Genomic DNA, 141,376 nt, shown 5'->3' with positions numbered 1-141,376 from the left:
CTGAACAGTGTCTGGGAGGCTGTGGTTGCTGCTGCACGCAATGTTGATGGTGAACAGATCAAAACACTGACAGAATCCATGGATGGCAGGCTTTTGAGTGTCCTTGCAAAGAAAGGTGGCTATATTGGTCGCTGATTTGTTTTTGTTTTGGAATGTCAGAAATGTGTATTTGTGAATGTGGAGATGTTATATTGGTGTCACTGGTAAAAATAAATAATTGAAATGGGTATATATTTGTTTTTTGTTAAGTTGCCTAATAATTATGCACAGTAATAGTCACCTGCACACACAGATATCCCCCTAAAATAGCTAAAACTAAAAACAAACTAAAAACTACTTCCAAAAACATTCAGCTTTGATATTAATGAGTTTTTTGGGTTCATTGAGAACATGGTTGTTGTTCAATAATAAAATTATTCCTCAAAAATACAACTTGCCTAATAATTCTGCACTCCCTATATTGCTTTTTAAGAAAAAGATGTGTTACTTTGATGATTATCACAATTTCAACAAGTCAGGTGGAAGAGCCACTGACACACGCGTCTTCACCCTCTCATAGCCTACCCGGAAGTTCAGAGAGGCATTTTTTGAAAAATTTATTGATAGCAATGTTGAATATTATTTCACAGGAAAAAAAAAAACCCCAGCTACATGTAAAATAATCACACCATGACGCCTCTGCATTTCTAAATGGAGGGGCAGTAACTGCGTGTGTATATGCAAGTGTGTAAAACCTGAAGACAGTCAGATTAACAGTATTTCGTCTCTATCTGCCATTCTGCAATTCATCTCATATAAACAATAACATGGCGCACAACGTGACGTGAAAAAAGGCACATACCTTTGACGTTGCATTACGAACTTCCTCTTCCACACGTAAACACAAGAAAGGAGTTTTTAAAAAAATCTTCATTTGGAGGTGATTCGAAACGCAGTTTACGTGTGAACGAAATGCCCAATGCATAGAAACAGCTGCGTTTTCAAAAATACCCGTGTAGGTGTGGACATGGCGTAAGAGAGTTAGTAATGTATTTTATTACTACCTTTAATTTATTGCAGATTACTGTTACTTGTTTAATTGTTTACTAAAGGTTTGAGGTGTGAAATAAACCGCAATGGAGTTTGAAAACAAAATATGGGCGTGTGTGGTTGGAGGATGTGTTTGTGCAGGGGGGGGGACATTTTTCTTGTAAAACAAAGGGGGGCCTAGCAAAAAAAGTTTAGGAACCACTGACTTAAACAATACCATGTGGTTTCCCTATTAGCCTAATTTTAAAATAGTTTTCAGTATAACTAATTGTTATGACAGAGTTTAAAAGAACACTAAGAAAGCTTGCTAAGCCACAGTTACAGTAGTAGAAAAATGAAATCTAATACTGTACATATACACACACACACACACACATGTGCTGTCTTCGTTAATATGACGTTAACGCCGTAACCGCATTAAAGCGGCAAATCTCCATTAGCGAGTTAACGCGGATCACCCCATGCATGGGGCTGCACGGCGCCAACACGACAGAGCCCACTGAATGACCAAGGTGCTGTGAGGTTGGCAGACATTTCTGAAAAGGCTGCGTCCAGACGAACAGAATCAACTCGTTTACAAACTTGTTTTTAAGTCCCTTTTCCCATTGATATATACTCGGGTCGACTGGTTTTCATTACAGTCCAGTATCTCATAATGTATGTAGCATGCGAAACGAACACTACCACAAAAGTGGACGTGGAGGAGACAACATACCTGCAGCTCGGTCTGTGGCTTTTCTTCAGACTCAGGAACACTTGGTACAACACGGCTACCAAGTACTATGATCTAATGGAAAATCCTGAAAACCATGGAGAGTTGATCCAAGTGGGCACTAATAGAAAAGGATTTTATTTACAGAACAAAGAGGCTTTTTATTTTTCTGTCACCTCCCGGTGGTCAGACTGAGAACTGCACCCTGTGTTTTTCATGTTTATTGATCGACTAACAACATTTAAAATCATACAAAGTGACACATGCGGTCAGCTTGGACACTTACTGTCCTCTTTCACAATATAACACCGGCCATGCTACACACTGAAGCTTTTATTGTGAAGGGACAGCAGCAGGAAGTGCTTCTGTCCAGGTGTGGCGCTCGAGTGTGAATAGAGTCAAAGCTTTTAATTGAAGGGAAGAAGAAAGCATCAGTTGATCAGTAATCAATCACAGTCTCTGATCAGTAACAGCAGCTGGCTCCCACCAACGTCATGCTCAAGAGTGGAAGCTCACTTTTTGGCAATGGCGGCCCGAGCTCGGTTCAGCCGCTCGATCACCAGGCTGTTGGAGGCGGAGCATCTGGAGAGGACTGCCCCAATCTCAGCTTCATTCCTGCGCTCAATGGCAGCATCCGCAGCCCCCTCCAGGTCACTGTTGGGAATAGAGGAGGAGTTACATGAGTGCTCCCACCTGTGCTGTGTGATGATGTCACAGAGGTGTCTTACCCGACGGCCAGGTGGGCCTTCACCTTCTGCTCAGGCGTCACCTTGGAAACGTACTTCTTGGCCTCGTACTTGTTGTTACACTTGATGCAAACTTCAACAAACGCCTGAAGAAGAGATCCCGCTAAGACTCATGGGAAATGTACAGGGTGGGCCATTTATATGGATACACCGTAATAACATGGGAATGGTTGGTGATATTAAAGTCGTGTTTGTGGCACATTAGTATATGTGAGGGGCAAACTCCTCAAGATTGGTGGTGACCATGGTGGCCATTTAGAAGTTGTCCATCTTGGATACAACTTGTTTTTTTAATAGGAAGAGGGCCATGTGACACATCAAACTTATTGGTAATTAGGGCTGCCACAAATGATTATTTTGATAGTCGACTAGTCACCGATTATTTTTGCGATTAGTCGACTAATCAGATCATCATCCATTGGACGTACAACGTACAGCTTATTGCACCAGCATGCATCTGCTCTTATATAACTATCACTAGCTTACAGCTTTAAGTGTTTAAGGTATGTGCTAACTAAAAATAAAGACAAGATGATAGTTTATTAAAGTTTAATGAAATTTGGAGATTGTTTCAGTGAAGTTTAATAAACTTGCCATCTAAAATACAACAGGACACCGGAGTAAATTCTCAAGCATCTCACACTTCTGATAATCAGCTGTCTGCTTGACGTTTATTCAGCTGTGTAAAAACTATAACTTTAATCTCAGCCAAACCGATTTACTCAGGAACAAATACAATACTGAAAAAAACAAACAATAACATTTTTAAGTTATCTAAGTAACTTATATATCATGTTTAACCTGAGTAGCGAAAGACGGCGGTGGGTTTGAAAACGATTTGCCGGGAGTCCGGTGTTCTCACCGGCTCTAGTGAGCCTTGCCCCCGGCTAGCTATCGTGCGGGTGGGAAACAGACGTCTCCGAAAACGTCAGAGCACTTTTGAAAATATGTGGTGTCCTGATAAACTGAGCAGATATTTGAGGTTTACACAGCTACATTCTCGCCTGAAAATATGTAAAACTTTTATTTTGTGACCCAGAAAGAATAATAAGAGTAATACTAGAAAAATTTGCATTTCCTGCGAAAATGCTGTGTGGATGCCTTAACGCTGAAGATGTCTGCTGAAAAAAGCTGAAAAAGTATAAAGTTGAAGAAAAAAAAACGTTGCCCTGAGCAGGATTTGAACCTGGCCCTTGTGGTCTAAGGGCAGCTATTTAGCTCACTGAGCCAAACTCATTCTTGCAAAGAATAGTTGGAGAGACTGACAATTCTGCTGAAATGAGCAGACGCTGCTGCGAATTGTGCTGATAAGAGGTGAAAAGGCTGAAAATTTTGCAGAAAAGAGGTGAATAAGCAGAAAGTTGCGCTGAAAAGAGATGAATCAGCAGAATTTCTGCTCAAAAGAATTTTTTTCTGAAGACAGCTGAGATTTGTGATAATAAGAGGTGAAAAGGCTGAAAATTTTGCAGAAAAGGTGAATGAGCAGAATTTGGGCAGAAAAGAGGTGAAAATTCTGCTGAAAAGAGTTCAATCAGCAGAATTTCTGCTGAAAAGAGGTGAATGATCAGAATTCTGCTGAAAAGAGCAGAAGCTGCTGAGAATTATGCTGATAAGAGGTGAAATGATTGAAGATTTGGCAGAAAAGAGGTAAATCAGCAGAATTTCATCTCATACTCATCTCACTGAGCCAAACTGGTTCTCATATAACTGAAAACAGGTGAAAAAGCTTAAAATTCTTATTAAAAACAGCAGAAGAGGCTGAGAAAACACTGAACTTTCTGGTGAAAAGAGGCACAACAACCTGGTTCTGCTCAATTTCAGTCCACCAATCAGAGGTACTGCTTCTGTGTGCTTCAGCAGGCTGTGTACTTGTATGTATTTCTGCCATGGACTGTTAACAAGAATCTAAGGTCCATATTAGAAAAGCTGCTAAAATCATAAAACTTTGCTTAATTGTAATAAATTATCAATATGAGTTACTGGTCTGTGATACTGTATTAATTTGTAGTGGAAGAAAACATGTGGACAAGGTGGAATTGAACCCACGACCTTTGATCTTCAGATCCGTTTTATTACCAACTGCGCCACTGGGAAAGAGAGCGGGCGCCTGGAAAACAGGGTGATGAGCAGCCAGAATTAGATCGCGCTCAGAGGCGAAAAACGCAGTTTTTTGGAGTTACAAAACGTCGTGTAACTCAAAAACTAGGTGGGATAGAAGCAAAATTCTTGCACTGGGTGAATCAGCGGACTTTGGTGAACTTTTGACTGCGATTTCATAGCTCTTTGTAACTCCGAGTTGGAAAACTGAGAGGAGGACAGATTTCCTACCCTCAAACAAGTCTAACTCATCTCAGAACGGTAATAGGTGAGAAAATAATTCTTGAATTGTGAGCGTCAGGAGTGTCTGAAGATATACGGGGACAAGCCTCATGTCTTAATTTCGCTTCATTAAGGAGATATGACGATTTGAAAATGCCTTCAGTTTCAGTATTTGAGCTCTGAGTTTCACAACCTCCCCATAGACTTTGAATGGGGAGTTTTTAGATCTTGTGTCACTTCGAGGCAAATTGTGAAAAAACCGTAACTCGCACGATAATTATAGTGACACTGTCTTAAAGCCAGCAAAAATACCTACGTTTTGATGTATAATTTGTGGAAGTTGAGTGGAAATTGAGCGAGTAGCAAGAAGTTGTTTGGACATGAAGAGAAACTTCAGAAAGCACCAGCTCTCACTCTGAGTTAATTGCATAGCAACCATAACAACGCATACAGTGGGGCAAAAAAGTATTTAGTCAGCCACCGATTGTGCAAGTTCCCCCACTTAAAATGATGACAGAGGTCAGTAATTTACACCAGAGGTACACTTCAACTGTGAGAGACAGAATGTGAAAAAAAAAATCCATGAATTCACATGGTCGGATTTGTAAAGAATTTATTCGTAAATTAGGGTGGAAAATAAGTATTTGGTCACCTCAAACAAGGAAAATCTCTGGCTCTCACAGACCTGTAACGTCTTCTGTAAGAAGCTTTTCTGTCCCCCACTCGTTACCTGTATGAATGGCACCTGTTTGAACTCATCATCTGTATAAAAGACACCTGTCCACAGCCTCAAACAGTCAGACTCCAAACTCCGCCATGGCCAAGACCAAAGAGCTTTCGAAGGACACCAGGAAAAGTATTGTAGACCTGCACCAGACTGGGAAGAGTGAATCTACAATAGGCAAGCAGCTTGGTGTGAAAAAATCAACTGTGGGAGCAATCATCAGAAAATGGAAGACATACAAGACCACTGATAATCTCCCTCGATCTGGGGCTCCACGCAAGATCTCATCCCGTGGGGTCAAAATGATCATGAGAACGGTGAGCAAAGATCCCAGAACCACACGGGGGGACCTGGTGAATGACCTGCAGAGAGCTGGGACCAAAGTAACAAAGGTCACCATCAGTAACACACTACAACGGCAGGGAATCAAATCCCGCAGTGCCAGACGTGTTCCGCTGCTGAAGCCAGTGCATGTCCAGGCCCGTCTGAAGTTTGCCAGAGAGCACATGGATGATACAGCAGAGGATTGGGAGAATGTCATGTGGTCAGATGAAACCAAAGTAGAACTTTTTGGTATAAACTCAACTCGTCGTGTTTGGAGGACGAAGAATACTGAGTTGCATCCCAAGAACACCATACCTACTGTGAAGCATGGGGGTGGAAACATCATGCTATGGGGCTGTTTTTCTGCCAAGGGGACAGGACGACTGATCCGTGTTAAGGACAGAATGAATGGGGCCATGTATCGTGAGATTTTGAGCCAAAACCTCCTTCCATCAGTGAGAACTTTGAAGATGAAACGAGGCTGGGTCTTCCAACATGACAATGATCCAAAACACACCGCCCGGGCAACAAAGGAGTGGCTCCGTAAGAAGCATTTGAAAGTCCTGGAGTGGCCTAGCCAGTCTCCAGACCTCAACCCCATAGAAAATCTGTGGCGGGAGTTTGAAAGTCCGTGTTGCTCGGCGACAGCCCCAAAACATCACTGCTCTCGAGAAGATCTGCATGGAGGAATGGGCCAAAATACCAGCTACTGTGTGTGCAAACCTGGTAAAGACCTATAGTAAACGTTTGACCTCTGTTATTGCCAACAAAGGTTATGTTACAAAGTATTGAGTTGTATTTTTGTTATTGACCAAATACTTATTTTCCACCCTGATTTACCAATAAATTCTTTACAAATCCTACCATGTGGATTCATGCATTTTTTTTTCACATTCTGTCTCTCACAGTTGAAGTGTACCTCTGGTGCAAATTACTGACCTCTGTCATCATTTTAGGTGGGGGAACTTGCACAGTCGGTGGCTGACTAAATACTTTTTTTGCCCCACTGTATATTTTCTGAAAAATCACAAAGCTGCAACTGAAAACTTAAAGAGGCATTAAATGAAAAAGGTAACAGATATGAAAAAGCTGAATCACACACAAAAAGCCCAATCATTTGAGAACGTTTTAAAGTTTGAATGGAGTTTCTAGGTGAAAGTATGAGGAAGTAGTTAAGTTTGAAAAACAAGCAAGTTTTAGCAGAATTGTGGAAGTTTTCCATTCATTTCAATGGGACAAAAAAAAGGAAAAAATGGGAATATTTTAAAAAGTATAATAGCAATAAACACCAAAAGATATAGCTGGAATTAGCAGAAATAGCAGAACAGTTTAGCGTTTGAACGGAGAAAATCGGCTGAAAACTGAGGGAGTAGTTAAGTGCCGAAAAACGTGGAGCAACTATAAGAATAAAGTTTAAAGAGAAACAGGAACTCAATAGTGTGGATGCCCTCTGAGGGCATCCACACAACTAGCTGCCACCATTGTTGGAAACTAAGCTATAAATAAATTCGGGGACAGAGCTTCTTCTTCTTCGGGGTTTAACGGCAGCTGGCATCCTTGTACATGAAGTGCTGCCATCTTCTGTTTCAGTCCGTTATTACACTCTTAAATCCTACTACTTATTCCTGCATCTTTTGGGATCTTACAAAGCTTCATACACATATTGATGTGTCACATGGCCCTCTTCCTATTGAAAAAACAAGTTGTATCCAAGATGGCCGACTTCTAAACGGTCACCATGGTCACCACCCATCTTGAGGAGTTTGCCCCCTCACATATACTAATGTACCACAAACATGACTTTCATATCACCAACCATTCCCATGTTATTACGGTGTATCCATATAAATGGCCCACCCTGTAGTTAATGCAACATAACAGAGGGGGTGGGGCTTCTCCTTACCAGGTAGCCAATGGGAGACTTCTTACTCTTTGAGAACTTCTCTAACTCATCCCACTCCTCCTTCTCCGCCAGAGACTTCAACTTCAACCACCAATACCTGCACAGGTGAGAGAGGCAAACAGGTGAGAGAGGCAAACAGGCGAGAGAGGCAAACAGGCGAGAGAGGCAAACAGGCGAGAGGGACAGACAGGAAAGACTGTAGTAAAAGACAGAGCCAATAACAGCGCAGCCTCAGTGACACACCTTTTGTCAGGTACTCTGAAGTCTTTGTAAAGCTGCTCTGCCTGTTTGTGGAGTCCTAATGACAACAGCGTCTCCATGGTCACCTGCAAACAGCAAGTGACATCACAGCACACACACACACAGCAGATGTAACTATGGTCACAATCAGCAGAAACAAGTTTTCATCAGTTGCTTAAATCAAACCGCGGATTTGGCCAATCTGATTGGCTGTCCCAGAACTTAGAAGTTACATGGAGGAAGTCTGGGTCTGTAATGATCTGAGGAGAAGCACTTTAAAGCGGAGCGACCACACTGGCCTCTTTAAAGTAACCTGGAGTACTGCCAGGTGATGGAGACTGAGAACACAGAGCATGCAGGTGGAGGTAACTGGTAGAGGGAAACGTCAGCTGGCCAGGGAGCCCCGCCCCTTGTAGTTACCTGTAGGGACAGTCCAAGAAGCCCCGCCCCTTTCTCATCGTCCAGTTTGCGCTGAAAACGGAGCAGACGCATCTCGTCCTCTGTGGTCTGCAGACCAATCAGTGAAACACACCTGAGCATCAGGTACAAACACACACCTGCAAACACGTCTTATTGTTCGTTTGTTACCTTTACTGCAAACTCATTCTTGGCCTTGTTGTACTCATCGACAGCGCTCTGCAGAAGAGACAGCCGGCCCTCCAACCTCTGCAGATGGACAGGTGAACAGCAGACAGGTGATTACAGTGATGATGGACGAGTCTAATCTCTGCTGGGCGTGACGGTTAGCAGTCCTTACCTTTTCCCTGTAGCTTGCAGTGACGTAATAGTTGGCCAGTTCCTGGTGGTCATCGTCCTGGTTATACAGGTCCTTCAGAGTTTCCTGCTCCTGCAGCTTACAGAACTGACAGCAAACAAATGGAAACAAAGACACACATTACCAAATGTAAACCAGGAGGAGGAGAGCGGTAGTGGTGAAGTTGGGTGCACCTGTCTGTAAAGGCTGAGAGCGACCGGCTGGTTCCTCAGAGTCATGAAGAAATCTCCTCTGTTCATCTCGTTCTTCAGGTACGACACCACTGTGTACACTGACAACACACACAGCCAACTGTCAGTGTGACATCATCCATCTGGCAAACACATAAGGTGTGGGGCTGAAACACTCACCTAAGTCGGTATCTCCGCTCTCTACAGCTTTACTGAGAGCCAGCTGACTCCTCTTCATCTTCAGCAGCAGAGGAACCTGCTCTCCAGACCGAGCCTCGAAGTCCAGGAGCTTCATAGAGACACACAGGGACAAATACTGAAAAACACTCGACCACACTCAATATCAATATCCCTGCTGAATATAGCAGATGGGCAGTGACCATCCAGCTGAAACCTGGCTCCAAATCTGTCCAAAAACCACTGAACCATCCATCCATCTACTTATCCTTTTCAGGATCGCGTGGGGCGCTGGAGCCTATCCCAGCTCTCATAGGGCGAGAGGCGGGGTCCACCCTGGACGGGTCGCCAGTCTGTCGCAGGGCTAACACACAGGAACAGACAACCATTCGCGATCACATTCACACCTATGGGCAATTTGGATCCAATTAACCTATCCCCACAAGTTGCATGTCTTTGGACGGTGGGAGGAAGCCGGAGTACCCGGAGGGAACCCACGCAAACACGGGGAGAACATGCAAACTCCACACAGAAAGACTCCGGCCTGAACCACTGAACCATACTATGGAAATTAACCCTCCAAACCTCTGTAGAATTCACCTTGATGGCGAGCTCTGCTCGTCCACATTCATAAGCTTTAGCTGCGATGTCCGAGTACGAAACCCCAGGTGAGTCTCCCACTTTCATACACACTGCTCGTGCTATGGCATCGTCTGTTAGGTCCTTCTGCTGCACCTGGACACGTACGCAAACACGTCACACCAATCAGTCATGTGAAAACAGTCTCAGGTGGGCGAGGTGTGAGACAGTTACCTTGCATGACGCCCAGTGTTTGAGGACTCGGCTGACTCCCTGATAATCAGGGATCTTCAGGTAACGACAGACTTCGATGGCTAATGGGTAAAACTGCCGATACACCAACCTAAGAGAGAGAGAAAGACAGGTGAGTGAGAGGTGGAGGGGTAACATGAGATCTCAGAGACATTTCGATGAGTTCACTCACCTGTCAATCAGCACCTGTAGAGTCAGCTGTTTGAATCTGAGGTCAGAGGTCAAGGAATTCATCACCATGGTAACACACCCGTCTGAGCTGAATCCTAAAGCTAAGAATGGGTCACAGCGGCGTGACGAGGGATGCAGCCCCTGACTCTGAACAAAGTGAGACGTTACCACACACTGCATCTCCCATGATGCACCTGTGCAGACTGAGAGGATACTGAGTGTGCGTGAGTGGCAGCCCTACGCTGCTGTCTCTGACGGCGTTCAGCACTCGCAGCTCCCTGCAGGTCGTCACAAACTGATCCGGACTGAAGTCTGTGAGGAAGCACTTCCCAAAGGACGCCGCCTGGAGGGAGACACGCCACATTACAGGGACAGGTCATAGTACAGGGCAGGTCGCATTACCCTGACATGCTAAAACAGATCATACGGACGCTCTCACCCTCATCAAGGATTTCTGGGTGTTGGTGTCATACTCGTGACCTGCCGCCTCCACGCACTGTCTGACTGCTTCTCCCAGCATGCTCTGCTCCTTGATCTCCCGCAGGTACTCGTCCGCTTTCTGACTCGATTTCTGCAAAGACAGAAAAACACACGTCAGGCCTGACAGACCTGTACCCGTGCTACATGTGTACCCGTACTACATGTGTACCCGTACTACATGTGTACATGGACATCAGTGAATGACAGTATTAAGGTGATGTAATGGAGTGGACTTACAAGTACTGATGTTGTACTGTGGCAGTATTACAGTGTTAATGGGACAGTATTGTAGTACTAATGTGGTACTGAATGATGTACCTCGTACTCCCGGTGGGCCTCCAACAGCAGAGCTCCAGGCGCCATGGAGGCGATCTTGAAGATGTCCTGACAGACCAGAGGAACCTCCTGCAGCAGCTCCTGATTGGACGAGCTGATTATTCGAACTCCATCCATCTCTCCCACCAAAACACATGGATCCTCAATGGGATACCTGAAGGCCGGGGTCAAGGGTCAAACCACCAGAGAATGACTCACGAGGACATCCTCGAACACGGAACATGATTCTTTGTTTATAAATGACCAGCTATAACAAGAAACCCAGAAGGAGCTCCAGCGGAACCTAAATGAGCTCTAAGAGAACTTTTTTGAGCGAGCTCCAGGAGAACAAATAACATGTTTTTCACGAATACTTATTTTGAACAAATACTTAAAAATATTTGTATTTGGGAACGAGAAAAACTTTATATCAAAAAGCTGCGTTTCCTCATGAGAACGCAGGGCACGAGTGAGTGAGTAACGTGTAAAGAGGTGAGTGACACACAGTGTCCTCCAGTAGCCAAAAACCTTGCTCAAGTTCTGTGTGGAAACATTTTACAGTCAGTGCTGCAGATAAAACCAAAGTTACAAGTAATGTGTGCAAAAGTCACATCAAAGGCAGAGATATCAAACATCTGTCAACATCTGTTATGCATAATCACATGCACTTAAAGCATCCTCTCCTGGTACTGTGTGCCAACCTCTCCAACAGCACCAAATCATCATCACAGCCATGTTCTGCCCCTGCAAGTCAGTTTCAATCACCTATATTAGATGCATTTAATGCAAAACAGGCTTATACACCCATCCACCCACTACAAATAACAAACACAGTGGGAGAAATTATTTGCCTTGACCTGATGCCCAACTTAGTAGTGGAGAATAAAAGTTTTTTGCAAGCTTCGCGAAGTGGTTGCACCTCCATACCAACTACCAAGCTCGTTGGCATTCCAGAAAGAGCTTGGCCTTCCCAAGAACACATTGGTGCATGATGTGTCAACCAGGTGGAAGTCCTCCTTTCACATGCTCCAGTGACTGTTGGAGCAGAGACGACCACTGACTACCATGAGTGCAGAGATGGATCTGGGAGGTACTGTGTGTGAGGATGTGGGTTCTCTGTCTCTGTCATCCCTTGTGCGCAGGCTCTCAAAACCTAAAGGTGGATGTGGATGTACCGAGGCACTTAAAATGGTGACCATATTGCAGTCTGAGTTGGCTCAGCGCTTCCAGGCTGTCTTTGATGACTCCTTGGGTCATTACTTTAAAGCCAACCTACTGGATCCCCAATTTAAGAGCTTGCCCATGTCATCCGAGTTTGACAGGCTCAAGGCAGATGTGTCTGCAGAGGTGGATGCAGAACTCCAAGCGGATGATGTTTCTGGGTAGGGCTGTGTGATATGACCAAAATCTCATATCCCGATATAAGACACTATCGTCCGATAACGATATAAATCACAAAAATTTAACATTTTCTATAAATTCTGTGAATCTCGGGCAGCTCAACTTGCGTGAAGTGTTTCCAGCTGGGCGTCGTGTAGCTGGAGTCGAGTGTTTTAACTGATGCATGAGCACCTGACGGGCCGTTTTTGCTTCTCATCCGTAAACTCTCTGCATACTGTTTCACGTGATTCAGTTTATTTTGAAAAGTCTCAACAGGATCTTGAGCTTTATTGTGAAAAGTTTATGTAGAAAATAAACAAGAGGGCACGTGATGGTTTTACCGACGTTGTTGCTAATGACAACGCATAAAAACAGGCGCTTGTCCGTCCGTAGTGTGGTTATATTAAATAAAAGAGAAAGAGAGAACTTTAAGAAAATAATATAGCCACTACAGTGACCATCAAAACGATGAAAAAATATTTCTGTAAACAGTTTATTTTACGACAACACGAAACAAACAATAGCGTAATAGGAAACGATAGACATATATATAAATCTCCATCCGATATATATCGTTATATCGAACAGCCCTATTTCTGGGGTACCTGAAGCACCCAGCTCATCCTCAGTTGAGAGTGAGGCCAGCGGGCAAAAAAGCCAAATCTGCCTCATCTGGTGCTATGACCTCCGCAAGATAGTTGAGAGCTACTTAGCTGAGGACAGCACTGAATCACTGACCTCAGACCCTGCAGCCCTGGCTCATGTGGCAATGAAATATCGCACCTGCCCCAACAAGCAGAGGTATCTTGTCCCCACAACGCTCCAGACTGCTGCCCTCACATGTGGACAAGCTTGTGATCACAAAATACTACATGGAGAAACTTAACTGAGAGTATGTTGGCAGAAGACATCTTCTTCAAAGTGAAATATGGTTGAGTTATGGTCAACATAAAACACAAAAAAAACCGTTTGTGTCTGTTTTTAGGCAGACAGTTGACAACAGCAGGGCTGCATCTTTTGGTTTAACAGTATTATATAGAATACAACTTTTGTTCTGCCACATCTCCCAGTCAGGGGTTGATAAAGTTTAGTTCTGTGCATTAGAAAGATGTTCTCTCAGAAGAACAGTTCTTTGAAGTATTATTTGTTTTTAATTCTGTCTGTTCATAATGTTCACAATGATATTTTATTAATTGTTGGTTTAACCATGGATGAGGTAATGGCTGTTGTGTTATTTTCTTTTCAATGACGTTCCTTGTTAAATGTTCATTGCTGTATTTATGGAAAAATACCAACCAATATTGCATATCCATATTTATTATAATGGATATAATTAAAGAATACTTACACTGTAACGTAAATCAGAAGCATAAACAAGAAAAAAAATTGATTTTTCAACCTATTTTGAATTTTACTCAAATACAAACACAAATACTTTTCCCCCCTTAACAGATACAAATACCGGCTGCTTTGCACAACTCCAAGGAGAACCTTAACACACCTGAAGTGTATTTGAACATGTTCAGATGTGAAGTTTGAAGGATACTGGATGGTCTCATTACACACCCCGACCACCAGGAGCAGTCTGTCCCACATCAACACCACAGATGGCTGTTGGCTCTTTGGTCTGCGACACCTGGGCAAACAGGTAAACTCCAGGTTAAACGGGTGTAAAAGAAGAGCTTCGACGGGTGAGCAGCTGAATAAATAAGAGCACAGGTAAACGAGAGGTCACACATACCACAACATCTGCTTGGGCGCCATGGTCTTCTTGGTGTCGACGTCACTCAGTTTCTCCTGCATACAGAAGCATCACCTGTGAGTCATTCCACAGGTGATGCTTCACAGATATCTGAAAAGCTGATTGGCCAGAACAGCTGCTCACCTGTAGGGTGGACAAGCCTGTCCACAGGTGTCCACTGTCAGTGAGGAGAGCCAGGTATTTATAGCTGAAAGACACAGACATGTGGACAATGTTGCCGTCCTGAGGACTGAGGCCTGGAGGACACTGAAGAGAGACACAAAGGTAGGCAGTGAGACAGGTAAAAGAAAGATGAGGACAAATCTGAGTGTGAAGATTACTGGCTGTGGATTAGCATCACCATCGAAGACTGTCAGACAAACGTCGTCTCAGACTGGTTTTGGTTAGAACGATCTTAAACTGAGCATTACTGACTTCACCTGTCTCTACATGTCTCACCACCACAGTGCAGGACGTGTTGTCCAGGATGAAGAGTTCTGGTCCGTTGGACAGCAGGACTTTAGTCTGTCTGTCCTGAGTGAGGACTACCCAGCAGGATGGCTTTCCCTGCAGACCTGAGGGACAGACAGGTGGACAGACAGGTAAGGGTGGAAAGGCTTAACCGTGGCAGTGAAAACACCATCTCAGGTGAGTCAGGTGTTACCTGGGACTTCAGGTAACCTCCGGAGCTTCAGGTCATCGATGTTGGTGGCCAAGGTGAAACGGGAGGAGCTTGTTACTATGGCAATACCTGTTCCATAAGGGGAGTGGAACACCTTGGCCTCCATCACCTGACTCTGGACCACTTCCTGTTTAAAGATAGAGGTCACCTGATCAGTGACATCGTCTGAGCAGCTTCATTTATTCAGAGGAACAAACTCAGGTGTGCTGACCTGTCCCATACTGAAGTGTCTCTTAAAGGATCCAAACAGGTCATAGATCAGGACCGTGCCGTCCTCCTGGATACACAGTAGCTCGTCAGAGACCGTCCACCCGAGCTGGACCACTGGACCACTTTTCCACTGAGACGGAGACAGAGAGAGAGAGACGGGTCAGAGAGAGACCCAACCTGTCTCCGGGTGTGGTCAGGTGCTACTCACGGGGAAGCTGGCAACGGTGCCTCCTGACGCAGAGTAGATCTCCAGCTGAGGACGAGAACTCGGAGAACGCCGCTGAGGTTCTCTGAGCAGGGCTGAGGGGTCAGACAGAGGTCAGGGGTCAAAGCCTTAAATCTGACTATAAAAAACTATCTCACTGCAGCGTTTCATAAAGTTTTATTTAGTTTGTACCGATGGGGCCTCCGTATGGAGCTGCAGCCACCAGACTGTCTCTGAGTCCATCACGCAGACTCCAGCTCATCTCATACAGATCCGTCTTACTGCAGTAGTACACAGGAAAGTACACATTAATGTAAACAAACCCCTCCCCATGGTCCCCCGCAGGCTCCTCCCCCTATCTGCCTAACACTATTCCAGCCTCCGGTCACTTTCTGCTCACTTTAAGCTCACCTGTCACTTGCACACAAATGTCACCTGCCGACCTGAGTAAACCCTGACTCTGATGGGCTACAACCTCCTGCTCACTTCGTCATGGACGTCAGTCCTCTCACGTGACGTGTGTGTTCAGGAAACGTCATTAAAGGGAAAAAGCTTCTGAAGCCAGCTTTAGCAGGGTCAAATGACAAGCAGAGGCGCAGGTTACAGGCTGATTTCTCTGTTTAAACAGCTCAATCACACGTGTATATAACACGGATGGAGCTGCGGTCAGCTGACTGTCAGCAAACATTAGCCTCGCTGCTAGCAGCTGAAAGACCGACACAGTGGGCGCTCACTGACCGGTAAAAGGCGTCTCCCAGCGGGTTCCAGCTGGCTGTGATGAACGCCATGATCCGCTTCTCAGGAGGGGGTACCCCGGGGAACAAACCGGAGGAAGTCCCGGTGCACCGGCCGGACGTAGCGTTAGCTTTAGCTCTCGCTCTGCCCGGTCAGCTGACTGCAGCCTAGTTCTTCTTCTTCTTCGGTAGTTATTCAGGCAGACGCCGCGGGCGCTCTGCTGCCCTCTACGGCACTTCTGTGTTTACAGCTGAGCCTGCAGTATTTTTATTTTTTATTTTAATATGAACTTTATTTAGAACAATAACAATGACAATCTCAAAGAGACAAGCGACATAATAAATCAATCAGAACAGAATCACATCTCCTATACACCACAATGAAATCGACAGTAACTGAAAGTAAACATACATACATACACACACATATATATACATGTACATATGCATACATACACATCCATATTCACACATCTACATAATAATAATATAAAAAGATAAATAACCAATACAAACATAAATAAGAATAAAAAAAAAAGAATGAAAAACAAGGAACAGAAATAAAGAAGACAAGGGGGATCATAAAATCTCTAAAAGTGAGGTTCCATAAACAAGACTCATAACTTAAATAAGGGGCTAAGAAAAATCAAACTCTTCTAAAAATCTATGCAATTTGATTGCTTGGGGCTTATTTATTAGCTTAAGAGATTTACGGAACAGGGAGAGGTCGTTTTTAAGAGCAGGCCATGAAGGGGGGGATTTAGCATATCGGCATTTATGTATGTAATACTTTGTTATAATAATGAGATTGTTAATTAAAAACTCACTATTTTTGTCCTTAAGGATTACTCCAATTTGAATATTTTGAAAAGACCAAAAATCAATATATCCATACTGGGACAATATTAGGACATGGAGAGATTTCCATAAATTCTGGATTGTCACACATCCATAGAACATGTGCTCTGTTGTTTCCGAAGTTATTTTACAACTATAACAGTTGTCTAACACAAATTTAAATCTTTCTCTCATAAATTCATTGGAGGGGTAAATATTTTTTGTAGTTCTAAAATGGACTTCTTTAAATTTGGGGGGAATTGGAAATGTTAAATATTTGGTTCTGATCAACGAGATCTCAGATTTGTTATAATCTTTAAAGACGAGTGAATGTTTTGTCCTACCTGGATATAAGGTGTTAACCAAATACCTCCTCAAAAACTGATTATTGCATTTTCCATTGACCAATTCAAGACCATCTAGTTTAACTTTATGCAAATTTGGAGTCTGTATATTTGAAAAATTGTTCTTTACCGTATTTACAAGGACTGTTGGGATATTTTGTGAAACCTTTTTATAGAGCTCGAACGAGCAACTCATGTCATATTTCTCATTAAGCCTGTTTAATTCAAGTATATCTCCATTTTCATCCATTATATGTGTCACAGACCAAATTTGTTTTGTCATCCATTCTTCCACAAACATAGATTTCCCCCGATTCAATATCACCCTATTATTCCACAATGGAACATTGTGGGGACTAAAGTTATGTTTAAACATTAATTTCCAATTTAACAAAACTTGTTGATGAAATTTGGAAAGTTTTATGGGTAGTTTAGAAATTTCAAAATCACATACTAAAAGGAATTGGATCCCCCCAACTTTGTTGAAAATAAGAGATGGTATCAAGAACCAGATCTCATTATCATTTTTCAAGAAAGATCGTAGCCAATTAATCTTTAAAATGCCATTCATTATTTCAAAATCGATTGCTTTTAAACCCCCCTCTTCATAATCTTTTATCAAGTCCCTGTTACTAACATAATGATGTTTATTTTTCCATATGAAATTAAAATTCACCTTATTGATGTCTTTTATAATTCTTGGTGGGATGGCTAGGGAACAAGCTGGACAGATTAATCTGGACAAAGATTCAACCTTGGTCAACATTATCCTGCCGAACAACGTTAAATCTCTCTGTAGCCAATGGTTCAGAGTTTTTTTTGCATTTGTCAGTTGTATTCTGAATATTCTTTTCTTCACTATCAGCCATGCATTTAGTTATCCAGATTCCAAGATATTTGATTTCATTTTTGACAGGTATATCATACAAAGAGAGTGAGAACAATTGTGGATACTCATGAGTTCACATTTGTCCAGGTTCAGGCGTAGTCCAGAAGCATCAGAGAAGATCTTTATTGTATCTAAGGCCAATGGAATTTGTTCTTTATTTTTTAGAAAGACTGTTGTATCATCGGCAAGCTGACTTATTATTAATTTGTGATTATTTATGTCTAATCCTTTGATGTTTGAGTTTATGACAGTAATAGCAAGTAATTCAGTGGCTACAATGAATAAAAGAGGTGAGATGCTGCAGCCCTGCCTGATACCTCTCTCCACCCTGAACCTGGGACATGTGCCTTCTGAAAGAGAAACACAACTATTAATATCAGTGTATAACATAGTGATCATATCCAGAAATGCATCACCAAACCCAAAATGTTTAAATGTCTTAATAATAAAAGTGTATTCAATAGAATCAAATGCTTTATGGAAGTCCAAGAACAACATAAAACCATCATCCTTAATTAGGTAATTGTAATCGATGAGGTCCAAAACCAAGCGGATATTATTTTGGATCAACCGTCCTTTGAGAAATCCTGATTGTGTTGGGCTAATTATTTCAGAAATACCTGTTTTTAGTCTTGTTGCTAAAACTTTTGTAAAAACTTTGTAGTCTGTATTTAAAAGTGTTATAGGTCTTAGATTACTTAGTTTTTTCTTATCTTTCCCCGGTTTTGGAATTAATTTTATAACTCCCTGTTTCATTGTTGTCATAAGCTCCTTTTGATTTATACATTCATTTATCGCACTGAATAATAGTAATTTTAGGTCTTCCCAAAAGTGCTTATAGAAATTAGTTGTTATACCATCTGGTCCCGGTGAGCGATCAGATGCCATGCTCTTAATAGCAAAATCAAATTCTTCTATAGTTAGGTCTTCATCACAAATTTCTCTAAAATTATCATCAATTACTGGAATCCAATTACTGATTTTGTCAAAGAAGGAGGTGACATTTTGTTCTGAGTATGAAGACTTATAAAGGTTACTGTAAAAAGTAAATACTTCATTTGAAATGCGTTTAGGGTCTGTACATTCCTCTCCGTCGATTATTAGGTTACATATTGAGTTATATTCTTGTCTACGTTTTTCTAGATTGCAAAAATAGGCAGTGTTCTTTTCACCCTCTTCTATCCACTTGGCTTTGGATCGCAAATAAGCAGCCTTGGCTCTATAAAGGTACATTTCGTCCAATTTAGATTGTAAATTATTAATTTTTCCTTTTTCTTCCTCAGTCCAATTCAATTTGCCATACAGATTCATAAGTTCTTTTACTACATTTGATTCCTCTTCTTGTCTTTGTCTGTTTAACTTTTTACCGAATGCAATTGAGGTTTTTCTGATTCTAAATTTAAGATATTCCCATTTGAGTATCGGTGTATTGATGGCTTCATCATTCTGAATATCTAAAATTAATTTTTTAATAGAATTACAATACTCCTCATTTCTCAGCATCTGACAATTAAATTTCCAATAATCCTTAAATGTGTTGTTTTGGTCTTTGCTTTGTAGTCTCAGAATAATGGCGCAATGGTCACTTAAGGGACTGTTAGAGATGACTGTTTCCTTGACATATTGTAAAATTGAGTTGGATACCAACCAATAATCAATACGTGACCTGCTTTGACCATTAGGTTTGTGCCAGGTGAATTGTTTTACATCTTCGTTTAACACTCTCCATACATCTATTAATTTAGTATCATTAGCGAATTTTTCAAATATTGGGTTTTTATGCTCTCTTGAAAACTTTGAAGGCCATCTATCCAACCATTCATCAGGAGTCACATTGAAATCACCTCCAACTACTATATAATCAGTAGGGAATTTGGTATAAAGTTCCTTTATAACTGTAGAAATTTGATGCAGCAGGTTCTTATTCTCTTGATCATTGTTGTATCCATAAACATTAACCAAAATAATCAGAGTATTATCAATATTTAACACACAGGCAACCCAATGTCCATTTTTGTCTGCCATGTTGCACAAAAACCTACCACGACATCTGTTGAAACAAATAGCAACCCCAGCCGACCTGTTTGTACCATGACTAAAAAATGTTTTATCTCCCCATTGTTGTGACCAAAATTTCACATCAGATTCCTCAGAATGAGTTTCCTGGAGAAAAAAACAATTTGCCTGTTGCCCCTTGCAGAACAGAAAAACAGCTTTGCGCTTAATTGAGTCTTTAAGTCCCCTTGTGTTAAAGGAAAAAAAAAAGAAATATTCGTTTTTAATTGGAACACGGAACACATGAACAGCTTTAAAGAGGAAGTTTAGGAGATGGAGTAGGAAAATCTTGAGGTAAAAGTCCCATCATCCGAAATGTTCCACTGTATATTCCTTTCGTAGTCAGATGTCAGCCCGTACCTGGAGTCTCTACCCTGATACGTTTGCCTTCTATGAAACCAAAAGGGCCCCTGAAGCCTGCAGCCTTGCCTTCCTTCCGTGCCTGGTCGATTTTTGGCCACAACGCTTGTCTGGATCTCCAGTCCTCTGGGGTCAGGTCTTCAGCAAAGCGGATGCCTTCTTCTTTGCACACGGGAGAAGCCTTTGTTCGCCTCCAGATGTCATCTCTCACGGCACGTCTCATAAACAGAATAATGATTTGTCGATGCTTATTCTCCACCGCTCTTCCCACTCTGTGGACAACATCAACTGCTTCTTCCATCTTCATCTTTAGGTCCGGAGCAATCCTTCCTAGAAGTTCCACCACTTCTTCTCTGATATTTTCATTTGTTTTCTCCTTTTTCCCTTTGATACGAAGACACCATCTTCTTTTGTATCTTTCCTGGCTCAATACACGATCCTTAATATCGTCATTATCTTTTTTGATTGATTCCATCTCTTTTTCCAGGTGTTTTATTTTCTTTTTGCATTCTTGCAGCTCCTCTGAATTAAATTGCACCGATTTAGCGATGGAAGCCAGCATGGCGCTATGTTGTTGAATTTGTTTGCTAACTTCGTCCATGCGGTCATCAACACGTTTTCCAAGACTCTCAATAGCTTTCAGTATAGTGTCAGTGGATGTGTTGGAGTCATTATCACTAGCCGTACCTTTTGCTTTTTTCTCCATATGTGGTTTCTCAGGAGTATTATCAGGGGTTGTTAACAGTCTGTCCCTCTTGTTGCTGCTGGAATTAGCAGTTTCCATCGGAGCTGGGTAGTCATGCTCGCTGTTTCTCTGGGTTGTAAAAGGGAGGTTTTTCACTGCCGGAGGTTTCGTGTTGTTGGTTTTCTTCATGTTCGGGCTGAAACGTCGTCAATATAGCTCAAAGGAGTGGATTTTATAACTTCAAGATTAAAACATCGGGACTTTAGTGAGGAGTTCAGATGGATGCGACTGCTCAGTCCGCCATCTTGCCCGCCCCCCAGCTGAGCCTGCAGTAGTGATGGGATTTTCCGGCTCTTTTTAGAGAACCGGCTCTTTCGGCTCGGCTCACTAAAAACAGCCGGCTCTTTCGGCTCCAAACCGACTCTTCAGGTTGTTTTGTTGCTGTAATTAATTTATTATTAACAACAATATACAATTATGCACAAAAGGAATTACTAATGTAAAAAGAAACTTGATTATATTAATATATGCTTATGAATAAATATATACGGTGGCCCCTAGTGACAAAACACGTACAAACTCCAAAGCATGTACAAACTCCAAAACACATTTCTAGCGTTAACTGAACTTCCAAAACAGAGCTACCTAGATCACTTAAATTACACAATTGAAAGCATATGTGTATTGTTTGTGTATTTATACACAAGCACTCATATATATTCAAATAATTAAAAAAAAAAAGTTCATTTACCTGTTAATACCACACACCAAATCCGGTCGCTGGTACTTCCTGGCTTGTGTAGCCACTAGGTAACAAAACACTGCCCCTAGCATCCTGGAGCACTTCTGTTGTGTTTTGTACGTTTTGGAGTTTGTACGTGCTTCGGAGTTTTTACATGTTTTGGAGTTCGTACGTATTTTGGAGTTTGTACGTGCTTTGTCTCTAGGGGCCACCGTAAATATACTTTCATTAATTCACATAAAATGTAATAAATAAATCATATAATACAAAAATCAACTATTCACATTTCAACTTTTAACTATTTAAATTTTCAGCTTTTTCCTTTTCAACTAATTTAAAGTAAAACAACACAAAACACTGCAAACCACAACACAATTAAATATAAATTAAAATATGAAAACAAAAAGAAGATGCATATTCTCTGTCATATGGGCCTGCATGAATACACTTTCTGAATCCTTTATCATCTGCAACTGAAAATAGTTGTGGATGATTACTATACCTTTCTAATGTGACGTTGTTGTCCCTGCTCTCTCTCTCTCTCCCTCCCGCTCTGTTCCTGTGCTACTGAGTGTAACTACTGCCCCTCCCCCCTCTGCCCAGCGCAAAGCACAAGGCTCACGTGTGGAGTGAAGCGGAAAAAAAGTGCGAGAGAGGGTGAGAGAAAGACAAAAAACTCCACGGCTCCCAATAAGGAGCTGGCTCGCGTTGTTCACTTCAAAGAGACGACTGTAAGAGCTGTTTCGTTCGCGACCGATACATCACTAGCCTGCAGGTCAGAGGAAGCTGTGGTCTCTCCTTCCTCTTTCACCCTCCTCTTCCTCACTGATGGACTACAAACACTGACTTTAATAAAAGCTGACACTCCTCCCTGTGTTACCATGGTGACACAGTGAATGTGTTTTAATGAGCTGACGTCAGATATTCAGATGTTTCCTCTCTCTAACACACTCAGCGTCTTCCTGTTTCCTGTCTTTGTGAGCTGAACTCCAAGTTCTTCCTCTGTGGTTCTCCAGCTCTGACCAGGCTTCAGGTCACCTGTGATGACGGCAATGGGCAGATCAAACTGACCACAACACACATAATCATCATCATCATCATCATCATCATCATCATCATCATCAAGTGATTACAGCACCAGTACCAACAGGGGGTTTCAGGTTGGTTTGTGTGAATATTAAAGACAGTCTGAGTGAATCTCCGTACGTGTGAACATCGTTACTGTAGCTCAGTTATGTCTTCGATTAGAGACAAACTGGTTTTTAGTGAAATTAAAACTGAGTTTAGAACAGAAATAATCAATTAGACCAGCTACAGAACCACAATGACATAGAAAGAACATCACGACGTCACATATGTGACTGAGCACTGAGACGTAGAACAAAATGCCCAGAAGAGATTAATTTATTTATTCCATCGTTCACATTTTACTAATGTCTCAGCTGCACATATCAAACCAAAGGTGCAGGCATATGGCCCTGCACTGCAAATCGTCACCTGTGGGCCACAAACAGTTTGGGTCTGAGAATCAGCGCCGTGTGTGACCTGTAACCAGGGTTTGTAAAGGGAAGTGGCTCAAACAAACAAAGGAAACAACAAAGAGGTGAGTCCGCCCTTCGTCCTTCACGGCTGGACGGACTCACCAAGACAAAATGATGTTTGAATCAAAAGAACAAAAAAGGACAACAGAGGGAAGATTATCAGTGAAAACCTTACACCATAAAAACATTTCATTAAACTGTTTAAATTAATCATCGTCACAGGAGAGCGCTGACCTCAAGCACCCACAACCTTTCCACAGTTCCTCCTCCAGGTGGCGCTGGTTACACATACAAACAACGTTACATTCATTATATTCACTTGGACGCCTCCATCATGTTTAGTTCGGATATCTGTTTTTCTTTAGGAAACATTTTTCCTCCATATTACCTGAGCAGTCACATGACAGCAGGTGAGAACTCTGCAGATCCTGGACAGGAAGTAAAGACCATCTGTGGACTGGGGAGGGCTCTGAGGGTACACCTGTGATGATCTTAGACTGCTGTGACCACAGCACATGGCAGACGGTTACTTCCTGTTAAAAGAGAGTTCTTCCTGTCCACCATTGCCAGGTGCTGTCTGACTGTCAGGGTTTCCTCTCTGATACTGCAGGGGCTTTCCTCACAGTATCATTGAATTGACTGTTGTTGTGAGTTTGCAGAGTATAAATAAAGCTGAATTAAACTTTATGAAAACGACGTTAGAGCGACAAACAGAACCTGTCTGACGTGAGCGGTGGGCGAGAGAGCTTCACACAGACGGAGAGAGAGGGAGTGTTTCCTTCCAGATGACTTCACCTTAAAAGCATGAGTGAGAGACACGACTCCCTCCCTCCCTTTCTCTCTGTCTCCAAACACAAACAGCCCTTCTTGCCCTGTTGTCACGGCAACAGCCCTCTCCGCTGTGGGCGTGGCAGACCCCAAGGCTGCAGAGTTAACCCTTCAGCTCCACGAACGTGTTGCTCAGGTCAGTTTGTGAATGATTGAATGCTTTCTGACAGGAGCAGACACCTGACAACACCTGACAAGAAGTGACACACTAACGTGAACCTTCCACATTAAAAGCCCGTCTCTGTGTGAAGGTTTCCTGAGTCTGTGTCAGGCTGTGGCAGTGAAGCAGTTAAAGGTGTGGACGCTTCCACTGTTGGAAAGTTAGACGGAAAGTTTTCCTCAGAGACAGCCAATCAGAGCCCAGGACACACACACACACTGAGAGCAAGCATTCAGGAAGCAGCTCCGCACTTTTCCTGCAGCAGGGACATTTCGGACATTTTGGAGTTTCTGCTTTGACGCTGCCATCATGGTAACCACGGAAACCCACCAGTGCCAGGACCTGCTGGTCCCCTCTCAGGACCAGGACCAGGTAGACCCCGAGAACCAGCAGGAGGACCCGGCCTCGCCCTCTTCTCTCATGGCGGGACTGGACCCGGAGAAGATGAGTCAGGGTCCCGTCAACGCCATCACAGTCCTCACGCTGCTGGATAAGCTGGTCAACATGCTGGATGCCGTGCAGGAGAACCAGCACAAGATGGAGGTGAGGTTGCAGGGCCACACCTGGGGGCTCCAGCTCTGACACAGGGTCCTGAAGCTCTCACCAAACTCCAGACAAAAAACTGCAGATTTAAGTCAGTGTTCAACATTAGTCCAGTTTATCCTGGAATAGAAACAGGAAGGCTTGCTGGTGTTTCCAGGATCAAAGACAGCTATGTTCAGTCATAGTCCAGACCAAACTCCAGTCAAAAACTCCAAATTTCCTTTTAAAACCCTTATTCTCCTTTCTCTGTGACCGCTCGCTTTCTGGCTCTCACACCAACGTGAGGCAGCTGCCACATGTTGAGCTCTGGTGTAATTGTGGATTCCTGTCATGTTTGTCACTGACAGACGTTTACTACAGACTGCAGATTAGGTCGCAGGCTCGCACTACAGCCTGGGTTTGTTTTTCCGGATCAGTAACAATGCTTGGGACATGTTTCCTGATTTTCAGTCACTTTATTTATCCCTACAGGGGGATTCAGAGTGCAGAGAGCGGCATATACAGGGAAACAGAAAAGAACAAGGATGAAATAAAAAAGTTCAAATCAGTGCTAAGCAGCCGGTAATATACAGCAAATAAAGCACACCATGTGTATGGTGCATAATGTCCAGAATTCAAATGTCTAATCTCTGGGATCCTCTCAGATTTTGTTACCGATGAACTATTGAACCAAGGTTATTGGCTGGTTGTGTCTCAGGTGCACCAGGTGGAGATGGAGGGCGTCGTCAAGGGAATCCAGGCTGACATGACCAAACTGTCCAAAAGTCAAAGTTTCACGTCGAACACAGTCAGCAAACTGCTGGACAAAAGCCGCAAGCTGTCCGTCACTATGAAAGAGGTCAGTGAACCCAGCACAGGTATGCGGGACACGTGTCAGTACGCAGCACTGATTTACAGCACACCTGTCCCTAACCCTCTCACTTGTGCATTGATGCAGATTCGTGATAAGATGGAGCGTCAGGGCATGCAGGTGAAGAAGCTGGAGGCCAACCACGCCCACTTGATCAACAGGAACAACTTCAAAGTCCTCATCTTCCAGGTTAGTGATACCCCTGTACAGGTGGGTCAAAGGTCAGAGGTCAGGCACTCCATCAGCTGCTCTGAGCCTCTTCGGGAATATCCAGGATTTCCTGTTTTCTGCTGTGCTTTTTTGCATGAATGCAGGTGAGTTCAACCTGCTACAAAGATCCTCCCACCCCAACGTCATTTGTGAGTCACACCTGGACCAGAAGCTCTGAGGCATGCTGGGAGTTGTAGTTATGAACAAAGGAGGTCTGTTAGGGTCCAGCTGGCTCTCAGCCGGTCGCCTTATTTGGCCACCAGCTGCTACGGGAACTGAACTGGAAAAATGGACAGTGATCATGTGATCTGGTTATCATAGTGACAGTCAGCAGAGTCATGAGGTCAGTTTTTATTTCCATAGCTTGTCCTCGGGGCTGATATCAGCTGACGCGGTGTGCAGTAAAGCTGTAGTACTGCAGTATCAGTGTGTACCTATGAGGTGTGAGGAGGACTCAGCTGTAGTCAATACTACAGTTAGTACTACAGTCAGTATACTTAAAGTCAGCACTGTCTTCTCTCACTGACAGTAAACACTCCCATCCTCCCTAAATACCCAGCATTCCTCATGAGTTTTAACATGTGTGTGTGAGTCAGAGTGTGTTACTGTGTGTGGTTCTTCTGTAAGCCCTCCCCTGTTGTGTTTATGTGGACAGCACTGCGCACACTCATTACTGGGGTTCTTCAGGTTCTTGTTGGTTCTGGTTCTGGTCTCTGTGGTTCCACTAGAGGTGAAACAAAAAAAAAGAGTTCTCCTCACTGGGCACAGTTGCTTTTTTCCTGGTTTATCAAAACCTCGAAGTTCTCCTTTTGTTCCACCAAGATCCCCCTGGAGTCAGAGGAGAGGTCTCTGGTTCCTCCACAGATCACCGGACAGCCTCCTCATGCTCTCCTGTGTTCCACTTTAGGAGGAGAACGAGATCCCCTCCAGTGTTTTTGTGAAGGATCCTCCTCCATACCCTCGGGATGAGATTTTGGAGGAAGGTGAGGAAGTGGAGCCGGGCAGCTTGGATGGCAACCGTTCCCAGGAGGGCGGGCTCCAGACTATCGACCTATCATCTGATGAGGACGTTGGGCTGGAGGCAGAGGTAGAAGACGAGGAGGCATGGCCTCAAGATTTGGAGAACATGGAGAAGTCCAGAGCTGAGAAACTGAAACGATCCAGCCTGAAGAAGGTGAGAAATAAAGACAGTGAGACAGGTGAGAGTAGTCACACAGACAGGTAATCATGTCCTTGTCTACAGGTGGACAGTCTAAAGAAGGCGTTCTCCAGGCAGAACATCGAGAAGAAGATGACAAGGATCGGAACGAAGATCGTTTCTGCCGAACAAAGAGAGAAGATCAAGCAAAAGACTGCCAGCCTGAAGGTTTCACCTTTGAGCTTCCACATGAGGAAGGTACAGAGTTATTCCTCTTACTATTTTCCAGAGACGCCACCAATGTACCCATTAGGTCCCAGTATGTTCCCCTCACAACGTTACCCTAAAGTTACCCAGTCCACATGGAATGTTCCACCAAAGTCTTCTGAACAATGTCCGAGTGTTCCACTGAGGTTCCCCTTGGGTTTCTCTGGATTTCAAATCTTTGATTTTGTGTTTACAGCCTCGCAGCAACTCTGAATCTCAGCTTCCAGAGGCCTCTGCTCCAACTGGGGAGACACTTACTACTGAGGCTAACATCCAGCTCTCCCCACTGGGCAGCACTGAGCAGGAGGTCTCCTTCACAGAAGTTCATGCCCAGCTGGCCCCAACCGAGCAGCAGCAGGAGGAGGAAGTGAAAGAGGAGGAGAAGGAAGAGGAGAAACAAGAGGAGAAGGAAGAGGAGACAGAGGTGGTGAAAGAGCAGCAGACGTCAGTTGTGGTGGAGGCTGATGTGTCGGTGGTTTCGGAGGGAGTTGGAGAGGAGTATGCTCTATCCTCCACCCTCCCTAAGGAGGAGAAAGGAGAGGAGGAGAAGGTGGATGAATCCTAAACACTCCTCTGGTAATGGAGTTTCATTAGTGACAAAACAAACCTGAGCTACGATCAATCAGAAAGTCCTCATCTTCTTAAATTAACATTTCAGTGTGCCTGGGTTCTTTTTAGGCTTTCCTTCCACAGAGGTTCTTCCTAGGTTCTCCTTCAATTCCCCAGTTAATTCCTTAAAGATTCCCAAAGGTCATTGTAAGAACCCCAGGCATCCTTCCAAAGTTCACTCAATAAACGGCTTGCTGAAGTTCCTCTACGAGCCCTCCGGGGCATCTCCATGTTCCTGGTCTTTATGCCAAGCTAGTCTTAGTAGCTGTTTGCTGTAGTTTCATATTTACAGACCCAAAAATGTTGAAATGTTCCTTTAAAGTTCGGAGCTCAGGTTTGTTTTATATATATTTCTGAGTATTGATAAACCCCCACAAACAGTCCAGTCCAGGGTTACATGTGATCCTGTAAACCACGTATATGTTACACTCCTTAGTGTTTTAGGTTGAAGTATGCATGACGTCAAGAACTTTAGTTCCTCCACTGATCTGAAACCTAAAGCTAGAACCTGGAGATATGGCGTTTCTACAGGAATGGGATGATTTTTATGTTCCTTCTTTTATTGCTGATATGCGTTCTTTTTAAGCAGCTGACTGATGTAACTGTGATGATCGGCCTGATCCGAAACATAAAACATTCACCCAGTTGAACCCAGTGATGTTCTAAACCCTCACCTGTCAATCATCCAGATCTCAGGGAACACAAGGTTAACATGGTGCTAAACAGACCCCTAGAAGGTTTACAAAATGTTCTACAAGCATTCACCTAATTTGATCCTTCAGGTTATTAGAACATTATACCAGTGTTCCACTAAGGTTCCCAGGAGATCCCTAGATATTGTTAACCTGGTAGTACCCTAATGACCCCTTGAGGATCCCCAAAGCATTCTGTCAAGGTTCTACTGACATTCCCAGCATGATCTCCAGGGTTTCTGTAGTATTCTGGTAACAATCCCAATTCTAACCACGTGTTGTCTAAAATGTTCCTCTGGTGTTTATGTTGAGTTTTTATTTGGTTAAACTGGTTGGTTTTGATTCTCTTAGACTCTTTTTGTCCCAAAAGATTCAGTCTGGTTCTCCAGAAAATTCTCATCTTTGACTGCTCTGATGTTCCACTAAGTTTTTTTAAAGGTTTCCAAAGATCAACTGTTGGTTACACTGAAGCTTTTCTACAAGATTTTTACATTTGGAACTTGCTTCACTTGAAGTTAAACATTCCCCAGTGTCTTCTTAAGCTCTCCCAAAGATATTCCAAATATTTCCTGAAAGGTTGCCCTGACATGACTCTACATTCCACTGATATGTTCTCCTAATGTTCCCCTGTTGTTTTCTTTACATTCTGCTGAGGTTCTCCTGATGTTCCTGCCTGTTCCAGTTGCTGTGTTGATTTACTAAACATGAATTTTTATCTAATGTTTTCTTATTCGATCAATATCTTTTGTCCTCTCTGAGGGACTCAGCTTTTCAATAACCTGCCATTTCCTGCTTATTATCCATACAGAAGTATTTGTGACCAGGGTGTTAACCTCCTCAGCAGACCTAATCAGACTTATTGATCAGTTTGTTGCTTTCAGGTGTAGCATTTCTGTTTTGCTTGTTTTTATTTTACCACAAACTTTGTGCTGCCAAAGAACTGATTTCCTTTTTCAATTAATTATCTAATCCTCCATATAATCAATAAAACCTGTGAAACCACACAACTGCCTCTGCTTCTGATTTAATGACTGATTAATGATCGGATGAACATAGACACAGATTTCAGTTTATGAAGCTTTAGTTATTATAAAGAAAATCAATTGACTATTAATTGATTGATTTCCGCCAGCACAGACACAAACAGAGAGAAGTACCTGCTCACAGGTAAAAGTCCTCCATGGATGTCATATCTTTTAGACCCCATTCCCACAAAACTGCTCAAAGAAGTCCTGCCATTAATTAATTCTTCGATCTTAAATATGATCAACCTATCTCTAATAATCGGCTATCACAGGCCTTCAAGCTGGCTGTAGTTAAACCTTTACTCAAAAAGCATCTCTAGACCCAGCAGTCTTAGCTAATTATAGGCCAATCTCCAACCTTCCTTTATATCAAACATCCTTGAAAGAGTAGTTGTCAAACAGCTAACAGATCATCTGCAGAGGCTTATTTGAAGAGTTTCAGTCAGGTTTCAGAGCTCATCACAGCACAGAAACAGCTTTAGTGAAGGTTACAAATGATCTTCTTATGGCCTCTGACAGTGGACTCATCTCTGTGCTTGTCCTGCTAGACCTCAGTGCAGCGTTCGATACTGTTGACCATAATATCCTATTAGAGCGATTAGAACATGCTGTAGGTATTACAGGTACTGCACTGCAGTGGTTTGTATCATATCTATCTAACAGACTCCAATTTGTGCATGTAAATGGAGAGTCCTCTTCACCCACTGAGGTTAATTATGAAGTTCCACAGGGTTCAGTGCTAGGACCAATTCTGTTTACATTATACATGCTTCCCTTAGGCAGTATCATTAGAAGACATAGCATACATTTTCACTGCTACGCAGATGGCACCCTGCTCTATCTGTCCATGAAGCCAGATAACACACACCAATGAGTTAAACTGCAGGAATGTCTTAAAGACATAAAGACCTGGATGGCCGCTAACTTTCTGCTTCTTAATTCAGATCAAACTGAGGTTATTGTAGTCGGCCCTGAAAAGCTTAGAAATATGGTATCTTAGCAGATTCTTACTCTGGATGGCGTTACCTTGGCCTCCAGTAACGCTGTGAGGAACCTTGGAGTCATTTTTGACCAGGACATGTCCTTCAACGCACATATTAAACAAATATGTAAGACTGCATTCTTCCATTTGTGCAACATCTCTAAAATTAGAAATATCCTGTCTCAGAGTGAAGCTGAAAAACTAGTTCATGCATTTATTACTTCCAGGCTGGACGACTGTAATTCATTATTATCAGGAAGTCCTAAAAACTCGCTGAAAAGCCTTCAGCTAATCCAAAATGCTGCAGCAAGAGTCCTGACAGGGATTAGAAAGAGAGAGCATATTTCTCCTGTTTTGGCTTCCCTTCATTGGCTTCCTGTTAAATCCAGAATTGAATTCAAAATCCTGCTCCTCACATACAAGGTCTTAAATAATCAGGCCCCATCTTATCTTAATGACCTTGTAGTACCATATCACCCTATTAGAGCACTTCGCTCTCGCTCTGCAGGCCTACTTGTTGTTCCTAGAGTATTTAAAAGTAGAATGGGAGGCAGAGCCTTCAGTTTTCAGGCCCCTCTTCTGTGGAACCAGCTTCCAGTTTGGATTCAGGAGACAGACACTATCTCTACTTTCAAGATTAGGCTTCAAACTTTCCTTTTTGCTAAAGCATATAGTTAGGGCTGGACCAGGTGACCCTGAATCCTCCCTTAGTTATGCTGCAATAGACGTAGGCTGCCGGGGGATTCCCATGATGCATTGAGTTTTTCCTTTCCAGTCACCTTTCTCACTCACTATGTATTAACAGACCTCTCTGCATTGAATCATATCTGTTATTAACCTCTGTCTCTCTTCCACAGCATGTCTTTTTCCTGTCTTCCTTCTCTCACCCCAACCAATCACAGCAGATGGCCCCGCCCCTCCCTGAGCCTGGTTCTGCTGGGGGTTTATTCCTGTTAAAAGGGAGTTTTCCCTTCCCACTGTTGCCAAAGTGCTTGCTCATAGGGGGTCATATGATTGTTGGGTTTTTCTCTGTATTTATTATTGTGCGATCTACTGTACAATATTTAGCGCCTTGAGGCGACTTTTGTTGTGATTTGGCGCTGTAGAAATAAAATTGAATTTAATTTAATTGATTTGAATACCATTACATTATATTTACTGTGCTCATGCAAAAAAAAATAATGGCGGATCAAAATGAATGTTGGTGCCAATCTTTGGCCCATCTAAAGTTCTAATTATAATAGCACCCAAATATTACTTCAAATGTATTTTATGGAAAATATATAAGTTTTTTGTTTTTTTCGGCTAAAAAAAACAGTGCGCTCATGTAAAGAAACTGGGATTTAAAGGGTTAAAACACTGAAAATATAATTAATACTTGATATGAATATTTTAGGCAGAACTAGTTTTAAAAGACTGACTCATTTAAGGTGGAAAATATATTAAATATTAATATATAACATTTTTTAGCACTTTTTGGGGCGTGGCCATTTTTTGGCCTTAGGATCAAAGATGTGTTTTAAAGCAGCGGTCCCCAACCCCCAGACCGGTACCGGTCCGTGAGTCGTTTGGTACCGGGCCGCGAGAGTTAAGGCTCAGGTGTGAAATGTATGGTTTTCACGGTTTTTATCGGTTTTTCTGTCACGGTTCTGGGTCCGTTGGACCCAGTATTTTGAGTTTATTGTGTTTTGATTTAAGTTTGCATCAGGGATTGTGTTCTTGTTCTCTTGTCGTGTTATGGTAATGTTTATGTCTATTATTAGAGTTCCATGTTTCTGTTTATCTGGGTTTAAGATGTGGGTTTAGTTTCATATGTCATTTCAAGTCTGTCTCTGTCTAGTCTGTGTCTTAGTAAAGTGTGTTTTGTTTCCTGTTTTATTGTGAAGGTCTGCGTCTCATGTGAGTGTGTTCAGTTTTACCTTTGTCTCGTCTTGTTGATTATTCCCAGCTGTGTCCACCACCTGTGTGTAATTCCCCTGTGGTTCTCTGTGTATTTAAGTCATGTCTTCCGTCATTGTTGTTGCTGGTCCGTCTGTGTATTCCACCCTGCCTCATCTGCGTTTCTACCATGTCTCACCCGTGTGTTCTCCCTGCTGTCCGCTGTTAGTCTCTTCTGGTCGTTCTCGTTAAGGTTTGTGCTCTGTAGTTTAGTTGATCCCAGTATAGTTTAGTTCTAGCTCCATTTGCCGTTTGTATTTACTTTCATGTTCAATAAACCACCTTTACACCTTCACGACTGCCTGCATTTGGATCCTCCTTCATTTCCTCCACACGGCTCACCTCACTCACCGTGACAGTTTCAGCGTTATTTTGTTATCGTTTTTATCCTTAACTCGGTTTTCCCGGGTTTTTTCACGTGTGTTATGAATAAATCTTCTTTTTTTCGGTACCGGTACTAGTTTTATTTTGATGTATTTATCCGCGACACCTTAAAGGCCGGTCCGTGACAATATTGTCGGGCATAAACCGGTCCGTGGCGCAAAAAAGGTTGGGGACCGTTGTCTTAGGGTTTCAAGAGGCAGTCAGACTGGATGCTGCTGGGCTGACCAGCAAGATTATTGGCTGTTTAGAAAAACATGGGCTGGACTACAGACAGAACCTTGTTGGCCAAGGGTATGATGGAGCATCTGTGATGAGTTGGTCACATTCTGGTGTACAAGCTAGGATAAAGGAGGTGGCAAAGTATGCTTTCTACATTCACTGTAGTGCCCACTGCTTAAACCTTGTCATAGTAGATGCAGTCCAAAGTGTGCCTGATGCAGGAAATTTCTTTTCTTTGCTCGAACGATTATACACATTCATATCTGGATCTTACGTCCATCAGAAATGGCTGACAGTGCAGCAGGAAATGTTTCATGGGGTACCAAGAGAACTGCAGTGCCTTAGTGAGACACGTTGGTCTTCTAGACATATAGCATGTCGCAATATCGTGAACAGGTTGCCTGCAATTTTGCGTGTACTAGAAGAGATCTCATCAGAGAACAATGCACAGAGAGCTGTAGAAGCAAAGGGCATTCTGGTTCAAATGGATCTGAATTTTGTTGGTTGCCTTGCACTCTTCAGAAAAGTATTGAGTGATTCTATTATGGTTTATTACCGAACTGAATCCTTTTTTGATGACCTGTGGACTGATATTGTAGAAACGTGAAAAAAGTGGCATTTCAACCCAACACATCCCAAAACGATCAATACAGAAAGCAAGAAAACTTCATGATTCTCTCGTTAATTCTACCCTTGGACAGCATGCAGACCCAGACAGCAAACAAATGTTCAGAATCCAAGTATTCTACCCAGTTATAGATTGTATGATGGGAGAAATGGAAAGACGCTTTTCTAGGCTGAACTGTAATATTATGAAAGGTGTTCAGGCATTAAATCCATCAAGTGGCACATTTTTGAGAGAGGAGGATGTACTACTTCTTGCCCGTGCTTATGACTCCAATACTGACGATCTGAAGCATGAAGTACCTCAGATTAGGCGAGTCTTAGAAAGACTTGCAAAGAGTGATGAAACAGTTCCTACCACTCTCCTACAGTTTGTGAGTTTCTTGGAGTCATATAATGATGTGTTTTTTGAACTGTTCCGGCTGTGCAAAATAGCTGTAGTGTAGCCTGTCAGCAGTGCATCTTGTGAAAGGACCTTTCTCTGCTTTGAGGATAATTAAAAACTATTTACGATCAACTATGACAGAGGAAACACTGTCCAATCTGTCTATACTCAGTATTGAATCCAAACACACAAAAGCATTGGATTTGGATGAGTTTGTCAGACGGTTTGCTAATCAACATGGAAATCGCCGCATTCAGTTGTTGTAGACACAGTATTCTTCAACGTGGCCTAATGTAATGAAAAATAAACTTTAATTCAATTCAATTCAATTCAATTCAATTTTATTTATATAGCGCCAAATCACAACATAAGTTGCCTCAAGGCGCTTCATAGATACAGAGAAAAACCCAACAATCATATGACCCCTATGAGCAAGCACTTTGGCAACAGTGGGAAGGGAAAACTCCCTTTTAACAGGAAGAAACCTCCAGCAGAACCAGGCTCAGGGAGGGGCGGGGCCATCTGCTGCGACCGGTTGGGGTGAGAGAAGGAAGACAGGATAAAAGACATGCTGTGGAAGAGGGACAGAGGTTAATAACAGATATGATTCAATGCAGAGAGGTCTGTTAATACATAGTGAGTGAGAAAGGTGACTGGAAAGGAAAAACTCAATGCATCATGGGAATCCCCCGGCAGCCTACGTCTATTGCAGCATAACTAAGGGAGGATTCAGGGTCACCTGGTCCAGCCCTAACTATATGCTTTAGCAAAAAGGAAAGTTTGAAGCCTAATCTTGAAAGTAGAGATAGTGTCTGTCTCCTGAATCCAAACTGGAAGCTGGTTCCACAGAAGAGGGGCCTGAAAACTGAAGGCTCTGCCTCCCATTCTACTTTTAAATACTCTAGGAACAACAAGTAGGCCTGCAGAGCGAGAGCGAAGTGCTCTAATAGGGTGATATGGTACTACAAGGTCATTAAGATAAGATGGGGCCTGATTATTTAAGACCTTGTATGTGAGGAGCAGGATTTTGAATTCAATTCTGGATTTAACAGGAAGCCAATGAAGGGAAGCCAAAAAGGGAGAAATATGCTCTCTCTTTCTAATCCCTGTCAGGACTCTTGCTGCAGCATTTTGGATTAACTCAAGGCTTTTCAGTGAGTTTTTTGGACTTCCTGATAATAATGAATTACAGTCGTCCAGCCTGGAAGTAATAAATGCATGAACTAGTTTTTCAGCTTCACTCTGAGACAGGATATTTCTAATTTTAGAGATGTTGCGCAAATGGAAGAACGCAGTCTTACATATTTGTTTAATATGTGCGTTGAAGGACATGTCCTGGTCAAAAATGACTCCAAGGTTCCTCACAGCGTTACTGGAGGCCAAGGTAATGCCATCCAGAGGCCATAAGAAGATCATTTGTAACCTTCACTAAAGCTGTTTCTGTGCTGTGATGAGCTCTGAAACCTGACTGAAACTCTTCAAATAAACCATTCCTCTGCAGATGATCTGTTAGCTGTTTGACAACTACTCTTTCAAGGATTTTTGATATGAAAGGAAGGTTGGAGATTGGCCTATAATTAGCTGAGACTGCTGGGTCTAGAGATGCTTTTTGAGTAAAGGTTTAACTACAGCCAGCTTGAAGGCCTGTGGTACATAGCCGATCATTAGAGATAGGTTGATCATATTTAAGATCGAAGAATTAATTAATGGCAGGACTTCTTTGAGCAGTTTTGTAGGAATGGGGTCTAAAAGACACGTTGATGGTTTGGAGGAAGTAATTATTGAAGTTAACTCAGAAAGATCAATTAGAGAAAAAGAGTCTAACTTAACATCAATGGTACTAAGAGTAGCTGTAGATAATATTACATCTGTGGGATGATTATTGGTAATTTTTTCTCTAATGATTAAAATTTTATTTGTGAAGAAGTTCATGAAGTCATTACTAGTTAACGTTAAAGGGATTGTTGGCTCACAAGAGCTCTGACTGTTTGTCAGCCTGGCTACAGAGCTGAAGAGAAACCTGGGGTTGTTCTTATTCTTCAATCAGTGATGAATAGTAAGATGTTCTGGCTTTGCGGAGGGCTTTCTTATAAAGCAGCAAACTATTTCTCCAGGCTAAATGATGATCCTCTAAATTTGTGACACGCCATTTCCTCTCCAGATTACGAGTCATCTGCTTTAGGCTACGTGTTTGAGAATTATACCACGGAGTCAGGTACTTCTGATTAGAGACCTTAGTTTTCACCGGAGCTACAGTATCCAGAGTCGTACGTAGTGAGGAGGTGAAATTATTAACAAGATAATCGACCTCTGTTGGGGTAGCGTTCAGATAGCTGCTCTGCTCTATGTTGGTACAGGGCATTGAAGATGATAACAGTGGGTGGATTATATTCTTAAACTTAGTTACAGCGCTTTCAGAAAGACATCTACTTTGATAAAGTCTACTCTCCACTGCTGTGTAATCAATTATTGTAAATGTAAATGTTATCAGGAAATGATCAGACAGGAGAGGGTTTTCAGGAAACACTGTTAAAAGTTCAGTTTCTATGCCATATGTTAAAACAAGATCTAGAGTGTGATTAAAGTGGTGGGTGGGTTCTTTTACATTTTGAGAGAAACCAATTGAGTCTAATAACAGATTAAATGCCATGTTGAGGCTGTCATTTTTAGCATCTACATGGATGTTAAAATCACCCAAAATAATTATTTTATCTGAGCTCAGAACTAAATTAGATATAAAGTCTGAGAAATCAGACAGAAACTCTGTGTAAGGCCCAGGTGGACGATAGATGATAACAAGTAAGACTGGTTTCTGAGTTTTACAGCTGGGGTGGACAATGTTAAGCATCAGGCTTTCAAATGAATTAAAAGTCTGTCTTGGTCTTTCATTAATTAATAGGCTGGTGTGAAAAATTGCTGCCACACCGCCCCCTCGGCCTGTGCTTCGAGGTTTCTGGTAGTTAGAATGACTCGGGGGTGTTGATTCATTTAAACTAACATAATCATCCTGCTGCAACCAGGTTTCTGTAAGGCAGAGTAAATCGATTTGTTGATCAATTATCAAGTCATGTACTAACAGAGACTTGGAGGAGAGAGACCTAATATTTAATAATCCACATTTCACTGTTTTACTCTTTGGTTCAGATGTGGATACTTTATTGTTCTTTCTTTGTAATTGTTTATGTTATAATAAAGTTTATAATAAAGTTCTATCTTATCTTATCTTATGTTTAAGTTGTTTATTGCTGGTTTTTAGTTTGTTTTTTGTCTGTTTGGGAGCTGACACAGTCTCTATGGAGATGTGTTTTTGGGGGGGGGGGGGGGGGGGGTAGCAGGAGGAGAGAAGCTGCAGAGAGGCATGTAAGACTGCAACTCTGTGGACGCGGAGCATTTTCCGACAAAAACGCCATTTTCAAATTTAAGTACTTGACTAGTGAATCCTGATGGTGAAAACTGTTTTTTTCATATATTTTGTTCAGTGTTTTCTGTTAAGTGCAGATTTCTGACCTTTTGGTGTAAATGTAAGGATGTAATACACTTTTGAATGTATTTCCAACATAAAAAGAGTTTGAAACTTAATTAAAAATACAAGTCCAACTTAATCCACCTTGTATTGTGTAGGTTTCTGGATTTTGTACTTATTGGGATATATGCTTATTTGTTGTATAGGCTATGAACTGAAATATTTAGTTATTTCGGCTAATGCCAAAAAGAATGTTAGACTACGCTATATTAAACAAAAATTGATGTATTTTGACTATATATGGCATGTATTAGAAAACGTAGCACCTGCAAATGTGTAAAGAAATGGCTTCGACTTTGCCACCCTATCTGATCTCCATGCCACCCCAAAAATTTTTCTCTAGATCCGCCCCTGCCAGGATGAGGCGTACGAGTCCTGCGTCCATCTCCTGGTGGAGCGTTTGGTCAACAGCGAAAATGCAACCGTTTTTTGTTACGGGCAGACTGGATCAGGCAAGACGTACACACTGGGTGGAAGGAGCCAGCGAGTTCTCACTCGCTTTTGCGCATGCACAGGACTGGAATGTAAGCATTTTCGGCCGTTTCAATGTGGACGCACAACTCTGTGAAAACGACTGAAAATGCTAGTGTGGACGCGGAGCATTTTCCGACAAAAACGCCATTTTCAAATCTATCTGGGCTAGTGTGGACATAGCCTGAGGCTCATCGAAGGCACCATCTCACCTGAAAACAGTCTATCAGAGGGTCAGCACATCTGATGGACTGGTACAGGAAACCCACAGCACTGGGACCACCTTGGAACCAGCACGAGTGCTTTGGGTTTACTGGGCATTCTGGGTTTTGGAAAAAGCTTTGAGTGGTCAAAAAACCCACACACAAAAACAGGATTAAATTTATTACATTTTACCTATGTAGCACCAAATCACAACAACAGTCCCTTTACATTGTAAGGTAGAGGCCCTGCAATAATACAGAGGAATCCCACAATCCTGTTAAAAGGGAGCTTTTCCTTCCCACTGTCATAGGGGTCCTGTGGAAGAAAGGGGGGGGGGGGGGTCATTTGCTCCTGATGGAGGGAGCCTCTGTTTACTACACAATAATAAAATGTAGGGCTAGTGTTACATCAGGCTTTTCTGGGTTAAACATTTCCATCTTTTTTCCTGTGAAGTTTGTTAAAACTACACGACTGATCGACGAGAAACAGTTGGGCTGATGACTGATGACAGTAGGAGGTGTGTAAGTGTGCATTACAGCAACACTTCAGAAGAAGTGAGCGTGCTCCACACTGGTTCTGTGTGAACCTATGGGAATCTGTAAATCTGCTCCTTAACGTGATTAGTTGTGGCTATCTTCTCGAGGTACACATTGGATATTTGTTGTTTCGTCCTGGTTAGTGGCTCTGACACTCACTAGTCCTTGGCCTCCTTCCTTCTTATAACCCACCACAAGGTTCAGTACTTAGTCCTTTACTTTTTATACTGTATTTAAACTAATTAGAATGTCTTGATTTAAATACCACTGTGTTTGTCAGTGAGGAAATCCTGGATCAGCTCCTGGGTACTGTAAAGGTATAAAAACTGTTTCTTATAAATGGGTTATTATAAAATTTAAGAACATCCACTATCCATTTGGAAATCAACCAATAAATCATAATAGTAAATTCAGCATAAACAATGTTGAAACTGATGATGGATCCAAAACTAAAGTTCATAGGTGTATTGTTAGATTGTAAATGAAGTTGCCCCCCACCCCCACCCCATGAAACACATCTTAACAGTTTTTTTTCTAAGAAAAAAACTTTATTACACAAAGAGGACTTGTAAATATGGATTGTCTTTAAAAACTGTACTGTATTGTATGTAGCTCCATACTTGCTCTACTGGGTCAACAGGGGGGGATTAACATAAAACAATGACAAACTCAGTATGTTTAAAAGAAAGCAGTAAGAATAGTGTACAAAGCAAGGAGTGGCGATCCCAGCACCCCACTGTTCATTCTTTAATAACATTTTATGAATCAAAAGATTTTAAAATGATACGATGATGTTATTACCATAGAGAGGGATTTGAGGGTCTCTCTGGTTACAGTGTTACTTAAGAACTCCAATAATTTGGATAAAAGGCAGACGATGGATGCCACTGTGGAGTGTCCATGCTTTGGTTTTAGGCTGCTTCTCCACAGACGTCACACATTTACTGCTTATGTCCAGAGTGGGTTTGCAGATGGTTTATTAAGTATCTTTTATGAGTAAAGGCCTTTCCACACTGACCACAGCTGAACTGTTTAACCCCACTGTGGGTGAGCTGATGTCTCCGTAGGTTAGTAATCAGCGTAAAGGCCTTTCCACACTGACCACAGCTGAATGGTTTAATTCCACTGTGGAGGAGCTGGTGATTTTTTAAATCACCTTTCTGACTAAAACACTTTCCACACTGATCGCAGCTGAATGGTTTAACCCCACTGTGGGTAAACTGGTGTCTTTTCAATTCACCCATCTCAGTAAAGGCCTTTCCACAATCCCCACAGATGAATGCTTTAACCCCACTGTGGATGAGCTGATGTCTTTTTAAGCTCCTGTGGCTAACAAAACCTTTTCCACACTCCTCACAGCTGAAAGGCTTAATGTCACTGTGGGTGAACTGGTGTGTTTTTAAATCATCCCTGCGAGTGAAACACTTTCCACACTGATCACACTTGAATGGTTTAACCCCACTGTGGATCAGCTGGTGTTTCTTTAAGATCCCACTGAAAGCAAAACCCTTTCCACACTGCTCACAGGTGAATGCTGTAATTCCACTGTGGATGAGCTTATGTGTTTTTAATTTACTCGGGCAAGTAAAAGACTTTCCACACTGCTCACAGGTGAATGGTTTAACCCCACTGTGGACAAACTGGTGTCTTTTCAAATCACCCTTCTCTGTAAAAGCCTTTCCACACTCGCCGCAGACAAATGCTTTAATTCCACTGTGGGTGACCTGGTGTCGTTTTAATTTACTAATGCAAGTGAACGCCTTTCCACACTGATCACAGATGTATGGTTTAACTCCACTGTGAGTGAGCTGATGACTGTTTAAATCACTCATCTCATTAAAACTCCTTCCACACTGACCACAGCAGAATGGTTTAACCCCACTGTGGATGAGCTGGTGTCTCTGTAACTTACTAACGCAGGTAAAACCCCTTCCACAGTGGTCACAGCTGAATGGCTTAACCCCACTGTGGACGAAGTGATGCTGTTTTAAATCACTCTTCCGAATAAAACACCTCCCACACTGCTCACAGCTGAATGGTTTAACCCCACTGTGGATGAGCTGGTGCTTTTTTAAATCACTCGACTGAGTAAAACCCTTTCCACACTGCTCACAGATGAAGGGTCTGTCCCCACTGTGGATGCGTTGGTGTCTTCTGAGGTGGTCCATCTTGGCGAAAGCCTTTCCACAGACGACACAACGATGCACTCTGTTTCCCTTTGCGGCTGGTGGGTGAGCTTTGTCAGGCCCACTGCAGTGCTGAGGTCTCTGGCCATTTTTTCCTCTTTGTTCCTGTAGTGACAGAAACTAATCTGTGAACCTGCAGTCCTGAGACAATGTCACTGAATTCATGTTAGCATGTGTATGAACCTGTCTCCTCACCGCTTGTGGAGAATCAATTTCTAAACTCTTCCTTTGCTCCTCCATCTCCTCCTGTTGGGATGGAAAAGATCATCATTGATAATCAAACACAATCCAAACACTTGCTGGCAGTTACCTTTAGACCATAAAGATATTGAACTCTGAAGCTGCATATTTTTATTTAATATGGATGCATTACTCATTGGTATTGATCAATTGTCAATTTGCATATCAGCAAGCCTGTTGTTAGGCAGTGGTGTGTTGATCTCCAGGGCCAGCAACAAGTCTGGTTCAGTCATTTGGCAGGTGTTGATAAACTGTGTGGGAGGAAGGATGAAAGACCCAAATGCAGGACTCACGGGAAACCAAGGCTACGTCTACACTAATCTGGACAAATTTGAAAACTGAAAACGTCCACACTATTGTTTTGAACAGTTGTGCATCCACACTAAAACGACTAAAAACAATTACTTTGTTGTACTGCGCATGCGTGAAACGTAAGATGATTCGACCTGCGTTATTTCTGTCTGCCGTTTATTTACTTTCCGGCTCTTTGAAATGTCTAGGAAAAGCATCAAGTTTTTTAAATGGACTAACAATGAGGTGGAGTTGCTGCAAGTAACACAAAAGTACAAAGTTGCAAAAGTGAGTGAGAATTAAAGAATTTGAAGAAAAGCTATCTGGAGCATGTCCGAACTGATATTAATCTTTGATATGGCTGTCAAAATTGAGAGCAAACAAAATAACTGCTGTACAATGCCGTCCGCCATCTTGGTTGAATTGGTCACATGAATGCATCACATGACTAAAATTCGTCATCGTTTTCAAAAGGCCTGCGTTTTCGCAGGGCACACTGCGATGCAAAACCAGCGTTTTCAAATGTATCCACTTTGGAAAGCGTTTTCAAAAAGGTCAGTTTTCCTTGACCAAAAACACTGTCTCAGTGTAGACGGAAGGCCAAAATGGAGAGAAAAGACACGTTTTCAAACGAAAAGGCATTAGTGTGCACATGGCCCAAGGAGTAACTAAGGGAGGCAGCTTTAGTGGCTGTACGAAACCCGAACATTAACACGAGAAAACTGACCAAAAACTAGAAACAATGAACTACAGCAGAAACTGGGAAACTCGAACTGGGAATCACAAGATGCACGGAGGAAACCCACAGCACTATGAGGGAACATGATGGTGCGATGCGACAGACAGACAGATGAAAACACAGGAACGGAACCAGAAAGAAAAACAAATAGTCCAGAAGGCCGCGGCAGTGCAGATACAGTTCAGGGGCCGACCGCGTGGAAAGTGGTAGGGGCGAAGGCGAAGTGGGTCTGGAGGCCAACCTTGCGGAAAGCAGCGGCGGCGTACTGGAAGCAGCTCCGGAGGTCGACTGCGTGGGAAGAGGCGACAACGCCACAGTTCAGGAGGCCACCTTTGATGGCGAAGATCCTTGGCCAATAGATCCTGAGTACGACGATGGCAAAGGAGGGCCTTTTCTGGAACCCAATGAAGAAGATGACGGAGACAAAGAGCTTCAGGTGACTTGGATGGCAGCCATCGTTGGTGTGGTTTGGAGGATTGTGGGCATCAATGTAGTTTGGTGGATGGCCAAAATCGGTGTGATTTGGCGGATGGACGAGGATGTGCTGGCCTAATCCGACGTGGACGTATCCAGAGAACAACACTAAACACTGGTCACCAACCCAGGACCATGACAGGTACAGCAAAATCAAAATGAACCGACCCAAAATGCCTCGAGGAGCTCCAATGTATGCCCAGTCGAGTGCTGTTGTGTTATCATTGTTTTTGTTTAAAACTGCGGGCTGCGTGGGCCTGATGTGGTTACACTTTATATTCACACGCTACTCCTAAATGCATTTCTATTGCAGGTCTGTTTGTAGTCGCACATGTGGGTGAAACACGTTTACATCATTTAATGCTACAGAGCCATCCATTAAGATAAGATAAGATGACCTTTATTAGTCCCACAGGTGGGAAATTTGTTTTGTTACAGCAAAAGTGCAAAGTTATGTAGCAGAAATTAGAAAACACTGGAATGCAATAAAATACAATAGAATAAAATATAAATACAAATACTATATACAACTGAGTGGGAAAATACAAAAATACAACTTCGTCAGAAGAAGAATTGCACATATAGTAGTCTTATTGCACATGTGAGGGTTTGATCAGCTGCAAAAGTCTTTATTGTGGAGTCTGACAGCAGTGGGGAGGAAAGACCTGTGAAATCTCTCCGTCCCACACCGTGGGTGCCGCAGTCTCCCACTGAAGGAGCTGCTCAGTGCTGTCAGAGTCTCCTGCATGGGGTGGGAGATGTTGTCCAACAGGGATGACAGCTTAGCCACCTTTCTCCTGTCACTCACCACCTCCACTGGGTCCAGAGGGCATCCTAGAACAGAGCTGGCCCTTCTGATCAGCCTGTTCAGTCTCTTCCTGTCCCCAGCAGAGATGCTGCTGCCCCAGCAGACCACACCATAGAAGATGGCTGAGGCCATCACAGAGTCATAGAAGGTCTTCAGGGGTGGGCCCTCCACTCCAAACGACCTGAGTCTCCACAGCAGGTACAGCCTGCTCTGCCCTTTCCTGTAGAGGGCGTCTGAGTTATGAGTCCAGTCCAGTTTGTTAAATGAAGCATCAAAGAATTTCTGTGGAGAATTTTTGTACTCCACTTATTCGAAGTACTCAATGAATCGTTGCAGCCCTAATCCAATCTCTCTGTTCACATGAGATCCAGCGATATCTAGCTACACCTTATCATCCACTCCATCTCGCTTTGAGTGCTCAGATAGAGTAGAAAAGCACTATATAAGAACCAATCCATTTACCATTTACCATCTCCAACCTTTCATCCCGGTTGAACTAAGGCAAAGGTTATTTCATTTCATGTCTTCATGTCATTTTAGCACAATCCGCTTTAAACCAGTTAGAGGAACACTTTCTCAGTAATTTACTCAGTACAACTGTTTTATGAAATCATACATTTTTAAAGTCAGACATCAGCGTGACCTGTGTGTCCAAAATGTTTCTCCCACGGAAAATGTCCAGATGAACAGAATCAACTCTCTGAGGTCAGCTGAGATGAAGGTGGCTCACATTATATCACAGACTGTTTCCCTCCCCAGGACTGCTTTGAGACAACTGACTGGCAGATATTTGAGAATGCCGCTCATAGCAACATCAATGAACTCACAGACTCTGTCATTGGATATATTGATAAATCTATAGACGATATCATCACCAAAACCACCGTCTGCAAATATACAAATCAGAAAGTCTAGGTAATTAAAGACAATCATACTAAGGTCAAGGCGTGAACCTCTGCCTTTACCTCAGGGAATCCTGACGCATATAAAGACAACAAGGAGCAGATCCTCTACCCTCAGGAGGACAGTGAGGCTATAACTGCATCCCAGGCTGGGTTCTCAGGGCGTGCGCCGACCAGCTGGCAGGGGTGTTCACCAACATCTTCAACCTCTCCCTGAGACAGTCAGTGGTCCTCACATCCTTCAAAACATCCACTGTCATTCTTGTCCCAAAGAAATCAGCGGTCTCCTGTCTGAATGACTACCGCCCTGTTGCACTGACATTGTCATTATGAAGTCCCTCGAGCGGCTAGTCAAAGGTCACATCTGCTTCTCCCTCCCTGACAGGCTGGACCCTCTTCAGTTCGCCTAACTACAGAGGATGCCATCGCCCTAACAACGCACACCAACCTCACTCACCTGGAAAAAAAAAAACATGTTCAAGAATGCTCTTCATCGACTACAGCTCGGCTTTTAACACCATCATCCCCTCAAAACTTGCCTCGAAGCTCGTCGACCTTGGGCTGGGAACACCCATCTGCAGATGGATTCTGAACTTCCTCACGAACAGGCCCCAGGTCGTGAGAGCAGGTAAGCACACCTCCTCATCACATCCTAAACACAGGAATGCCACAGGGATGTGTGCTTAGCTCCCTCCTTTATTCCCTGTTCACACACACGATTGCGTTGCTAAACATAAGTCCAACACCATTATCAAGGTTGCGGATGACACAACCAGGCCTCATCACAGGCAACGATGAGATGGCCTATCGAGAGGAGGTGATAGCGCTGTACAAGTGGTGTCTGGAAAATAACCTGACTCTCAACATCAGCAAAACAAGGGAAATGATAGTGGACTACCAGAAACGACCAGTCAGGGAACACCAGTCCATCAACATCAACAGTGTCGAGGTCGAAAGTGTCACCAACTTTAAATTCCTTGGAGTCTACATCACTGAGGATCTCTCCTGGACCCTTCACACAGACATTGCTATCAGGAAAGCTCACAAGCGACTCTACTTTCTGAAAATCACTACAGAGGGTGGTGAAGGCAGCAGAGCACATCACTGGCATGAGGCTTCCTGCCATTCAGGCAGGGCTCGCAAAATCGCTAGCCCAACATCCCGGGGCTAGCGATTTTTCCAGTCGGGCTACCAAAATCTATCTCTGCCCTGCCCGTCGGCCTATCGTAGGAAGGAAAAATATATGTCAATGCTTTTGCATTCTTTCGGAAATGTAGCTGGGTAATTATGTCATTGGCATCGGTGAGCCACTGTCAATATGTGACATATTGAAATCGCTTTTGAATTTGCGCTTGTTTTTTGCTTTCACTTTGCAATCGCGCGAACTGTGTATAGAACTGTGTATAGAGAGCGACAGCACTGATTGGTGAGTGATCATAGCAGCATTATATTAATGCTGCTATCCTGTATATATTGTACATACTATTGTTTGAGTACTTACGATTGGTTTTTTTTGTTTGTTTTTTTGTTTTTTTCTGCGGGATTTGATTCCCTGCCGTTGTAGTGTGTTACTGATGGTGACCTTTGTTACTTTGGTCCCAGCTCTCTGCAGGTCATTCACCAGGTCCCCCCGTGTGGTTCTGGGATCTTTGCTCACCGTTCTCATGATCATTTTGACCCCACGGGATGAGATCTTGCGTGGAGCCCCAGATCGAGGGAGATTATCAGTGGTCTTGTATGTCTTCCATTTTCTGATGATTGCTCCCACAGTTGATTTTTTCACACCAAGCTGCTTGCCTATTGTAGATTCACTCTTCCCAGTCTGGTGCAGGTCTACAATACTTTTCCTGGTGTCCTTCGAAAGCTCTTTGGTCTTGGCCATGGCGGAGTTTGGAGTCTGACTGTTTGAGGCTGTGGACAGGTGTCTTTTATACAGATGATGAGTTCAAACAGGTGCCATTCATACAGGTAACGAGTGGGGGACAGAAAAGCTTCTTACAGAAGACGTTACAGGTCTGTGAGAGCCAGAGATTTTCCTTGTTTGAGGTGACCAAATACTTATTTTCCACCCTAATTTACGAATAAATTCTTTACAAATCCGACCATGTGAATTCATGGATTTTTTTTTCACATTCTGTCTCTCACAGTTGAAGTGTACCTCTGGTGCAAATTACTGACCTCTGTCATCATTTTAAGTGGGGGAACTTGCACAATCGGTGGCTGACTAAATACTTTTTTGCCCCACTGTAAGATTTTCTGGAGGACAGACATTTGTTTAGAACTCTTAAAGATGTCGAAGAAGCTCCTTTAAGCAATTACTGTGATGTTCCTCCACCTCCAAAGAAATGTCAGAAGGAGTCCGAACCACAAAAGAAGCACGTATTCTCGGACAAGTAGTTGCAGGAGGTGAGCTGGCTTCAAACAAATGATGAACGCACAGAGACGTGGTGCAGGATGTGCCGTGAAAATCCCACTCTAGCGGACAAAAACACTGCCTTTTATATGGACGCAAACGCACGTTGCAACTTCTTATCTGGTGCGCGTCTTTTATTTTGACAGCGAATGCGCACATGCGGACCACTTATGTGCACCCGTGTAAATAACATAATGTTCTGCCGGATGTGTTGTTGGTTTTCCCTCGATTTCTGAGTCGACAAGCGCCTTTGTTACTGGGACCAGTCATTTTAAGAAAGGCCCCCATTAGAACCCATGAGAAATGCAAGAAATGCATTATTGCTCAGTCTGCAATATCTTTCCCAGAACAAACACCAATTGCAAAAGGAACAGCGTACTATGTTGCAAAGAGTGAACTACCACTGGGAAAATTTAGCAGTCTTTGCAAACTTCAAAAAGCAAACGTCCTTGATCTTGGTTCCACTTGCCTCTTACCCGTGACTTCAGTGGAAATTTCAAATTCAGGATCTGACAGAGACTGATTCATGTCCTACACAGTTTTTACAAGTTCATAGAAATGTCTGTTCAATTAGAACCAAGTATTTAAGTTGATGATTGTAATTTTTATACAATGTTGTAATTTGTGTTTCAACAATTGTTTTGATTAATGTTTTGTTTCCTTTACAATCTTATACTTTAATGTATAATATTGTAAAGGAAACAAAATGGGAAACAAAACATCAATCAAAAAATTGCTACCTTTTTTATTCGGGCTACTTAAATTTATTTTGGGCTACCAAAAACTGAAGAGTCCCTGCCCGAAGGGCTACCAGGGATTTTGAAATTTTGCGAGCCCTGCATTCAGGACATTTATCTCCAGCGGTACCACCATAAAGCACACAGCATCATCAAGGACCACAGCCACCCAGCACATCAGCAGTTCTCCTTGTTACCATCTGGCAGACGTTACAGGAGTCTGTCTGCTTAGACTACAAGACTTAAAAACTGTTTTTACCACCAAGCCATACGACACCTGAACCACATCTCACACACTACACACCACAGGATGCACACAGAAGCTGTCCTAAAGTTGCTCAAGTACATTCTACATTCTGCACTGGTCACTCACTTTATCAGTAATCACAAAAAAAAAACAAAACCTCATTCTCCGTACTGTACTGTACTAACTGCCACTTTTAATCTTGTACTGCTCAAATCTGTACTGCTGCTCACTCCTGACACTTTATCTTATGTGCAATTATATTGTTTCCACACTTGAAGAGGGAATGCCAGGAATCGTGAACCTTGTAAACAGGTTCTATTTATGGTAAAATGGTAAATGGCCTGTATTTATATAGCGCTTTACTAGTCCCTAAGGACCCCAAAGCGCTTTACATATCCAGTCATCCACCCATTCACACACTGATGATGGCAGCTACAGTGTAGCCACAGCCACCCTGAGGCGCACTGACATAAATAGAAAAAAAATCAGCTCTGTAGCAAATCTAAAAACAAAATGGAAACTATAAGTCATCCCAACATCCTCAGACACACAAACATAATCAGATAAATCACATTACGTAACAAATGCCTATTATTAAAATATAATTATGAGTTATAATTGCCTATTTCAAATATCCCAGCTCGTCCAACATCAACATGGTTTAATTCTCTGGGTTGATTAATAAAAATTATGTTTTCCTGCCACAAATGAAATTGAAAACACTACAAAATCCCACAAAGTCTTAAAGGACCTTAGAGCTACTTCCTGACCAACCTATCGGCCCCACAGAGCAAACTCAGCCCTGGACAGACATTGAACAACAAGCATGCAAACAGCAAGATCACCACAATAAAACTCCATGTTTCACCAACATTACACACCCTCAGCTCTAACAGCTTGGACCAATGACTCAGTGTTACAGCGCCTCAGGAGAACAGCACCAACATCAACACCGACACTGGTTGAGAACTTACTGAACCTCGTAATAATCAGGACAGAAACACAGATCAAACAATAACCTTTCCAGAATTATTAGAAACCACAGAGCTTGGATGAATCTTTAATGAATCAGTACAAAGTAAGTCGACAGTGAGACAGCTGCAACCTGTGTGTTTTACAAAGTAAGAGGCAAACACAAACATGTGACTGAGGTCATGTAAAAGAAGAGTGTGTGCGCCACGTGGGTGAACATGTGGTCACTGGGAACAAAGAGCATGTTCAGTGGGAGCCTTCAGTCACGCTGAGGGTGAATTAAACAAACGCTGTTCAGCTTCCAGGAAGGTTATCAGTTAGCATGCAGGACCAAACGTTAGCCACTGACTGTGAAATACACCAACCCGCACACTGCGGTCATCAGGGTTAAAGGTCACATTCACACCGAGTCGTGCGTGCATATATTAGACCTGTGCTATTTGTGCTGCGGTGATGTGTTACCATCTGTCTGCAGAGCTGGATCCTGTCAGTTGGTACAGGAAGCCCACAGTCCTTTGTTAGCAGAGGGAGCACTGTGTGCTAACGGGTGGTGCTGCTGGTGTTCACTGCTGTGCAGCTGAGAGCAGACTCCATCAGCTCTGCAGGCTGTGCATGAAGCTGTAGGAGCCACAGCAGTGCTGTCACCTCAGAGACTGGACAGTAGTGATTAGTGATGCGCGAATCATGAACAAATCGTTCAATACTCGAGAATCACTTTACTGACTCATGAATCATGATTCACAGGCCCAACTGACTCACTGACTCATCCCTGTTGCTGTTAGCAGCAATGTATCTAGCTTATAATTAAAATTGTGGAGAAAAACACAACATCCAGTATCTTAACAAAAAAAAATCTGCTCTGAACTGGAAGAAAAAACCCTGAGTAGAAGCTCACATCAAGAAAATAGCTTCTCGGTTCACAGTAGCATCGCTCTGCTAACATGCTAACAGCACATTTGAGCTACTTACCCCCTCCCTTCCTGTGCTGAATCATAAGCGTAAGCGAATCACTCAGGACTCACTAACCCCCTCCCTCCTGGCTCACAGCTTCTTCTTCTTCTTGGTGGCAACCAATGTTAAGGCGCATTACCGCCCTCTGGCTCACAGCTCAGTGGACATTTAGATGAGAAAATATATATTTAACACATTTAAGGAAAATGCTAATAAAATAAAAATAAACCTCTGTCGCCTCTGTCAGTGCGCCCCAGGGTGGCTGTGGCTACAATGTAGCTGCCATCACCAGTGTGTGAATGTGTGTGTGAATGGGTGGATGACTGGATATGTAAAGTGCTTTGGGGTCCTTAGGGACTAGTAAAGCGCTATATAAATACAGGCCATTTACCATTTACCATAAACAAAAGAAATGTTTATTAAGCAATTTTAATAGGAAATTGCTTAATTTTAGAAATGTTTTTGCTCTTTTTTGCTCTATAAAATAGTTGGTTTTTTTTTTTTTTTAGAATCATTCATCTTAGCAGTAGGATTTACATGAAAAGAGAAAGAAATTAAGTTTGAGTGAAAATGTAAATTTTTTGCACTCTCTGGTCAACTGACTCTGTGAATCAATGGACTCAAAAACCCGATTCACTTTGGTGAGTGACTCATTAAATCCGATTCAGTAACAAGAATCAAATTTACCATCACTAGTAGTGATGTGTCGATCGCAAACGAAATGGCTCGTGAACGACACAAGCCGGCTCCTTATCGCAAGCCATGTTTTGTTTTTTTCCTTTCTCTCACCCTCTCTCCACTTTTTTTCCGCTTCACTCCACATGCTAGCCTTGTGCTTTGCGCTGGGAAGAGGGGGGAGGGACAGTAGTTACCAGTGTTGCCAGCTTAGCGACTTTGTCGCTATATTTAGCGACTTTTCAGACCCCCTTAGCGACTTTTTTTCTAATAAGCGACTAGCGACAAATCTGGCGACTTTTTCTGGTGTTATTGGAGACTTATTTATGACATCTTTTTGACGTGAAAGCTCGTATCGCTCTTACTCTCAACAAGCAGCGGGTGCTGCCGTGGGCACCTCGCCCGTGCCAAAGCGCTCACAGGCGGAGGATAGTCCTCCCCCAGCTGCTATCAGGGCAGGAGATGTTCACACCTGTGCATCCGAACTGCAAACGAATCGCACATGAGCGAAGCCGCTGCTCCCGCACTGACTGCAACGCAGTCAGTTCTTCTTTTACTGTTATGCTGTTTTGTGGATCAGGTTTAAAACTACTTATAAACACACACACACACAAAGTAACTCCACCAGAGTGCCTATTTCAGGTCACTTTTGCCGGTCCAAGCCCAGATAAAGGAGCAGGGTTGCAATTGTGACATTACAAAAAACAATAATTGCTAAAATAAATTTAATTCGTAGTTCTAAATAAATTCTAAATGCATTTAGGGCGTTTTTTACTCACTTTATGTTTCTTCCACGATGTTATTTCTCTCTCCAACAACGTAGGTTACAATTATATTAGCATGACCAAGTATGCAAATTAGGCGATGACGTCATTTAGCGACTTCTAGCGACTTTTCGGACAGCCAATAGCGATTTTCCTTACTGAGGAGTTGGCAACCCTGGTAGTTACACTCTCAGTAGCACAGGAACAGAGCGGGAGGGAGAGACAGAGAAAGAGAGCCAGGGACAACAACGTCACATTAGAAAGGTATCCGGTTCTTAAGTCTGACGTCACTAGCCATGTCTGGGACTTAACTCCGCTGCAGATCCATATATCAAATGATCACTATGGCATTACTGAGAGTTGAAAAACTGTCTAAAGTCTTTCATCTTTAATAAATGATCAGTGTTCTGCTCTACCAGGTGTAACAATTGAGTTTAACATCCAGGCATCCATGAAAACGGAATTTATGACATTTAACGGAGTTAGAAGTTAGCAGGAAGTTAGCCCACTATCTTCTATCTAAATACAATATAGCATGTCCTGACTGCGGGGTTTTGGAAACAATTTAAAACGTACAGCTCTGTTATCACTTCCAACGTAAATGAAGACAGAAAACTAAACAGCAGTGACGTTTGCAGGGTTACTGAAGTTGGGCTATATAATGTTGTGCTACGTTATTGCTAGCAACACAGCTATGTTAGCATAACATTAGCACAGTGAAGCTGGAGGATGAACACCAACTTTTTTTCCACTTTATAAAAGTTAACGTGAGGGATTCTGGTGGTCAGGGACAAATGCAATCGCATAGCAGGATGCTATACACGGGGCAAACTTCAGTCAGGAGAACAACTGAGATTATTCATTCACAATACGAGGTTAGTTATTAATATACTGCAACAACATGGGAACAGAACAGCTGCGAGAGAATTCAACATTAAGGAATCAATGTTACAGAAGTGGAGGAAGCGCAGTTTTTGGCTTTCCCCATATTTCAACAGTGCTTCATCTCCTTGCTACGACTGTCGCCCGGCATAATTTGCAGATGATAATGGTTGTAGCCGCTCCGATGCTTTCGACCAATGACTGTATAAAAGATGGACGACGCGACACCGCCTCCTCCCATTGTGCAAAAATGAAGCCAAAATATCCCGCTTGTGGAGGCTGCCATCTTGCAAATTAGGAGCCAGAGACTGCGTAGTGAGTTGAGGTGGAGCGACTGTGTAACGCTCCCGCCCACACACCTGCTGGACGTGACCGCAAACACGCCCCTCTACACTTTTTACGTAGCCCGAGTTTTTTGCTGGTTTACTGCAACTGACGACTCGTTTAATTAAGGTAAATACAACCATGTCACTGTTATAAAAAAAAAAAAAAACACAGCTTATCAGCTTATAGTTTGTTTGTTTTTTTTGCCTGTCCCGTTTGGCTCTTTTGCCATCAGAATTGTTGTCTAAAGGCAAAGAAAGATGCCCAACGGATTTACTTTACCAAATTGACCATCCCAGCCTTGCCATAATGGTCCATTTGATTCACCTTTTATTGTTTATTTTATTTTCACTTACTGAACATGGGACAGACTTGACTGGGGGAAAGAAGGGGAGAAAGAAAGAGGGAAAGAGAAACAGCTGAGAAGAGGGACGGGGGAGAAGGGCAAAAACCAAAAACCAACAGAACGGGCAGAAAAAGAAAAAAAAGAAGAAAAGAAAAAAAATGCATCTATCGATCACCTGGGTCACCTGCTGAGAAAGAAAAAAGAAAACAAGCAGAAGAGAACAAGAGTAATAGAATAAACAACATCACAATGATATATGGGAATATGACAGTAAATACTAAATATTAAACATTATTGTGCAGCACATAAGATCAACAGAACACAGTGTGCTTTGAGGTAGGAGCCAAAAAGGGTGTAGTTTGTGGGTGTGAACACCTGTGAGCATGGACGCGCTTGTTTTTTGTTTTTTAAAAGGTTCCTTCATGTAATGATCTGCTAGAGGGTGTGGGGGGGCCACAGCCCCGTCCTCCAGGGCATGAAGCAGGTATGGAGGAGATCAAAACTCCAGACATCCAGAGGCCCCCAGAACACAAGAGACCAAGGAAGACCAACAGAGGGGCAGCCGCGCCACTGTCCCAGAAAGAGCTGAGGAGAGTCCCAGATGAGGGGTCACTCAGCAGCCGCGGAGCAGAAGCCAGGGGGAGTTGCAGTGACGCGCCCGTGAGCTCCGCCGGCAGCCAGCCGTGCCTGAGTGACCGAGCCCCAGGCCGAGAGGCCGGGGGCACCCCACCTCCGAAGTGGCCCGAGCAAGCCCCAGGCTCCAGGCCCCGATAAGCGGCCGCCAAGGAGTGAGCCGGTGTGTACCTGGACGCCCATCCCCGGACACAAAGAACCACCAACGCACCGACGTCTGAGGGAGTCCGCCACTGGCAGGGGAAGTGGTGGTAGGGGGAGATAGGCCTCCATACCTTGGAGGGCCTAAGATGTCCCCAGAGAGGTGGCGCCTGACACCCAACCTGACATATAGACACAGAAATACAGGCACACACATATACAAACATCCATTCCCACCCTCATGCTCTCATATACACTTACTCCACACTCAACCAACGTGGAGACAGACATAAAGAGACGCTGTACACACGATCACACTCCACAAGCGTACTCTAAGCCCCGGGTCTAGGTACCCTTGCCCCTGGAGGGGGGGGAACTGCACCCAGACCCAGGTGGTGTTACCCTTTTCCCTGCGGTGGGGGGAGGCAGACCGCCCCGACTCCGCAGCAGCAGGGAGGCCCCACACTCCAGACCGCAGTCGGACGGCCAACTCCTCCTCCTAGCCCCCCCGCTCCAGCAGGTCGCAGAGAATGGGGGTGAGAGAAGACTCCAAACCTCCCTCCACCCGCTCATTGTAGTGTTGATGCATGTGTGTTCTAAGGTGCATTTAAAACCCAGGAGGGCATGGAGCTACCTGCCAGAGAGCAGCAGGTAAGCGCATGGTCCCTCCTGCTGGCCCTCAATGTCTACGTGTATTTAACATTGAGAGGTGGGCAACGACGCCAGGGGTGGGGTGTACACCCTGATGGTACTTTGGATTCCGTGTATCGTGCCCACCCCCAAGATCCTATATGTATGTGTAATGAGAGTGTGAGTAATGTGAATGTCTAAGTTGTGGGATAAAATTGAGGCAGAGGCAGCCAGAAGGGGACGGGGGGGGTGGCCTCCTCTGCACCCTGGTGACATACCCCTACTCCAAGGTCCTGCATGTGTGGGTGGTTGTGATGGAGCGGGAAGAGGGAGGCAGCTGGAGATGGGGAGGGAAGGAAGGGAGGGGCAAGTGACCCCTCCCTGGGGCCAGCTCCCCCGCTGACCCCAGTAGGCACCCCCATACTCCGCGACCCACCAGGGAAAGGGGGCCCAGGCCCATCCAGACCGGGGCCCAGCGCAGCAGCGCCTCCCGGCCCCACAGAGCCCAGGACAGTCCACCCAACCCCACCACAGAGAAAACTGCACCCACCCCACCATCCACTCTTCTTCCAGACTACATAAGACAATAAACACCCAGGCTGAGATCTTCCTCCACCTCTCCTGCATCTCCCCCTCCTGTAGAGAGAGCCCCTGAGGAGAGGAAAGCTCCTGCAAGATGTGACAATCTTCCCCACCAGTTGAAGAGCCCCCCAGGTGGCTCGATGCACCGGCGGCACCCTGCTCCAGGGCTGGGCCCCCATGCACCCACCCGCCCACAACCCTGGCAACACACCAACCAGGACCCAAGCCCCCGAGGCCCGGCCTGGGCCCCAGCCCAGAGACGGAGCGCCCCCAGAACCTCACGCATACCCTGGACCCACCCAGGGACAGCCAGGCTACCAGGTCAGTAACCCACGCCCGTCACCACAGACCCTCCCCTAATCCCGCTGCACGCAGCCGCGAGGAAACAGTCACCTGAGAGCCAACAGAGCCCCTAACCGGACATGACCGCTACCCCGGGTTGAGCCCCCCAAGGAAAATGCCTCCGGGGAACCCCCCGATGCCCTAAGCCTGTCCCTACCCCCACACCAATCACAACAGTGAAGGCGGGACCAAACTATGACCCCCCACCCCCACTAGGTGATGGAGCTGATCAAAGGAGCCCAGAGCAATTGATCTGATGTGGTGGCAGAGGCTGTATCAAGACTAATGTAATCTAATAGATAATTTCTATATTGGTTAGAATTAAGATTATTTTTATTTTTCCAGTTCATGAGGACTGTTTTCTTGGCTATGCATAGGGCAGTGAAAACCATATGGGCGATATTCTTTTCTGAAGTGACATTATCTAAGCTGCCCAACAAACACACTAAGGGGGAAGTTGGAATGTTACATTTCAGACACTTCGATAAGTCTTCACATATCTCGCGCCAAAACTTCTGAACTGGTGGACAGAACCAAAGAGCGTGGATATAATTGTCCGGTGAATTGGTTTGGCAGTGTGAGCAGTTGTTGGTAGACGTAAAGCCCATCTTGAACATCCGATGACCTGTATAGTGCACTCTATGTAATATTTTGTATTGAATTAATTGAAGACTGGGATTTCTAATTAGATGAAAGGTTTTTAAGCAAATCTGAGACCAGAAGTTTAGGTCTAAGTTAACTGATAAATCCGCTTCCCATTTTGCAATAGGAAGTGATATTGATTCATCTGTTTTAGAAAGCATTCTGTATATTTTGGATAGTAATTTGGGGGTTTTAAGAGTAAGAAATTGAACCACACTTGGTGGTGTTTGTAGTTCAACTTGACCCGGTTTAAATTTCTTTTTTACTATGGATTTAATTTGTTGATATTCTAAAAATCTTTTCTTGTTGATCCCATATTGTGTAACTAGTCTGTCAAATGAAATAAATTCTGTTCCTTCTAGTATATGTTCTAAATATTTGATTCCTTTACCACTCCAATCTGAAAAGTTTATCATATTATTGCTTTGTAATATGTCAGGGTTGTTCCAGATAGGTGTATGTTTGCATGGGATTAATGAAGACGCTGTCAATTTTAGAAACTCCCACCATGCTGTCAGAGAAGTGCTGATGTTGATGCTTTTAAAGCATTCATGTCGTTGGATGTTTGAGCTGATAAATGGTAGGTCTGAGATCTCTAGATTATTGCAAAGTGCAAAGTGCTTATAGTTAATAGCTAATAGCTTATAGTTCTAAAATCACTCTGTTGTGAATTTGTTCGCTAGATTAACCGCTTGCATACGCACTATGTTGGAGGTTTGTTGCTAGCTAGTTAGCGATGCTACACACCTGTTACTCTAATAGTCTGTATTAATGAATGATTCAGCACTTGGTTTTTTTTTTAAATTCATTTTTAAACAGCGATGAGATCATCTGACAGAGTCAGTAGCTTTTAAAGCCGTCCGTGTCACGGTCTGAGTGGCAGACCGTGGGGAAGGAGGACCCAAACGCTGGACTCTGTGCAGTGAACAGAGCGTTTATTTACAGTGCAGAAAATGACAAATCCCTGTGTGTTTCCTTGACTCCCTTGTTTCTCTTGACTGGAAAAATACCAGAGGCAGCCATCAAGACACACGCTCTCGCCGTTATACGCTAGCTGATTTTAACTTACGCTAAGACACTGCCGTGGAGTCTTACACAACAATCCCCTATTAAATAGCTCCCCGACGAGGCTTGATCAGCTCCAGGTGTGTGTGATTCTCCTCTGCAAGTGTGGCCAGGCTCCTGGCTAACACACCCACCAGGCCAGAAGAACCGGTGCTCTGTCACACCCACACACACCCACCTATACACAAACACGTGGAAACAAAGGACAGCAGCACCAAAAATACACAGTCAATACTTATTCAAAAACCCTGGGTCCTTCAGACCCAGGCCCATGACACTCGGCCTTGTTGTGTTTTCAGTTCATACTCTTTTTGAAATGCACATGTTATCATTAATTATTTAAATGAATGACAAAAATGTAGTCAAAGAAAGTTTGAACAGAGAAATCTGTTTGATTTTGGAGCCACTCCTAGAATAATTTAAATAGGATCTGTAGATTTATTATAAATGATGTCTCGGGCCGTACTTTTACCACCCACCAGAGGGCCACAGCCCTGACTTTAAGAATCTCTGCTGTAACATTTACACAGGTGAAGTTCAGATGTTTGATTTCCTTACTAGGACGGCCTCAGAGCGTCCTGCACTGGGTCTAACCTTAACCCCTTACTGTTTTTACTGTCTCTGAGCATCTGTCAGCACATTGTTTACTCTGGGATTAATAAAGTAAATATTAAATACACTGGTTCTTACATCTTATCTCAGAGTGCTTAAACAGCCAGGGATTGAACCACCAACCTGTCGAGTAATAGATGACCGGTGCTACCTCTTGAGCTACAGCCACCCCGATAAAATGGCCTGATTCTAACTCCTGTCTCTGGAGCTCACACGAGCTCTGATGATAAATACTAAAGTTACTGTAATCTGATTACATATTTCCTCAATAACTGATGACTCCTTTTCTCTGACTCCTCCCCCTCAGGTGTCCACTGCGCTAGACCTCCCCAGCTACACAGACAGACTATGGGAGATTCAGGCCTGCAGCGCCTTGAAGGGACTCGGCCTCCAGCGGGCCTTCAACTCCGTCAACAAGATGATCAAGATGGGCTCGCTCTGCGGTAGAGTATCATTTCCTGTTCTTGCTCAAACACAGTGGTGTTTCTGAGTAGCTTATTTGCTTAGCAATTTAATTAACAACTTTTAAATACATTCGTTTTTCATAGTATAATCTTCACCTGCTTCATCCGAAGCACACTTTTTGTGTACTCACTACCTAATTAATAGCCAAAGTATTCACTCACTGTCTCTGTACTGTTTCGCTAGCTTAGCTTAGCTCGTAGCCGACTCGTTAGCACCGTGGCTGTATCCCAATTCAGGGTCTGCAGCCTTAAAGTACGCAGCCTCAACGATCCTCATGGGCCGCGTACTTAAAGACCGCTAAGGCCGGAAATGCGAAGCTTGTGAAATGGGACGGTCTAGCCTCCGTTGCGCTGCCCAGGTTGCCTAGCAACCATGATACTAACAGCTGGAAACGTGTCATACAGCTTTGTTTGACAGAAATGAAGGAGAACATATTTTGTTCATTTGTTTGTTTCTTTCTACATGAGCTTTGATCATTCTCTGTAGGATTAAGCTCAGCTATTGAACGGCGAATATTTTAAAGTAAAGGCTTTAAAACAAAGTTAGTACAAACGTCACCAATGTCACATAACTTTGCCGACATGTGGCCAACAGTAATGTTTTAATGTTCTTCGTTATTAAACATTTGCACATAAATAAGTGACATAATATTCAGTACTTACTTTTCACAGTTTCGCATTTCGAGCAGCCTTTGAATTGGGACAGCCTTCGGCGCGCCGCTGTGACGTAATCGGCCTTGAAATGCGTACTTTAAGGCTGCAGACCCTGAATTGGGATACAGCCCATGGCTACTTCACCTGTCCCTCCTGCACTTTCTTGCTCATTGTGTCAGATGTTTAGTTACTCCTCGGCCTCCTTTAGCAGTAATGAAATCTGTAACAAATGTAGCATATTTGCAGCTCTGGAGGCCAGGATTACTGAATTGGAGACTCGGCTTCGCACCCTTCATTCACCCGTAGCTAGCCAGGCCCCTATAGCTGGTGCAGCTGAAGATAGCGTAGGCCCCGCTAGCTGTTCCCCGGCAGACCCCAAGCAGCTGGGGAAAGAGGGCGGCTGGGTGACGGTGAGGAGGAAGCATAGTCCTAAACAGAAGCCCCAGGTACACCACCAACCCGTTCATGTGTCTAACCGTTTTTCCCCCACTCGCCGACACACCTGCCGGGGGTCAAACTCTGGTAATTGGGGATTCTGTTCTCAGACATGTGAAGCTAGAGACACCGGCAACCATAGTCAATTGTCTTCCAGGGGCCAGAGCAGGCGACATTGAGGGAAATTTAAAACTGCTGGCTAAGGGTAAACGTAAATTCAGTAAAATCATAATTCACGTCGGCAGTAATGACACCCGGTTACGCCAATCAGAGGTCACTAAAATCAATATTGAATCGGTGTGCAACTTTGCCAAAACAATGTGGGACTCTGTAGTTTTCTCTGGTCCCCTCCCCAATCAGACCAGGAGTGACATGTTTAGCTGCATGTTCTCCTTAAATTGCTGGCTGTCTGAGTGGTGTCCCAGAAACGATGTGGGCTTCATAGATAATTGGCAAACCTTCTGGAGGAAACCTGGTCTTTTTAGGAGAGACGGCATCCATCCCACTTTGGATGGAGCAGCTCTCATTTCTAGAAATATGGACAAATTTATTAAACCCCCCAAAAAATGACTATCCAGAGTTGGGACCAGGAAGCAGAGTTGCAGTCTTACACGCCTCTCTGCAGTTTCTCTCCTCCTGCTACCCCCCAAAAACCCATCTCCATAAAGACTGCGTCAGCTCCCAAACAGACAAAAAACAAACTAAAAACCAGCAACAAACAACTTAAACATAAACAATTACAAAGAAAGAACAATACAGTATCCACATCTGAACCAAAGAGTAAAACAGTGAAATGTGGATTATTAAATATTAGGTCTCTCTCCTCCAAGTCTCTGTTAGTACATGACTTAATAATTGATCAACAAATTGATTTACTCTGCCTTACAGAAACCTGGTTGCAGCAGGATGATTATGTTAGTTTAAATGAATCAACACCCCCGAGTCATTCTAACTACCAGAAATCTCGAAGCACAGGCCGAGGGGGCGGTGTGGCAGCAATTTTTCACACCAGCCTATTAATTAATGAAAGACCAAGACAGACTTTTAATTCATTTGAAAGCCTGATGCTTAACATTGTCCACCCCAGCTGTGAAACTCAGAAACCAGTCATCTATCGTCCACCTGGGCCTTACACAGAGTTTCTGTCTGATTTCTCAGACTTTATATCTGATTTAGTTCTGAGCTCAGATAAAATAATTATTGTGGGTGATTTTAACATCCATGTAGATGCTAAAAATGACAGCCTCAACATGGCATTTAATCTGTTATTAGACTCAATTGGTTTCTCTCAAACTGTAAAAGAACCCACCCACCACTTTAATCACACTCTAGATCTTGTTTTAACATATGGCATAGAAACTGAACATTTAACAGTGTTTCCTGAAAACCCTCTCCTGTCTGATCATTTCCTGATAACATTTACATTTACAATAATTGATTACACAGCGGTGGAGAGTAGACTTTATCAAAGTAGATGTCTTTCTGGAAGCGCTGTAACTAAGTTTAAGAATATAATCCACCCACTGTTATCATCTTCAATGCCCTGTACCAACACAGAGCAGAGCAGCTATCTGAACGCTACCCCAACAGAGGTCGATTATCTTGTTAATAATTTCACCTCCTCACTACGTACGACTCTGGATACTGTAGCTCCTGTGAAAACTAAGGTCTCTAATCTAAAGTCCTCTGCTTTCCTAACGATATGGTCAACAATCTGAAGGAGAGAATTCTTCAAATTGCAGAGGAATATCCAACTGTGACAAACATTGTTCTGCATACAGGGTCAAACGATGTGTCCAAACAACAGTCGGAGGTTCTGAAACGGGACTTTACTGGATTATTAAATACTGCAAACTCTCTGAATGCAGCTGTATTCATCAGTGGACCTGTACCGCCGATCAGAGGAGGAGACGAGAGATTCAGCAGGTTGTTTACACTGAATAAATGGCTTATATCAGCATGTGCTGACCACTCAGTGCATTTTATCAACAACTTTAATATTTTTTGGGAACGCAGGCATCTGTTCAAAGCAAATGGATTTAATTTTAACAAGTCAGGGGTGAAACTGTTCACCTCCAACTTGTTTTATTCCATACGTCATCCATCTGTGCTTGGTGCCAAGGCTGAGATAAACGAGGAGTTATCTCATAAAGAGGAACAAACAGTACTCCAAGAACAGACAAAGCCCAGCAGAAACCTTGAGGAGGAGCTCCATTTGCCCCCACCCGGGAAGAGCCTCAGAAAGGAGAGACATCTGAGGCAAGAAGAGGGGTCCCTATTTGCCTCCAACTCTCTCAACAACACCAACAACCAGGACCAGGGACCACGATCTTCCCCAGTCCCCCAAACCCCTGACAGGCCATCACCCCCATCACCCTCCTCCCCCTCCCTTTCTCCCTCCTCCCCACACCTGAAATTCACTGAGGAGATGATGGAGCGGGTCAATGCTGGGCTCAGATCTACCCCCCGGCCCAATCCCTTTTTGTCCCCCATAAACCCCCCACCAGAGCGGCAAAAGGTTCGCCATCGAGCCCCACCCTCAACAGAGCAATCGAAGTCACATTGCTCAGCCTCGCCCCCCTTAGTTTCTCCTTACCACCTTCATGCTCTGTCTCCGAAGTCTGATGTGTGATGTGTGAAGGGTCCGGGCTGCGAGGATTATGGCAGTGGTGACTTTTCCCAGGAGAAGCTGGGACCCTGTTTACTAGAAGGTTTTAAAATCTCTGTACTTTTAGGTGACAGGAGACATGTGGCCTGGTCAAAACACAGAGAAATGCACTCTAAAAGATCTTTAAATATATTAAACATACCTTGTGTGCCACAGACTGCTCCCAAACACGAGGGGACAAGTAATACCTCTAAAACACTTAAGGTGGCTTTATTAAATGTTATATCTTTAGCTGGGAAAACATTTTTAATTAATGGTAAATGGCCTGTATTTATATAGCGCTTTACTAGTCCCTAAGGACCCCAAAGCGCTTTACATATCCAGTCATCCACCCATTCACACACTGGTGATGGCAGCTACATTGTAGCCACAGCCACCCTGGGGCGCACTGACAGAGGCGAGGCTGCCGGACACTGGCGCCACCGGGCCCTCTGACCACCACCAGTAGGCAATGGGTGAAGTGTCTTGCCCAAGGACACAATGACCGAGACTGTCCAAGCCGGGGCTCGAACCGGCAACCTTCCGATTACAAGGCAAACTCCCAACTCTTGAGCCACGATCACCCACAATTAATGATGTGTCAGTCTGTGTTCCTCCGTGTCAGTCTGTTACCCTGCGTTCCACGGTGTCCTGTTCCTCGTCTGCGTCTCTCTGCTATTCATCATCCGTTGTCATATGCTCCCAGGTCTGTTATTTTTAGTTCTCCCAGTTTAGGTGTCTTTAGTTATTTGTTATGCCCCACTGTTTGTTTGCCACTACACCTCTGTAAATAAAGCCACCAGTATCTCATCCACTGCCTGCATCTTGGGTCCTCCTTCTAAATCCACACGGCTCACCTCGGCAGCCGTGACAAGGAGTCCTGATAGGGACTAGAAAGAGAGAGCAGATTTCTCCTGTTTTGGCTTCCCTTCATTGGCTTCCTGTTAAATCCAGAATTGAATTCAAAATCCTGCTCCTCACATACAAGGTCTTAACTCATTCACTGCCAGCCATTGGCAGTGAATGAGTTAAACCCATTGACTCATGCACTGCAATTGACGGCTATAGACGTCAATGGCAGTGAATGAGTTAAATAATCAAGCCCCATCTTATCTTAATGACCTTGTAGTACCATATCACCCTATTAGAGCACTTCGCTCTCGCTCTGCAGGCCTACTTGTTGTTCCTAGAGTATTTAAAAGTAGAATGGGAGGCAGAGCCTTCAGTTTTCAGGCCCCTCTTCTGTGGAACCAGCTTCCAGTTTGGATTCAGGAGACAGACACTATCTCTACTTTCAAGATTAGGCTTCAAACTTTCCTTTTTGCTAAAGCATATAGTTAGGGCTGGACCAGGTGACCCTGAATCCTCCCTTAGTTATGCTGCAATAGATGTAGGCTGCCGGGGGATTCCTATGATGCATTGAGTTTTTCCTTTCCAGTCACCTTTCTCACTCACTATGTGTTAACAGACCTCTCTGCATTGAATCATATCTGTTATTAACCTCTGTCTCTCTTCCACAGCATGTCTTTTATCCTGTCTTCCTTCTCTCACCCCAACCGGTCGCAGCAGATGGCCGCCCCTCCCTGAGCCTGGTTCTGCCGGAGGTTTCTTCCTGTTAAAAGGGAGTTTTTCCTTCCCACTGTTGCCAAAGTGCTTGCTCATAGGGGGTCATATGATTGTTGGGTTTTTCTCTGTATCTATGAAGCGCCTTGAGGCGACTTATGTTGTGATTTGGCGCTATATAAATAAAATTGAATTGAATTGAATGTGGTTAGATGTTCCAAAGCAATAATTTAAGCCACTGAAACTGTATCTATAATAAAATGTTTATTTTTCAAACGATTGATCGTGGTGATTGATTCTGACATCAGATGAATATTTAAATGATCCTCGGACTCGGCCCCATCAATCAGTTTAAACCATATCACTGACATCACTGTCTTTTAGCTGCTTTGCTTTGGTCCGCTCTGAGCACGTGCAGACTCCTTAGGCTGAACCAGGACTGGAGCAGCAGCAGGACTGGGACCAGGACCCAGACTCCATTAAATAAGACCAGGTAGACCCATAGGTAGAGCAAGGAGGATGTGTTCAGGTGAGGGCTGCCCATCAGCCAATCGGGACAGAAGGTCATCCAGCCGCCGTATAGCTCGCACACACTCAGAGCGATCTGCAGGAAGTGTCTGACAGATTGGTTCACCATTAACATCAGTACCAAGCAGTACCAGCAACACAGTAACTGCAGTACAGGAAGTGTTACCTGTAGTACTTGTCCTTCAGTACTGCGTGTATAAGCAGGAGAGCTAGCAGCGAGTCGAGGACGACGGTCAGGATCTCGATGGAGACGATCGTCGGATCAGAAACCAGCCAGCGACTGTCGGCTTTCCCGTACTCCTTCCCTACAGGTAAGACAGGTGAGAAGAAGTCAAACATCCCAAATGACGTACCAAATAGTGTGTTTTTACAGTATCTGTGAGTAAAAGTACTTCATTACTTTGTTCTCATACTGGACTTCAGATCAAACTAACACTGCCTGGAAATACTGCAGTGTATTTACAAAATACTCACAGAGCTCAGCCAGTGGCCCTTCAGAAGCCTCCACTGTCCCAACCAGAGACATGTAAACAAACGGACCCTCCTAAAAAAACAAAAATCAGAGACATGGAAACAAATGGATCTTCCTAAAAACCTTTAGGTTTAGAATAAAAAATAAACAAGAATAAACAAAAACTAAGTGTTTATGAAATGAGTCTAATTTTGAAGATGAGCTGAAACTTGAATAACGTTTTTTGTCATCATGATGAAGATGGGAATAACTAAGAATAAAGCACCGCCTACCAGCGTCAGATGGACAATGACATCATAAAAGAGCCACAGCAAGATCCACCAGTTCTGTGTAGAGCTCCGCCCACAATACCTGCGTGTTAGCAGGACAGCTGCCAACAGCTGGCCACTGCATGCTAACAGAGACAAGACGGAGACCAGAGAGAGGCCAGGAGGCGCCGATGAGTCCATCTGCAACCACAGAAGAAAAAGGAAGAGAAGGAACAGCATATAGAAGAGGTACCAGTACTACAGACTGTACTTCAAATATGCCACAGTAAAATTATTTTAGGATTAGTGTAGTAATATTGCAGAAATGCTGTATGCAGTCGTTCTGTGTAGGCTCACCACTGCTCTGTGTGAAAATGGACGTCTCAGGCTCCGCCCCCTGGCATTCCCTATTGAACTGCTGTTTCTAAATCCCGCCCCACACTCTCCCATTCACTGGTGAGGAGAACACTCCACTCCCTGTTCCCGCCTCCTCCCTCACAAACGGCTGAGGTCAAAGGTCAGCAGCAGATGAACATCATGTTTATCTGAAGCTAAACGTTAACATTCATTCTGACCACAGAAGAAGAAAATGAGGAGCTCAGTGTTTAAAACAAGCAAACAAACAAACAGGGGAATAAAACCCAAATCTCATTAAAAAAATACAAACAGTACTTCAGCAGTTCTTTGGTACATCCAATTCAATTTTATTGATATAGCGCCAAATCACAACAACAGTCGCCTCAAGGCGCTTTATATTGTACAGTAGATAAAAGCCCAACAATCATATGAACCCCTATGCGCAGCGGTGGGTTTTTTCTGTTCTCAAACTGATCTCCCTGTTGGAGCGCAGTCTGGGGGGAGTTCTTTTTTTCCTCATTGTCTTTCCTGATGTTTTGTATTTTCAATTGTTCGGTTCTGGGTCGCTGTTCGTGCGGCTGACCTGCCAGCTACGTAGCCTGACCTGTCTCCCCAATATGATGTTTGTATATTGTATGTACGGTCGGCAAGGTCAGTATCTCAATTGCCCCTCGGGGATAAATAAAGTCTTCTGAATCTGAATCTGAATGAGCAAGCACTTTGGCAACAGTGGGAAGGAAAAACTCCCTTTTAGCAGGAAGAAACCTCCGGCAGAACCAGGCTCAGGGAGGGGCGGGGCCATCTGCTGTGATTGGTTGGGTTGAGAGAAGGAAAACAGAATAAAGACATGCTGTGGAAGAGAGACAGAGATTAATAACAAATATGATTCAATGCAGAGAGATCTATTAACAGACCTTCCCAAAGTGTGGGGCCCGCCCCCTAGGGGGGGCACAGAGCCATTGCAGGGGGAGCGCGGTATGAAAAGGGAAAAAAACACAAAGAACGCTTGGACACTGCTAGCACGGTGCGCCCACACAAACGCAAAGCAGGAGATGAAGCACCGCTGACTATGTTTCCAAACCAACTTCATTCTAAGCCAAAGACTAGAAAATATGGTGAAGCAAATCTTCCCTTTGTTTCACCTGCACAAGTGCCGAGGTAGGTCTCTGTGACAGAATTAGTTTCCCCTGCGTTGGGAGCAGCGCTGGGCTCTCCAAATCACGGACAAACAGTATCCCACATTCTTGATTTTTAGTTCACAAACACTTGTTGTAATGACTAACTACTCCTGACATTTTGGAGATGTTAGCTCTTTATACAGTAAAGTTACAGTGGGATACAAATAACATCAGGCTGATCCTGCCACAATTTGCCTGGTTCAAATCACTGACAAACAGTATCCCATCGTTGATTATGTTTTTAAACCCATTTTGCACAGAGAGGCATTTTTTGAAAAATGTAAAGTAATAATGTAAACAGAATTGGTCCTAGAACTGAACCCTGTGGAACTCCATAATTGGCCTTAGTGTGTGAAGAGGACTCTTCATTTACATGCACAAACTGGAGTCTATTAGATAGATGTGATACAAACCACTGCAGCACAGTACCTGTAATACCTACAGCATGTTCTAATCGCTCTAATAGGATATTAAAAAAAATCCAAGATGGCGGCAGTCAATTGTTGTCTGCCGCCATGAAGAGGAGGTAGACTTCCACCGTAACCTCCGTGTGGATCTGTGATATTTTGCTCGGCTAAAAGTTATCAAGGCTGACGAAAGCTTGGTTTTGCATTTGCTGGATATTGATCTGAAAACGCTTTTCTTGCTGTGTCACGACTGACTTTTTAGCTAACGTAAGCTAAAGTGGCAGTGTCTGTTTTTGTTTTTGACGCTGTCGCCGGTACGAGATTCCGGAATGGCACCACTTACCTCAACATCCAGCTGTGAAAGCTGCATCAACCTGAGCCAAAAAGTGATCGAGCTGGAACAAAGGATATCCACGCTATACCAAATCCAGGGGGCTGAATGCGAACTTGACACGATCCTCCTTGGCAAAGCTCAAACCACCGCTACTAGCGCTGAGCTAGCCGACACAGTGCACCATCCAGCTGCTGTGTCCCAAGATCCCGCCAACAGTCAACACAGGCTCTCAACTTGCGTCGCTGGTGCTTCTGCCAAGGACGAGAACTCCTGGTTTCAGCTAGGGGCCAGACCCAAGGCTCTGGTCAGCTCCACTCCACTCCAACCAGCGCCATGGACCATGGTTGAGACGCGTGGTGGCTGCAGAGGGGGCAGGAGGATCTGTCTCTCGCACCCTCACCCCTCCGGTGCGGTAGTATTGGAGAATAAATTCAATGTCCTGGATCCTGTGGACTTTCCTCCTCTGACCGCTAGCCCTCGCCATCCCGCTGTGTCGCTGAGGTCTGCGCCATCTCCACCACTACGCCCCCGGAGCCGCGGCGGGCAACCCGACGCTGTGGTGCAAACTCACCGTGGAGAGCTGTGCTTTACCCCGGCTCCTCGGAGAAGAGGACCCACGGCGCGGCTACCTGGGAGTCACTCACGCAGTCCGGCTGGCGCATCTCCATCTGAACACCCCCGGTGTCACGGCGCGGGCGTCTCAGATGGCCAACAGCCCTCGGTGGCACCTCCTCTCTCCACGCTGGTCCTCGGGGATTCCATCGTCAGGAACGTGCGGATGAGGGGGGCGCTCACGCTGTCGTTCCCGGGAGCCACTGTTGTTGACATAGTGGACAGAATTCCCAACATTCTGGCATCCCACCCACAGGTTAACCGGCTCATCATCCACATCGGCACCAATGACATCCCCAAACAGCAATCTGAGCTGCTGAAGTTGGACTTCCTCGAACTCTTCAGCCTCCTTGGTCAGTTGCACGTGAGTGCTTTTATCTCTGGGCCCACCCCCACCTGTGGCAGAGGGATAGGCCGTTTCAGCCGGCTGCTCAGCCTTAACACCTGGCTTTCCTCTGCCTGTATCTCCCACGGCGTGGGTTTTATTAACAACTTTGATGCCTTCTGGGAGAGGAGGCATCTTTTTGGGGCAGACGGGCTCCACCTCAACGCCTGGGGATGCCGTTTGCTGTCCGCCAATTTGGCATTTGGCGGCAAATTGGCATTTGTTCTCACTGAGGCCTCCCCACCAAATTTTAATTTCTCTTTTTCTATTAGAAGTGGTGAGAGAGGTGGTGGGACTGCATCTTTAGCCAACAACACACTCACCACCAAACAAATTTTATTTGATCATTTTACCACTTTTGAATTCCATGCTATTGTTTTCAGCAGCCCTCCAGTTTTATCTGTCACAATTTATAGACCACCTAAAGACAGCGCTGCTTTTATCAAGGAATTCTCAGAATTTTTAACAAACATACATTCAAAATACACTCAACAAAAATATAAACGCAACACTTTTGTTACTGCTCCCATTCCCCATGGGATGGACGTAGAGACCTAAAATTCATTCCAGATACACAATATAACCATCCCTCCCAAACAGTGGTCACAAATCAGTCCAAATGTGTGGTAGTGGGCACATCTGCTATATTGAGATAATCCATCCCACCTCACAGGTGTGCCACATCAGGATGCTGATCTGACATCATGAGTAGTGCACAGGTGTACCTCAGACTGCCCACAACAAAAGGCCACCCTGGAATGTGCAGTTTTGTCTCACAGCAAAATGCCACAGATGCCACAAGCAATGAGGGAGCGTGCAATTGGCATGCTGACAGCAGGAATGTCAACCAGATCTGTCGCCCGTGCATTGAATGTTCATTTCTCAACCATAAGCCGTCTCCACAGGCGTTTCAGAGAATATGGCAGCACATCCAACCGGCCTCACAACCGCAGACCTCGTGTAACCACACCAGCCCAGGACCTCCACATCCAGCAGGTTCACCTCCTAGATCGTCTGAGACCAGCCACCCAGACAGCTGCTGGAACAATTGGTTTGCACAACCAAACAATTTCTGCACAAACTGTCAGAAACCGTCTCAGGGACGCTCAACTGCATGCCCGTCGTCCTCATCGGGGTCTTGACCTGACTCCAGCTCGTCGCCGTAACAGACTTGTGTGGGCAAATGCTCACATTCGATGGCGTCTGGCACGTTGGAGAGCTGTGCGCTTCACGGATGAATCATGGTTCACATTGTTCAGGGCAGATGGCAGCTGAGAATGTCCCAGTTCTTGCATGGCCAGCATACTCACCGGACATGTCACCCATTGAGCATGTTCGGGATGTGCTTGACCGGCGTATACGACAGCGTGTACCAGTTCCCACGAATATCCAACAACCTCGCACAGCCATTGAAGTGGAGTGGACCAACATTCCACAGGCCACAATTGACAATCTGATAGACTCCATGCAACGATGTGTTGCACTGCATGAGGCAAATGGTGGTCACACCAGATACTGACCGGTTCTGGGTCCCCAGACCCCCAATAGCGCAAAAAACTGCACATTCCAGGGTGGCCTTTTGTTGTGGGCAGTCTGAGGTACACCTGTGCACTACTCATGATGTCAGATCAGCATCCTGATGTGGCACACCTGTGAGGTGGGATGGATTATCTCAATATGGCAGATGTGCCCACTACCACACATTTGGACTGATTTGTGACCACTGTTTGGGAGGGATGGTTATATTGTGTATCTGGAATGAATTTTAGGTCTCTACGTCCATCCCATGGGGAATGGGAGCAGTAACAAAGGTGTTGCGTTTATATTTTTGTTGAGTGTATAATATGATAATTTTAACCGGTGATTTTAACCTGCACATAGATAATCCTTCTGACCCTGCAACAAAAGAATTCTTAAACATTCTTCACTGTTTGGATTTTATCCAGCACGTCACGCAGCCGACTCACAACAGAGGACACACTCTGGACCTGGTCATCACCCATGGGCTGTCCACCAGCGTGTCCTCTGTTGTTGACTTGGCTGTCTCTGACCACTACTGTGTGTTTTTTAACATCACCGGTTTTATTCAGCGGGAGACCTCGGTGCGAACTGTGAGGAGGCGCTATCTAACCTCTGAAGTGGCTGCAAATTTTACCAGGGTTTTAGTCAAATGCCCCCCTGTGATTTTACCTGCACCCTGCGATTTGATTTTTAGTTATTTTAACAGCAAACTGAAGAAAAGCCTTGACTCTGTTGCTCCACTCACCACCAAAAATATTAACGTAAAACATGCATCACCCTGGAGAAACGAAGAAGTCAAAAAACTCAAAAGAAATTGCAGGGCAGCAGAAAGGAGATGGAGGAAAAATAAAAATAATATCAACCATCAAATATTTTCCGAGCAACTTAAAATGTACAATAATACATTAAGGAAGTCAAGAAATTCATACTTCGCCAAAATAATCAGTATTAACAAAAATAATCCCAAGGTCCTCTTTTCCACCATAGATCATTTATTTAACCCTGATTTTAAAAGCTCCAAAAGAACCCCCACAGACTCGCTCTGTGAGCAGTTTGCAGACCACTTCAGGGGAAAGATCAGCGCCATCAGATCTGATATTTTATCTAATCGCGATATGATTGTAAACACATCTGAGGGCTCGATTGTACCTGAGGAGACACTGGACAGCTTTGTCCTGGTTAATGCTGAGAACTTTCAGAAGGTTTTCTCCACAGTGAGACCCACCACATGTCTTTTAGATCCAATCCCTTCTTCACTCTTTAAAACACTTTATGGATTTTTTGAGGCTGAGCTTTTATACATGATGAATTGCTCTCTTCAGTTGGGTGTCTTCCCTGCTGCCTTTAAAACGGCGGTGGTGAGGCCCCTTCTGAAGAAGAGCAATTTGGATTGTAATGATTTTAATAACTACAGACCTGTATCCAACTTACCATTTTTAAGTAAAGTCTTAGAAAAACTTGTTTTTACTCAGATTACTGATTTTCTCAATGATAGACAGATCCTGGAGATATTCCAGTCTGGATTTAGGGTGAACCACAGCACAGAGACGGCTCTCCTAAAGGTTTTAAATGATCTTAGATGTAACTGGGACGCCCAAAAGCTCTCAGTCCTGGTGCTACTGGATCTAAGCGCAGCCTTTGATACAGTAGACCACGCTATTCTTTTAAACAGACTGAAACACATGGTGGGCCTCTCTGGTGCTGTACACAACTGGTTCACTTCCTATCTCTCTGACAGATCTTTTATGGTGAGTATGGATACATGCTCCTCTAAGATCCATAAAATGACATGTGGTGTGCCTCAAGGGTCGGTTCTAGGCCCTGTACTTTTTAATTTGTATATGTTGCCTCTCGGCAGTGTCATCAGGAGGCATGGAGTGAACTTCCACAGTTACGCTGATGACACGCAGCTGTACATCTCCGTGTCTCCTGATGACACCAGATCAATGGATGCCCTTTTTAACTGTATCTTGGATATAAGATCTTGGATGGCAGAAAACTTTTTACAGCTTAACCAGGACAAAACTGAAGTTTTAATTGTCGGTCCTGAGGCTCAGAGAGAGAAACTCTTGTCTAAATTAGAGGCATTTTCACTATGTCCTTCGCTACAAGTGAAAAACCTGGGTGTTATTTTTGACTCTGAGCTTGGTTTTATCCCACATGTTAAACATGTAACCAAAATTGGATTTTATCATCTAAAAAATATAGCCAGAGTCGCCCTATTCTCTCTCGGGCCAACACGGAGATGCTGATGCATGCTTTTATTACCAGTCGCATTGATTACTGTAATGCCCTGCTCTCTGGTCTTCCTAAGAAGAATATTTCAACTTTACAACTCTTGCAAAACTCGGCAGCTCGTGTGCTGACGAAGACCAGAGGGCGGGCCCACATTACACCGGTTTTAGAATCGCTGCACTGGCTCCCCGTGTGTTTCAGGATCGATTTTAAAGTTCTTTTATTGGTTTTTAAATGTCTTAATGGTCTCGGGCCTTCTTATCTCTCAGATCTGCTTTTACCATACGAACCCTCGCGGACCCTGAGGTCCTCTGGTACTGGCCTTTTGATTGTCCCTAAAGTCAGGACACATACTCACGGAGAGGCAGCTTTTCAGTGGTATGGTCCTCGTCTGTGGAACAGCCTGCCGGAGGAGCTCAGGGCCGCAGAGAACGTACATGTTTTTAAGAACAGGCTCAAGACCACCTTTTTAATTTAGCTTTTACTTAGCGTTTATTTATTTTTTATGCTTATTTATTCTATCCTGTTATTCTATTATTAATTTAGGATTTACCTAATATTTCTTGATTTTATTCTTATTCATTTTTTAATCTTCTTACTCTATTTATATTTATATTTATATTGTATCCTGTTCTAATTTATTTTATCATTTTACCCTGTATACATCGTATTGCGTCATATCTCCAGTGTTTCCTCGGAGGGCGCTCTCTGCACCGGGGCTGTTATTGACCGTGGCTGCTGGGTCTCTGGGGTCCTCTCAGCCTGGTTGGGGGGCTCCTTTGCCTCCCTCCGGCTGTGTGCCCAGCCCGGAGGCTGCAGTCTGTGACCGGCTCCCGGTGCAGACGGCTCTCTGTTATAATGTTTCCTCACTTGGCTCATGCGAGCCCAGCCCAATTTTTACTCTTTAAGTGTGCGCGTGTGTGTATGTGTGTGTGGGGGTGGGGGGATATATGTGTATTGAGAGTGTGGGGAGTGAGTTGGAGGGTGGGGTGGGCTGCTTTTAACTATATAAAGCACTTTGTGCTACATTTTTTCTGTATGAAAAGTGCTTTATAAATAAAGATTGATTGATTGATTGATTGATTGATTGATTGATTGATTGATATAATGGTCGACAGTATCGAACGCTGCACTGAGGTCTAGCAGGACAAGCACAGAGATGAGTCCACTGTCAGAGGCCATAAGAAGATCATTTGTAACCTTCACTAAAGCTGTTTCTGTGCTGTGATGAGCTCTGAAACCTGACTGAAACTCTTCAAATAAACCTCTGCAGATGATCTGTTAGCTGTTTGACAACTACTCTTTCAAGGATGTTTGATATGAAAGGAAGGTTGGAGATTGGCCTATAATTAGCTAAGACTGCTGGGTGTAGAGATGGCTTTTTGAGTAAAGGTTTAACTACAGCCAGCTTGAAGGCCTGTGGTACATAGCCGATCATTAGAGATAGGTTGATCATATTTAAGATCGAAGCATTAATTAATGGCAGGACTTCTTAGAGCAGTTTTGTAGGAATGGGGTCTAAAAGACACGTTGATGGTTTGGAGGAAGTAATTATTGAAGTTAACTCAGAAAGATCAATTAGAGAAAAAGAGTCTAACTTAACATCAATGGTACTAAGAGTAGCTGTAGATAATATTACATCTGTGGGATGATTATTGGTAATTTTTTCTCTAATGATAAAAATTTTATTTGTGAAGAAGTTCATGAAGTCATTACTAGTTAACGTTAAAGGGATTGTTGGCTCAACAGAGCTCTGACTTTTTGTCAGCCTGGCTACAGAGCTGAAGAGAAACCTGGGGTCGTTCTTATTTTCTTCAATCAGTGATGAATAGTAAGATGCTCTGGCTTTGCGGAGGGCTTTCTTATAAAGCAGCAAACTATTTCTCCAGGCTAAATGATGATCCTCTAAATTTGTGACACGCCATTTCCTCTCCAGATTACGAGTCATCTGCTTTAGGGTACGTGTTTGAGAATTATACCACGGAGTCAGGTACTTCTGACTAGAGACCTTAGTTTTCACCGGAGCTACAGTATCCAGAGTCGTACGCAGTGAGGAGGTGAAATTATTAACAAGATAATCGACCTCTGTTGGGGTAGCGTTCAGATAGCTGCTCTGCTCTGTGTTGGTACAGGGCATTGAAGATGATAACAGTGGGTGGATTATATTCTTAAACTTAGTTACAGCGCTTTCAGAAAGACATCTACTGTGATAAAGTCTACTCTCCACTGCTGTGTAATCAATTATTGTAAATGTAAATGTTATCAGGAAATGATCAGACAGGAGAGGGTTTTCAGGAAACACTGTTAAATGTTCAGTTTCTATGCCATATGTTAAAACAAGATCTAGAGTGTGATTAAAGTGGTGGGTGGGTTCTTTTACATTTTGAGAGAAACCAATTGAGTCTAATAACAGATTAAATGCCATGTTGAGGCTGTCATTTTTAGCATCTACATGGATGTTAAAATCACCCACAATAATTATTTTATCTGAGCTCAGAACTAAATTAGATATAAAGTCTGAGAAATCAGACAGAAACTCTGTGTAAGGCCCAGGTGGACGATAGATGATAACAAGTAAGACTGGTTTCTGAGTTTCACAGCTGGGGTGGACGAGGCTAAGCATCAGGCTTTCAAATGAATTAAAAGTCTGTCTTGGTCTTTCATTAATTAATAGGCTGGTGTGAAAAATTGCTGCCACACCGCCCCCTCGGCCTGTGCTTCGAGATTTCTGGTAGTTAGAATGACTCGGGGGTGTTGATTCATTTAAACTAACATAATCATCCTGCTGCAACCAGGTTTCTGTAAGGCAGAGTAAATCAATTTGTTGATCAATTATTAAGTCATGTACTAACAGAGACTTGGAGGAGAGAGATCTAATATTTAATAATCCACATTTCACTGTTTTACTCTTTGGTTCAGATGTGGATACTGTATTGTTCTTTCTTTGTGATTGTTTATGTTTAAGTTGTTTGTTGCTGGTTTTTAGTTTGTTTTTTGTCTGTTTGGGAGCTGACACAGTCTTTATGGAGATGGGTTTTTGGGGGGGTAGCAGGAGGAGAGAAGCTGCAGAGAGGCGTGTAAGACTGCAACTCTGCTTCCTGGTCCCAACTCTGGATAGTCATTTTTTGGGGGGTTTAATAAATTTGTCCATATTTCTAGAAATGAGAGCTGCTCCATCCAAAGTGGGATGGATGCCGTCTCTCCTAACAAGACCAGGTTTCCTCCAGAAGGTTTGCCAATTATCTATGAAGCCCACATCGTTTCTGGGACACCACAAAGACAGCCATGCAAATAAACCTTTGCAATGAATGATATGATATCATGTATCTATTTTGGACCACATCTGTAAAAAATTCCAAATTATATACACAAAGTCATAGGAATCACCACCCCTGTTCATCATGATCTTAATATTTTTGCCCATAAGAAAAACGTCTTGAACAAAAATGACACATCAATATTTCATTAGTGTTGTCACATCACATCCTGTAAGCATCGTCTGTCTGTATCTTTTCTCTGCAAACAAACATTTTAGAGTTGGTAGTTCTATACAGTCTGTATAAGTGTGGTTAATCCAATAAACATTTGTAAGGAGATGGCAGTTACTGTGAATTTACAGCAGTTACACAGTGATTAGTAATAAACAGTCCCCAAAACTTGCATATGATCTTCAATTTGGAATCCATCTACTGACTACCACATAGCAGCTGGAGCAGTCTCCAATGGAGGTGAGTCCACTGCTGCCACCTGTGGCCAAGAACCACAGCCTACTACTAGATTAACTTGTGACACACATCTGCACCTGCTTCTATGATCACATTGAGTAGAGGCTGAGTGGCTGCACTTACACCTGGTGCATTCAAATCCACCTACAAACATGTTGAAAGATGCAATGCCAGCAATGTGGATTGACAACACTAAAAGCAATATTTCTGCTTCAAAATTGTTGGATATCACCCAGAAGGGTTAAATGTGGCACATTATATCCCAAACAGTCTCCAAGAACTGCTAAATAACTTGTACAAGAACAATAACACTGATAATATGCCATTTTCAAGCGTCAAATTTCAAAAATGTTGTAATTCAAAAATAATACAAAAAAAGGATAATGGCCAAATGGAAACAGGTGGGAGGAGATCTGCTTTAACACATTAGGAACACTAAGTAATAGGAAAGTGAAAACAAACGGTAATAAAAATGTCATTCCAATACAGCACTTATTAATTGAAACGAAAACCAAAAACGAATAACAATTACATCCAATTAAAGAAGAAACCACCAGTTAAAATAAACTAACAAATAAACCAGAAACAGGGGGTATAGCGGAAGCTCAACACCAGTAAACCATGGAACAACATGTATATTAATTCTTTTCCTACAGTAACTATAATGCTAACATGTTAGGAAACACAAAATAATTGAATAATCCTACAAACAAATTGCAATCAAAGCTGAACTCTAATGTTGTGAACAACACAGAAACACACACAGCAACACGAACATAAATTAATGAATTAATAAACAAATAAAAAACCAATTTGACGTTGACGTCACATTAAATACACCCTTTCTGCTTCCACAGGAATTATGTGACTAAGTAGCAGCCAGATACTAATCAAATGGACTTGATTTACTGATTATCTGGAAGTGTAAAAGCAGAAGTTTTCACAGTTTGTGTTAAAACAATGCAACAGTCTTTCCAAGAGTGGATTTCCAGTTCAGACTGTGCAGTGCTCAGAGAAACTGCCAAAAGCTCAAAACCTTCAGATTCTGCAGACTTCGGTTAACAAATTCAATGTTTAAGTTCATGACAGTACAGTTAGAAGAAGACTGAACAAATATAACTTGTTTGGAAGTATTAACTTATGAATAAGAACTTCAGCACTCACAATTTCATGTATAAAATCTTTAATATTACTAGATAATAAGAAAAAAACAAATGCAATTTAGCACAAGGCTTTCCTCAGCAGTTCTAATGCACATGTCGGCGCAGCCATCCACAAAACACTACCTGGACCTAATCCCTAATAGGCACAGGTGGTAACAATTAATAGTTTGTCAGCATGCAACACTGGCTGTGCACTCCAACCACAGACCTAAATCACTGAAACGTGTACAAAACAACACGCTCCATTAACACTGTCTGAGACACACAGTTGAGCCTGTTGGTTTTCTTATTTGCAAGGGCTGCCAGGAGAAAACCTCTTCTCTATAAAAAGGTCATGGCAGCACAGCTTAGGCATTTAAATAAACCACAAAACTTTTTGAACAATATCCTTTTGACACACCACACCAAAGTGGAGATGTTATAATTTAATAATGCACACACAAGCATATCAGGACAAACACCTCATATCAACAGTGGCAGAGGGGTGATGAATTGGACTTATTTTCACCTGGACATCACCTTCATGGGTACTTTGCATTCATCACATCGACCATGAACTTCTCTGTAAACCAAAGTATTCTAGAGTGAAATATGAGTCCCTCAGAAAATCTACAGCTGAATAGTTGGAAAAGAAAAGAATCAAGGTGGTTCAAGCTGACTAAATACTGTATAATGAACTTAAGAAAACTGTGCACAAACAAGTGCACACAGAACTCAATAAAGTGAAGCTGTAAAGAGGAGTGGAACACAATTTCTCCACAACAATGTGAGAGACTGACAAAGTCACATGGAAAAGTATTACTTCAAGTTACTGCTGCAAAAAGTGCTTCTTTAAGCTACTAAATCACAGGACTGCACGGAGTCCTCTGATGATTTTCCACAGATCGTTCCATAGCAGAGCACAGCCACTGTCTACGTGCTAAATCATTACTATACATAAAAAGAATTCATGAAAAACAACAACAAATCTGCATCAAAAACACCTCTATCATGTTGCCACTGTCTCACTGACACCAAAATGTTGTGACTACACCAAAAAGATGTAGTTCTGATAGAAAGATTGAATTTGTTGTTTCCATGACAGAAAAAACAAATAGCCAGAAATGTTCCCATATTTATTTGATTTGCCAAGCAGCTACTTTAACACAAGCTTAGAACGTTTGTCGATATTTCAGAAAGCCTCTTGTAAATCTTATTTAATTGTGTAACATATCGTACCAAATCTAGCTTTTTCTGTTAGTGTGTGTGTGTGTGTGTGTGTGTGTGTGTGTGTGTGTGTGTGTGTGTGTGTGTGTGTGTGTGTGTGTGTGTGTGTGTGTGTGTGTGTGTGTGTTTAGGGAGGGCATGCATTACAGGCTGATCAGGAGTCTAAGAATTTAAAAATAAAATAAAAAAAAGAACCCTGATTTCGATCAATAGTGGGAATATTCTTCAGGGGTTTCTTCATTTGTTTATTTCATTTTGTTTTCAGGCATTTTCCATCTGCCTCTGATCCTTACTTGCCTTTCTTGTTTCCCTGTGAAACAGAAAATTGCAGAAAGGACACAATTATTTATGGATATCAGGAGGTCTACTACAGAAACTGTTCCTGACATCTCCATAAACACATCACCTGTCTACCAGAACCTTTTCTATATTTTTCTTCATGTAGAAAAACTGAGACATGCTATATAAGATATATCATGGATTAAATATGTCATTAAAAAGCTTTACACTAACAAAAAGCTTCACTCACCCAGACCCACTTAAGAGCGGGCAGTACACGTCATCTTTTTCCTCGATTTCAGCCAGCACGAGTTGGCCATGGATTTTAAAAGCTGCCATTACCCTCTCCAGTCTATAGGCACACTTTTTAGGATCACGGATAATAAAAGTCACAAAAAAACCCCATTATAACAGACCAAACAAAAACAACAACAACAAAAAAAACCCTCACTTATGGACATCAACCTAACCCACACACTACCCACTGCTTCCTACCTTCCTGGGAGGCCTCCACATGCAGCTGTGTGTGATCAGAGGGACACTGGGGGGTCTCTTGCCTGAGTACTCAGACCCCCCCACTTCCACTGTTGCCCCTGAGGCTGTCCCCCGAAAGGTCATGAGTTCGCCACGAAGGCGATCAATCATTATCTGCTGGTTCACCAGTTGTTCTGTCTAAACATTTGCACAGAGGCGCACATTTAAAGAACAAATGATAACACAGCAGACATGCATTAAATTCATCTTTTAATTTTTTCCCCGTAAATAAAATATACTGATTTCTGCATCACAGAGCAGCTCTTTATTGCACTGTTCTCCTCCTCACCTGTATGCGTGATCGCTGCTTTTCTTCCTCTAACAACATAAGGTGAGTTTTCTTCTCTTGAAGGAGTTTCTCGAGTTCCTCTTTTACCCGTCTCAGTTCTGCATCTTTCTGCTCCAACAGTTGCTTGTCTATGTGGAGAGCTTCCTAAGCATACAAAAGAGAAACTGGATAGGATAGCAAGCCTATAAAATTGTACAACTTGGCTTTTGTCTATGTAAACAGTTTGATCCATTTGAGCCATGCTGCGTTTATTCACATCATCTTCTCATAAGCTCTCAGAGGATAAGATGTTCCAGACAAAATGTTGACAACTTGTAACGGAAACAAAAGAATAACCAATGATATACCCATGGCTTTATTTCTTTCTACAGCCTCAAATCTAAACGGGATGCAGTCATTCTTAGTTTACATTAGCTATATCTGTGGTTTTTAAAAAAAAATCCATATTACACTTCAGTTCTTTAACGGCAATTCCATCAGCAGTTTGAAATGATTTCAGTCTGAATACACTTCTCCTATTCTGAATAGCAGGTATCTAAGAGGGTACAGTAATATATAAATAAAACACCAAGCTCATTTGTTGTTGTTTAATGTGTCAGGCATGTCCACATGTTGGAGACACTAACCATTTTTTACACTTCAAGGCAACCAAATAAAAATCTCAGAGTTTTTTTGCTTTACTTTTTATCAATTGATTGTAATCAAAGTGTTTGCGATCTCTTAATGGCAACATCCCTTTTAAAATCTTTTATAGTTACCTGGCATTTTTTTTTAGCTCTTCTCTGAGGTTTAATGGAGCAAAATGGTCTCCCTCCTCCTTTGAACACTCCATACGAGTTGGAGGTGAGTGACTGACAGCTCTGAGGCTCTCCTGCAGCCGCTGCCTGAAAGAAGGACTTGGACGGTTCTGAACGTATCGGGCAATGGATGCAAACTGCAGGACGGCCAGGGTCTCAGCTACAAAGTGGTGGGAGGGGCTTACACTCGCCACCATTAGCGTGTGGGCGCTGCCTCCTCAGGGGCGGATCTAGAGAAGATTTTTTGGGGTGGAAATTTGCTCTGATTTACTGACATCTTTAGTCTCATCTACAATGACTGAAAATTGTGCACTGTCTTTAACTTCTCGCATGATCTCCTCAGCAACCATTTCAGCCAAACATGAAACAATTTCATTCTGGATGGTTTTACTGGTATACAAAGCATTTTTGGCTTGTTGTTCCAGTCTCCTTTTAACCACAGGATCATGATTGCCTACCATGTTCAACATTTCTAGGAAAATGCTCCTTTTATGTGCCTCCTAATGAGTCACGAAGGAGTCGAGTGATCTTGGGATTACGGTATGGTACGTGTGCACTGCCGGAGTTGTTACTGTGCCCATTTTGACTTCGGTTTGAAAGTGCACGGATAACGTTGCACAGTGCAAACAGGCCTGTGTTGATATGAGCAGACTCTTTCAGTTGTGTCCTGGTGTTCCCAGTTTTTCTAGCACGTTCCGAGCCTGCCAGGTCAACCAGACAGAGCTTAGAGGAGCGGACAGACTTAAAGGAAGAGTTCTTGCTGTTGTGGCAGGATAACACGACCTGAAGGGTGAGGATGGTATGAGAGCGACTGGAGCGCTCGTTCATTCCTGTGGTGCTGGTGTGCCGCAAAGCATTTCCCATCTTTACAATGCTGAGCAGCTCCTCTGCTGAGGTGATAACAACCTCTTCAGCTCCCACCACCACTGGAATCACACAGAGACTTTTTAGTCAATGAAACAAGACTGTTGCTTCCCCTGTAGGCAGACATTCACACAAAATGCCTAATCTCACTGGATCATTTATCATTCACTCATTAAATGAGCTAAAAACAATTTTACATATTATTACAAGTAGGTGCACCACAGAGCCGCTGACTGTAAATGATTACACAGTATATAATATCTTTTGCGGTACTTGTGATTTCTCCAGTGCGCTCTCTCAAACTTTTTATCCTGAAATACATAAGTGTTAATAATATCACAACGGTCTATCAATAGGATGATACTCAGATGGATGGTCGAAAATATAGGACGCAGTTTGTCATCTCTGAAGGTGTATGGTTTCTACTTTTTTATTTCTACTCTGAATACTAAAATATAAGTAAAGTAAAGGTAGAAAAAGTTGATTACCCGTGTTTCCCCTCTCATCTTCCCTGATATGAAGCTCTTTGTGGGTGGTCTGCCGCTGCAACAGGTCTCGTAGTTCCTCCTTGTACACCTCAATGTAGGAAACCTTCACTGTGACATCCACAACATCACTTTCCTTCGTCTTCTCCGCCAAGTATATGAACAGATCCTGGGCTGCACGGTCAATAATTCCCCCCTCTTCATGTATGGAAGGGTTTGGAAAAAGAGAATTACGGTTATGAAGTTAGAAAGTTCAGATGATTAATGGGCCTTAGAGAGCACAAACACTCCTTGAACTTATCAGTCACAGAGTGGTTAAGCTCTGTGTTGGAGCTTAACCACATTTTTTGGTTAAACTTCACATTTGAAGAAAAGCTATCTGGAGCATGTACAAACTGATCTTAATCTCTTTTAGGGCTGTCAAAATTGAGAGCAATCAAAACAACTGCTGTATAATGCCCTCCGCTATCTTTGTTTATAGCATGACTAAAATGCGTCATCGTTTTAGAAAGTCTGTGTTTTCGAGTGTCCACACTGCGACGGGACAGCTCCGTTTTGAAATGTATGCATTTTCGAGAGTGTTTTCCCTTGGGGAAAGCACCGTCTCAGTGTGGACAAGAGGCCAAAACGGAGAGAAAACAATGCGTTTTCAAACAAAAACGCATTAGTGTGGACGTAGCCTCAGTGTGTCCTATACCACCCCATCAGTGGAATCACCTTCCTGCAGGGGTCTCAGACAAATCATCCTCCGGGTACTTCTGGGTAGCTCTTCAAAGATTCAGACATGGCTGTGTTATTATTTCACACATCGTAACACGGCGTGATTGGTAAACAGAAGCCTGTCCTGGAAACCAACTAAAACTAACGTAAAAATACGAACTGTAAATCTAATCTGTCAAAAAAATTGTCAGAGGAAAGTGTTCTTCCTTGAAGATTTGAGTAGTTTTTATTGTATCTTTGGAAAAGAGTAACTCTGACTTCACCCTGAGGTCTAATCTAGTCACTAATCCATCAACAACACTTTGATTTCCTGTGGAGAACACAAAATCAGGAGAGTGCACTGAAGGCTGATGATTGTCCAAGTAGAGAACTTCCTAATGTGATTTTTCTCATGAAGATTTTCCCCATAAACCGCGGTAGCGATGTGGCAATATGTATGCGTGATGTGATCAAAACCAGACTTCCTCTGTGATCCATAAAAGGACCGCTTCCTCGGTGACAGCAGGTAGTCACTCAGCTCCTCCAGCCTGTAGCATATATAAGAGCTTCTCGACCACCAGCCTGAGACATGAGGAAGCATGAAGATTTTGAGCCTGAGTGCTCTGCTGAGCCTGGCACTCAGTTTACTGTGTGCCGATATCTCAGCCCAGAAAGATGCAAGTTTGGCAAAGGTACTATATACCTGACATGTCTGTGGCGAAGGTGGATGACTCCATAGAGAAAGCTCTGCAGGTGTGGGCCAAAGTCACGCCCCTGAGGTTCAGAAGAATCTATAGCAGCATTGCTGACATCATGATCTCCTTCAGCCGCAGTGGTGAGTCCACAAAGCACACAGTAATATTATCCCATAAAGACCAATGCAATCTTAGGTGTGTGTGTTTAGTCTACCCTGATTACCCTCCAACAGGTCATGGTGACGGCAGCCCCTTGGATGGCCCCGATGGCAATCTCCCCCACGCCTTTGGCCAGGCACTTGGGATTGGAGGAGATGCCCATATTGATGATGATGAAACCTTCACATTCCACTCAAACACAGGTGACTCTGTGACTTTGTTCCTGATTACTGCTCAGGATGTGGCCTGACTACCTTAAACTGTGACCTGTGGTTCTGAGTTTCTGCTCTAGGCTACGTCCTGTTCATGGTCGCTGCTCACGAGTTTGGTCACTCTCTGGGCTTGTCTCACTCTGATGACCCTGGCGCTCTCATGTATTCAATGTACTCATACAGTAACCTGGACACCTTTGTTCTGCCCTGGGATCTTAAAGGTATCAAGTCCCTTTACAGTGAGTCTTCACTTCTTCCTTTATGAAAAACTTTCAATTTGACCAAAACTTGTGGTAACACTCTACAACACAGTCTACAACTAAGGGCATAATTTCCCTGTAATTTTATTGAATGGATGCCATCAATTATATTTATCTATAAATAATTAAAAAACACTGTACTTTTTCGGGGTCATATTATGGAGTGACTTAACCTTGGCTAACTTGAAGGTATTTTATTACAAAGTTTAGACTTGCTCTGTCATTGTGAAGCTAGATGGGCCTACAAATGTTGAGTCATTATTTGATTAAGCGAACTTGTGCACTAGTTTGTGCACTAGCTTGTCTGTGATGTCACATTGATGAAATGACCTCCAGGTCCAAATGATGACCCCTAGGGCGCCCGTCAAGCCCGACGCCTGCGACTTGACCCTGGTTTTGGACTGCGAGGAGAGATGCTCTTCTTCAAGGGCAGGAAAGTAAAACAAATCCATGTGGAGCGTTTTTCTCCATGGTGTTGCTGAGATGATCATTTGTGTGTGATCAGGTTCTTCTGGTGTAGCCACCCTCAGCTTGTGACCCCTCAGCAGGCTGTCATCACAAACTTCTGGCCCGACGCATCAGTTATCATCGACGCTGCATACGAGAGCCCACAGTCAGACCGAGTCCTTCTTTTTAAAGGTCTGTGTCCATCTGCTGAAGCACGCTTCATCCCTCCCTCACACAGGTCCGCGATGAAATCCTCTTTACATCTGTTTGCAGGCTGCTGCGTCTGGGCGTTCAGCGGCTATGACCTCATGACCGGGTATCCTAAATCCATACCCAGCTTTGGTCTACCCACAGCAGTGGAAAAGGATGCCGCCCCCAAATGACCCACAGACCAGGAAGACTCTTTTCTTTGTAGGCAGCAGTTACTACAGGTATGTTCAGGTCACACCTGGGGAATATCTTGCCTAATCCCATTTCTCTTCCAGCTGTGACGAGGCCAGGGTGGACATGGACGACGGAAACCCCAAACAAGTGGATGACACCTTCCTGGAAATGAGCTCCGGAGTGACAGTGACTCTGTTGTACAGAGGTGAGCATCTGTCCAGCTGTTTTCAGGGTCTTTGGGCTGTAATGCAGAACAAACAGGTGACGTGTGTCCCGCAGGTTTCTTCTACCTGTACAGTGGACCATACATGTACGAGTTCAGCCAGAGGACGGGGAAGCTGCTCCGTGTGCTGAGGAACAGCTACTTCCTGTCCTGCTTCAAACTCTAGACCCATTGACAAGTTCACACAAAATCCCAAATTAAAGGAGAAGAAGAGCCAATCATTTTTTAATGATTTCACTGAGCTCAGGTGTTTCTGTAACGTCACTGCTTTATAAAGTTTTCAATATAAATTTCCCTGTGGCACAGTCGTCCTTGTTTATTTGCTGCAAGTCAACCTGTGAACATCACACACATCAAACACAAACCAGTTACCGTATTTCCCGGACTACAAAGCGCACCTGAATATTAGCCGCACAAGCTAAAATCAGGGGGAAATCCTGTTTTGTACATACATTAGCCGCACCTGACTAAAAGTCGCAGGTGTTTCAATGTTGACTTATCATATGTAAGAGAATATGCACAAAGGGAATTGTCAGGAAAGAGATGGCTGTTTGGAGACACACCCCTTTTATTAATATTTTGAAAAACAAGTTACGGGTACATATTTGCATAACTTTTTAGGTATATGTACAAGTAGCGGTAATTACAAGTACGAAACATGTACTGTGCTTCATAAATGAGTAACAAATGTAGTACATAACAATAACCTACAGCACACCAGAAAAATAGATTCGGACTACCTTTTAGGCTCAGGTGCAGCGACACGGCTTTAACAAGAAGAAAAGTCAGTCATTCACCACCATCTTTCTCTTCTTCCCGCGCACTAAAACCACCAAAGTCCTCTTCTCCAGTGTCGGAAACGAACAGGCTCAGGATGGCTTCGTCATCCACTCTCGGCTCCTTTCCTTCGTTGTCACTTTCAAAACCAGTGTCAGAGTCGAACACCCTCAGAAGGGCCGTGGCGGTGTCCTCTCCATCATGCAGCAGTCCAGCCCTTCGAAATCCGTAGGTGATCATGGATGTTTTCACACTTTTCCACGCTGTCAGAATCCACCAGTGGAGTTGAGCATAACTTGCTTTTCGCAAGTTTATCGCTGCTCGTCATCCACGCCTCCCGCTGAACGCGTAGCGCTACTTTGAAGTTTGTTTTTCGCGCTACTTGTACGGCACTATGTTGCCTGGCGGACGGACATGTGACCAACATACCACTCTTGAACCCCGATACTGTGTGTCTGATCACATGCCCTTCTGCCAGGCAACGTAGTGCCGTACAACAGCGGAACACACAAACAAAACAAATCACCTTACGATATCACAAAAATCATGGACAATCCATAGAAAAGCCGCACCTGACTAAAAGCCGCAGGGTTCAAAGCTTGTGCAAAAAGTAGCGGCTTATAGCCCGACAATTACGGTAAATACATCATGTCTAGGTGTGTTACAGCCTGAGGTGACACAGGTACACACTACGGTATTTAAGGGACAAGTACAACTTTACTTGAATAAAGGGGCAAAAATACTTAGAGTACAAAACCAGTACCTGTACGTTTCAGGTGATACTCATATCAGAATATGGTAACACAAACTTTATTTAAACTGAGGGTCTGACTGAACATCTGTATTTACTGCTGCCTCCACACTTGGACAGGTAAACGAGAGTGTACAGTGGGGTTTGGCAGATGGAAGAACCACAGAACTGGTAGTAGTGGTGCATCATGGGAAAGAGAGTCAGTCAGAATTAAATTAATGAAATAAATAAAAGTTTGTTTTAGCAGGTTGGTCAATATGTAGAGTGGAATGAGAGTGCCCTCTCCTGGACCTGTGAACAAACTGCAAGCAGCTGCTGATCTTACTTTGAATGGAAACACTGAGTTTGAACCACACAGACAGCCAATGAAAGTGAAGCTGGACAGGTGTGAGTCACACCTGTGGGTAACCCTGGGACAGGTGACAGAAACATCTGCTTTCATATGTCGGTTTGAGGACTCACAGCTATCTTAGAGACAGGAAAGTAATGCAGTGCTTTTACATAAACGCTGTAGTTGTTTGTTAATGTCAGTGATGTCATTATAAAGAGCTCATCATTTAGAGCAACAGAAGGTGTGATCTGATCAGAGGTTTAAACCAGCTGTGCGCACATCTGTTCAGGTACAAAGTGTAGCAGCGACCATCTCCTGTTGTGTCCTGAGCCAAGCTTCAGGTGAGTCTGACTAGAGGCTCAGAAACAGGAAGTGAGCTGAGAACTGTTACTGTTACCAGAATTGTATTGTGTAGTACTTTACAGTAGTTAAATACTGTACTAGGATCAGTTCAAGTAGAACTGAAATAAAAATGGCTGCGGTTACAGAGGAGTGTGATGTCTGAACAGGATAAAACTGATGATCTTCACTGAGTGTGCTCTTATTGCGTGCCTGCAGGAAGGCTAGTGTTTGCTGTTCTCCAGAAAAAGAACTAGAAGAACTGCAGGTCTGAGTAAAACAGACCTGCAGTTCTTCTAGCCCTGACTGGCCAGTTGATGGTGTGCACTCTACTGAGGTCACATTTTGGGATTGCCAGGGATCGCTCGAACCCCCACAGCCGTTACTGAGGTCACATCAGTCTGATGACCTGCTGATTTCGATACCTCAGCTTCATATCTGTCACTGACTCTGACCACCTGCTCCCTCTCACCTGCCTGTCATAGCCTGTCTCAGGCTGTGTGATGTCATCAAAGTGCGACAGTGAAGACTGATCTGCATGATTTTATAACAATACTCTGAGTGAATGCCGCTGCTGCTGATGAAGATGATGTTATGGTCATTGACAGCAGCGTCCATCTTACTCTCTCTGGAGATCAGGCTGGAGATGATGGAGATGATGATATACAACATCAGTGACATTATCTGTGACATCAGACAGCAGGATGAAGTTTATGTAAGATGAAGGTCTGACTGTTGTGGGTGAGCTGTGGGTGATGTGATACTGATGCTGATCCAGGACTAGCTGAGCTCAGGTACACGATGAGATGCAGAAACACTGAAGCACCCCAACACCTGCAGGAGGAGTTACTTTATCAGGTTACTGAGGAGGACTGAGACATCGCCATCATGAAACGGACCATCGATTATTCATGTCTGACTGATCTGACATCAGTCAGAGGAGCAGCTGAGCTGGATCGTTGCTGCTGATGATGAAGTAACCGTAGATACATACAGGTAATAATTACTTTATTTACACAGCTCCAAAGCCACAGTCTCCTCGGTCTGCTCTAATGATTCACTAAATAAGGCTACAGAGCGTGCTGCCTCTTCATTGGTCGCTCTTTAACGTTTGTCACGTGTCCTGAGCTGGACTCGAACCCGCGCTCTCCGGCTCTTGTCAGCAGATGTTTTTAAATAAAGTTGGACTGGGAACGCCTTCCTCCTCCTCCCTCCTCCTCGGGGCGGAGCGCCAGCACTCCTCTGAGGAGGAGTCTGTCTCCTCCTATAAAGAGGATCCCCGCTCCTCCTCCTCCCTCTTCTTTCTCCTCCGGCGGATCCTCGCGGTTCCTCTTCATCATGGGTTTCGGTGACCTGAAGTCAGCCTCCGGCCTCAAAGTGCTCAATGACTTCCTGTCCGACCGCAGCTACATCGAAGGGTGAGTGCCGGGAACCGCCGTAAAGCGGGAGAAACTGCGACCCAAAATAGCCGTCATGTTGGGTCCATGCTGAGCTAACAGTTAGCTGCCTTGATTAAAGCGCTAAAGAAAGGAAACCGGAAAGGGGACGGTAATCTGGCGCGAGAGGTGCACCAGTCTTGGAAGGAGGGGTAGGGTCCGGGCCGATGCCGTTTTTATTCACTTCCGTTTGACGTGACAAGCTGTTAGCTTGTTAGTCCGTTAGCCGCATGCTGCTAACGGCTGCGCGCCGCGAGGCTGCGCGCTGACTCACGTGGACTGAGTGAAGTCCTGCACCTGCTCTTGGAGTACCCCTAACCAAGGTCATGTGTTCTCTCCTCAGGTACGTACCCTCCCAGGCTGACGTGGCGGTCTTCGAAGCTATTTCGGCTCCGCCCCCTGCTGACCTGTACCACGCAGTTCGCTGGTACAACCACATCCGGTCCTACCAGAGCGAGAAGAGCAGGTGAGCGCTACTGACATCATGGGGTGAATACCGGTGTGCTGGCGGCTGCAACTAAGCCCCGCCTCCTGTTTTAGTCTTCCAGGTGTGAAGAAGCCCCTGGGTCAGTACGGGCCCCTTGGAGTGGCCGACACCACCTCAGGCTCCGCCCCCACCACAGCCAAAGACGAGGACGATGATGACATCGACCTGTTTGGTTCAGATGAGGAGGTGAGGAGGTGGTGATGTCACCATGACGCTACAGTGTCATGGTCACTCTAACCTGAGTTTTGTTTGACAGGAAGATGCTGAGGCGACCCGGCTGAAGGAGGAACGTCTCGCCGCCTACGCTGCCAAGAAGTCTAAAAGTAGGTCCGCCCCCCTCGCAGCCAATGCATAATACAGACTCTGTGATGATTAACCAATCACCATCTTTCGGCTGACGCCTGATGGACGCCTTTTCTGCCTGACGAGTCCCACCCTCGCACGGCTCGTGGCTCGCTCAGTTTCCACAGTAACTAACCACTCCCCTGTCCTGCAGAGCCCGCAGTCATCGCCAAGTCTTCGATTCTATTGGACGTGAAGCCGTGGGACGATGAGACTGACATGGCGAAGCTCGAAGAGTGCGTACGCAGTATCCAGATGGACGGGCTGGTGTGGGGCCAGTGTGAGTACTACTGCATACACTACTACACACACCACTGTGGGGTCAAAGTATTACACACAGGGTTGGAGTCAGTATTTGGATAGATGGGCTGGTGTGGGTACTGCACAGAGTAATACTACTGGTAGCACTGCAGTAGCATTACAGTAATCATTGTACCAGATGATGTGGTGGTAGTACTAGTGTCTAACTCTCGGAGCAGTAGTGAGGTACTGATCAGTACTCTGTCAGTTCAGTCATTGATAACGCTGTGATCATTGATTATAGATGAGTACTGATGGATCAATGGAGCTGATCAGTTATTGGGTGGATCAGTATACCTGTGACACCTGAAGTAATGATTATATATCATTACAGGCTAGGGCTGGGCCATATCATACCGTTCACGGTAATGCCGGTATAATGTTGGGCAACAAAAAGAAAATGAAATATCGCGATAGAATATGGGAAAAACGCGCATGCACAGTGCCTTTGTTTTCATACGCACATGGCGCCAAAAGCATGACTGAGAATGAGAAGGGCGAAAGTTGGTTTGTAAAAATGCTGCAACCTCAGTGGTGTGGAACTGGTTTAGCTTTCGTCCGTCAGATACACAACAAAGCACTATTTTTGGTAGAGCATGCTAGCGGGCTGTCGTTATTACCATGTTGTTTGGAAAATACGGCACACTTAAAATCAGTCCTTTGATTCTTCTGAAAATCGACAGAGCCCCTTATAATCCCGTGTGCCTTATGTATGAACTCTGGTTGTGTTTACTGACCTCGAAACTATTTTATGTACACGGCGCTCGAAAATCTGTCAAATGTTTCAGTACGACTTTGCTAAGCTACAAAGTCGCACCGCTTGATGGATTGTCGGAGCATTACGGCTATCGTAAGCGGAGCGATACGTACTGTGCTTTGACATAGTGTGTGTGTGTGTGTGTGTGTGTAACCTCTTAAGTGTTGTGGACATTATACATGGTTATGCTGAGGATATGTCGGCCAGTTTCCACTGGAAATGACTTTTGGTTAAACTGTCAGCGAAGAATTTGCATTTGCACTGTTAAATATTTATATAACTTTGATGCACATAAAAACCGGCTGCTTGTTGAAGTGAAAATACATTGTTTTTATTTTTATTTGTTTTGCCCTAATAAAGTTGTGGAGTTGTAAAGTATTTTGTCTCGTGTCAATTATATCGTCAGTTATAGCGTTATTGCAAATTTTTGAATGTATATCGTGATAAATATTTTTGGTCATATCGCCCTGCTCTAGTACAGGCTCATTTTGATGTTCTGAACTGTTTATTGATAATAGGTTATTGGTGTGTGTGTGTGTGTGTGTGTGTGTGTGTGTGTGTGTGTGTGTGTGTGTGTGTGTAATATTGATCAGGCTCACTGATGATCTAACTCACCATCTTTCGGCTGATCACTGATGGACTCTTATTGATCTGAGAGCTTCTGATCACTGACCAATAACCCGATGGCTGCAGCTTGTAGTCACTGATCGATAACTTTGCTTAATCTGTCCTGCAGCCAAACTGGTTCCCGTGGGTTACGGCATCAAGAAGTTGCAGATCAACTGTGTGGTGGAGGATGACAAGGTGAGTGGCCTGTTACTGCTTGTTGATCAGGTGTCTGTCAGGTTGATTAGATCACCTGTGACACACCTGCAGCAGTAAATGCTGTTACCTGTGTGTGAGCTCACCTGTGTGATGTCACCTGTCTCAGGTGGGCACTGACATCCTGGAGGAGAAGATCACGGAGTTCGAGGACTTCGTACAGTCGATGGACGTCGCTGCATTCAATAAAATCTGAAATAAAAGCTCTGCACCATACACTGTGTCTGACTCACCTGTACACACACTCACACCTGTGGTTAAGGGACCTGTAGCACTGAGCAGGTGGAGCTCAGGGGTGCTTTCAGGTAAACTCAAAGGTGATCCTAAACTCAGGTGCAAGTAAGCCTAAGATTAAACCACTAAGGCTACGTTCACACTGCAGGCGAAAGCGCATCAAATCCGATTTTATTTTAATTTTATTTTTGACCCTATGCGACCCATATCCGACCATGGTATGACAGTGTGAACAGCACAAATCCGATCTGGGTCCCTTTCGTATGTGGTACTGAATCCGATACATATCCGATGTTTTAGAAAGTGACTACTGTTTGAACGGTCATGTTGCATTATATCAGTCTTTTACGTCACTGACACAAGACGGACACAAATTATCAGTGCCCGAGAACACATCGCCAACGCTTCCTGGCCATCCAGTGTAGATGTCAGTGAAACTGTTGGGAAGACAACGTTGGAGAAACGTGAACATTTTCTTTGTTCTGTATAATCTGCAGATTCTGACAGAAATCTGCAGCTATCCTTTGAAGCAGCGCTCCTCTAAAACAGCAATAAGGATCATTATTAGGTTATCTACATTATTATGTAAATAACAAAATAACTTCAAGCAAAAATTGGGAAACGTAAAGTCCAAAGTCTTTATATTAAGGCCATCAGTCAAACAATACTGTTTGCTCTGGGTCTAAACAGAGCACGTTGTGTGTGTGACGTCTTCTTTTGCGCATGCGGCCGCTTTGAGCGTTCACACTAGTGCGCGTTTGCTGTCGCATTTTATTTGTAGTGTGAACAAGCAGACAAAGAAAATCGGAATTGAGCATTCAGACCTGCAGTGTGAACATAGTCTTAGTCAGCTCAAACTTTATTTAGGGCACACTCAGTCGATGCATCCTCTTCAGTGGATTCAATTAAAGTCTGTTTCATCACCTGAGCTAGTTCATCAATCATTGTATTAGTCTGTGCAGAGTGATGATGTTCATCCCAAGCTCATGATGTAATGTGCAACTTGAGCTGTGATTGGAGGACAGAAACAAGTAACTTTTATTTTTTAAACCCTGGAACCCGGGCTGTAGAGGCTGCACTTCTCCGTGCGGCCTGCTGGCGGCGGCACGCCCCCGTTGTGTTGCAGCGAATGGATCCGTGGAAGAAGAGTCGGACCGGAACTTAAACAGAGGGGGGTAGCAACGCGCGACGGCGGAGCGCTTTTAAATCTGTGGAAACTGAACAAAAGCAAGAAGAACAACAAACAGCGGAAGGTAAACGGTTTCTGTCCGCCCTGACGTGGATGCACCGAGCCCGCAGACAGCCACTCAGCTGCTCTTTCGGCCTGACCTAGCGGGCTAACCATGCTACCGCATAGCCAGGTGCTAATGCTAACAGCTGCCGTGAGGGTAAAGCCACGTCACCGGCAGCATGACGAGCGGCGTCGTCATGGTTACCGCGAGTCCGGTTTAAGTCGGGGTTAGCGTGAGTTTAACCAGCCAGGCTTAAGAGGGGAGGTTAGCACGCGGCTAGTTAGTTTCAGTCAGAATCAACCAATTAGAGCTCGGTTCAGGCGACAGTAGCCAATCAGAGCGCAGGGAGAGCAGGGCTCTGAGTGGTCAGTCGAAGGCGCCTTTTGTTTACAAACAAATAACTGACATAATTGCTTGTTTATTCAGAGTTACCATGGAAACGGGAGCTGGTTATAAACACACTGCGTTAACCGCTGGTCACATAAAAGCAGTGAAGCTGGCAGTGTTGAACCAATCACAGGTGTTTCATGGGTCATGTGAATCTTCCACAGAAAATGATCCCTATGAGAGACACCAGAGATTTCATCAGATGGTGATAAAGATCTACACACAACATAATAAACAGTTTCAGTAACACAGCGGTGTGACAGTGAGACGCTCAGTTTAAGCTTCAGTCAGTGGTTCATATGAAATCAGTAAGTCTCACTGAAAACATCTGGAAATCAAAGAATCAGTGACAAGGTCAGCTGACCTGAAACTCTGAACATCACAATTAGATTGGTAAGAAGATGTAGCCCCGCCCCTTTCTCTATGAAGCGCCTTGAGGCGACTTTTGTTGTGATTTGACCGTATATAAATAAAATTGAATTGAATGTAAGCATGCAGGTTAAACACTGGGTTAACCTGAAGCAGCGGTCCTTCAGTCAGTAAAGCAGCTCTGCGTAAGTGGAGGTCACACAAGAGGCTGTTTAATTTACATATGAATCATTTTATTAGCAGACACACCTGCACTCAAACACCAATCACAGCACAGCATCGCCTGTACTGCACTCACATATGCTCATGTATGGGACTCCTCCCCGCTGACATGGTGTGTAACTAGGGATGGGTATCGTTTAGGTTTTATCCGATACCGGTGCCAAACCGGTACTTTTGAAATGGTGCCGGTGCTTAAACGGTGCTCAAACCGGTGCTTAAAGAATGGAGAACACAAAATTGGTCCAAAAACCTCTCATGTTCAGCTGTTTTTTTGTAAAAAGATAACAATGTTAGCCTTTTCTGCAGCTATAGGGCATATATGGTATCACTCTTGGCTGGAAGCAGTGCTTAAACAATGGAAAAAACAAACTTTGTCCAAAGACCTCTCATGTTTAGCTGTTTTCCACTTTTTCTTTGGTCATTTTAGCCTTTTTGGCCAGGGTGAAGGGAGTATCTGCCATCAAACAAGAAGACAGCCGCATGTAACTACGAGGGTGTTTGCTAGTTCACCTTACATGCATTAATGTAATAACGTGGTTAGCCTACTCAACCTAAATTACACACGAACAACTTTAAGCTACTCACGCAGAGAAGAACGGCTGCTGCTGCATCATCATCCTCATCATTTCTGCTACACTGGCAGGGCTAGGGGCCAGGACTCTCCTCTTCGGGTTTTTGGGGGATGTTGCTAACTCCGATAACAGGCACCACACCCGCAGTAGATGTGCTCGGTGTGAGGTCTCGCAGCAAGCTATCAAATACGGCGCATTTCTCGGCTTTAAAAAAAAACGCTTTGCGTCGCCAGGTGTTTCATCAGATTCGAGGTGTTACCTCCTTTGACAGTATCACAGTATCAGCTTAAAGCACTTGTTGCTGCTGAGTTTGCATCTTTTGCTGTGAAGTACAGCCAGACTTTTGACCGCTTCGCCTTGGGCATTTTTAATCTGTAGCTCTGCTCTAAAAGAACGTACGTACCTGGCCCCACCCACTATCCTCGGAAACGTAAAATGATTGGCTAGAATCTAAAGCGTATCACAGCTCAGGGAAAAAAATCACCGAAATAAAGCACCGAAATGTGCACTGCTTTTCGGTCTGGTCACTACCGTTTATGTCAGAACGGACACCGGTACCCATCCCTATGTGTAACAGGTCATGTGACCACGAGGCAGGAGTCAAAGGCCTCCTCAGGTACGTCTCCGAGCAGATGAATAGAGCTTCGTGAAGAGCCTCTGACATTCTACTGAAAGACGTCTGTTAACGTTAATGATCAGTTATCAGGGATCAGCTGTGACTCAGCAGGCGATCGTAATCTGAACATCACCTGATCCCAACCAGGTGTTCCGATCATGTACCATGGTGACGCAGCCAGGTAAGTCCCTGGTGCTGATGCTGTGTTGGTGTGTGTGTCTGACTGTATATGTGCAGTCAGATGGTTCCCGTGCCAACGGTATGCTTCCTTAACTTTAAATCAAACAGCTGCTGGCCCCGCCCACACCAGGCTGACCAAAGTGAGTGACAGAGAATAACAGCCAATGGGAGTACCTCATTCTGCAAGGGGGCGGGTTTACCAGTGTTCCTATTGGCCCGTGAAGCTCAGGTGGGCTGTCCTGTTGGCAGCTGTTAGAAGTGTTCACAGTTAAGAAACAGCTGTTTCAGGCTCTGTGACCTTTAACCAGAGGTGTGGACTCGAGTCACATGACTTGGACTCGAGTCAGACTCGAGTCATTAATTTTATGACTTTAGACTTGACTTGAAAAAATGTTCTAAGACTTGTGACTTGACTTGGACTTTTACACCAATGACTTGGGACTTGAATTGGACTTGAACCAGTTTACTTGAAAAGACTTGATATTTTACCCCAAATATAAAATTTAACATGCATATTATATAGAGATTGAAAATGTGACGTCATTCACGGGTAGAACCGCAAAGGATTCTGGGAACTCGTGGCAAGCGGTACTAGCGCACGCAGGCTTTCAATTAAAATCAGTCACACAGCGATAAAAAGAAACACAAAAATGTCAAGAAGCTGTTGTATTATTAACTGCAATAGCCGGTCGCATGACAGCCACGGGAAGCCGACGGGTAAAGAGATCGGTTGTTATCGGATTACGTCGTGGAAGAGAAATTGTTCGAGTCATGTTTCCGAAGTAACAAAGAGGCGACTGGATTGCAGCCATTCAAAGATCAAATATAACGTCCTAGAACACTCCAGCTCACAGGTTAGTCTGCTCCAAGCATTTACACGAAGGTCAGTCTGCTGTTGTAGTTAATGCGTCATTTTTCTTAACATAATTGGTGATATAGGTTACAAGCAAGTCTGGCGCTGAACAGAAATTGTCGCGCTATGCTCCTTTGTTTATTGTGCATAAATAGTAAATTATCCTGACACAATATTGCGTTTCGCTTCTGTTATTATGGTACATTGACAAAAACATATACTTTTATTCACAGGATAAAACAGGTTTTTTGTATCACTAATTGCCCAGTACGATTACAGCATACAATATTATTGTCACTGCTACATTTCTGTGATGCTACCAGAAATTATTTCCACTACTAATTAATTACCGTTGAGCTCAAAGGTTATATTAATAAACGGTTAACGAATGTGTATTTATGAAGACGATTTGTGAGACTGGTAAACTTATGATACGTACGATGGTCTTTACTTTCTACACGGTGCATTTCAAGGTCCTGCACCCATCCGTCGGTAAACTGTACCTGGGCTTGTTGCAGTGACCGGAAGTTACTAAACTTCATGAGTGTGTGCACTCACTCCAAGAACCGTATGATTATAAATATGCATATAAATATGCTAAGATGAGATAGCTGACTTCATCTAACTAGCAAATGTTTTCCAGGCTACGTTGGTGATACAGTTTTTTTAATGTGTATGATATTTTTGTTATGCGATTTTAAAGCTGGTCCTACAACCGCATCCAAGAATAACATGCAGCGTATCTCAGAACTGTCGGTGAAAATTATTCTTGGAGCTAAGTTTAATTGAGCTGCATTTTAAAGAGGTGCAATTTCACAATTTGTGTATATTTTCTAAGTTCACTATTTTGTCATGTGTTGAGAAAAACACAGATTTTAAAATTACATGGTCTAATATTTACATTTAGCATAACTGCAACATTATTTTTTCGTTGTTTTTTTTTAAAGACTCGAAAGGACTTGAAATTCAAAGTTTCAGACTTGTGACTTGACTCGGACTTTTACACCAGTGACTTGAGACTCGACTCTGACTTGCCTGACATTACTTGAGACTTGACTTGAGACTTGAGGATAAAGACTTGAGACTTACTTGAGACTTGCAAAACAATGACTTGGTCCCACCTCTGCCTTTAACCTTAATAATTCCAACTCAACAGCCATATTACCTGTGAGCTGTGACATCACAAACCCTCACTAGGGCTGTACAAGCCCCGTCCTCACACAGCCAGTCACATTACTGAGCTGTGAGTGTGTATGATGCGATAAATAAGCACCCTCAGGTGTTTCCAACCTGGCTGCATAATGGACTGTCTGTGCTGCAGGTTTACCTGGACCAATCAGAGGCTTCCTGTCTCATGATCAGACAGGCCAGTGTGTTCCGCTGACTTCTGACCCATAATCAATCACTTCCCGTTTGTAGCTCCAGGCTCATGGACACACTCACCTTACCACTGGTTACAGCATGGAGCACTGTGACTGGAGAGAGAGGTCACTGACTGCACGTCCTCCAGGTGAGTACTGAAACCAGACACACACACCAGATGTTTCACATAGTCCCTCACAAACACACACAACTTCCACTCTGACGCCGCTGCGCCCGTACACGCCGCCATCTATCTATCTACCTGCGTGTGTGCTGACAGCTACAGGTGTGACTCACCTGTTTGTTTTCAGATCTCCAGTCAGGATGTCCGACTCCTCTGATGAAGGTAGAACACACACACACACACACACACACACACACAGGTGATATCTGTCTCACACTGTGTGTTTCTTTCAGATGACCAGAGGAAGGCTGAGCCTACCAGCAGGTGAGTGTACCTGTGCAGGAGCGTTCAGCTTCTGTATCAGAGATAGGTGAGATAGGTGTGGTCACATGTGTTGTTTGTGTGACAGGATGTGGGCGGAGCCTCAGCCTGGCCCATCCAGGTGTCAGCCCAGCAGACAGGGTTACTGTGGTTACTGCAGAGTCCTGTACAGGAACCTGGACCAGGTATGCACACACGTCACAGGAGAACCTGAACGTGCCCTTAGGTCATGTGACTCTGATCACGTTGTGTGTCTTTTCCAGCACCTGTCCAGTCTCAGACACCTGGATTCAGTCCGGGCGTCCTCCAGAGGCTCAGGGTCCACCTCAGCAAGCGGCAGAAACAGACTGACTCTGCTGGAGCGCTTCCTCGAGGACGTTCTGCAGCACCACCCACATCGCTACGACGACCCCAGGTAACCCACATAGATGCACCTGTGACAGTCTTAACCTGTGTGTTCACATGAAAGGGGCGGAGCTGGCACCATGTGACAGAACACGATCCCCGTGAGTGTCACCTGCTACAAACATGACACTATCAGAGGATTAAAACCCTACCAGTGAAATATTCTGAGAATTAATGTCTATGATTGCACACCAGTACTGTCACTGTCAGCTGATTAGACATGTGACCGTCCTGTCTCCGTGACAGCGAGCCGGCTAAACAAAAAGAGCTGTTATAAGCTAACATTAGGCCACCTCCTGTTAGGCTCGAGTGTCCTAAAAATTACGCTTTCCCTCAGTTTGATTACTTCCTCACATCCTACAACTTTGTCCAAAAAACTTAGATCTACTTCAAAGACAAATTCATTAATGCAAACTAAAAACAGCTAACGGGATTAAGTGAGCAAAACACTTACCCACGGAAAATTTCAGGATAGCCTCAGTATCGCTGTCAGCAGTGAGCTTCTCTGACTCACATCGTTTTCAGCCTGTTCCAGAGTAAATAAAGGTGGGGGCTTCTCACATAGACAGCTGAGGTAAACGGAGGGAAAAACTCCACAGTGGCTCCAGTAGTAGAAACTCACTGTGGTTATTATGTGGTATATGGGATTTCTCTTGGATGACTGAAATATGTTTGTTTTTCTGTATTTTCAGTCTCACCTTCCCTCTCCTCTCCTTTTATCATCTGTCCGCTGTTACCCTGGTAACATGGGACCCTGGTAACAGTGGCCAGAGCTTTGTGACTGGTTTGCCAGACACCAAATATTCTAGCGCAGGGGTAGGCAACCTTTCTGATGGCGAGTGCCATTTAAAATTTCCTCAGAGGTCAGTGTGCCATATGATTGCATTAGCAATCAACTTAATAACGCTCTATATTAACAGTTACACACTATATACAGGGTGGGCCATTTATACGGATACACCGTAACAACATGGGAATGGTTGGTGATATTAAAGTCCTGTTTGTGGCACATTAGTATATGTGAGGGGGGCAAACTCCTCAAGATGGGTGGTGACCATGGTGGCCATTTAGAAGTCGGCCATCGTGGATACAACTTTTGTTTTTTCAATCCGGTTGTTCAGTCTGACGTCACTAGCCGTGTCTGGGTCTAAACTCCGCTGCAGGTCCATATATCAAACGATCACTGTGGCATTACTGAGAGTTGAAAAACTGTCTAAAGTCTTTCATCTTTAATAAAATGATCAGCGTTATGCTCTACCAGGTGTAACAATTGAGTTTAACATCCAGGCATCCATGAAAATGGAATTTATGACATTTAACGGAGTTAGAAGTTAGCAGGGAGTTAGCTCGCTAGCTTCTATCTAAATACAATATAGCATGTCCTGACTGCGGGGTTTTGGAAACAAATTAAAACGTACAGCTCTGTTATCACTTCCAGCATAAATGAAGACAGAAAACTAAACAGCAGTGACGTTTGTAGGGTTACTGAAGTTGGGCTAGCTGGTATATAATGATGTGCTACGTGACCACTAGCGACATAGCTATGTTAGCATAATATAAACAAGCTAACTTTTTTTTTCCACTCGATAAAAGTTAACGTGAGTTTTCTCGGTGGTCAGAAACAAATGTAATCGCATGGCAGGATGCTGTAAAAGGACCAAACTTCAGCCAGGAGAACAACTGAGATAATCCATCCACAATACGAGGTTAGTCATTCATATACTGCTGCATGGGCTGGGCTGTAGTTACATCCTAAGGTTTTAAAAACTGAGCTTAAATAAATGATTAGCGGTAATAAAAGCCGAGGGAGGTCAACAGGGATCACTGACTGTTTTAGGAGCTTTTTGAGATCAAATAGAAGAAAATACATAACATTAAACATGTTAACAACACAAAAGCCATATTAAACGCAGACTACTTTAGACCCGGAAGTAGGATTCGTCGCGTCATCACTGAACAACCGGATAGGAAGAGGGCCATGTGACACATCAGACTTATTGGTAATGTCACAAGAAAAACAATGGTGTGCTTGGTTTCAACGTAACGTAACATAACACGCCATTGATGGCCGACTTCTAAATGGCCACCATGGTCACCACCCATCTTGAGGAGTTTGCCCCCTCACATATACTAATGTGCCAGAAACAGGACTTTAATATCACCAACCATTCCCATGTTATTACGGTGTATCCATATAAATGGCCCACCCTGTAGAACCACTTTATAGAATTATTTTTGTTCGCAGATGTTGGCAGCTATCAGCGAATAGTTATCAGCTATTTTGAAACAAAAAAAGACACTTTTTATCCATAACAAGAACTCCATAACAGCAAATGGACTGTACAACAGAAAATACAAATGCTATATATGGTCTCCTCACAAGAATGATAAGAAAACTAAGCCAATATGGCATGTCTGTTAATACAGAGACACACATGTTAGTGTGATCTCTGGTCTCCCAGGCACAGGTCTCTGAGTGTCCAGCATTCAGAGGCTACCTGAGGACACTCATGTGAGAGAAAATCTGCTCACACAGATATGTAGAGCCAAATACTGTCAATAAGGCCTCTGCAATGTTCTGAAGACAGTTAAACTTGTCAGGTAGTGATGTCCAGCAGGTGAACATGCAGCTCCATGAACACGCACAGCTGTGGATTCCAGCTGCTTCGATGTTGCATTAACTGGCATTACCTCAGCCAGTTAATGTGAGACAAATCCAGCTGCTCATTAAAGATTTCTGGTTTGATCAGAAAATAAAACATTGGTCCAAACACCTGAAAGTCCCAAAAATGCATTGTGTCTCGAGTCTACGGATGTATCCATGTATCTCCGTGGTGCTGATGCTGTGCTGAGCAGAAAGCTCCTGAAGCTTTTGAAATGTCAGAATGTGGAAAGCTAACAACGTCCCTCTCACCAGTAAGTTATTTTTAGCAGCCCGGGCATTTTGACTAAAGACTGGCCCACCAGGTATTAAAGCCATAAAGCCTTTGAATGAAAACAAACGCTGTGGTGACAGTGATGTACAGTCTTGTTGGTATATGTATGATTTCTATACATTTTACATCAGATAAAAACTTTGGTTGTAAGCTTCAGATAATTATTTAATAACAACCAGACATTTTAAATGACAATAAGGAAGTATTTCTTTGTGCCCCCCTCTCCCTGTTAATGCCCTACCTGCCCCCCTGGCAACACTTTGCTAGATCCGCCCCTGCACAGTTACCAGCTGTCAGCTGCTTAGAAAAGGATCCTGGTGTTATTTGTCTCTCAGAAACAGTTCATAACTTCAACTCATTCATGTCACCTAAAAGGTAAACCTGTTTCTCCATCACCTGTTCAGCTCTGATGATCCAGTAAGGACGTCTCCTGGTTTCATCTTCATGTTTCCCTCTCACCACATATCCAAACCGACATCATGACCAGCAGCTTTACAGCTGTGGCTCCAGCAAACATCAGCTGATACTAGAAATTAATATTAAATAAATTCTAACAACAGCTGATCAAGCTTAAAAGTGCTGTTGTTGTTTACCGCGACATCTGCTGGTTTCCTCTTTCTGGCGCAAAGTGGGCGATAAACAAACAAGAGAGAAAAGCCGATCAGCTGATCATTGATCAGTTTCATGATTAAAGTAGCAACAGGAGAGAGAATGAGAGGAGAAGGCTGTATCCCAGTTCAGGGTCTGCAGCCTTAACGATCCTCAAGGGCCGCGTACTCAAAGACCGCTAAGGCCGGAAGTGCGAGGCTTGTGAAATGGGACGGTCTAGCCTCCGTCGCACTGCCCAGGTTGCCTAGCAACCATGATACTAACAGCTGGAAACGTGTCATACAGCTTTGTTTGACAGAAATGAAGGAGAAAATCTTTTGTTCATTTGTTTGTTTCTACATGAGCTTTGATCATTCTCTGTAAGATTAAGCTCAGCTATTGAACGGCGTATATTTTAAAGTAAAGGCTTTAAAACCAAGTTAGTACAAACGTCATATCACATAATTTTGCCAACACGTGGCCAACAGTAATGTTTAATGTTCTTCGTTATTAAACATTTGCACATAAAGAAGTGACGTCATATTCAGCACTTACTTAAAGTTTACTCTTCGGGCGCCCCTCATCCGCCGTTTATTTTCGGCAAAATTATCCACACCCACCGCCGCGCTATGCATTCTGGGATATGTTGGGCCACGAAGTCTACACCGCCACATCCTTAAAATTCAGGGAAATGAAGGACGCATTTGAGGGCTGCATTTCGAGCAGCCTTTGAATTGGGACAGCCTTCGTCGTGTCGCTGTGACGTAATCAGCCTTAAAGTGCGGCCTTTAAGGCTGCAGACCCTGAATTGGGATACAGCTGAAGAGGCAGCTGTGCAGCAAAGACAGAATAACTCCACCTTTGTGTCTTTTTTCATTCTAGCTGAAGTCCGGGACAAACTGCGTCCCCTCTCAGCTCAACATGAAACGCGTAATATTTTGCGGGAGGATTCCGTCTTTTTACGGGACGGTTGGCAACTATACTAACTAACCTTATGAATTAAATAAAGTTCAACATCAGTAACATCATAGCACCCACCCAGCTGTATAGAAACTCCGTCATGCTAGCTGGTAGCAGTACGAGTTATTGTAACTGACTTTAAAAAGTCAGTATAAGGAAAATAAACTCCACCTGAACTTGGTTTATATCTGACCAGATAGACTGCAGGTCATAACTTCTTACCTGAAGGTCAGTTCACCTGACGCTGGTGAAATATTAGTGTGTCATGTATTTGTTCATGACATTTTTCTGATGGGCAAAAGTATTGATATCATGATGAACAAGGGTGGTGATTCTTATGACTTTGTGTATATAATTTGGCATTTTGTACAAATGTATGCTGATAATACAAACATGATATCATTTCATTCATTTCAAAGGTTTATTTGCATGACGCACAAACAGAGACAATTGAACGGTACAAATGTGTTGTGCATGACACGAATTCAAACGTGGTGCAGATGTGTGTCACATGTTGATCTGGCTGTAGGCTGTGGCACTTGGCCAGAGGTGGCACTGGTTGATTCGAGTCCATGTTGGTGCACACAAAGTAAACTGCACGCTTTAGTTGTGAAGCAAAAACGCTGAAACCGGAGAAATACAACGTGCGAGGGGAACGATAACGACGACTAGAGTCTCCTGATCGTTTACTCTTGCTGTCCTGTGAACGACATCGGCGTGGTATTACTTGTTTGCTGTTTTCGCGATCGCGTCGCGCATGAGGATATCACCAGGTAAACTCGCCACATTTTTAAACATTTTGTTGTTCAACAGCATCAAGACTGACGGAGTGTGTTTGAGACAACCTCACAAGTGTCACAGATGACACATTTGGCGTTTTTTTGCTGGTCTGTAGGTAGCAGCTCCTGAAACGCAAGTCTGCCACACATCTGTTCGACCAACGCCAGTTGATCTAAACGCCAGTTGATCTAAACGCCAGTTGATCTGGAACACCGGCGGCCGCCTCGGGTCTCTCCTCGTCCTGCCTCCGATTGCCCTCATCCACGTGCTGGCCTCCACCACTTGTTAATTTTACTGAATCTGTGGAAGCTCCGCGATGCCACCACCAAACAACTGAGTTATTTTTACACACCGGCCAGCATCTGGCCAATCCACCACCTTTCATTGTTTATACCGTTACAAAAAAAAATTAAAAAATAATCATCGGGTCACCGATGGCCAGTCCAGCTATGGCCGTGCCATCAGTTAACCCTTCGCACGCGTGCCTAGGGTTGCCGACCCCTGTTCTAGTGGATGAGAAAAGAGTCACTCTGAGGCTAACAAAGATTTGAACGTGTACATGAAGCTGAGCATCAGGACAGACCACACAGTGACTAACCTCATGTTGCTGATGGATGATCTCAGATGAAGTTTGGGCTGTTCTCAGTATCTTTTCATTTGCATTTGCCCATCAGGAACTCTCACATAAACTTTTATTGAGGGGGGAAAGTTAGCTGTGTCGTCCAGCTTCACTGTGCTAATGTGTTTATATTACCATAGCTCTGTAGGTAGAACACCAATATACCTTGAGGGCCGGTGTCCTGCAGGTTTTAGATCCCACCCTGGGTCTACACAGCTGAATCAAATGATTAGTTCATTACCAGGCCTCTGGAGAACTGCAAGACATGTTGAGGAGGTAATTCAGCCATTTGAATCAGCTGTGTTGGATCACGGACACATCTAAAAACTGGGGGGAGTTGGGGGCCCCTGACCTAGGGTGACTGAAGGTGGTCCACCTTCAGTCACCCTACAAACGTCACTGCTGTTTAGTTTTCTGTCTTCATTTATGGGACTTCTTTTAACTCCCTGCTAACCTCTAGCTACATGAAACTTAATAAATCCTGTTTCTTATGGATCCCTGGAAGTTAGAGTTTACAACAGTCTGCACCCTGAGACAGCTAATCACACAAGACTTAGGAGGTAGACACCCCAGTAATAAGTGAACTACCTTCATTGTAAATCCACAGTCACCCCTGAAGTTACCTGGATAGGACAGGTAGCTTCAGGGTTTCATAGCGCAGACCTCTGACAACTCAAACAAACCTGTTTATTTACCTGTCCAATTGTTTGTCCGCCTCAGGCCGTCTCACACTGACCTCCCATCAGTTTCCACCCCCCCATTGCCAAAAGCGGAGCTCGATGAAGTCCGTTTGTCCGACAACAGCCAGTCTCAAGGTACCCGGGAATGCCTGCCCAGCTCTGATGACGCTTCCTGTCACCCAGCCCGTCCGATGGAAGAAGATGATGCCTGCAGCCAGTCAGGCGACAGAGTGGGCCAGGAGAGGCTGTCTGTACCTATAAGAGAGCAGGACGAAGGCATCATTGATCACACCCACTCTCCTTACCGCAGAGCGCCGGCCTCTCAGTTGGAGACTCCGCCCCCTGTCCATAGGAAAGCCCATAGGAAGACGAACAGGAGGAAAACCAGTGAGTCCTCGTCCTCCTCGCAGCGCCCTGGAGGTCCAGGCCATGGCCCCCAACCCCACCTGACCCCCACAGACCACAGGCCTGGTCCAGGTGAGAGGCCCTGGCTCACCTGGCAGAGGGAGAGGAGGGAGGCCCACAGAGAGGATGCATTCTCCTCAGGCCACACGGACCCTCTGGACCAGACCATCGAGGAGGTTAGTTCCTGTTCCAGTACACTGATGGTTCCCAGGTGGACTTCCTGTCAACCAGTCTCTCTGTTCCACCCGCAGGTGATTCAAAGGTGCTGTTATGCCGCCATTTCCTGCCAAGATGATACAGACAGCTTCCAGCTAAGCCTCCCTGTTTCCATGGAAACACCGAGTGAAGACTGGGACTCGCCTGTGCAGGTACCTGTGGGTCCAGGGAAGAATTGGGCGTGTCCTGACAAGCGCAGACACTGATCACTGATGTCACCTTGCAGGTGGTTTTGCAACGAGCGCGAACTCTCAGTGACACACCTGCGCAGGTGAGTCAGGCGGAGGGGCGGGACCTCTGCCATCTGATGGACACGCAGGTGGACGTGGAAGATAGAGTGTACTCACAGCAGCTGCACTTTGCCCTCCACGGGCCGGGTGACAGGACGGAGGAGGGGTTCTGGACCCTACCCATCGAGGAGGTGAGGCCCGCCCCGGAGCGTATCCCAGAATCCTTCAGGGGGAAGACCTGGACCCAGATCCAGCAGGAGGACGAGGAGAAGGTGGAGAGGCTGGTGAGACAGTTCAGGCGTGGGCGCTTCATCTGCTACTTCGACACAGAGTCCCTCGCCAGGTGAGCCAGAACCTGCCAATATTACAATCCACAGGAAACAAGAAGTCAGCTGAGCTTACATAAAGCTAGTTGAGCTTACCTGACAGGGCTCTAGAGTGCGACCAGTTTGGTTGCAAATGCGACCTAATTTCTCAAAGGTGCGACAAAAAAAAATCCTAGGTTCAAGTAAAAAAAAAAAAAGTCTCCGCAACTCTGAAAGTCTCTGTGTGGCCAACAACAGACAACATTATGCCCATATCGTGGTCCAAACCAATCAGAGATAGTCAAGGTCGGGACCTCTCAGGTGCCCATGCACAAGGTAAGGTGTTCAGATATTGAGATGTTCAGTTCAAAACCTTTGAGGCACTTAATTTTGACTTTCTTTTAATTTTATATATCTTAAGATATTTTAAGTTTAAATTTCAGCTCAGTGAAGCACTTTAAGCACAAGAACTTTTTCTGCACCGTATTTTTAGGACTATAAAGCACACTTAAAATCCTTTAATTTCCTCAAAAGTGTGCCTTATGTATGAATTCTGGTTGTGCTTACTGACCACAAAACGATTTTATGTACACGGCGCTCAAAGATCTGTGAAAATGGTTCAGCATCTCTTTGGTAAGCTATGAAGCCGCACCGCTTGATAGATTGTTGGAGCACAGCTGCTACCACAGTCAGGAGCCTCGTGTAGTGATACGCACTGTGCTTCAGCATAATATTACCGTATTGTGTGTGTATAAGGACCCCAAAATGGCTCCTGTTAAGAGACATGCTTACGACATGGATTTCAAACTCTTATCAGTCACGCAGGAATAGAGCAGCTGAGAGAATTCAACATTAATGAATCAATGATACAGAAGTAGAGGAAGCAAGAAGAATGAGTTGAGTAAAGTTTATTAAAGACTTATCTGACTGTTTGGTTTCGCTTAATGCGCCTTATAAACCCGTGCACCTTATGGTCTGAAAAATACAGTAACTTATCTTTCTTGTAGAAATGTGCTCCAAATAAAGAACTTTGTGTTGACAAGATTGTTAGTTAATCACTTACAAATCAATATTGTCTGTATGGACAGCAGTTAAAAACAAAGTGAACATGTAAAGCTGCGGCGTTAAGCGATGTGGTTGAAAAATTTGTGTGCACGTAACTTTTGTTACTTTTGTTGTTAGGTGCACCAGTGCAGCCATGGCAAAACGTTAGTCTAGAGACCTGCCTGAGTCTCCTTAAGTTTGCAGTTTGAGTTAGGTAGTAAAAGTAGCCAATAACATCCTGGTTAAAGATGTCCTGGATTAAGATACTTCAGGTATAAGAGCTGAAGTGGTCGCTGTCACGCAACTTTTCCACTAAAACGAGGTTTTTATTCTGCGGGTAATCCATGTTCAGGTCGTAAATCACACCCATGACTCTCTCTGCTGATGTCATCAAACTCAGGTATGGTAGGCGGAGCCAGAAAATGAAGGGGGATGCTGAACCCGAGGAGGTGGAGCCAGATGCAGGTATGCTACCCCTGCTGGACCCAGACGAGGGGGACTATGTGTATATGAGAAGAAGGAGGGGAAGGAGGCGGAGCTTCAGACTGGCATCAAGGTGTCAGGTGAGTCGTGTGACTTAGAGCGCTGTCAGTTCCTGCAAAAGAACAAGGTCTCATCTGCACTGTTCCTGCAGGTGGTGAAGGTCAGTCACAGCACTCAGACAGTCCGATTGGTCGTTCCCGCCGTGCATCAGCTATCCCCTGAGGCCCCACCCATCGACTACCCACAAGCCAATCCAGAGGCAGCTGAGAGGACACCTGTGCCAACGTGGCGTTCTCTCCCTTCGTCGTACTCCAGCATCATCACACCTGTACAGCCACGCACTTCGCTGGTCTACCTACTCTCCTCCCCATCAGGCTCCGCCCCCAACCGCATGTCAGCGTTAGGCTCCACCCACAAACGCTGCAGAAAGAAACGGCGCCCGCTTGAGCAGCAGGGGTTAAAGGTCAAATACAAACGACTTCCTGTCCGGTTCTACGACCCCGCCTCCAACCGTATCCTCAAGAACCCACCCAGAGGCCTCCTATGGCGCAGAGGCTCCACCCCCTCTGGGCCACCGCCGCCCTGTGTTCGTCAGCTGTTCAGGAGTCTGAGCCCGGACCTGAACACCGATAGAACGCCCACAGAGGTCAAAGGTCACAGCAGCAGCCTTTTGCTAAGCACGCTAAGCAGGGACTCTGCTCAGTCCGACATAACTCAGGCTCCGCCCCTCAACAGGCTGTCAGAGAGCAGAAGAGGGGCTAGAAGGGAGAGGGCACTCCCTCCACCCTCCCAGATACAAACCAGGGGTCAGGCCACACCCCTTCACCCAAGGAGGGAGGGGCTGCGCCGGGCTGGACCTGGCAGGAAACCCCCAATCTCTGCAGGCCCCGCCCCCTTACTGTCATCACGCCGGAGGAGGGGCCGCAGGTCGCGGCGATAGCTGATTTTCAAAATGAAGTCTTATTTTTCATGAAACCTGATGGTGCTGGTTATTGATGGGTTATTGATCAGTTATTCTTGGATAATGTAGCCTTTAATTAGGCTGTTAGAAGTGTATGGAAGCGTGCTGGTGCCAATTTTAAAATGAAAACTGAATCCATTTATCATTTTTACTGTGTTTGTAGTACGACTTGCCTGTCCAGGTGTGTTTTAAATGCCAGGTTTGTTTTGGCCATAATGATGTTTTCAAATCTGATTGTTTTAAAATGTTAATTTTTAAAGTTAAAAATCTAAATATAAAGTTTAATCTGTCCATTTTGAAGAGCTTTTATTGTTTTAATTTAATTATTTTAAAGTTTTATTTGGGAAGCATTGGAATAAAAATTATGAATGGATTTTATTTATTGTGTGTAAACAAAATTCGGATGAAATGTTAAAAAAATATGACAAAAGAAATTTCATGTTTTATTTAAATTCATGTTTGTAAAACATCACATGAAACATGACGACTTGATGATGATCCTGGCAGCTTCACGTCTCCATAGAAACACGTTATGTTTTGGTAACTTTTCTACAGGTGAACTTTGATACTTTTTGTATCTGTGCATTTATTTAATGTTTAAATAAAGTTTTCTAAGCTGGACGAATCAGCTGGTGAGTTTGTTTCCATAGCGTCGACCAGGTGGAGCATCGAGTCTCCCACCTGCTCAGCAGCCTGCAGAAGCTCCGCCCTCGTCCTCTCACCTGGACACAGAGTTAGAAACATGATGTAACATTAATTTTAGTGTTTGAAGGACAAAGTTATCAAAGAGATGAAGAAGAAAGGACTTGTGCTAACTGGCTTGGCAAAGAGACTGAGCTGGAAAGGATATGCAGCAGGTGTAAATGATGCACTGACTGTTACAGGTACTGACTGTCAGGTGTGTGCTCACCTGATAGGTGAGTCTGACCTTAGGCAGTCATTTCCGTTTCCTTCTGCAGTCTCAGTCACCTGTCTGTGCCTCACCTGTCTGAGTCCACCTGTGTGTCTCCAGCGCAGCCTTCAGTCGTTCTACAGTCCCCTGCAGCAGCGTCTCTGAACTACGTGGCCCATGTTCCTCCTCTTCTTCAGACAGACTGTTTCGTTCTCCTTGTAGCTCCGCCTCCTCAGGGCCATGCTGTAGCTCTACTGGATGATGTGGAGACATGCGACCTGCAGACTCCTCACAGTCTCCATCAGGTGAGGGAGGTGAGCCCTGGTGGATTGTGGGAGATGTTTGAGTTTGAAGTTCTTCCTGGCTCCACTCATCCTCTATCTCCTCTTCCTCCTCTGTTTCTTCTTCTGTGCTTTTCAGAGTGTCAGAAGTTGGCGTGATGGTTCCTCTTTCTGTGTTCTCCGTGTTGGCACTGTTTGGCATGTTGCTGGCGTGTTGTTGAGCCTCCATCTTGTTCAGAGCCTGAAGAACAACATTTTCAGCTACAACTAATAGAAGGCACCTCAGCAGTCATCAGCCAATCACTCCGCCCACATCCACTCACCTGTGTGAGCATGCCCTGCAGTTGAGCATTGTACCGCGTCAATGTTTCCACAGTAACTTCCATCTCAGAGCACCTTTCCTCCAGGATGCCCTGCTCGGATTGGACAGTGAGCCGAAACGTTTGGAGCTCCTGCTCCAACAGCCTGATGGGGAAAAACAAACAAACAAACAACATAAGGTAGCAAACTAAAACAAAACAAGATAAAAAGAAACAAACAAACATAAACACGAGGCTGATAAAACCATCTGGCTCTGTTTTTCTTTGTTCTCACCATCGGTCCCTCTGTAGGTTCTTCACGTCTGTCAGCAACGCCACTGTCTTCAACGCCAAACACACACAGTCACATGACTGTTGCTATTACATAATTTTTATGACATCACAGTACACAGTGAGTTCATCACGTCACCTGCTGACTGGACGTGTCCTCATTCGTCTGCAGAGATTTACACGAAGAAGAGCAGTGAGGAGGAGGAGCCTCTGAGGCGGCATGTGAAACACCCCTCTCAGAGGAGGGGCTGTGAGACGAGCCAGCCAATCGTGTTGAGGCATCAGAAGCAGGTGGTGCTCTGAGGGGAAAAGAAATGTAATTATAATAAGATACCTAACGAGGGGGGTCGTATTATGAAAGTGTTATTTTCACACCTGTTCTCCGTCTCGCTTGGCTCCTCCCACATTAGGACCCTCTTCCAATTAGCTTCTCTCTGAGTGTGTCGCCGTGGCAGCAAGGCGTGATGAGCACTGCGCACCAACGAGGTTAGAGACTCTCTCCAGGTGGGCTGGTATAGAATGACAACTGAACTGAACAGGTTATTACGTCTTCTACAAGCGTTACCCCTCCATGTGCACCTGTGGGGATTTACCCCTCGCTTCCTCTCTGCGTCCTCTTACCTGTCAGGCTTTCACCTATTACTCCTGTTACCTTTGTCTCCTGTCACCTGTTCCTCTTACCTGTACTGTTAAATGAGTTCTTACCTGTGCCCCCTGATACCTGTTCTGTTCCCTGTGCTTCCGGTTACGTGTGTTCTTACCTGCTTGCAGAACTCGAGCACTGGATGGTGGGTTTTGTGTTTCCTGGTCTGGCGGTCAGTCAGGAAGCAGCTCTGACACACATGGACGTTCACACACTTCATACATCGATACCTGAATACACAGGTAAATCTTCGTCACACATCTGGACCGGGTTTACCCAGTTTCCAGTTTAAAATGTACATCACCTGAGCCCAGTGAAGGGGCGGGTCTTACAGATGTGACAGCGAACATTGTGCTGGACGCTCTGACTGGCTGACAGCCGGTACAGAGTGGATAACCATAGCAACAGGCATGGCTCACTCTGCAGCCATGACAACAGATGATGCTTGCTCACCGTTGGGGTCAACACCTATAAACACACATAACATGTTAACCATGACGATGGCCAATCACAGCCAGGTGTGCGTTTGTGTTCTCACCCCTTTAAAACACGACTGAACCGCCGCCTCCAAATCGTCAAACACGACTTCCTCCTGAACTGCCGCAGGAACCTGAAAACACACGTTACAGAGAGCAGCAGCAGAGGCATGTTGGGAAATGTAGTGTGAGCTTTTTACCTGGATGAGGTCCATCAGCAAACACCTGAGTCCAGGCTTGCTGATGGATCCTGAAGGGGTTGTCGAGACCTGCAGCAGACCTGAAAACACCCGAGCTTTATTCTACAGGGCTGTGCATTTTATTGTGAAGGGCTGTACATTTTATTGTGAAGTGCTGTGCATTTTATTGTGAAGGCCTGTTATAGAGCAGTGTATTGCCCTCACCTCTGTACTTTAGCAGCAGGTTATCTGAGGACAGAGCGATAAGAGCAGTTTGAAGAGAGCGAGCTGAAACTTCATCGGACTGACTGCTGCAGCACACACACACGCACACGCACACACGCGCACACACGCACACAGATTGTTACTCTGACTGGGTGCAGTCCTGTTAGTACTATGAGCACTACAAGTAATGTGATACTGTGAGTACACTGACCGGTCAAACAACCTGAACATCAGACTGCATGTCTCCTCGGTAGCTGCTGCAGTCACATGAAATGGCACGTCCTGTGATGCGCTGTGGAACATCCTGTTCAGAGCGCAGGTCACTTCCTGTCTGCTCATTGCGACGTCACTCTGAGCTCCACCCCCCGAGTGGAGAGCCGCTGTGACGTGTCGCACCAACACGGTGTCCACTAGAAACAGACAGCGATGTCACCGTAACATCTGAACATGTACAGGTCAGAGGTGAGCTCATGAAGTCAGCTGACTCTCAGGGCATACGTGCCAACCCTCCCGATTTTACTGGGAGAATCCCGAATTTCAGTGCCCCTCCCGAAAATCTCCCGGAGCCACCATTCTCCCGAATTTCTCCTGATTTTCCACCAAAACAAAATGAAAACAAAAATGAAAAACCATATCCCTGAATTCATAGCGCGGCCCAGCCAATTCCAGTTTCCAAAAATGGTAAATGGACCGGCTTACATAGCGCTTTTCTACTCATCTGAGCACTCAAAGCGCTTTACACAACTAGTGCATTCACCCATTCACACAAGCACATCTTTCTAAGTGCTTCATAGCTAACATTCACACACATTCATACTCCGATGGATGCATCGGAGAGCAATTTGGGGTTAATATCTTGCCCAAGGATATTTGGCACATAGACTAGGGGAAGCCAGGAATCGAACCACCAACCTTCCGATCAGTGGATGACCTGCTCTACCACCTGAGCTACAGCCATCCCACCAATGGCGGCAGCTACTTAGTTTTAACATTACTCTTATTACTCTTTCTGGGTTGCAAAATAAACTTTTAGCATATTTTCAGGCGAGAATGTAGCTGTGTAAATTTCAAATATCTAAGCCGGCGAGAACAGTAAACTCCCGGCAGATCGTTTTCAAACCCCAGCGGTCTTTGGCTACTCAGGTTAAACGTGATATATAAGGCACACAGATAACCTAAAAATGTTATTGTTTGACTTTTTTCAGTGTTTTATTTGTTCCTGAGTAAATCGGTTTGGCTGAGATTAAAGTTATTAGATTAGATTAAATAAAACTGTATTAATCCCTCGGGAGGGTTCCTCTCAGGGTTTTCACACAGCTGAATAAACGTCAAACAGAAAACTGATGAAAAAGAAGCGTGAGATGGTCGAGAAGTTATGTCAGCGTCCGGTTATATTTAGGTAGCAAGGAGCAGAAGGCAGAGTTTCACTCCACTGAGAAAGCTCGTGACATATTTTTGAGGGCTAGACCGGCACAGTCGCTCACTTCTGGCCTACCTGGCTTTCAGGGTACCCGGCCCACTTAGACCATGAAGGCCGGGTTCTCAGGTGGATGCAGCCTCTGAATTTGGACAGCCCCGGCTGGGGGACAGTAATAACTTACTTTAAATACAATTTTAAATAAGTAAACACTGTGAAATTCAAGTTTTCTGTATATGTATACCTAACCTCCCCCCTTTATGGAATGTCTCCCTAATTCTCAGGTCTCAAGGTTGGCAAGTATGTCTCAGGGTCAGTGTTAGAGCTGAACATCTGACTGTACAAGAGTACACGCAGTGCTACACAGAGTACATTAAGTGTACTGCAGTATATGTATAGTACTCTGTGTAGCACATGTACTGCAGTACATGTGCTACACAGAGTACTATACATATACTGCAGTACATTTACTACACAGAGTACAGTACATATACTGCAGTACATGTGGTACAGAGAATACACTCAGTGCACTGTTACCCACAGCAACAGAGTCTCTGCAGAGCCTGGAGCTTCATGGCAGTTCTGTAGCCCGATGGACAGATTTGATTGAAACTCTCTGATAAACAGGAAGCAAACATCTGGAAACACTGGGGAACATAAACATCTGGAAACGCTGGTGAACATAAACATTTGTGTGAACTTCATCGTCTCTGTGTCAATGCTCAGGTTCATGTACATCAGGCTTCATTTTCTTCTTACTCTTTGTACATATATGTATTGTTTGTTTGATTGATTGATTTGATTTGATTGATTAGCATTCAAATATCTCAGTGAAGCCAGAACAAAGATCTACCACAAAGCAAGAAAGCACGAGACAAGGCTAATCAAAAGGTACTGGCTGAAGCATTTGCTTATTACGCCAACCCTTTTAACAAAAGATCTTTTTGCATGCAGCTCCTGTACACAGGGCTCAAAGCAAATAATAAAACAAAGCAAAAACAAAACAAACAAACAAACAAGGAAAAAAACAAAAATAACAACAACATGTATTTGTGTGTACAAATACATGAAAGTAAGCCGTTTGTAGTGAAGATGTTTGAGTCTTATGATGACCATCAGCACTGTCAAAGGATCTCATTCAGACTGCTATCAGAGCTCCTCCATCCTCCCTGAACTCAGGCTCACCTGTCAGGCAGCACTCAGGGATCATCTTACACAAACACCCTGCTCTGAATACATAATTGAAGACAGTGTGACACTTTACTTTCAGGATGTTGATCTTAACGAACAGAACAAAGAACAGACATATTTCTATTCTGTCTCTATTTGCTTTCTGTTTGCTGTCATCTCCTCACACACAGGCTTTTGTTTTTTAAACATGTAGTTGAACCTGAGCTCAGCGGGTTTCAGGTTTCACTGAACAGTGAGGCGATCTTACCGATGGAGTCTGGATCCATGATGAGTCTGAAACACAGAATAAGATCATTGTTGATCAGTGAGCAGCTCTTTGTGTTTCATTCAGAACATGATTATTGCCAGTGATTAATGATTGATCACGATTAAAGTTACAGTTTAATTCAACAGAGAAAAGAAACTTTAGTAACTTCAGTGTGTTTTAAAGTGCTGACTGTTTGTTTAGTTACATGAATAATACTTTAAGTCATTCATGTATGAATTTATGTTTTATGAAGTTCACAGAGACTCAGACTTACTAACCTCTAACTAAAAGGCTGTTCCAAAGTAATCACATTACATCCATCAGTAATCAGATTACAGGTATGTGGTTACTGTGTTACAGAGGTTCAGTTATATTTGTGCACTGGGGGGATAGAAATAAATAAATAAAAACAGAGCAAACAAACTTGTGTTTCAGATGGGTGGAGATGTGAGAATCATCAGTGCCACCGAGCAGGCAAGGAAACTCTGCAGAACTCAAACTACTAAAGTTTTGATCGTTCAAATATCATCACAATACTTAAACAGATGAGTTCTAACACTGCTGTCTTCCATGTTTCCTCTCTGATCATCCTCACTGGATTACTACAAAACTGTACTGCACATGCTGTGAATAGAAAGCACAGAGTTCATGCTGCTCTGCTGTGTCGTGGTGTTTATGGAGATGTGAGGTCAGAGTGAATCTCACATTAGTTATAGATTATGAAACAAAAACAGTGACACTCGGTCAGGAACTCATCAAGGAACGAGCGCAGATCTTTAAATGCTCTCATGATTTCAGCACCAGAATAAACCGAGGATCAGACTTTGGGCTCAGCAGGAGGAGTAGACAGGAAGCAGGTCAGTGACCATGGTAACTGAGTCAGACTTTAGCGTTCTTTGTTTTCTAGGCTAACCCTGCTCCTGGATCAGCACAGATACTCTGGACTGTGGTGGACTCTTGTCTCATCCATGAGGAGGAGGAAGAGAGTTTGTCAGTGAGAACCATAGAAACAAAGACAGACAGAGACAGTAGAGTCTAAGTAGACACAGACTCACCTCCGTTCACTCTGTCCCAGTTGAAACCCAAGCATTGGCTGCTGAAGACACAAAGTGAAGCTGCTGATGGATGAAGGTTTCAGGTGTCAGCACACCTGCTAATCACCTGCTGCCTGTGGACCAATCCGCAGCCAGCAGAGTGTGACATCAGCTGCTTGCCAGAGCTTCATGATTTATTTAATCTCCGACTAACGATTCCCAGCCAGTCACAGCTTTAGTCATGCATTCTGAGCTTCTGACATGAGAGGGCGCCAAAACCCAGCCATCAGCCTTTGGTGAAGCTCAGAGACATTTATGAATGTCTGCCAGAGAAACTGAGAAGAAGAGCTTCAGCTGAGCTTGTCAGGGCCAGTGGCGGTCCTAGCCTGTTTGGCACCCCGGGCGAACACTCCCTCTGCATATTAAGGATTATACATTACGATAAAACTGTTGTCGAAACATACTGAATTTTGCCAGAGAAACACACATATGAAGAGAGAGAGAGAGTATGCATTGTATGCAAACGGCTACCAAACAGTCATCATAATTCGTCATACAATGAGAACAGGACAAATCAACAATTGACAATTAATATTAAAACCTGTAACATAATGTACTGTTTGGAGTTTAGTATTTTTACCATTTCTTCTTGGAGCAACTGTAATCCACACAATTTCCTTAGGGATTAATAAAGTATTCTGATTCTGATTGTTTCAGGATGACCTGCCATTATCCAATCACACATCTGCTTACCTGCATCTGTTGCTCGTTTCTCCTCCTCTTCTTTTTTATTTTTTCTAAACTGAGCTCCTGATGGCTTTGAACTTTTCTTGTCCATCTTCTATTGGTTTTAATTTTGCACTCCAGTATGAACACAAATCCCCCAAATCGAGGATCACCGCAACATAACCTAACAGACCTACACCTTAGTTCACAGATTCACTTTGTCTAAGGTTTATTTCTGGGATTTCACACAACCCAGGAGCGTCATTTACCTGACGCTCCTGGGTTGAACTATCACAAAGGGTCCTGGTGAAGAATCTGCTGGAATTTGGTGACAGGCTTCAAAGGTCAAGAAGACCAAGAAGGTATAACACACTGCTGCTGTCACCGAGCATGTGTGACAGCAGCAGCTACAGATGTGTTGGACAGCGTGTTTATTTTATTTATATTTGTGTGAAACACCATGCCCCAGAAAACACCATGTCCCAGAAAACACCATGTCCCAGAAAACACCATGTCCCAGAAAACACTATGTCCAGATGAGCATTTTTGGCATTTGTTTACTTGGATGACTGAGCATCAGGACACATGAAACACCATGAGTTTCACATTCATGATTTGATGCTGATACTTGCAAACTTCAGGTTCATGAACATATTGTAGCTACATTTTTTTATTTAGAAGAGCTGTAAACCTTTCCCACTGAAAGCAGCACAATCCCACTTTGAAAACAATATTTTCATTAAATGAATTCTGGGTAAATCAAAGTATTATCAAAGCTGTCTGTCCATCTTTTCCTCCTTAACAGATCCATCCTGTCCTGGCAGTCTGCAGACACAGAAACATGGACAAGGAGGTGTTTGTCCAGTAGCAGCAGCAGCAGGGACTCACTGCTCTGCTACATTGATAAAACTTTTCATTTTACAAAAACAGTCTTATTTTCCAGTTGATCTGGATTCTCTTTGTCACCACGTATTTGCCACTGTATAGGTAGCTGTTATATTTTGTGTTGGAAATATCTAGAATGTATTTTAATTGTTTTTAACAAGTACAGAGAACGGCTGTCTGTACTCCCCCTGTTCTCCTCTCCATCTCTCAGCTGCTGCTGGCTCCTTTTTCTCCTCCTCTTCCTCACACACTGCTGGATCTGTCCTGGTGTATCATCAGGGATGCAGTGTCACAGGCCGACAGGAAAAACTGGACTCAAACGCAGAGACAGCACATACATTTTACAGTGTTTCATTAAGAAAACAGATTTATTCGTAGTAAAGTGTTTTTAGAGCTGGACGTGGCCGTGGGTCAGTGAGGGTAAACTGATAATTGACAGGTGTGACTGGAATGGAGCGGGTACATTGATAGCTGAGGTGAGCATGGCTTTGAGGAAGAGGCGAATAATGGCAAAGAATGGAGAGCCAGTGTCCCATCTCCTCTCACCTTCTCAGTCTCTTCTGACTCTGGACACTTGCAGAAAGAAAACAAACCATGGCAGTTAACAACAAAAGAAACAGGAGGAGGACTTTTCCATCTACTGTCTGTCTCATTATTAGTGGTTTATACTGGATAAGAGCGCTTTAAGGACAAACTTCAGCACAGCATGGTTGAGTCTGTGTCTTCACCACAGTCCACGGGCAGCTGTTTGGCTCCCATAAATACACTTAGCTTAAAGAGTGAACTGTCTGCTCGGTTTATCCTAAAATGTTTAAGTTCGTTTGGCTTCACACCGAAAAGGGCGACTGTGGCTCAGGGGGTTGGGAATCGCATCTGTAACCGGAAGGTCGCCGGTTCGATCCCTGGGCTCTCTGTCCTGGTCGTTGTGTCCTTGGGCAAGACACTTTACCCTACTTACCTACTGGTGATGGCCAGAGGGGCCGATGGCGCGATATGGCAGCCTCGCTTCTGTCAGTCTGCCCCAGGGCAGCTGTGGCTACAACTGTAGCTTGCCTCCACCAGTGTATGAATGTGAGAGTGAATAAATAGTGGTATTGTAAAGCGCTTTGGGTGCCTAGAAAAGCGCTATATAAATCCAATCCATTATTATAAACAGACCCGGCTAACAAAACTTACTAACAGAGGCATGTGGGGCATGAGCCACTGATTTAGCTCAGTCAAAATTTAGCTGAATTTAATGTTTTAAGATTATTCATTAACATTTGTTCTGTTGGACATCTGAGTGAGATAAAGTGAAATTTGGTGGTTTTGTTAACAAGTAGTGTAATTTAAACAAAACAATTATAAATTTTCACAATGAAAGTAGTTAAATCATGTACAGTTTACTTAACATTTGTTAAATTCAGTCATGTTGATATAACTTGATACAATCTAGCCAGGCTGTGGTCATGTGACTCATAGGCAGAAGCTCCTGTGATATCATGAAATCACATGAGATCTCATATCTGTGCAAAATCTGTGCAGTTGTCTCAGAGAGATGGCAGAAAAGTACGGTACAGACTGAACAGGTAAGATAACACCTGTTGTCTTCATCATGTGTACAAAGTCATCATCAGTTTGTCTGTTTTTAGCTTCATTTGTTGCTTTGCAGTCAGACTGTTTATGCAACGTTAGCTAATGTAAATATACTAATATATCTAATGTAGGACAAGTAGAAACACATATCTTCTTCAGATTTAGGTCTAATACAGTCAAACACATGCACATGGACACATTTTATACTCGACATACATAACAAAGTTTATAAACCTTAAATATATAAACCTGTCTGCTGGCTGAATTTAGGAGAAACATTTCTTTTTGGTTTTTTTAAACCAAATTTCTCTTCGGTTTTAATAAATACACGTTTTTATCTTGTTTTAAATTGTAAGTGTACATTTGCATTATTCCCTCTTTGTTCTGCAACTGTTGCACAATAATTTGCTTTGCGTGTTCATTTATAATTTTATTTATTTATTTATTTTATTTTACAGCAGTCACTGAGAAGATGAGCTCAGAATCACCTTTTAACCCTGCTCAGGTACACCAATGATGTTCCTGGGTCTGTTTGACCCGGGGTGTGTTTAGTTATCCAGAAACCAAAAAGTTCCAATAAACATGTATTATCTCATTAGTAACTCCATTCCTAACCATTTCAATCAATTTTTAGTGTGTGATCTAAATATTGGTGTGTTCTGTTCTGTCATATAAAATAATATAATGTTCATTACATTGATTTTCTTTTCATTTTATTTCTCTTTTTTATGGAGTAATAAAAGCTGCCAACTTATTCAATTTCAATTTCAATTTTATTTCTATAGCACATTTAAAAGTCACAAGTACAACAAAGTGCTTCACAAACGAACCATACTTGCAATTTACAACAGGAGAAAACAGTTAACAAAGAATAAAATTATAAAATAATAATATAAGAACAGGCATGAATCAGGGAAAATTAAGCTAAGTAGTTTGAAAAGCGAGCTTAAATAGATGGGTTTTTAACCGAGATTTAAAAGATTGGATAGTTTCCGACACACGGACATCAACCGGTAGGCTGTTCCAGAGTTTTGGTGCAGCGAAAGCAAAGGCCCGATCCCCCTTCGTCTTTAATCGAGACATTGGTTGCATTAGAAGCCCCTGATTAGAGGATCTGAGTGCCCTTGTAGGGATATATAGATTAAGAAGGTCAATCAAATAACTGGGTGCCAAGTTATTTAAGATTTTAAAAGTATATAAAAGAATTTTAAAAACAATACGGTATTTGACAGGAAGCCAGTGGAGGTCAGCTAGAATGGGAGTAATATGATCCTGTCTTCTAGCGCCGCTTAAAAGGCGTGCTGCGGCATTCTGGACTAATTGTAGGCGTTGAATAAGAGAGAGTTGGAGGCCTAAGTAAAGAGAATTACAGTAGTCCAGTCTAGAGGTTATAAAAGCATGAATGAGCCTTTCAAGGTCTTTATGTCGTAGGTAAGGCATTGCCTTCGAAATTTGGCGTAGTTGGTAGAAGCTGGTTTTTACCACTGCAGCCACTTGCTTATCTAATTTGAGGGAGCTGTCCAGCATTACTCCGAGATTTCTGACAGTGGGCGATAAATGGCTGGCATAGGAACCTAAAGTCTCCGAAAGCTGTTTCAACGGCATGTGGCTACCAAAGACGATAATTTCTGTTTTGTTTTCATTGAGGGTGAGCGAATTATGCAGTAGCCAGTCTCTGACGTCACACAGGCAATTAAGCAACGGCAATAGCGGGGATTGAAGATCCAAATTCAAAGGGAAATAGATTTGGATATCATCCGCATAGCAGTGAAAAGAGATATTGTGATTTCTAAAGATTTTTCCCAGGGGTAACAGATAGAGAGAGAACAGCGTGGGACTTAACACAGACCCCTGGGGAACACCGCAACGAAGGGGTGCGGGGGAAGAGGAGTGATTTCCCATAGAGACAGAGAAAAACCGCTCGGATAGGTATGATTTAAACCATGAGAGTACTTTGCCTTTAAGGCCAACTACATGTTCAAGTCTTGAAAGGAGAATATCATGGTCGACCGTATCAAAAGCAGAGGACAAGTCTAAAAGAACTAAAACCACAGGGCGCCCTGTATCAACAGTTACGAGGAGATCGTTAAAAACTCTCAGTAAAGCTGTCTCGGTACTGTGGTGAGGTTTAAAACCAGATTGGAATTTTTCATTGATTCCATTTGCCTCTAAGAAAGATTGCAATTGCTTGAGAACAATTTTCTCTAAGACTTTAGCCATAAAAGGGAGTTTCGATACCGGCCTATAGTTTGAGAGGACATTAGGATCAAGATTACTTTTCTTGATTACAGGTTGGATAACTGCATGTTTGAACACGGCAGGGACGCAGCCTGATAGTAGTGATGAATTCATTATAAGTAAAATCCAGGGTCCTACAATATTCAGGGCGTTTTTGATAATGCGAGAAGGGAGCACATCATGACGGGAATTGGAATTTTTCGTTTGAGCTATTATTTCCTTAAGGGTCGGAAAGGAAACAAATTCAAACTGTTCTAGTACCGACGAGGGTTCGGATGTTAAAGATGTGTCCTCAATGGGTAGATATGTGGATCTTAGTGCTATAGTTTTATCTGAAAAATAGTTTAGGAATTTTTCACATAAAGCTTGGGAGGTCTCGGTCTGAGTGGAGAGTGGATTTATTAACGAATTAAAAATGCCAAAAAGGACCTGCGGCTTATGACTATTAGTCGCAATGACCTCCGAAAGGAAGTAGGCTTTTGCAGTTTTAACAGCCTTCTGATATTTCTTCAGACAATTGTGGAGAATGTCAAAGGAGATCTGGAGTTTGTCTTTCTTCCATCTCCTCTCCGCTTGGCGGCATTCACGTCGGAGGGTACGAGTATAGTCATTCATCCACGGTTGACGGAATGGTTTAAGGCGTTTGGTCTTTAAGGGAGCTACAGTGTCTAAAATAGAAGTACAGGTGGCGATGAAGGAGTTAGCGAGATCATTAACCGGTGTAGCTGTATCCCAGTTAATTTCGCAGAAGGCAGTGTTGGTCAGAGCCATAGAAAACTGAGCAATAGTCTCTGAGTTAATCATGCGTATATTTTGCACAGGACCCTCACGTTTCAGCTCCATGTTGCACACATTGACATTAAACAAAACCGGGAAATGGTCCGATATCCCAGGATTATAAATGTCCGTAATGCAAATGTCCAAACCGTAGGATAGTACCAAATCAAGCGTGTGGCCTTTAATATGGGTTGGTTTACTGACCCACTGAGTAAGGTTAAAAGAGTCTATAAGAGCATGAAAGTCCTTGACCAGTGGGTCCAACTCACAACAGACATGAATATTGAAATCACCAGTAATGAGAGTACAGTCATAATTAACCAAGAGGTTTCCTAAAAAGTCAGCGAACTCATGAATAAAATCCTTATTGACATTTGGTGGGCGATATACCACCGCACAGAGGATCGGGGAGGAGCAGTTCAACTCAAGTAACTGCACCTCAAAGCTAGAAAATATGGCTGGGGGAAGCTGTCGCACACGGAATTTGTTTTTAAAAGCCGTGACTAGCCCTCCCCCTCTGCCCGAAGTCCTAGGAGTACTGACAAAAGTACATTCTGGTGGAAGAAATTCCGATAGGGAGACAGACTCACCAGGTCGGATCCAGGTTTCTGTCAGGAATAGAAAGTCTCGCTCGGAGGAGAGAAAAAAATCATTCAGAACGAAAGACTTGTTCGCCAGCGATCTAATGTTCAGCACAGCCATCTTGATCGTAGTCATCTCATCGCTATTTGGAGCACGCCTCAGCGGACGTAGGTTGCTGTGGTTCACGCCACCACCACGCGCCCGTATCCAGCTTCTAGTGGGTTGGTGGACGATTGGTAGTTCCGAATTAGCGAGTTGTCGGATCCATCGATGGCGGAGTAATCTGATGGTGTGCTGGTCATGGAGAGAGGATAGGGGTTGGAGGATATCCGAAATGGCGTAGTAGTTGGTTACACCATGTAGTTTCAAATAAGTTTTGATGCGAATCCGGATGCCGCTCCGTTTTCCCCGTCGTCTGGGCCGTTTCTTGGCAGGGGGGAAAAAAGGCAGGCAATAAATGCCAGTAGTCGTGTCTATTGGAGACGGAATGTCGCTTCCCAATTTCAAAAGTGGATATGCTGGTTGATGTTTCAAAGGTCGGAAATGTTTCAGAGGTCGGAGATCCAGCAGCGTTTGACGGTCATAAACAATTAATGTGGTTCCATCCAGAAAACATAAGGAAAATAAAACAGCTAACAACAACAGGAACTCGGAGGAGCGGAGACGGCTTGCCGTACACACTGGCGCCATCTTGCTTATCTCTCAATAATCAAATCAGATTAACCTGGAGAACGTATGAAGTCTCCAGAGACACCAAACATATTCCTAGACTTGTAGTCAAGATCGCCTAAACCAAGACCAAGACAATACCAAGACCAGAGGGTATCGAGACCAAGACAGACCGAGTCAAGACTAAAACAAAGTTGAGACAAGACCAAGACTGAGGCGGAGACAAAAAAGTCTTTAAACTGCAGCCAGATGCTGCTTCGTTTACGGGTGTCGGGCATATTTATGTGTTTTTGCACTGGCACAGCCCTCCTCACCGCTGTCTACTGTCTCAATCACTCACTGAGAGGACAGACGTATGCTCCACTTGACTGTCGCGTCTCTCACCCTCTCTGTTTTTCACATAATGATATTATCCTATATCCTCACATGTGATTGGCCACAATATGGAGGGATTGGAGCATAGCTGAGCCACTGTGTGAGAGCTGAGCAGCCAAAGGAAATTAAGTGAGGAGCGGCTCTTGCTCAATGGGAGTCGACTCTTCTGATTCACTACAAAGCGCTCTGTAAGCACGGCTCTTAGAGCTGATGCTTCTGCGCATGGCACATTATCGAACGTTACGTTCATGGATACTGTTGACTCCAAATCTCCCGACCACTATGTCAATCTGAGACAGCAAGACCGGTCTCAAGATATCCAACTCTACATATCCCTCTGTGTCTCACAGACTGGCTGTTGGTTCATCCTTTGAGTTACAGTGGTGTGAAAAAGTGTTCGCCCCCTTCCTGACGTCCTCTTTTTGTGTTTGCCACACTTAAAGGTTTTAGATCGTCAGACAAATTTAAGTGTTAGAAAAGATAACACAAGTAAACACAAAATGAAGGTGTTTAATATTGAGAGGGGAAAAAATGCAAATCCTCAAAAGTCCTCCTTTGGGGAGGTCAAAGGTTGGTCCATATAACATGGTGGAAAGTCCGTCACACAGCACTTACCTCCACTGTTCTCATCATCAGAGAAACAGTTTGCTTCAGTCTTCCTCTGATTTAATTGGTTCAGACTTCAGAGTCAGCTGACCACAGAAGGCTGCTGCTGCAGACTGTGACCACCAGAGGGTGCCAACACAATTTATCAGGATCAATGATTTGGAGCAGGGTGAGAGATGAAGTGAGCAGTAAACGAGAATAAATAAAGAGGTGATGAAATCGATATATAAAAGAGTAGAATCAGAGATACAGTGCGGACGGTTACATCAGAGGTAGAGGAAGATGATGATTAAGAGCAAACTTAGACTGACGGGTTAACTAAAGAGGAAATGTGAAAAGATGACAATGTTTTCAGTGTTGGCTATACAGAACAAAAACAACAACCCTAAAAATGTGGAAATCAATTACTCTGCATTTTTATGGTGTTTTCCTTGTTTTTGATCGTGTGTTACTAAAGCTCTGCACCTGGTCTAAAACCCAAAGCATCATGGGACATATCTGGTATCAGTGTTGAGCACATGTGTCTGTGGAACGTATATGAAGGACTGACATACTGGGGGCTTGGTGCATTTCTCCATTGTGTTCTTGAACCTTGTTGGACCTGTCCAGCAGCGTGTTTGCTCTGCGGGTGGAGCAGCTGATTGACATGAATGCTCAATGAGGGGCTGATGGCCTGATGCTGGAGAACAAAGCAGCTGCTGTGGCCAGGCCATGAACTGGCTGTTGTTCTCTGTCTCTGCTGCCCGCTGACCTCCTCTCCTCTTTGTTTCTCTTTCAATGAAGCTTGTTGTTTGTTTCTGGAGTGTTCGAGTACCAACACTGAGCTTTTCTTCTTCTGCCACTCTGAGTTAAACGACTGTCATCGAACGCCACCATCACATCAGCCCCGAGGGCCGTGCAGCGACACTCTTATTTAACTCCTACCGAGAGTCTAGACCAGGGGTCCCCAATCCCAGTCCACGAAAGCCGGTGTCCCTGCAGGTTTTAGATCTCACCCTGGGTCAACACACCTGAATCACATGATTAGTTCATTACCAGGCCTCTGGAGAACTTCAAGACATGTTGAGAAGGTAATTTATCCATTTAAATCAGCTGTGATGGATCAAGGACACATCTAAAACCTGCAGGGACACCGGCCCTCGTGGACTGGGATTGGGGACCCCTGGTCTAGAGTGTGTAGTTGAGGCTGAGGAGGAGACAAAGGCATCATCAGAGTTGATCCTGAACATCTGTGAAGCTGCTTTCTTTCATAATGTTTTCAATTTACTAGAGTTGATGAGCTGATGAAGGAAAAGGCACTATTTAAAAAAACGTTTCTGCGGCATTCAAACACTGATGACAGGTTGGCCTCTCTGTGCTCTCCCTGTGGGTGGGAGGGGGGGCATGAAAGTTACTCTTATCTGGTATGTGTCTCAGACCGTGGTTTTGATTGGTCAAAGAAACATGACAACATGAGCTTTAAGGCCATTTTGAGATGCTGTTACTCTGTAGAGACTCCACATCCAGCTCTGAGCTCTCAGACAGGCTGTAAAATATTCATGAGATCTAGTCCCCTGATTTATGACCTGAGGTTTGTCCAGGTGGTCATTCTTCCTGAAATCAGTACATTTTAAAACATTTCAGGCTTGACGTTGTTCCATAAGATTTTCACAGAACTAATTTGTGTTGTGAAATTTTAGCTTCATACATCAAAAACTTCTAGATGTGTGTCCTTGAAAAACAGTCCATCGACCTACTTTCAGGTCATTAGTTTGAAAATGTCTGCACAAGAATATCTAAAACACCCTAGAAATAACAGCCTGGAGTTTTCATCAGAATCAGTCAAAATCTGAATTGTCAACAATTGTCAACAACCACTGATCAAAGCCTTTTGCTCAGAGACGTCCCAAATCACAGATCCTGAATTATTCTGATGACGAGAAAGAGCAGTGAAGTTTCAGGCTTTTATCTTTGATAGTTTTTCAGATATTCAGTTTCAAACTTTCCCTCAGATTTCAACGGATCGTTTTTCAGAAACATCTTGAAAAGTTTTTGATTTTAAAGTTTCACAGCAATCATTATATATGTTAAAGGTTTGTTTCAAATGTCTTTTATTAGAAGCAAGTATCACAGTTGTTACAAATTAATAGAACTTATGCCCCCTTTTTCTCTAAACAAAACAAGACAAAACAAACAAAAGAAAAAAAACCAACACCCTCTATGGGCCCCGATCCCCCAACTGCCAAAAATTTAAATTTTCCCAAGATATGCAAGTAAAGGGTGCCAGATTAGTTCAAAATCTTTCACATTGCCATTCATGGTATATCTTATTTTTTCAAGGTGAAGAGTATTTGTAAGTTCTGCAAGCCACATCTTTAACACAGGAACCTCTTTGCCTTTCCAAAGCTGCAGGATCAGTTTCTTTGCGATGATCAATGCATATGACATAAACCTTTTGTCATGGTCCGCGGCCCGGCGTCTGAGGTGCTGATGGGATGCCCACTCCCATGGGCGTGGCCGCTGACTCCACACCTGCATCCCATCCCAGGCGATCACCAGGTGGACCATTTAATCCTGCCCAGCCTGCTGCTCCACGCCAGTCCGTAATCGTCCTTCAGCGGTAACGCACACCTACGGGAAAGTCCTTAGGCAATCCTATCCGTGTGAACTAGTACTAACTCTGCCTTGTATACCCAGATCACTGCTCGGCGTGTTTTGAGTCACCAGCCTGTCCACCTGCCTGTCCATAATTTGGATCACGATCAACCCCAGCCGCCTCGCCCTTTCTGGAGCTTCTCCCCACGGACCCTCACCCCTCCCTCCGGTTCCCTTGGCCCCGCTATCATCGTAAGACGCGTACACTACCTCCCCTCGTATGCTGCCGGTTTACCCGCACCCCAATAATCCTTTTTTCTTTTTCTGTTTCAGCCTCCCACGGTCCCGCTCTCGGCGTTTCCTGCGCGATTCTTCTCCCGGTCCCTCGGTTTCTCTGGTTCCGTGCGTTTTCTCCCTTCTACTCTCCCGGGACACTCTCAGTTATAATAAAGTTTATTTTTTCTCTCGTACCGCTGTGTGTGTGTTCTGCTCCTGGGTCCAGCTTGTGTGTTGAACTTCGGTTCTTGACACCTTTTTTGAGAATGTTGTAAACTTTGTGTTTCTTTGGAGATCCCGAAGATAATTACTGTTGGATTTGGCTCAATCTTGTTTTTAAAAATATTAGAGAGGTAAGTAAAAATGTCACACCAAAAACCCTGAAGCCTTGGACAAAGTGCAAAACTATCTAACAGATTTCCATAATGTGTCATACGTTTTTCGCAGAGAGGAGAGCAGTCTGGGTACATTTTGTGAAGTCTTTCCCTTGAGCAATGTAACCTGTGTACAATTTTATACTGAATTAAAGAGTGACGGGAATTAATAAAAAGCGTATTTATGTTGCGTAAGACCTCCTGCCAAAAATCTTCCGATACGGAAATCCCAAATTCCTTTTCCCACTCCTCTTTAATTGAGTGAGTTGAAGGTGTACTCATCTCCTGTACTGAGTTATAGAATAATGAGACTCTGTTCGAACCCCCGGCTATCACTAAGGCATCTATCCAAGGTGTCAGACGACATGCTTTCAAACTGCGGCAGATGTGTGCGGATATAATTTCGTAGTTGAAGATATCTAAAAAAAATGGCTGCACGGTAGTCCAAATCTATCTATTAATTGTTGAAATGACATGAAGGTGTCATTTGAGTATGTCTTTTAATTTACGAATTCCCAGTTCCTGCCACACGTTGAAGGCTCCGTCTGCACATGATGGAAGGAAAGAGGGGTTAGCTGTAACAGGCATACTCATTGATAATGATTTCAGTTTAAAGTGCTTAATTATTTGTTTCCAAATTCGCACTGTGGTATGGATCACTGGGTTATAGTTATAGTGTGCACTTGTCAAGGGAGTAGGAGAAAGTAATATTCCACCAACACAGTAAGGAAGGCAGTCCTCCCGCTCCATCTGCAGAACATGGGGGAGTAACGCTGTATCATCCAGTAAGAGGTAAATTATTCTTAAATTTGATGCCCAATAATAATGCATAAAGTTAGGTAGTGCAAGTCCACCAAGGGATCCGTGTTTACATAGATGTTCTTTTTTTATTCTATGTGTTTTGTAGTTCCATTTAAACGGCATAATAATGGCATCCAGCTTGTTGAAGAAAGATTTGGGCAGGAAAATTGGGATATTTTGGACCAAATACAGATATTGCGGGAGAAATACCATTCTGAGTTCACTCTTCCTATCAAGGAGATAGGGAGTGTCCTCCAAAACTGGATGTTGTTTTTTAGCTTCTCCAGTAGAGGGAGAAAGTTTTCTTTCACTAAGGAAATATATTTTCTTGTTATTGTGATGCCCAGATATGTAATTTTTTCACAAGTTATTTTAAATGGGAGAGATGCAAACCACTCATTGCTTTCCAATTTGATGGGCAATACTTCACTTTTTTTCCAGTTGATCTTGTAACCGGCGAAGGTGCCAAATTTGTCAATAACGGAGAGGGCTGCCGGGACGGAGGTTTGGGGTTTTGTTATGTATAGTAAAATGTCATCAGCATAGAGCGATATAGTATTAGAAGTATATGCTGTGTCATAGCCACGTATATCAGGGTGAGTACGAATCGTCTGTGCCAGGGGTTCCAGAGCGAACAGGACTAAGAACACATGCCTGACGTGTCCCTCTGCTGAGCTTAAACTGAGTGGATAATGTTTGGTTTGTAAGGATTCTGGCTGTGGGATTCTTGTAGAGTAATTTTATCCAGGAAATAAAATCTTGTCCCAGCCTGGATGCATACCATTTTTTAATAAACCAATAGATTTAATAATTTCTTCAGTTGTAATCCTGGCATTCAAAATCTTGCGATCCACCTGATCTAACACAGGGAGATCACACTTATCTAAAAAGTCCTGCATATCTTTAGGCCCTGCAGTGGAATGAGAAGTATAGAGAGATTGATAAAACTGCCTAAAGTTATCATTAATGTCTTTATGTGATGTAACCAGGTTTCCATTGCGTGATCTAATTTTGTGAATCATTCTGTCATTTTTTAACTTCTTTAGCTGTCTAGCTAACAACTTATGTGGCTTGTCCCCAAATTCAAAGTACTTCTGTCTTACAAAGGTGAACGCTCTATTAATGTTGCTGGTTAGTATTTGATTTAGTTTATATTTTAATGCACAAATAGTGTTGTACTTATCTAAAGAGGGAGCCCTTGCATTGTTGGCGTCCAAATCGTGGATCATTTTTTCTAATTTTAACTGTTCTAGTTTATTATTTTTATTCCGTGAGGCCTGATATGATATTATGCACCCCCTGATATATGTTAAAGGTTTGAACCACGAAAGCTTCGTGGAGACGGTCGAGCAGTTTGAGTTGATTCGAGGTTAAATGTGAAAGGTCAAGCAGAAAGTTGGTGTAAGTCATGTCTCCTCGCCCACCTCTGACCACGGCTCCCACAGAGAGACAGTAATCCTTTGGTGCTTTCACCTCTCTGTTTTCATTCTTTGGTTTGTACGAACACCACAGAAACTGCAAACTGTAAACTTCCTGCTGAACGTGTCAGTTTGAACATTGCAGTGGAACAAACTCACCAAAGAAACGGACCGAACGTTTGACACTAGAGGTTCTGTGACTGCTGGTACTGAGGACACGCCTGTGTTCATGGTGACTGCAGACCGCAGACCCATGGAAATAATGCATGTGATTGTTTATAAGATGATGGCACAGGCTCCATCCAGTGGGTGTGGCCTCTGAGCTACACTCAGCCTTGATGAGAGTCAGTCATCGCTCCTCCTCCTGATCATCATCATCAGAGCTGCTGCTGGATGAGCCGTGGACCTGCTCTGTTATTCTGACAGATGAGTTTGTGAGCTGTGCAGAGATGAAAATGAAGAGCACCCTGGGGATCTGTCTGGTGATCTGCTGCACTCTGATCGGACTGGGTATGTTTGATTCATTCACATGTCTGACTCTGTAGACTTTATATACATATACTTAAACATATACATATATACTTATAAACATAGGGTCTTTACTGTAAAACAGAGAGAGCCTTGAAGAGACTGCTGTTGTGATTTACTGCTGTGTAAATGAAACTGAATACAAAAGCTCAACAGTCCCTGTGTATCTGAACGATACTGAAAGTGCTGAATAGGAAGCATTCACAGTGAGTGGGACGGGTGATGGGTGCGGCTGCTAGCTGTTGGTTTAAATCATAACTAATGAAAATGGTTATAAAGAAATAAGGTTTTGCACATTTATGAGGATACTGTGGGCTGAAAAGAAGAGCTTCAGATTAAATGTGGCTTTTTGTTCATGAAGCTTTAGAAAAGATGACGTTTTTCTCTTTTTCCAAACTGTAGTTCGAGTCCCACGTGGAAACAGTTATTCGTACACTCTTGTTGGTTTTAAACTAGGGCACTGCTCTCTGACTGCAGATAACAGAAAGTTAAGGAATGGAAGTCGTGATGTATGCATATCCAGGGTCTGATTGTTCTGAGTAAACTGGGGTCTGACGTGAAGCCCGAGTTCCGATACAGTCAGAGTCATTTGGCAGATGGTGAATCGGTCTGAGTCTGGTTAACGGGTTCAGGTGATTGATGGGATAAAACTGCAGATGTGACCACAGATGTTGCGGTCAGGTGTGAGGAGGCTGTAGGTCCATGTAGAGTCTACAGTTAACGTTTCATTAACAGAAAGGCTGTACTGTGACAGGAACTGGCTCTATGGGAATAATCAGCCTCTGTCAGTGATGACCTGTTGTTACCTGACTCAATATGTTTGGAGTGTCTGCAGAGCTGAAAGTCCGACTGTGTTTAAGATTCTTGCTCATTTAACCTGTAATTATTTGACGACCCTAATGACCTGGACCCTCATCCTGGCTGGAGCTGGTTTCACGTTGATCAGATGAAGAACTAGTGTGGACTGAAAGTCTTGGTTCTGATTCATTTTAGAAGGCAGGGAACACTTTTTTATGTTTCTGATCATTGTTCCCACTCAGATGGCCTTCAGAGCCCTGAGTGGACATGTTGTAATCCAGATGTGTGGTGTGTTTCAGGATCAGCCATCCGCTGTTACAGCTGTAAGGACTACACAGCCAGCTGCACCAAAGAGCGAGAGTGTAGCTATGACGACGCCTGCCTCACGCTCAGGGAGAGAGGTACAGTCACACCTGCTTTTACCTGTTCACCTATAGAACTGTTCCTGACCTCTGTAAGTCTGGAGGCTCCACGTCTGATCCTCCAGCTGGATGCAAATCAGCCCAGCAGCTCTTACCTCCAAGGTTCTACTCATGTTTCTAATGTTTCTGTCCTGCAGGTGGGATGACGTACCGTCAGTGTATGAAGTACTCGGACTGTGAGTACGGCCGGCTGGCACAGATGTTCCCCCAGGTACCTCTGACCTTTAACCCCTGAGCCTCAGTGGAACTATGTTAGGGTTAGAGTGGAAGTGGTTGTTGTTGTGGTTATTGTTTTGTTCACTCTTATTGTTGCCTTGCTGCTAAACAGATTTCCACTTGTGGGACAATAAAGTATTTGAATTGAATAGAATAACCCGTTGGTTTTCAACTCCAGTCATTATTCTGATGGTAACAGCTAGCATCAGTGCTGAGGCCCCCGCAGACTGAGCCGCTCTGTTCTGCTGCTGATGTTGATGTGATGAAGCTCCTCTTTGTGCCATCAGAGCATCCACTGACACCAGTACAGAATCAGAATCAGATAGCCTTTATTTATCCCCAAGGGGCAATTAAGATACAACAGAGCAGCATGACGTTGAAGATAAGGACAGGGCACAAACAGGTAATAAGAATGAGATAATAAATACACAGAATATACAATACATACACAGTTTTAAAATTAAAGTGACTGAATAGGTGAATAAATAACTGTAAGTGACTAAAAGTGAGTAAAGTGTCGGCAGTATAACAAGAGTGTAGAGTAGTTTATGTTTCTGGGTGTGGGAAATGGCCTCATCGGCTGGAGTTAAAAAGCAGAGCTGCTTTGGGGACAAAGGTGGCGCTCCTCCTCCTCTCAGTCCTGCAGGAAATGCAGTGGAGGCGTCGCCCAGAGGGGAGCCATTGAAATGCAGGGTGAAGAATGTGAGAGGGGTCGTTGATGATTTTGGCTGCCTGTCTGAGGGCCTGTTGGCTGAAAACCTGCCAGGGTTCTGACAGGCCAATGATTGTAGAGCACATTGATGCAGTGTGCTGCAGTCTGTTCCTGTATGAAGGCTGAGGGAGTGGAACCAGCAGGTGATGGAGAAGGTCATGATGCTTTCCAGGAAGGCATAGTAAAAAGTCATCATGACGGCTGTGCTGACTCAAAAGGAGTTGAGTTTCCTAAAGAGGTATAGCCGTTGGTGGCACCTTCTGAGAATCTCCTCTGTGTTGGCAGAGAATCTCAGGAGGTTGTCAAAGATGGTTCTCAGGTGTTTGTACACCTCAGCTACCTCCACTGGCTTCCCGTGGATGGTGGTGGTGACTGAAGCAGCCAGATCCCTCTGCCTGCTCGAGAAGGTCACCACCATCTCTTTGGTTTTGCTCACGTTCAGTTCAAGTTTGGAGCTGTCACACCACTCTACAAACTCCTGCAGAGCGGGCCCGTGGTGTTGTGAGGGCCTGACAGCAGTGACAGGAGAACTGTGTTGTCAGCATATTTAACCAGGTGACAGTTGGGCTGTGTGGATCTGCAGTCATCAGTGTAGAGGATGAAGAGCAGGGGGGAGAGCACACAGCCCTGGGGGGAGCCAGTGGAGGTGGAATGGAGACCGGAGAGAGAGTTGTTGACCCGTCCTGTTGGTCAAAAAGTCCAATATCCACTGAACATCCAGGTGAAATCGGGAGGAAAGTTTAGTGGCCAGGATGTGAGGCTGCAGAGTGTTGAACGCTGATGAGAAATCAGCAAACAGAAGTCTGGCAGAGTCAGGGAGCTCCAGATGTTTGTGGATGGAGTCCGAGATGAAGAGTTTTGCATCATCGACACCTCTGCGTGCACAGTAAGCAAACTGGAGTGGATCCATCAGGGGGTCAGTTGCTCTTACGATGTGCTGTTTTATGATCTTCTCCATGGCCTTCATCACCAGGGAGGTGAGGGCCACAGGACGAAGATCATTCAGAGAGTTTGTGTTGTTTCTTTTGGGGATGAGGATGACTGTGGAGTGTTTCCACAGCTGGGGGACGGTGTGACTGTCAACTGAGTGTTCAAATAGAGTCCAGGACACACTTCCTAGTTGCCCTGCACAGTGCCTCAGAACTTGACTGCTGATGTTGTCAGGGCCAGGTGAGCTCCTCTCCCTGATCCTCCTGAGGGCTCTCACCACGTCCTCAGTCCTGAAGGTGAGTGCAGAGCTGCCAGGTTTGAGTGAGGATCTGGACTCCTCAAGCTGGGCCATGTTGTCCGTCTCAAACTTGGTGTAGAAAGCGTTGAGGTCGTCAGGGAGGCAGGAGGGGTTTCTGCCCTCCACCTGGATGGTTCTGGGGGTGGTGACCACAGTATTCACAGAGGCCATGGTTTTGAGGCCCTGCCAGGGTGAGCGGAGGTCCACTGTGGTGAATTTTTTTTCAGCAGTATTTTTGTACTCCAGTTTAGCAGTTCTTATGGCCCTCTTGACCTCCCTGTTGACCTCCTTTTTATCCAGTGCAGAGCCGGTGAAGAAAGTCCTGTTTTTTTAATTAAGGATTTCCTTGAGCTCCTTGGTGATCCAGGGTTTGTTGTTGGGGTAGATGGAGACTGTTTTTGAGGGGATAATCTTGTCAACACGGAAGGAGATGTATGATGTCATTGTGTCAACCTATTTGTCGATGTCATCAGAGGGGGAAAGAAGGCTGTCCCAGTCAGTGGCTTCGAAACATCCTTGTAGGGTGAGGATACTTTCCTCTGTCCACTGCTTGATGTTTTTGGTGACCTTTTTAATCCTCTTGATGACTGGGCTGTAAGCAGGGGCCAGCAGGATGGTGTGGTGGTCTGCTGAGCCGAGAGGGGGGAGGGGGGAGGCTTTGAATGCATCTCGTACAGAGCCGTAGCTTTTATCCAGAGTCTTCCCCTGACGTGTGCTGCATGTAACATACTGTTGGTATCCTTTAAGCGACTTGTCAGGGGAACAGTGGTTGAAATTACCCAGGATGAATTTGGGAGAGTCCGGAGTTAGTTGTTCCAGTTTGTACAGAGTGTTAGCCATCAATGACTAGCCATCAAGAGGCCAGCAGGATGGTGTGGTGGTCAGATGTGTTACAGTGGCACAGTCACATCTTTCACAGTAAAATGGCAGATTTTTCAAAACCCGCCAGAACAAATGTTATCACCTCATGTGGCTCATTAAAAGCCTGAAGTGAACCTTTCCCAAAAAAATGTTTCCATTAGCGCACCCACTGACCGATCCCAGTCAGTGGGATCGGTCAGTGGGTGCGCCGGGATACCGATGCAAATATTTCCTTTAAGGACATGTCCAAGTTTTAACATTTCTTTATTTCTGGGACATTTTAGCTGCAAGGACTTTTTCTGCTAAGGAAGTGTTCAGTTCAGAGTCTAGACCAGGGGTAACAAACATAAGGCCTGGGGGCCAAAATCAGGCACAGCAAAGATGCCCACATGAAGCCTTTGCAAAATGTACAGAAGGGCATGATTTTTTTAAATTTTGAACTGTATTTTCACAAGTTTTTTAGGTTTATTGTTACTCATAGAAACCTCCCCCATGACGGTTCATGAAAGTCATGAAATAATAGAAAAATTCCATGTTTTCCTTATTAACTATAAAAATGTTTTGTAAATGTAATCCGAGCAGCATTTTTTTTCTTCATCATGCAAACATGCTGTTGGAATTTAACTATTTATATATGTCAGGCATTAAATGTGTAAATAAAGAGGATCTGGCCCACCTAAGGTCGACTTCCGGCCCACAGTGTAAAATGAGGTTGACATCCCATGTCTGGACCAACACATGAGAGGGTTTAGCTAACTCTGTGCATCCATGGACGTCACTGAGACACACCATCTGTATTTTACACTAAAGTGAGGCTGCTGATAGTTTAAAGAAAGCTTTGCTTCAAATGCAGATGATTTACTTCACTGCAAAAAAAACCTCGAATAATCAAAAAGTCACAGCTCAACAGATGTTTCATGAAGCTATTTCACCTCTTATCAAAGAGGCATCTTCATTTTTTTTTCACTTCCATTGATTAAGACCGCCACAGAGAACCCGCACAGACATTTTCAATAATCAGTCTATGCTTCATGAGTCCTCCTCATAAACCTGTAAAAATCAGAGAGCTGTGGCTGAACAAACAATCCAAAATCCAAAATGTAAAAACAAATCTGAACTCAGTTCTTCGAGATTTCTCTGAAGAAATAACATCACATAAACAATGTTCCCTCTAATGTTTCACGTGTCTGAGCGAACACACAAACTCCCTGAGCCGACACTTGGACCACTGTGAGCAACAGCAGACGTGAGCACTGTGGTCACGCCAGCATCCAAGTTACATGTTTATTAAAATAATCAAATTACAGCATTTCTGTTAGACTACTTTTAATTAACTGCTTCAGCCCACTTACAATGGAAATTTAAAGAAGATCTTGTTGATGACCTGTGCAGCATGTTAACACTATTGGAAGGAAAAATAACTTCAACTGCAATTTTGAAAACACAACTTTCTTTTTTTTATATATTTATAAAGCTCTGACTTGTATTATGAGTCTGTGGTCTGTTAGAGAGTCTGTAACTCTGTCTGTAAAATACAGTAAATAATGACCAATGTTGGGCAATTAATTATATAGTTACTTCTTCAAAAAAGTAACTGAGTTATGCAATTAATTAATGTTACGTTCTTAGTCTAGGCGAGTATTGAACGCAACAAGAAGCTGGCCCACTCACACACCACCCAAGCAAGAACACCAACAACAATATCTTTTTAAAGTGCTAAGCAGCCATTTATTTTCTTCAGCAGTGAGCAATGCCAAAAATAACAAACAAAACTCCCTAATGGTCCCTACGCTTTCCTACACAAAATGAAAACCAAACAAAAGACAATTCACTTACCTAACTTTCTAAATGAAAAACAGGAGAAAACTTAATCAACAAAAATGGCTTCTCACGCCTACTAGGCTGCTGCAGTGAAGGATATATACAAGGTGAACAAAATACACGATAGCTACTTGACAAATCTATTTACAGCTATTTACAAAATTGAAGTACTAACGCCAGACACACACACACACGAGGTTATACTTGCAAATCACTTTGTCAAAGAAACTCTACACAGCAATGAATCAAAACACAGGTTCTTTGTTGGATGGTGGAGGTTAGCAGGGCCTCCTCCTGAAGGTGCCTGTGTGGGCGTGTCCCACCACCTCTTCTGCCTGAGGTGCCACCTTTCCCTGTTACACAGCTGACTCACATCAGTAATTTAAAGTATTTAAGCCCAGGGAAAGGTGAGCTCTGGGCCAGAGTGCCATTAGTGTGGTTACAGCTAGTGAGCTGCACTCTTTTTGACTTAGGTTGTACTTTATTGACCAATGCCTGAGTTTTGTTTGTTTTCCTTAAATGGTGATAGCGGCTTGTCCGTCTCTTTTAGTTGAGCTACTTTAATAAAACTCCTTAATTTAACCCTCATGCCTTGTCTCCTTTTTCTGACCTGGACACTTTTTGTTACTTCCCCCTCAACACCTAGACCCCTCAGGGGAACGTAACAGTTAGAGAGTCTGTAACTCTGTCTGTAAAATACAGTAAATAATGACCAATGTTGGGCAATTAATGATATAGTTACTTCTTCAAAAAAATAACTGAGTTTTGCAAACAACAAAGTTTTTTGCAGCTGTTTACCTAAAAATGCAGCCAAGGCGTTTTTTAAACAAACATTTCAAACTATTTACAGAACAATCAGCTGTTCTGCATCAAATCTGATGCCACACAAATTATTTGTGCCGCTCCAAAAATAATTTCTGTCCACTATGAGATGAAGGAGAACAACAGCCTGATACCTGCAGGCCTGACAGCAGCAGATGTGTCACTGCTGTAACACCTGTAACACTCAGCAGGCGCCTCATTGTTCTGACACACACAACACTACTGACTACACACTGACTACACACTGACTACACACTGACTACACTCTCACTACACTCTCACTACACACTCACTACACACTCACTACACACTGACTACACACTGACTACACACTGACTACACTCTCACTACACACTCACTACACACTCACTACACACTGACTACACACTGACTACACTACACACTGACTACACTACACACTGACTACACACTGACTACACTACACACTGACTACACACTGACTACACACTGACTACACTCTCACTACACTCTCACTACACACTCACTACACACTGACTACACACTGACTACACACTGACTACACTCTCACTACACACTCACTACACACTCACTACACACTAACTACACTCTCACTACACACTCACTACACACTGACTACACTACACACTGACTACACACTGACTACACACTCACTACACACTCACTACACACTGACTACACACTAACTACACACTCACTACACACTGACTACACACTCACTACACACTAACTACACTCTCACTACACACTGACTACACACTAACTACACACTCACTACACACTGACTACACACTCACTACACACTAACTACACTCTCACTACACACTGACTACACTACACACTGACTACACACTGACTACACACTGACTACACACTAACTACACACTCACTACACACTGACTACACTCTCACTACACACTCACTACACACTGACTACACACTGACTACACTCTCACTACACGCTGACTACACACTGACTACACACTGACTACACACTGACTACACACTGACTACACACTCACTACACGCTGACTACACACTGACTACACACTGACTACACACTCACTACACACTGACTACACACTGACTACACACTGACTACACACTAACTACACACTCACTACACACTGACTACACACTCACTACACACTGACTACACACTGACTACACACTGACTACACTCTCACTACACACTCACTACACACTGACTACACACTGACTACACTCTCACTACACGCTGACTACACACTGACTACACACTGACTACACACTGACTACACACTCACTACACACTGACTACACACTGACTACACACTGACTACACACTGACTACACACTAACTACACACTCACTACACACTGACTACACTCTCACTACACACTCACTACACACTGACTACACACTGACTACACTCTCACTACACGCTGACTACACACTGACTACACACTGACTACACACTGACTACACACTGACTACACACTCACTACACACTCACTACACACTGACTACACACTGACTACACTCTCACTACACACTGACTACACACTGACTACACACTGACTACACACAGACCACACTCTCACTACACGCTGACTACACACTGACTACACTCTCACTACACACTGACTACACACTCACTACACACTCACTACACACTGACTACACACTGACTACACTCTCACTACACGCTGACTACACACTGACTACACACTGACTACACACTGACTACACGCTGACTACACACTGACTACACACTGACTACACGCTGACTACACACTGACTACACACTGACTACACACTCACTACACACTGACTACACACTGACTACACTCTGACTACACACTGACTACACTCTCACTACACACTCACTACACACTGACTACACAAGATTTGTGCTAAACGTCTCAAATCTCTCACATCTCAAACACGCCGTCACTCCTAAAACTTCCCCCTCCCTTAACAACTAAATGCCTTTTGTGTGTGTGTGTGTGTGTGTGTGTGGGGGGGGGGGTGTCTTTGCTCACAGGCTTTCGAGCGTTTTCCTTATAAAACGCCGTTTTTACCGTTTCTTCCTGCAGTAAATATAAACAACGACAGTATTCAGGAAGAAAAACAAACATTGCAGATATTTTATCATAACTCTGGTTTTACGCGGCCGATCAACACAATTTAAAAACTGCTATAAAGTCCACACTTTGTCCGTCAGTTGTTCCGTCTGTCCTGCTCACATCTCCAATGGTCGTACACGTTGTCATTAACGTGGCTTCACTCCACATCAGCCGCTTTGCTAAAACACCAGCACATAAGGACGCTGTCATAGCCTGTCAACCACGTTGATTAGCTGCGTATATACGAATGTGCATCGCATCATTGGCTGGACTTTGGGATAAGGTGGCATCGTTCTGATCCCATACGGGAGCAGCCAGTCACTGACTCACACTGCAAAACTGAATTGTTAAAGTATTAATTTTAATCTCAATTCAGGTTAGATTTATTTTTGTGCGCAGCTTTTCTGTGCGCAGAGACCGAGCCAGCAGTGCACAATTGCGCACGCGTGCAGCTTAGAGGGAACATTGCACATAACTGCAGTGCTGTTGTAAACTCTTCTCCTCTGGCACGTTCAAAACCCTCCTTTAGAACCGCCTTAAAGGTTCCTGAAGGTTCCTGCAGTTCTTGAAGTTTCTGGAGTCCAGACTCCAGTGTGATCGATACCCTAACAAGGAGGAATTAGTGTATTGATTATGAATATGCTCCTACTGCTGTGCGTGTTTTGTCTGATCACTGATTTGTGACATCATCAATTACTTCCAGGTTTCCAGTTTTACCTTCAAGTGCTGCAACTCTGACCTGTGTAACTCCGCCCCCTCCTCTGCAACAAGCTCTGTGATTGGTGTACTGGCCTCGCTGGCGGTCATGTGGTGGTGCATCCACTGAAGGGCGACCTGAGTAGCTCTGCGGTGCCCCCCTGAGTCCTCTTTAACCACGGCAGCTTCTCATCAATCGCAGTACTGATGCTCACTGATCAATCAGCCAGTCCTCCTCACTTTGTTACATTATTGATAATTAATCGATCAGTTTCAGCCTTAAAGATCCAACATCCCGACCTTTGATCGATCACGAAGCTCCCATAAATGTTTAAAAGTGAATCCTGCAGCATCCCAACTGCTGATCAAACATGAATATTCAGCCTGATCGATCGCTGATCAGTCACATCTCAGCAAAGACGCATCACAAACACCTGAAGACTGACCGAGACCTGCACTGAGGGAGTGATTGATGTTTCAGGCCAGTGTTTGTGAGAAAACATGAAGATTTTATTCATTTTAACCCACTTGTGTACTTCACACTTACACACTACAGCTTCAACATAGCTCTTTCTGCGGTTCTCAGTCAGATTTTCAAAATAAAATAAGTTGTGAGCAGCTCCCTGTGGCTGTCTCTGCATCACAGACAGGAACTTAAATCAGACAGATTCTCAGGCAGGTTCTGACTGGGTTTCTCTCTGTCAGGTTTCTGGAGGTTCAGTTATGGATAAGAAGTGGAAGCCTCTCTGATTCTGAACGTTGCGTCTGAGCTGATATGTGACTGAGGTTTAGCTCTCTGTAGAAGCCTGAAGGCCTTCCTCGAAGCAGCTGCTTAAATAAAACTAAAACCCTTAAATGATGATTTGTGTGGCGTTTGTTCTGCTGCTGTTTGCAGAAGCACAAAGCATAAGAGGAAACCTTCAGTAAAGTCAAAGCTAACGCCGAGCCCTGAAAGCTGCTCTCACTCATCTCTGTGTACATGAATAAAGGTTTCTGCTCCTGTCTTTCAAAATAAAGTCAAAATAATGTTATCTCTGATGGTGTGACTACATTTGAATGATTAAAGGCCTTCTGCTGCTTTCAGAGCAGTCTGCAGTCTCTGATGTTTGTGTTTCTGTAAAAGCTGATGATGATGCTGAAGAGTTGGACAGCATTGCCCCCTGCTGGCTGACTCAGGTTTGACGTCTATATCTATCTATCTATCTATCGATCAATTCCTTCTACTGCAGGAATCGTGTGATATCACTATTAGTCCACGATCGGCAACACAACTGACTGATCCCGGTGGCTGAGCTTTCATAGTCAGAATCATTTTTTAACCTAGAGGAAACAAGACTGTTACAACCACAAAAGTTCTTTCAATGTGAAATATTTAAAGACTTTCAGTCACATGAGGCAAGATTCACTACAATTCACTACAGAACAGAAATAACAAATGTTTAAACTAAATTTGATGCTTGCTGCAGGTCCCAATAAAGTTGGCACAAGGTAAAAATGTCTGAAAAAGCAAGACGGTTCAGCTGGTAATAAGTTAGGGTAGGGTTAGGGGTAAAGATGTAAAGATGTTTAGAGGTAAAGATGGCAGAGGTTTTAAAAGACTGTGGAGTACTTCATAAACAACACAAAGACTTCGCCATGGTCTGCAGTGCGTCACACCAGAGTGTGTGTGTGGGACGAGGCTGCACTCCTTTATTGGACACCTGTGGACCACACTGCATTCCTCATCAGCATGATTGTGCTGCTTACCAAATGTGCCCGGGAACACTGTCTGAAACCAGCATTGTTAACACAGCCCACCTGACTGAGGTCAGCTGGCGTCCTTTACCCTGATGGGACCGTCAGCACCGGATGTCAGAGAGCTCCTCCATCCTAGCCTCCACCCGTTCAGTCCTCCAGGAAGGAGCTGTATTCCAGGAAACAGCTGAAGTAATCACTGACATGACTCAGTATGAGTCTCCGGTGTAACAGCTCGTTTCATTATTGAGACATGTTTTTGATTTTCATGACATCTGACTTGTTTTTGCTACCTCTGTGCTTTATCGTATTTGAACTTGTCTTAAACCTTCAGATGGAGCTCAGTGCAGAGTTATCTGGTTTATCTTGTGTCTGTAACGGTGTGTTTACACCGAACACGATAGACGCGAGCGAAAACGGCCCAGACGCCCCTAATTTGACGTGTGCACATTCGCACCTCGACGCGTGTCCAACGCGAATTCATCGTGTGTCAAAATACGCGCGTGAACCGGAAATGTGGGAGGGATGTGGGAGGAAGTTGTGCCGGACGGTATCTTTGCTACATGGCAGCTGTCGAGCTAGCGTTTGAAGAGAGAGTCTCCCTTCTCTATTTACTGTGGAGAGCAGAGCAGCGGCGTTAAGGACGTCCTCGCCGTACCTGGGTCCATCAGGTCCTCCAGACGCGTGAGCAGTTTGGTGAGTTTCACCACTTGCTCCAGGAGCTGCGCCTGGATGACGTTTATTTCAGCGATATCTTCCCCTCGCCCAGTTTGAGGACCTGCTGTCCCGCGTTGGTCCAAGCATCGCCCGCCTAGACACCAATTACAGGCGCTCAATCCCACCTGCAGAGCGCCTGTCCGTCTGCCTGAGGTTAGTAAAAGTGTTTAATACGGTAGTCCTTTATTGATACCTGTGCTAATATATGCTAAACCATCCGTTTATACACTGGTAACATGGATGTGCTATGATAACAGTGCATGCTGTT

General features: G+C 43.9%; 10 protein-coding genes, 1 long non-coding RNA gene and 1 pseudogene across 15 annotated transcripts; 7 read left to right on the top strand and 5 right to left on the bottom strand.

The window, feature by feature from the left end:
- Positions 1–1,850: 1,850 nt before the first annotated feature.
- vps16 (VPS16 core subunit of CORVET and HOPS complexes) lies at positions 1,851–16,168 on the bottom strand. Of its 2 annotated transcripts, XM_085433472.1 has the most exons (25): positions 15,873–15,937; positions 15,546–15,699; positions 15,327–15,415; positions 15,138–15,229; positions 14,931–15,059; positions 14,702–14,846; positions 14,497–14,612; positions 14,182–14,304; positions 14,038–14,093; positions 13,843–13,932; positions 10,920–11,091; positions 10,561–10,692; positions 10,337–10,464; positions 10,123–10,158; positions 9,933–10,041; positions 9,720–9,854; positions 9,123–9,231; positions 8,946–9,043; positions 8,755–8,859; positions 8,586–8,663; positions 8,418–8,504; positions 8,001–8,083; positions 7,758–7,854; positions 2,470–2,573; positions 1,851–2,395 (listed from the first exon to the last, which is right to left on the bottom strand). In XM_085433472.1, exons 3-25 carry the CDS (start codon positions 15,394–15,396, stop codon positions 2,254–2,256), a joined length of 2,436 nt encoding a protein of 811 aa, XP_085289598.1. In that variant the 5' UTR covers positions 15,397–15,415; positions 15,546–15,699; positions 15,873–15,937; the 3' UTR covers positions 1,851–2,253. The 2 variants fall into 2 exon arrangements, with proteins under 2 accessions (XP_085289598.1, XP_085289597.1); XM_085433471.1 differs by lacking the exon at positions 15,546–15,699 and having other exon boundaries at positions 15,873–16,168.
- An 8,324-nt stretch (positions 16,169–24,492) lies between these two features.
- Positions 24,493–29,625, top strand: cavin2b (caveolae associated protein 2b). Its single transcript, XM_085433470.1, has 6 exons — positions 24,493–24,852; positions 25,550–25,690; positions 25,790–25,891; positions 26,820–27,086; positions 27,156–27,308; positions 27,514–29,625. The coding sequence occupies exons 1-6, from the start codon at positions 24,619–24,621 to the stop codon at positions 27,880–27,882; spliced, it is 1,266 nt and encodes a 421-aa protein (XP_085289596.1). The 5' UTR covers positions 24,493–24,618; the 3' UTR covers positions 27,883–29,625.
- Positions 29,626–35,319: 5,694 nt separating this feature from the next.
- On the bottom strand, positions 35,320–49,922 carry LOC146693106 (uncharacterized). 2 transcript variants are annotated; one of them, XM_085433469.1, is made up of 3 exons: positions 49,888–49,922; positions 41,291–41,341; positions 35,320–41,200 (listed from the first exon to the last, which is right to left on the bottom strand). In XM_085433469.1, the coding sequence occupies exons 2-3, from the start codon at positions 41,333–41,335 to the stop codon at positions 39,851–39,853; spliced, it is 1,395 nt and encodes a 464-aa protein (XP_085289595.1). In that variant the 5' UTR covers positions 41,336–41,341; positions 49,888–49,922; the 3' UTR covers positions 35,320–39,850. The 2 variants fall into 2 exon arrangements, with proteins under 2 accessions (XP_085289595.1, XP_085289594.1); XM_085433468.1 differs by lacking the exon at positions 49,888–49,922 and adding an exon at positions 49,381–49,877.
- An 8,494-nt stretch (positions 49,923–58,416) lies between these two features.
- Positions 58,417–59,659, top strand: LOC146693105 (uncharacterized; annotated as a pseudogene).
- A 3,856-nt stretch (positions 59,660–63,515) lies between these two features.
- Positions 63,516–64,914, bottom strand: ebpl (EBP like). 2 transcript variants are annotated; one of them, XM_085431191.1, is made up of 5 exons: positions 64,876–64,914; positions 64,543–64,719; positions 64,273–64,342; positions 63,965–64,103; positions 63,516–63,887 (listed from the first exon to the last, which is right to left on the bottom strand). In XM_085431191.1, the coding sequence occupies exons 2-5, from the start codon at positions 64,717–64,719 to the stop codon at positions 63,641–63,643; spliced, it is 633 nt and encodes a 210-aa protein (XP_085287317.1). In that variant the 5' UTR covers positions 64,876–64,914; the 3' UTR covers positions 63,516–63,640. The 2 variants fall into 2 exon arrangements, with proteins under 2 accessions (XP_085287317.1, XP_085287316.1); XM_085431190.1 differs by lacking the exon at positions 64,876–64,914 and having other exon boundaries at positions 64,543–64,869.
- Positions 64,915–77,541: 12,627 nt separating this feature from the next.
- On the bottom strand, positions 77,542–80,726 carry LOC146693103 (uncharacterized). The gene is made up of 7 exons (XM_085433528.1): positions 80,678–80,726; positions 80,233–80,466; positions 79,600–79,700; positions 78,744–78,887; positions 78,416–78,592; positions 78,171–78,283; positions 77,542–77,951 (listed from the first exon to the last, which is right to left on the bottom strand). The coding sequence occupies exons 1-7, from the start codon at positions 80,724–80,726 to the stop codon at positions 77,903–77,905; spliced, it is 867 nt and encodes a 288-aa protein (XP_085289654.1). The 3' UTR covers positions 77,542–77,902.
- A 1,102-nt stretch (positions 80,727–81,828) lies between these two features.
- LOC146693102 (collagenase 3-like) lies at positions 81,829–83,942 on the top strand. The gene is made up of 7 exons (XM_085432983.1): positions 81,829–82,645; positions 82,735–82,893; positions 82,979–82,992; positions 83,251–83,351; positions 83,420–83,553; positions 83,635–83,772; positions 83,847–83,942. Exons 1-6 carry the CDS (start codon positions 82,264–82,266, stop codon positions 83,742–83,744), a joined length of 900 nt encoding a protein of 299 aa, XP_085289109.1. The 5' UTR covers positions 81,829–82,263; the 3' UTR covers positions 83,745–83,772; positions 83,847–83,942.
- Positions 83,943–87,421: 3,479 nt separating this feature from the next.
- On the top strand, positions 87,422–90,526 carry eef1b2 (eukaryotic translation elongation factor 1 beta 2). The gene is made up of 7 exons (XM_085433466.1): positions 87,422–87,584; positions 87,946–88,068; positions 88,143–88,275; positions 88,346–88,412; positions 88,586–88,711; positions 90,225–90,292; positions 90,420–90,526. The coding sequence occupies exons 1-7, from the start codon at positions 87,505–87,507 to the stop codon at positions 90,504–90,506; spliced, it is 684 nt and encodes a 227-aa protein (XP_085289592.1). The 5' UTR covers positions 87,422–87,504; the 3' UTR covers positions 90,507–90,526.
- A 1,096-nt stretch (positions 90,527–91,622) lies between these two features.
- zdbf2 (zinc finger, DBF-type containing 2) lies at positions 91,623–108,015 on the top strand. Its single transcript, XM_085433463.1, has 11 exons — positions 91,623–91,797; positions 96,297–96,485; positions 96,649–96,683; positions 96,755–96,785; positions 96,871–96,967; positions 97,046–97,197; positions 103,791–104,331; positions 104,407–104,523; positions 104,598–104,944; positions 106,351–106,513; positions 106,585–108,015. The coding sequence occupies exons 3-11, from the start codon at positions 96,662–96,664 to the stop codon at positions 107,371–107,373; spliced, it is 2,259 nt and encodes a 752-aa protein (XP_085289589.1). The 5' UTR covers positions 91,623–91,797; positions 96,297–96,485; positions 96,649–96,661; the 3' UTR covers positions 107,374–108,015.
- dytn (dystrotelin) lies at positions 107,594–113,172 on the bottom strand. Of its 2 annotated transcripts, XM_085433465.1 has the most exons (13): positions 112,639–113,172; positions 110,892–111,090; positions 110,681–110,766; positions 110,477–110,556; positions 110,339–110,410; positions 110,105–110,268; positions 109,919–110,030; positions 109,533–109,666; positions 109,297–109,456; positions 109,162–109,208; positions 108,891–109,032; positions 108,379–108,808; positions 107,594–108,116 (listed from the first exon to the last, which is right to left on the bottom strand). In XM_085433465.1, exons 1-13 carry the CDS (start codon positions 112,733–112,735, stop codon positions 107,992–107,994), a joined length of 1,848 nt encoding a protein of 615 aa, XP_085289591.1. In that variant the 5' UTR covers positions 112,736–113,172; the 3' UTR covers positions 107,594–107,991. The 2 variants fall into 2 exon arrangements, with proteins under 2 accessions (XP_085289591.1, XP_085289590.1); XM_085433464.1 differs by having other exon boundaries at positions 110,339–110,556.
- A 12,564-nt stretch (positions 113,173–125,736) lies between these two features.
- LOC146693098 (uncharacterized) lies at positions 125,737–126,046 on the top strand. The gene is made up of 2 exons (XR_014915050.1): positions 125,737–125,828; positions 125,910–126,046. It is a non-coding gene; the product is annotated as an uncharacterized LOC146693098 (long non-coding RNA).
- Positions 126,047–128,798: 2,752 nt separating this feature from the next.
- On the top strand, positions 128,799–139,740 carry cd59a (CD59 molecule (CD59 blood group) a). Its single transcript, XM_085433462.1, has 4 exons — positions 128,799–128,955; positions 130,071–130,172; positions 130,331–130,404; positions 138,665–139,740. The coding sequence occupies exons 1-4, from the start codon at positions 128,895–128,897 to the stop codon at positions 138,785–138,787; spliced, it is 360 nt and encodes a 119-aa protein (XP_085289588.1). The 5' UTR covers positions 128,799–128,894; the 3' UTR covers positions 138,788–139,740.
- Positions 139,741–141,376: the final 1,636 nt, after the last annotated feature.

The sequence above is a fragment of the Copadichromis virginalis genome, linkage group LG15 (genome assembly GCF_057382275.1).
Source record: "Copadichromis virginalis isolate Kocher_CV1m ecotype Utaka linkage group LG15, C_Virginalis_male_GT1.1, whole genome shotgun sequence".
Lineage (NCBI taxonomy): Eukaryota > Metazoa > Chordata > Actinopteri > Cichliformes > Cichlidae > Copadichromis > Copadichromis virginalis.
The sequence above is the reverse complement of the archived record's forward strand: the minus strand, read 5'-3'. Positions and strand labels throughout refer to the sequence as shown.

Coding starts and splice junctions, on each gene's coding strand:
- ebpl (XM_085431190.1), bottom strand. CDS start 64,758: ATGCTGTTCCTTCTCTTCCTTTTTCTTCTGTGGTTGCAGATGGACTCA. Junction 64,343..64,542: donor TCATTGTCCATCTGACGCTG/GTAGGCGGTGCT, acceptor TTGTTTTTTTAG/GAGGGTCCGTTTGTTTACAT. Junction 64,104..64,272: donor AGGGCCACTGGCTGAGCTCT/GTGAGTATTTTG, acceptor TCTTACCTGTAG/GGAAGGAGTACGGGAAAGCC.
- cavin2b (XM_085433470.1), top strand. CDS start 24,619: ATGGTAACCACGGAAACCCACCAGTGCCAGGACCTGCTGGTCCCCTCT. Junction 24,853..25,549: donor AGAACCAGCACAAGATGGAG/GTGAGGTTGCAG, acceptor GTTGTGTCTCAG/GTGCACCAGGTGGAGATGGA. Junction 25,892..26,819: donor TCAAAGTCCTCATCTTCCAG/GTTAGTGATACC, acceptor GTTCCACTTTAG/GAGGAGAACGAGATCCCCTC.
- cd59a (XM_085433462.1), top strand. CDS start 128,895: ATGAAAATGAAGAGCACCCTGGGGATCTGTCTGGTGATCTGCTGCACT. Junction 128,956..130,070: donor CTGCACTCTGATCGGACTGG/GTATGTTTGATT, acceptor GGTGTGTTTCAG/GATCAGCCATCCGCTGTTAC. Junction 130,405..138,664: donor TGGCACAGATGTTCCCCCAG/GTACCTCTGACC, acceptor AATTACTTCCAG/GTTTCCAGTTTTACCTTCAA.
- LOC146693103 (XM_085433528.1), bottom strand. CDS start 80,726: ATGTATTTCAGGATAAAAAGTTTGAGAGAGCGCACTGGAGAAATCACA. Junction 79,701..80,232: donor TGACCTGGCAGGCTCGGAAC/GTGCTAGAAAAA, acceptor ACCACTTTGTAG/CTGAGACCCTGGCCGTCCTG. Junction 77,952..78,170: donor CCGCTCTTAAGTGGGTCTGG/GTGAGTGAAGCT, acceptor TCTGTTTCACAG/GGAAACAAGAAAGGCAAGTA.
- dytn (XM_085433464.1), bottom strand. CDS start 112,735: ATGTTTGCTTCCTGTTTATCAGAGAGTTTCAATCAAATCTGTCCATCG. Junction 110,269..110,338: donor TTCAGTCGTGTTTTAAAGGG/GTGAGAACACAA, acceptor GTGTGTTTATAG/GTGTTGACCCCAACGGTGAG. Junction 108,809..108,890: donor TGCAGGGCATGCTCACACAG/GTGAGTGGATGT, acceptor GTTGTTCTTCAG/GCTCTGAACAAGATGGAGGC.
- LOC146693106 (XM_085433468.1), bottom strand. Junction 41,201..41,290: donor AAATTGATTCTCCACAAGCG/GTGAGGAGACAG, acceptor CTGTCACTACAG/GAACAAAGAGGAAAAAATGG.
- LOC146693102 (XM_085432983.1), top strand. CDS start 82,264: ATGCAAGTTTGGCAAAGGTACTATATACCTGACATGTCTGTGGCGAAG. Junction 82,646..82,734: donor CACATTCCACTCAAACACAG/GTGACTCTGTGA, acceptor TTTCTGCTCTAG/GCTACGTCCTGTTCATGGTC. Junction 83,352..83,419: donor TCTTCTTCAAGGGCAGGAAA/GTAAAACAAATC, acceptor GTGTGTGATCAG/GTTCTTCTGGTGTAGCCACC.
- eef1b2 (XM_085433466.1), top strand. CDS start 87,505: ATGGGTTTCGGTGACCTGAAGTCAGCCTCCGGCCTCAAAGTGCTCAAT. Junction 88,069..88,142: donor TACCAGAGCGAGAAGAGCAG/GTGAGCGCTACT, acceptor CTCCTGTTTTAG/TCTTCCAGGTGTGAAGAAGC. Junction 88,413..88,585: donor CGCTGCCAAGAAGTCTAAAA/GTAGGTCCGCCC, acceptor CCTGTCCTGCAG/AGCCCGCAGTCATCGCCAAG.
- zdbf2 (XM_085433463.1), top strand. CDS start 96,662: ATGTCCGACTCCTCTGATGAAG. Junction 104,332..104,406: donor TGGACCAGACCATCGAGGAG/GTTAGTTCCTGT, acceptor TTCCACCCGCAG/GTGATTCAAAGGTGCTGTTA. Junction 104,524..104,597: donor ACTGGGACTCGCCTGTGCAG/GTACCTGTGGGT, acceptor GTCACCTTGCAG/GTGGTTTTGCAACGAGCGCG.
- vps16 (XM_085433471.1), bottom strand. CDS start 15,922: ATGGCGTTCATCACAGCCAGCTGGAACCCGCTGGGAGACGCCTTTTAC. Junction 15,416..15,872: donor CTGGGAGACGCCTTTTACCG/GTCAGTGAGCGC, acceptor GTACTACTGCAG/TAAGACGGATCTGTATGAGA. Junction 9,855..9,932: donor AACACTGGGCGTCATGCAAG/GTAACTGTCTCA, acceptor GTACGTGTCCAG/GTGCAGCAGAAGGACCTAAC.